The following is a 144,179-nucleotide window of genomic DNA, read 5'->3' as shown; positions in this document are numbered from 1 at the left end:
TCCGCTGCACCACACATGACGGGAGGACGACCCGACAACTATGTCCTAAATATCCCCAGCACCAGCTTACAAAGCTGCGATAGGCAAGATGCCTGAAACGCCTAAGGGAAAAAGAGCAGCACTTTCAGACCACCTGTTTTCAACAATAACCTCTTATAGGCTGGGCCTACACTGGGCCTTACTGTGCACCCCCCACCTCCCAACGAAACCAACTATTTTTGAATGGTCTGACCATGCTGAACATAAAAAAATAGTTGGCTTCGTTGGGAGGTGGGGGTGCAAAGTAAGACCCCGTTGCTCGCGGCCTAATAGTTTTATTCTGTTTTTCTTCTAATGGTAAATTGATTCACATAATATTAATAGTATAATATTGCTTTGGTTTTGTTTAGTAGGAGCTTAGACAAAATGACTTACTCTTCATCTGTTGTGTGCCTCACAGGTCCATAATCATACTTGTAAATATTTTGTAGACTGTATATGTTTAGACACACAGGCTCCAGGCCTGGATGTTGTGTCATACAGGTAATTGATTCTGGCACTTGGCTCATTCGTCGTAGTACCTAATAAATACAATAAGACAAAATAACTTCTGTGTAAAGAGATCTTGACCTCAGAGTACAACATGACTGCATAGGACAATACAGATTCAGGAAGCAACATCTGTTTTCCAGTCATACTTTTATTTAAAAAAATGTTGAATCACTGATTAGTTCTGCATAACAATGATTGTTATACAGTAAATAGATGGCTGAGACAACAGTGAACAGGTGAGATTTCTCGTAACTGGTATTGCTGAAGCAACATCTATTCGAGTAGGATTGTTATTTACAAAAAATGGTATCAATGACTTCACATAACAAACATGGTACAGTTGGCTGGTACTACAGCAAACGGGTGAGAACGGTGAGATTACTCGTTTTCCTTTACAAGTGTACTGGTATTACTGTTCCTACTATAAATGGTAGACATGATCTAAACATGCAACATATTTTACTAGAAGTTAATAAGGTTTTGTGGTGATCAGAGGTTGCGCTAGACTTTTTCATTGTCCGTCATTTTGACGGACAGGGTCGTAAAAAATCTGTCATTGTCCATTATTATCTGTCATTTTATTTTAACTTTTAAATGGTAATATAGGCCTAGGCCTAAGCTATAATGCTTATATTCAATAGCCTCACTTGTTTTTATCGACTTATTTTCATTAAAAAAAATTATTCACAGAACAAGCGTGTTTCAATAAGAATTAATAATTTATTTATGCATTTCTTTCTGACGGTGAGAACTCGATTTTTCCGCTTTTAAAACATTGCGGCTGTTGTGCCTTAACATAGAACGATGTATGGGCTGTAATGGGCTATTTTTAGCTGAACGAAGACAATTATAGTGAAAATGAACAGTCCACTTATAATTCTTGGTAATCTTCTGTAGGCAGCTCAAACTTTCCTTCTTGCCCGCATGGATTTGAAAAGTGTGCTGGCTTGCTTGAAATCAAACGTATCGATGGATACTGCTGCCGAGGCGATTGTCATTAGATGCTGCGTCTTTGTCTCCGACAGACGACTTCTCGTGGCGGTTTTTATGTTATTTTGAAGGCTGAATCCGCGCTCAGCTGCAACACTTGACACTGGGATAACCAGCGCCACTTCAGCCAGCGCTCTAAAATCGGGAAACATTTCCCCTAGCGAAGTGATGAGCAGCCGACAGGAGCACCTGAACGAGGGATTTCCCGACCCTGCCAGCACTCTCTTCATCTGGAGAAAATCCCTCTGCATGCAGTCATTCTCAACCAGTGGTGCAGCTGCACCCCGCGGTGACCCGTAGTGGGCACAGACGCGCTCCAATGCCTCTAGTCCGTGGGTCTTCAACGCGCTGTCAGCTGTAGGATAGCGCGAGGCGTTGAGCACGGTGTCGAGATCTGCGATGATTCCCAGATGCTCTTCGGGGAATCTTTTTTTTACTGACTTGGTGATCTCTGCCAGGTATTGGGAGCGCAGATTGGAGAAGGCCTGAGCATTTGGCTGCGTGAGGGTGATGCCACAGAATCTGCCGTCCTGTGACGCCTCTTTGAACTTTCTCTCCGCCACACCTGGCTCACTTATCAGGTCATCCAGGCTGGCAAGTGTCATGTTGACCACTGGCTGGATGGAGGATATGTTGACGTCCTCTTTTTGGAAAGTGAGGTTCATCCTGTTGACCACAGATAGCACGTCAGTGAGGAGGTGTGTCAGGGCAGGGAATGTGAACTTCTGGAGCTGCCTCCTCAGACCCTTCGCTACCGGACAGTCTCTCGCGGCTTCCTCCTCCTCGAGCTCCAGCACCAGAGCAACCCAATTTGCCCGTACGCCCTTAACTGCCCTCTCCAGGGACAGCCAGTGTGTAGCAGATGGCTGCTTCAGACTCAGCATGTCGTGATCCTCCATTTCTTTTTGGAGTTCATTCAGTCTATGTGTTCGGATGGGGGAATTCTTGTAGAACGTGTAGATGTTGTTGACGGTGGTGACATAAGCATCTATTTCACGCACCGCCTTTGATGCGTCTCGGGCTGCCAGTGCCGTCCTGTGCGCACCACAATGAATGTTTATGATGTAGGGACAGTCATTCTGGCGCAGCTGTTGTGCGACTCCGTTTTTTCGTCCCACCATCACATTTGCCCCATCACTTCCCAACCCAACAACCCGAGACATCGCTACACCACGACCTGAAAGCACATCTTTTATTGCATTCGGCAGTGCCAGAGGGTATGGCATAGTTGCCAATGAACACTGTTTCTGGCTCCCCATTCTGTTGAAGTGTTAGGCATGTGATCAGCATTTTCTCAACAGTTATGTTAGTGGTTTCATCAACTATCACACCCACGTATCTGCTGTTTGCGATGCGGTCATCAATGGCAGAGGTTACGGTCGCTGCAATCGCTTCCTCCATATGATTGACTGTGTCATGGTGAGTGTACGTGTGTGCACTGTTCAAGTTTGGACACCCAGCAGACTGTAAGAGGTGAATCAGTTTGGGATACTGATGGCTAGGTGTACTTGTATTGGCCATGTGTAACACAACCTTAAGTTGTGTTTTTAGTGCCGCGTTACAGGCAACCTGGGATTTGTCGACGTGCTTCTCCATCTGCACACTCTGATTGACCACCGCGCAGGATGCGATGTGGCTGTGGCTGCTTTTGTGGTCATTGAGGGCCGATTTCTGCATCGTCGTGCAGCCCTTAACAAATCCATTGTTGGCTTTTGCTCTCCTGCAGATGTCACAAAACATTTTGCTTCCTTCTGCCCTCAGCCAAGTAAACTCCCTCTCCCAACCCTGTACTCCCGCCTGACCTCCTTCCCGCTTGTTGCTTTCGCTGCCGGTGCCGCTGACAGAACAGCCGTTACTGCAGGCCCCCCTTCTTCATCATCCTCCAGCACATCGCTCCCTCTCTTCTCTCCTCTCTCAAGACCAGCGGAGCTGGGCTTTTTAAAAAATCCTTTTACACTTAGCTGCCGTGACATCTTGCTACACCAAATCGTAACACAGATTTGTTTTCAGGAAGGGCTGTGATCGTAATGCTGATCGTAACTTGTGATGCTGACCGTATGCTCTATCCGGATAGACAACGAATTCACGAGCGATGAAAGAGATGACAGCTAATAAATAGATAATTAATATGCACGAGCACGCCTCCAACAGGTCGGGCGTGAAGGCTACCGGTAGCGATTCATTAGTCTATCTGTCAAAGTAACGGACAGCCATCGGATTCTGCCGTAGGATAATTAGATGTGTGTGATCATTTTAAGTTTAACCACCCCCTGCACTATGTAAGCCTAAATGTTGGTTTGCCTGTACTTTCATTTAAATGATCGCAGATATTCGAGCAGCCGTGATCCTAAGCGTCCTTAACAATAACAGCACTGATCACGTACAGGTGACAGCGAAGTGACACAAACGGCTCAATGCATCTCTGCAAAATTACATGTTTTCTGCAGATGATTGAAAAGGGGAAACAGCCTACTGAAACATAGCTACATAGGTAGATAGCCTAGCCTACTGCAGCCTAGGCTACATCTCAGACTGTGCTAATGGTTTTAAATCGGAGCATGGCTTTGAGCGCGATGGAGCTGAACACCAGAACTGCCGTAACTTCGGCTCAGTTTGAAAGTTGGTGTCGATAATGAAGCTTATGTAGAGTAAGAAAACTGTCACAACTTGCCTGTTACTTCAATTGTGATATTTATTCTTATGTTTATTATTGGTAATGGTCATTGTAAAATCCGTCAAAATGACGGACTGCCTTCAGATTTTTCCGTCATAGTTAAAAAATATCTGTCAATGACGGACATTTGTCGGTTAACGCGACCTCTGGTGGTGATAGTGGTAGGCTCCTCGTCTTCTGAGGAGAAATATATATATCTATATCTGTCATATGTCATAGATCTATCACAGGGCTGCCAAGCCTCACGCTTTGAGTGTGACAGTCACGCAATTTGACCCATTCTCACACCACACGCCACACTTGCCATTTCTCACGCTTATTTCCCCATTCATTACTCTATTTTTTTTTCTCATGATAATAAGCTTTGGTCCTCGCGGCTTCGAGTGGTTATGTAGTCGCGCGGTGTCCACTTTGCGATGTATACGTTTGACAGTTTGTAAACAATCTCCCGCGACCTGCGCGTGTGAGCGTCTTGGTGGAGCGTCTTTGTATAAAGTGCCAAATTTGACTTCTGGACTGCATTCTGCAACATGTTCAAGAAGGGTAAGTAGGCCTACATCAATCGCCTTCTTTCAAATATACATTATACACAGAGATGTTTCTACTGGTTGTTTTCATATTTCATAACAGCATTATGTATAAAAACGTAAGGTAATACATTACTGAACTCTTCGTGTTAGTTAGCCAGCATAACTAGGTAGCAGCATAGTTTGATTTCTCAAAATCAGCTCACCAATAAAATCAATTCAAGTGTTCGTCCCGGGGGAAAGGCAACCGTTGTGACAGGTCGCTAGTACAGCTGTTATACAGTTATCCCATAGAAACCCTTATGCTTTTCCGTACACCCTCGAAAACAATTACTACGTTTTCTCATGCTGTGATAGACATGTTTAAGTGATCTAAGTTTTATTTCTACGAGTTGTGTTAATTCATAGTAATTTACGTCACGTTCTAATATAGAGATAAGACCGTTATTCATTCATAATTCCGTTAATGGCTAACGTTAGCACTTGCCACTGGTTAGCCAGCTGTGCAGTTCGCTGTAGTCTTCCATTTTTGCCGCCCTGTGGGCTCTCGCGCGCCCCCTTCTTTGAGGCGGAGCTAGAGTTGACCTCTTTTTCACTGCAGGTTATTATGTCAGATCAGCCAGACTAAATAGGTTCTACACATAGGCCTACGTGAAATACATTGTTGACAGGACATGCGCATGAAGTGCTACAATTTACATGATTATAAAAAGGCTTACAATGATTGGAATCATACAGATATGACATTTATAGCACATAACTGTAACTGTACAAATAGAACCAAATGGACCCATTGGGGCCTTTAATACAGTATTCAATAAAACACTAACATGTAGCTATCTTTTGATAGATGCTAGGTAAGACGATGCTAGGTAAGAGGAAGAGCCCACAGAGAGATCTGCTGTCATTCTGGGCAGTGCCAGCCCCCCCTTATGCACCCCCGGAAAATGAGAGTGCAGAGGGCACAGAAGAAATGGAAGATAAAGCGAGATCAGAAGAGATTGAGGACAGTGAGGGCGAAGATTTTGATTGTATACAAATTGAAAACACAGAGACAGAAGAGCCAGCAGAAAAAAATGTGGAGATAAGAATAAATTCAGGGAAGAAGCAGAAGGCCAAAAGTGGAGCAGCCCTCTACAGGTGCACTTTTAAAAGGGAGTGGACAGCAGAATGGCCCTTCATTAGTGTAGGCACAACCACCGCCTACTATTGGTGCTCTGTTTGCCGACATGAGAACAGCTGTGCCCATCAAGGCAAGGCTGATGTCGCAAGGCATATCAAAAGCAAAATACATCGTTCAAAAGAACAGGCAGCACAGTCAACAGCCAGCATTGCACCATATTATGGCCCAGCCACTGTTGGTGGCATGACATCTCAGGAAGTCAAGGTACTAGGCGTTATACCCGCTGCTAGTAGCTGAATTGCACTTGTAGGTTATATGAGCATAAATACATAGTAAATGAAACAAATGCCTAGCTAATCTGATGTTCATTTGAACTGTTCTTATTTGTTTATTTTTGTATGTAATAGTGTTTTCCTATGGACCTTGAGTCTGCTGCTAAGACATTCATTCAATTTAATTAATGTTTTTGCATGATTTGCTCTTTAATTACATCCTTTCTGTTGCAGACAAGGAGAGCTGAGGTAAAGTTAGCAGTGTCGATGGTGGAACACAATGTGCCATTTGCAGTAGCCGATCACTTCAGCCCATTGCTGAAAGAATGCTTCAAAGATTCCCCTACTGCACAGAGCTTCAAGGCTGCCCGCACAAAAATGTCCTGCATAATAAATGAAGCAGTGGCTCCTCACTTTAGAAAGGAACTGGTCATGAAGATGAGGACCAATCCTTTCACGTTGATCACAGATGGATCAAATGATACAGGTCATTACATTTTCCACATTTTCCAGCACCCATTTTAGATATTAATTAATGTATTATATTAATCAGAACAAACACACAAACAATTTCAGTCTGATGTGTACCTTTAATCTGACATATATCATATATGTACCTATCGTTACAGGACGTGAGAAGATGAACCCGCTCACTGTGCGGGTATATGACAGTGATCTCAGCAAAGTTGTCCACAGGTTCCTGGATATGTGCCCCACCAGCGGGCCAAACTGCGGCACAGCTGAAGTCATCTACAAGAAGATGGATGAGGCCATGCAGAAAAACGCCATACCATGGAGAAACTGTGTCAGTCTGTCAGTTGATAATGCCCCTGTCAATACAGGAGCAAGGAACTCCATCGCATCCAGAGCTCATCAAGAACATGGCAGTATCTACATCCATGGGTGCCCTTGTCACATCATCCACAACACTGCCAAACAGGCTGGCCAGGCCTTTTTGGAGGTCAGTTGCTTAAGACCCTCCGTATGCCTTATGCCTAATGTCACGTCAAACAGGTTGTTATGCTGTGCGGTCATGAACCAATGACAACAATGTCTTGTGACTATAAATAATCATGTATTTTGCAGGTGTGTGGATTTGATCCAGAGGATCTCGCTGTGGATGTTGGATATTGGTTTAAAGGAAGCACCAATCGCAAAGGTTACCTAACAGGTATGTGTGTGCAGTCCCAATGTAGTACAAATTAAATCTATAATACTTTGATCAAATTGGCATTAAGATGTTCCATTCTTGTCCTAGAATTCTGTGAGCTCCATGGAAGTGAGTATATGGAAATGCTCATGCACGTTTCTGTTCGATGGTTGAGCCTGGAGAAGTGTTTGACTCGTATCCTGCAGCAGTATGAGCCACTGGCCAGCTACTTCAAGTCATTAAGTAGGCATCACATTTTAATGATGCAAATGCATGGTTATTAGAGCAGACTGAAAAGTAAATAAAGTATGTAGTATGCACAACCATTTTTTTCTCTCTTTTTCCCACAGATGACAAACAGCCAAGGTTCAGGAGGCTTGTGGTGGCATTCTCTGACTCAATTACAGAGGTGTACCTACTGTTCTTTCAAGCAACTTTTCCAGTCTTCTCCACATTCAACCTCCTCCTCCAGAGAGAGAAGTCGTCAATCTTCCTACTACATGATGAGGTAAATTGGAACCGTTGGGATACAGTTTGCTAGTATGATGTTCTATCTTTGTTCCTTTTTTATTAGCAGGAAATAAATGTAAATTTGTAAATCTTTTCTGACATTTTTAGATGAGGGGTTTTATCCGCAAGCTGCTCTCAAAGTTTCTGAAGCCCGCAGCATTGCAGCACCGGGAACTGCATGAAATATGCTTTAAGGAGCCATCCAACCAACTGCCAGGTGATTACTAATTGTCCAGGTTTTACACATGCACTATCCACTCACTGATCTCACTCAACACACTTTTCGTTAGAGGGCTGCAGTCATCTCGTCACAATCACTGATATGATGAAGATACTTAAAGGGGTGCTTTCAAGTTGGCTATTGTGGTTTTTGATGGTGACTAAAGTGACTCAACACAGTCTTGTTCCCGTCTCATACTGACATGTTACTGCATACAGCATCGTTAATGACCTCTGCAGTTGTTGATTTGTGTCTCTTGTAGGAGAAAAGTTGGTGATTGGCTTCACTACTCGAGTTACACTCAACAGGCTCCTTGAAGCAGGAGCCATTACACCGCAGCAAGTGCAGAGGTTCCAGAAGGCAGCAGTGGCGTTTCTGGAAAGGGCTGTGGAGTATGCCATCAAGAAACTCCCCATGAAAGAGCCTCTGATTAAACATGCCATGTTTCTGGATGTCCAGCAGAGAGCAGAGTGTGGAGTGGAAGATGCCTTCTACTTTGTCGACAGGTAAGTTGGGCTATCAAGTAAAGTACATTTTATCTATAGTGCCAAATCCTAACACAAGTTATCTCAATATGCTTTGCAAGTAGAGCAGGCTTAAGACCAGGCACATTTTCTTGTTTGATCCACATCTGAAAAACAACCCCTGTTTCAGTTACACTACTTTACCAGATCACTGCACATTTTTTTTCTTTTTAGATTTCCTGAACTTCTCCCATACAATGGACCTGAAGAGCGTGATAAACTTTGTGAGGAGTTTCTGGACTACCAGACCATGGACATTGCCATGCCCGACGACCCAGCAATGTTTGACTTTGAGAGATTTTGGGGGAACATGGCATCAATGAAGAACAAGGTAAGAATTATTCTGTACTCATGGGAATACCCATTGACATAATCAACTTAATAGTACACAAAAATACTTGTGAGTAATTAGGCTTCCTATGTGCATTTTTCAAAGGTGACCGGTATGAGCAGATTTGGCAGGCTGTCTTGTATTGCCAAGTTGGTCTTGGTCATGCCTCACTCCAATGCTGATGCAGAGCGAGTTTTCTCTGTGGTTGGACTAAATAAGACCAAGACCCGAAACAGTTTGGCTCTTGAGGGAACTCTGTCATCCATCATGACCGTGAAGATGGCGAGCCTTGAGCCAGACTGTTTTAAGTGGGAGCCCCCTGCCTCTGTCATCAAGGCATCAAAATCTGCCACCAACACCTACAACGTTAGACATGCTAAATGATTGACAAATAAATGTATTTTGTCAAAATTCTTGTCTTGTTAATTTCTGGTTAAGAGAGGTTAGGAGGCCACAGTGCAGAGAGCAGCTGGCATGGAGGTGAGGACATCAGTCCTAAGGTATAAATCAATGTTAAAAAAGGCCAATTTTTTTGGTCGGCGGCCGAACGCTTCTGACTCTAAAGTCTCACTCTTGTCATTTTCTGAAACTTGGCAGCCCTGTATCATCTTCGGCGATATATATATATATATATATATATATATATATATCTCGCCGAAGATGATAGATATATGACATGACATCGTTCTCAACAAACTAGCTTAGCCTAAAGCTCATCAGTTTTACCTTTGGGATTTCTCTACAGCAGACGTTCTCCACTTCGTTGGGCATAGTCGCACAATTCCCACAGGTGCACCTAGGTAGAGATGTTATAAGTTATAACGCTGTATTTTGACGGACAAAAGTAGTCAACAATATGCCATGTTGGGACATAAAAAGCTTATTACGGACGCTTGAATAGTACGAGTAGTCTACTAGCCGCAAGCTAAGTCCAAAAAACTACGCTAAATACATGATAAATCGCCTGTGTGTATAATAGCATAAACAAAAGCTTACCACTGTGAAATGTCCTGGTCCATTCTACGACTAAAATCACGCTCGTCGTTAGCATCTTCATCTCCATTATCGCTTTCGGGGTCCGACTCAGGCTCAAATTGGTACGGCCGCACTGCAGCCATAGTAGACAGAGTGCCTGAAGAGACGTCAGCACCCTGTCAGCACCAAGATTCTAAATGCCTCAAAATTCTACGCAACAGGGTGTTTCACATAGGGGTTGTAATACTCATAAAGTATGAGAAAAAAATAATGTGCTAGACAACCCTTTATTGTTGTAAATCAATTCTATGAGGTCAAACAAATTAAATAATGAACAGTAAATAGGGGCATAATAGGCCCCCTTCAACTAAAGCTTTATAACTACCTGAATATATCAATTCAGCCGTTACATGTAATGCCTAAATGCTTAGTAAGATAATAGAAAATAAAATTATAAATAAATCTCTAAAGTTGCCCCCCTCCCAATCCTTACTTTAGGTAAGTTAACACAAAATACTTAACTGATGCTACCGGAACTACTTACTTTCATCTAATAATCATACTAATAATTTATAACAGATTAAAAAAAATCGTATTCTTATCTTAATTAGTATTCATGAATGAACAATGCTTCATCAATAAGGATTTTACTATTTGCGATGAATATTACTAGCCTCCTGTCCCTGAGATTCATAAACGGTGGGACAAAATCAACGTTCTTCAAACTTTTATTGTCAGATCCAAGGGGGGAATCAAAATATTATAATGTTTATTATCCCTGAAAACCAGACTGGCTTCAATACTGGAACATATTTAAACTTAAATTCAGGAAGACGACGATCCCCTTCTGTTTTTCATCGATTTATGTCAGGTTCTGAATTCCCTTTCTGTCATCACAGGCTCCTCCCTTCATCGCTCAACCAACCAGGACCTCATGCATTAACAGGGGTCCAATCACTGGTCAACGTGCAGTTTTTGAACCTCTCTCATGCTTTTAGCTTGTCTGTTGTTTTCATTGAGACTCGTTGCAGCCCTCCTCCACCCCCTCCACCTCCGGGATCAGCTCCACCCCCCTCCACCTCCGGGCTCAGCTCCACCCCCTCCAGAAGGACGACCTCCAGGGCCGATGCCCTCAATAGTCTCACAGCGCCTCCACACCAGACACCTAATCACAAAATGTGTTGCCAATAAATGTTGTGGTTCACTTTAAATACTAGCCTCCTGATTGAACATTAAATTCACTTCAAAAAGTAAGGCTAAGTATATAAAATTTGACATTCCTTTTAGTAGATGTGCTTTAAGTGAGATATGTAGGGAACAGTTCTTATATTTTGTAGTAGAGTACTCATCATTTATCTTCAGCTGTTTGGTAATCACTTGGTTCTCTCTTATCAGGGAGTGTATTGAACACATCTTGTCCACCCTCCCTAGTGTGATGCAGACACAAAGTGTTTCTCAGGGAAAGACGGTAATATAGTAGCCATTATTTAAGTTGCATGACAACTAAAGTCTTATAATACACAACATTTAAGATGATACTTTGTCAACATGATACATCTTACATCTGTTTTTATTCCGTCTGCCGTTAAAAGGGCTGACTAACTCTTTAAATTCTAATCACCAGCCACAAATTCCCTTATTAATTTGGGGGGGGGGGGGGGACTTTGTTTTAAACAAATGTTCTTGATGAATCAGCTTATAGAGTAGAGAGGAAAATAAGGGTTGTCATCTTTCCCCTCGTCAACCTCACTTTGAACTCCGGAATGGTGTAGCATTTTAGCGCCATAGTATTTGTCGCGTCATGAAAAGTTGGCATCCATGTATTGTATACGTTATGTTCAGAATTGAACATAGAATATATGAGTTCAGAGTGCAATGATATATATATATTTTTGCATTTGTAATGTAATGTTTCACATTAACTAGTCGGCAGGAAACAGGAGGAGTAAACACAGGAACATACTGGTATAAAAAGAATATCAAGACACAAATGTGGCAATAAACATATCCAGCCAATCCAAACCCATCTTAACCCAGGTGAAATGTTAGTCCCCATCCTATGTTGCATTCTGAACCTCTAAACTAATTTACTTTTGCAAATAATTTTGCTTTATAATGGTCATTGTTTCTATCATAGATTGTTGTACAGATTCACTCCATTAGGTCATTGATTTATTATTTCTTTATTAGCGAATTTAACACACTAAGAATCTGTTCACAAGCAATTTATTTTCGCACTGCTGCATAAAGGACTAAGACAAACATGCATGAGCATATGGGCATCAGTATGACGACTTTACTATGCTATTCTATACCACATACACTGTATTGTTCTAGGTATACTATGCTGATTATACCATGCAAATACATAGCCATACATATCAAATTGATTTTGAAAATAGCAAAAATATAAGCAAAATATATTCCACTTGTTCATGATTGCAGGAATTTACTTGTTAATTCATTTTGATAATATGATTTTGAATATCTAAATTTCTTACCTTAATTTAAAGAAGATCACATTTAGCAATCATCATCATGTTACCTAAGTTAAAAAACATTACAATGTCCTTATGGGAAGATTTATTTTGTATCTAATTCAACCTTTTTTTCACGATTTTCCTCAGACAATGCAGATCACAAAATATGAGTAATGCCCAAAATAAATAATGAAAATAAAATATAATAATTCAACATAGTGAGGAGGGTTGGATCCAGAAGAAGTTGTATGTAGGCAGGCACAAGGCAGGCCAGAGAAGAGGCTCTTTACTTGAAAGATGAGCGAACCACGCGCCCCTTCAGAGGCTGTGGTGGCCGGTAGTTGTCCACCATGCAACATGGAGCCTCTCCCTCAGCATTGAAGTGTAGACTGCGAAACTGAGCCATCTGATTAGATGGTCAGGAAAACAATAAAGAGACAGAAACAGTCCAGAGTCAAATTTAGATCCAAGCTTCTGATGGCAACAAACAGAATTGATTCTGATTAATTTGGCCTTACTGTGTTAGGTAACACAGCTACCCTTGTTCAGCTATTGAATTTTTTTTGTAATTGTGGTCCAATATAACAATAAAATAACTATGTTTGCATCTGCATACATAGTTGTGGATTTGTACAGAACAGCGCTATCTGAATGTCCTCATGAACCAACAGTTATGGGTGGGTAGAAGTAAGCAGTAGTGAGATACAGCCTCCCCCAATACCAGCCCGTTAAGGACCCAGCATGTCTTATCTCTCTTGTGCATTCATGCTGAGATCTGACTACTCCCTTTGGAGAATTATTGCAGATATGCTTGCCTTGTTTTGCCTCTCATGCATTGCTATTACGTCATCTAAATCCCTTTAAGCTACACTTTTGCAAATTGTCTATTTATTTAGCAAATAATGATAATTGGTTTCATAAAGTTTGGTTTGTGAATATATATATATATATTCATAAATCTGAATATGAATAGATATAATCATAAATATGAATATGAATCTCTTTGCTACATATTTATTTTTCCAACATTAAAAATATTTAATATATTTTAAAGAAAGTGCCTGCGATCACAATATATTTACCTAAAAGATTTATGGTACAGTATAGTAAAAAATATAGATTGTTTTATATATGAACAAAAGAAAAACACCTGACAAGTAATAATGTGCCTAGCCCTCAAAGAGGGACATGAATGCATTAAGCCAATTATACAATTCATCTGCCATTATGGAAATACTGGACATAAACTAGCATATTCCTACTATGGTTATGGTACTATGGGTACTTGGACCTGGTTCATTGAGGACACTTGAAGCCTTTAATAACACGTCATTGTTTTCTGAAAAATGCAATCAATACCACCAATCTGATAAATACTAGTGAACTAGTAAAAAAAGGCTAATTATATAATTAAAAAGGCTAATTATTTAATTAAAAAGGCTTAATTTCTCCTGCTAAAACGGGGGTTAACTAAACCTTACTTAGTGACTGGTTATTTGTATTATGATATTTATTAATTACATCAAATTCGATTTATATAAGTTGTTCATGAAATAGGAATCACAAACTATAACTGCAAACTATATTGTGAAATGGAAGTTATGAAATGATGGAATAGAAAAGGATAGGTGAAGAAATACAACCTGTGCAGGGCTGACGCAGATGGGCTCTTTCAGAACAATCCAAGTGACACTCTCTAGCAGAGGAGGAGTAGTCAGGGAGCCATCATAAGTCCAGTAGTCCAGAGAAACAGGAAGAAGGGTTTTTGGATCAAAGTTTTCAAAGATGTACTGCTTGCCCTGCATAGAGGAGATTATAAAATAATAGATTATAATATGTAAGCAGTTTGCTTAACTCGATCCCTAAAGTGCCCATGCATTTCGGGGAGGAAAAAGTGTTGAAGTTTTACATTAATGTGAAGGCACATATATGCTTAATTAGGGTAACTTGCCTTGGATTTGATTGCATTCAATGCATCCAGAACTTTTTGCAGTCTAGGATTCGCTGAACCAATCTGGGGTATAAAGAAATGAAGTAACAAACAGACACACATTAATTGACTGGACTGTTGGCAGAGTGCTCTTGATATTCATCAAGGTTATATCCTAAGCCAAAGGATAATCATAAAGTGGAATATCTGCCGTTTCTATTGTTTGGGAACCTAACAACATCTATAATGCTGAATCACAGGCCTGATGCCTGACAGATAAAGAACTATGGAAGTGTGGCTACAGAACATAGGCTGCATGAAGGCTCTTTTGCTTCCAACACAATTGGCTTTGAGGTTTTGTTGTCATGCAGATTTTTGGAATAATAACACACATTCGATAAAACAGTTATTTGATTTTAGCTCTAGAAATGTCCAAGTAAGGATACATGGATATTTTACACCTCCATGTAATAGGGGTACGAATTATCAAATGCCTGGACTGCAGGTATCAGTTCCTCATTGCAGTCGAACAGTGGTTAAACCCAATAATTTATATCAAAATACAGCCTTTCTTTCATTATCCTGGTTGCCTTCTATGTGTCTCTAGCCACTTATTGATCGAATTCTAAAACCTATGTTGGACTTCATAGGTCAACTTTCATAGTCAAACGATTTTTTTTTTTTACATTGTTAAAAGTCATAATGAAGACATTCAACACATTCAATAAATTCAAAGCCGATTAAATATATAATTGAGATATAAATAATATAAAAGCAATTTCCAAAGGGTACTTAATATACATTGTGTGTAGAATAACTAGCTGCAGCATTTCTATGGGCATTTGTTCCTTCATAATGACCTGAGTGAACTTTGAGCGTAATTAAAAAATTTAAATCAAGTTAGTTGTTCAGGAAGATGATTAAGGGCGTGTTCACACAGGCAGTTTTTCTTATATTAAAAAACACCTGACCCGGGCGGTTTTTTACCAACTAAAAAGCTGACAGGGTGGTTTTGTCAAGCTCATTCTAGAGCAGAATGTTCTAGAGCCAACGTTGCCAATCGGTTACCGTATCAAAGTGGTTTGACTACGCTACAGTGTCAGTTACAATGTCGAGGATGAGAAAATTAGCCCTTGTTTTGGCGTTAGATGACAACGACGAGGATAACGATGAACCTTCCCGTTTGCGGGTGCATGACATAAACCGGGGACGGCAGCAGTACGGGGCGTTTCATAGTTGTATTCAGGAGCTACGGTTTGATAATGTCCCAAAATCCCACCGATCGTCCTCCAGATACTCTCCTTGTGATATATGTTGTGGCATAACTTGTTGGTCATGTCATATAACTCAACATGTTCACTAACAAGAACAACAAGTTGCTCCGTCGGGAAAGACCTCTTGGTTTGGGTCGCCATTCTTGAATTTCCAACGTTTTTCCTAGTGACGTAGGTTGTCGTTCATTGGTCAGCTGTCAAAAAACTGCCTGACGTCGGGTGCTTTTTCTTGGCGAGTTGAATTTATCCCAACTTGAAAACCACCCAGAGCAGTGAAAAAAAACCGCCGGCAGCGGTGTTTTTAAAAGCACCCAGGATGTTTTTACAAAAACACCCTGTGTCATAGGAATATAATGTAAAACATCCATCCGCACCTGAAAAAAAAACTGCCTGTGTGAACACCCCCTAACAAAACAAAATGAAAACCCAAGAAGAAACTAGACAATTCAAATGTAAACTGATTTACATTCTCGTACTACTGAGAGTCCAAAATGCTTGTAAACACCGCCAATTAATTCAAAATAAGAAATCACCTTGAGAAAGACCCCCACAACAGCCAGGCCATCAGGCTGGCTGGCAGCCTCACCGAAGCTGGGATACTTGGTGTTCCAATGCACCAGATGGAGCTGTTACAGAAAGTAGAATGAAACATTATATGATGCTCAATCCACCTTTCTCACTTATCATTGTCAGAGTGCTTTGCTGGGGGGCCCTTATCATCGCCTGACATGCCTCCCTTCCTGATAAGACTCACAGAAGGAGAACATGAAAACTTGATATAGATTCAAGTTTGGGAATCAAACTTGAGTCGCTAGAGCAACATGGTATCAATTTGTTTGTGTGTGTGCTTAATTTCAGGGCTTAGTTAACTTAGTTAATCAGTATTAGTTTTTGTTTAAAACGTTAGATAGTATGTTAGATAGTGTGTATGTTAATTATACGATTTTATCATTTTTGGGTTTTTCCCTCAGGGTCGCTTTACCTTCTAATATTTAAAAAATCATTTGCGCAAAAAGAGTCAAAGTTCAACATAGTTCACTTCTATAATATATAAAGACAGTACCTCACAAGGGAACATGAATCCTTTGACTGTGTGCTCGGAACCTCTGTCATCACTGGCACCCCAGTGAAAATGAAATTGCTTTAGACGATAGATTCCAGAAATTGGACCGGCAGTCAACGCTTGGGAGTTGTGGAGAGAGGGCAGAAGTCAGACTAAGTAGGACATTTCATGGTTCAATAAAAAAAGATAATTGGATATTATTTCTTAAGAGTGGCTGTGGGTATACAGCGCCCCTTTTTTTTTTTTTTCTTACGATTATTGCACTGGAAAATGCATTGTGCAATATCAAAACAACTCAAATGATGCTAGGTATTCAGGAGAAATGCTTAGAAGTGGAGAATGCAACCAAGGTATCCAGATTACCTGCAGATCGATAATAGTTATTCCTGATGAAGTTGTTATAGTGTCAGACTTTAGCGTCCCCATATAATCACTTACACACTGACACTGTTTATCAAGCCATTGTTTTTAAGGTCTGATTAGCAGATCAGTGCCCCACATGTCAACATGATACATTTTCAAGGACAGCTGCAGCCAGAGTAGTTCAGTTCAGTTCATTAAGAGCCTAGAAGAGGCAGTACTCACTAGAAGTATTTTCATCATCTACATAGTCAACCTGGAAGGAGTGTCCATTGTTGAGGATGCTGCTTGAATTGGACGGGTCGTACTTTAGTTTAAGTGGCTTCAGAGAACGTTCGTACAGGGCCTGGTTTGGAATGATGTTGATCGGAGACTGCCTGGGTCCATTAGCAACAGGAAACCCTTTTTCCCAAGTCTCAGGCCCTACGAAACAGAATTAGATAGAGAAACAATGCCTTTCATGAAGCTCTCCGAAAAATACGGTGAAACTAGGAAAATCATAATTTCATCCTTAATTCTATTAAACTGTATTTACAATATAAATATGAACTTAATCAAATAGGTGCTATAAATATAATGCAAATGCCTCACCATTATATGGTCCATATCCCCATGCATGAGACATCGCAAGTTTGCGGTTTCAAATACAACCACAGAATTAAGAGTGACACCAAAAATGCCCCAGGAAAGGCTGTTGCAAGGCTTTATATGCGTGTATTGCCTGAGTTTGCTTATCAGACTGTCACACTTAGTTAACCAACGCTTGTGACAGAATCTCACTGCCTTAAGTAACCTTGTGCACCCTCTGGTGGTATTCTATGATACCTTACTAGTTTTCTTGTCCATGTAATAATTGTAATCTTGCGCTGTTATTCTATAGAGAGAGAGAGAGAGAGAGAGAGAGAGAGAGAGAGAGAGAGAGAGAGAGAGAGAGAGAGAGAGAGAGAGAGAGAGAGAGAGAGAGAGAGAGAGAGAGAGAGAGAGAGAGAGAGAGAGAGAGAGAGAGAGAGAGAGAGAGAGAGAGAGAGAGAGAGAGAGAGAGAGAGAGAGAGAGAGAGAGAGAGAGAGAGAGAGAGAGAGAGAGAGAGAGAGAGAGAGAGAGAGAGAGAAAAAAAATGTCACTGGTTACTGCTTACTTTATGTTTTAGCTTTGCACTTTTTGACAAAGGTTTTGAAGTAACAAATACAATACGATCAGCAGATCAATAAATATGATAGATATTTACAAAATGTTAAACACAAATTATGAAAACCATGAACTATAAACCCAAAGTAATGATGACAATGTACTGTAATTTAACAATTAATGTACCAAGAAATTGTACACAAGGATACAGAGGTTTTTAAACTTATATTCAAGATTTACAAGATTGACTTGAAATGCTCTCCACATGACCCTGTGGAGAGCACAGGGTTTTACTACCAAGAGGCTGAAATTACAACAATGTAAAGGGGAGGCATGTCAATTAGTGTATAGATACAAATGCTATAAGAGTTGAAACTTTCCCTCCTCATATACTTGGACACAACCACATTACTAAAAGATCTCTGGTGTTAAATAAAATAGAAAATGTATGAATAAGGATGTTTTATGGAAAAAAAAAGTGTTGAGTCATAACAGAGTTTAGCTGATGTTTACTGTTGTGTGGTATAATAACTGATTTGCGGTAAGTTGTTGCTTTTAAAAATGATATTAATTAAGTAGAATATTTATAATATACTGTATGTAGAATGACAATATTTATCCACAATTTCAATGTGTCATATTATAATATCTATTGCCTAATTATCATCATCACAAAATAATTTAGATGGAGTGTGGTCATCTAGGTGGAGTGTGGCCCCCACCTATAGGTGGAGTGTGGCCACCTAGGTGGAGCAGGGCCCCATACGTGGAGTCTGGTCACCTAGGTGGAGTGTGGCCCCCAAATACATGGATAGTGGCCTCTTAGGTGGACTGTGGCCACATCCTAGGTGGAGTGTGGCCCCCTCCTAGGTGGAGTGTGGCCTCCTAGGTGGAGTGTGGCCCCCTAGATGGAGTGTGGCCCCCTAGGTGGAGTGTGGCCACTTTGGTGGAGTGTGGCCCCCTAGGGGGAGTGTGGGCCCCCTAGGTGGAGTGTGGCCCCCTAAATGGAGTGTGGCCACCTTGGGGGAGTGTGGCCCCCTAGGGGGAGTGTGGCCCCCTAGGGGGAGGCCACACTCCCCCTAGGGGGCCACACTCCACCTATGTGACTTATATTGGGCTCCTCCAGACAAAAGGACACAGGGCAGTGGTGTTGACACTCTATTTTATTGCCATACATGAGATCTCTCCCTGTGTGTGTGTGTGTGTGTGTGTGTGTGTGTATGTATATGTATATGTGTATGTGTGTGTGTGTGTGTGTGTGTGTGTGTGTGTGTGTGTGTGTGTGTGTGTGTGTGTGTGTGTGTGTGTGTGTGGGTTGTGGCAACCCGGCCCCGACACGGCGGGCCTGGAAGCCCAGAGGGCAGGTAATACGAGCTGTCTACCACCCTTTTCCCCCAGAGGGCGCCAAGGGTCGCATTGGCAAGGTCCCACTCAACGCCAACGGGAGACACCTGTGTACCAGGCCAATCAGACCCAGGTGAGGGCTATAAAGAGAAGCTGAGATGCAGTCTAAAGAGAGGAGGTATGTGACCCATGTAGAGGCAGAGAGTGGAGCGAGATTCCCTACCCGGACGGACCTTTGCCCCGGGACCCGGTCTAGAGAAGACCACAGGAGACCACGGAAGGACCTCCTCACCTGGATACCGCGACAGCGCGTGAGACACGACCACAGCATCCCCAGTGGCTCACGGAGCCCAGACTCTTAATGTGTTATAGTTTGCATTGACGGGTGATTCCCCTTTTTTCCGTTCTTTGGACTTAATAAACGTGCCTTGTTGGCAGTTTGAGCATCCGAGACTCTTGTTCCTTGAGCCGGGTTACCACTGTGTGTGTGTGTGTGTGTGTGTGTACCTCATTACTTAATGTGCAACAGGTGCAGCCTTACCCAGCCCCAGAGTCTAATCAGACAGGGCCAGGTGAGGCTACTGAAACCAGCCATCGCCACACACACTCCTACACATACTGAACATCTGAATGCTTCAGTTGAAGAAAATAGTATTTTAAACTCCCCAATTAGAAAAATTTCATTCGTTTTTTCACGACCCAGTTCATATAAACATGAATACAAATATATAGCCGTAGATATAAAAATATAGATATGTGGTCAACGTTAGCTTCATTAGAAAAGGTTATAGTTCCATTTATACGGATACCCATTTTGATTGGACAACTTGTTCTCCATCTATGGATACCACCAACCCCAGACAGACAGATGGGGACAGACAGGGCTTTGGGCGTTACAGGTTAAAGATATATTTCTAGATCAGAGATTGGCAACTGGCTGGGCAACTTTTTTATTTTCACAAATCTCGATCAAGAAAACCTTACCTTTCAGTCAAGAGGAAAGGCAGAGTATCTGTTCATAGAATTCAAAGGTAAACCCATGTTTTTAGTTTGCTTGGAAACGATATCAGTCATGAAAGATTTAAACGTAAGGCGCCACCATAGGCGCCGGAACATGTGGCCGCGGGGCAAATGGCCACCTCACTCTTCGTGAAAAAAATAATCTATATTTTATTTCTATTTATTTGGCCAAAACATTACTAAGAAACGAAATAGTTCATCAAAACAGGCAAAAAAATATATATATATTTTTTTTATTTTGCATGTATTGATGAACTATTTCGTCTTAAGTAGTTAACATATTGACTAGACTAGTTGGCAAACTGACAAATTATATTTTTCTATAATCTCCCTGCTTCTGAAATCTCCGCTCAGCGCTCGTCCGCTGGTTTTCAATAGCCTAATGCTGCGTTTTAATATCCATCCGTCTCGGAGGTCCGAGGAGTTTGCCTAGCGACACGCACAAACACGCCCCTTTTCCTCGGACGGCGTACTCGCCATCTCGGTTGAACTCAGTGGTGACCGAGCAAAATTCCGAGACAGAATTCAAGATGGCTGCGCCCATTGTGACTTGAAGTATGAACTGTTTTCATTGTGCTTGGACCACTTTGGTGGTTTAAATGGTAATTTCAATCACTCGTATTACTGCAATACCTTACTGCGTCCGTATCTCTGCCTATGTACACAAATATATTGTATTTGTGTACAGCACTTTGGTCAACTACTGTTTTAAATGTGCTACATAAATAAACTTGACTTGACTTGACTATGGCCTATAGCCTACTTATTTTGGAGCGCCTGGTCCTCTGCCAATGCTACCGCGACAACAGCTTTCCGGGTGGCGTCCATGTTTTCCTCCAACGACCAAGCGAAATAATAAAACGCTTGAAGTGTGGGCGTGGCGTCAGATCCGCGATCATCCCTGCTGCATATGCCATGCAATGCTCATACATTGTTGAAATGATATGCTGGATGCTTTATTCTTTCTATGTGGCTTTTAGTTAATGATCGGGCTATAATAAGACCATGTTGGCTATGTTCGCTGACAACAGGGGACATTTCATAGTGGTTGGACATTTTAGCGAGCCAACAGGCTTTTTGTCGGGACGCGGAACACGCAACTCAAAATCGGGATGACATTGCAGCTCATCCGCGGATCTCTACTAACTAGACTTCACTGCACTACACAGAGGACCGCCATCATAATGCCTAGTATAGGAACTCGGGATCCATTGTTATCAACACTTTGTTGCTGCGTTCACGCTGCCTGAAGCACTGCATTAAACACGACCAAAGTTTCTACAGTCAAATAAGATAAGATAAGATAGACTTTATTGTCATTGTACAGTCACCTATAGGCCTACAACGAAATTGGGAAATCCAAAAGCCATCTATAATAATGATTCGTCCGTTGCCTGGCAACGGACGAACGCGTCGAATGACGTGAACATTCGCGAACCTTCTATCTAGCGATCCGTTATCTGTATTGTGCTATTTCGTCCTTGACCTGCTTTAAACACTCAGTTTACTTGCTAAATTTGATTAAACAATTAAATACAATACAAATATAAAGTAAAAACAAGTGTTATCTGTAATGAATGATCAACATCAGTTATTAGACCGTCACACGGAGCATGCGCAGTTGGATTGGCGCGCTGCATGTTGATGTATGTTCCAAGATACATCGTGTGTTTATTAAGGAACCCAACAAAACATTACATTATCTAGCGATCCGTTAACTGTATTATGTTATTTTGTCTTTGGCAACATGAGCGCGAATGTTTTTTGAAACCTTCCCGGCAACGGACGACGCGATCATCTGTTGCAGGGCAGGTTTGTAATGGATTACGTAATGATGACGCGCCCGGTACAAATTTTGCCCCCGGTACAAATTTAGTGTGACAGCGGCAATTGACGCGAGTGAAATTTGCACCGCGACGCTTCGGCGCGGCTTTAGGATGATGAGGTGTCACGCGCTGTTCGACACATGCACGCGCATTTGGCCCCCCCACCACTGAAATCGTTCCGGCGCCACTGGGCGCCACCACAACTACTACAACTGCACTGCTAGTTGTTGGATTTAATGTTGGGCCACTGTTTTTCAGTTTTGTGCCATCATTGAATGAGGATGTATGAGTCCTTTAAACATTTTAGATTATTTTTTAAACTAGTTTATTTTGACAATGGACCTCATGTTTGAAATGTATGTGATAGAAAACGATACAAGCGGCGTATTGATCTACTGTGCTCAGTCAGCAGCAAGTAGAACCGACAAGTCAGCGGGCAATATGCCTGATTATTACACGGGTCTTTTCAACGTTCCGTTCACTTGCATGGGCACTTCACAACTTCCGGCGGTCAATTATTTTTGGATAATTCATTGGCAACGGATGAATAATGACTGCTGTCAAGGTAAACAAAAGGACCTTCGCCTTTGGTATCACTCGGCACGTAGTCCAGTAACTTGTCAATGTAATAAGCAGGATATGTATCAACCCAAGCGCTGTCGGTTGCTAAGCGACGACGTCAACGTCTTGGGCGGACTATTTCTCTGCTGATCAACACTATGAATGCTGGTAACAAATACATTGTAAATAAATTGTTTTGTTTTGGGAAGTAGCAGTGTAATAAGCGGGACAATGTATAGAACTTCGCCGGTCATTATCGAAAAATAAGCCCCTTCATGGCGAAGCAAGACACCTCCGCTGCGCGTCGGTGTCCTGTTCGCCCTGTCGGGGATTATTTTCTCGATAATGACCAGGGTTCTATACATTATCCCTTGCTTATTACACGGGTCTTTTCAACGTTCCGTTCACTTGCATGGGCACTGCACAACTTCCGGCGGTCAATTCTTTTTGGATAATTAATTAGCAACGGATGAATAATGACCGCTGTCAAGGTAAACAAAAGGACATTTTGCCTTTGGTATCACTCCGCACCTAGTCCGGTAACTTGTCACTAGGTGCGTTTCCATCCCCCTAATTTAATGCGAACTTTGAAGTATCGAATCAGTAAACGGTGATGGAAACACCAACATTTGCATCAAAATCCTCTAATTCGCAAAGAGTGATTTTTTTAGGTATATAGAATGCATGAAATCCTATCTACCAAATTCAAAATGTTCTGGGGGAGGACACCCAGATCCCCCTTCCATTACTACGCCCCACACACAAAAATAATCACTACTCGCCACTGATACAGACATATATATCCACATATTTTGTTCTTATTTGAATTATTTTGTAGCTTCTCTCATATCCGATTCGTTGAAGTGTGCGGTCAAGTGGCCCTCTGATGGTGATGATTAAAATGGTGGCCCTTTTAATCACGAAATTTACCCATCCCTGCTCTGGAGTCCCCCCTTTCATCGTATTAGAAGCTGGGCCTACAATCAGACGCTAAATCAAATACTGCTTTAATCTACGGTTTTGGTGACTGCCCTTTGGTCTCTGTAATGCCCAATGGTAGGCCTACTAGCGCTCTTCCCTAGAGACAGCAGCTTGGTATATCTGGACGATATCGTGGCTGAGGACTGACTCAGGATCCATCCAGAGATGTACCTTCTGAACGGCGGAACTCCTTTCTGAGGTGAGGGAAGGAGCTGTGGCCACAGAGGATGGTCGGGTGTCTGCAGTTGGAGGCTAGCCGGAGTCCTGCAGCCCCCCAGCAGCTTTTCGGTTGGCCTACTATAGGAAGTGTGCATTGGGATTTGCTGTGGTATTGGCAATTATTGCCTTATAAGCATACACCTCATATTGATGGCCTTGATGCTTTTGAAAATCAACTGACACTTTGACATCCATTTTTTCAAAGTTTCAGTCTTAGGAAGAAGAGCGATTCAACGTGATTAATCACAGAAAATTTTGTGATTAATTTGTTTTTTTATCGAATGACAGCCCATTACCTGTATGCAAGTATATATACACATACATGTGTATACACATGTATATACACACATACCTATATACCTTAACATACATATAAACATATATATACACACATACACACATATATACTGTCTATACACATATACACATATATATACTAACACATACATAAATTCTGACCAAGGCTTTTGCCTCACATAGTAACATATTGAGGTAGAATACTCTTACTTGGTGTTCATTTTTATTGATATAATAATACTAAATGTAAAGCTTTATAATCAGGAGACGGTACCCCGTCCTGGCCCTCCCACGTTGTGTACCCGGTAAAGGACCATATATATCATCATGTGTATATATAGCATTCTGCTGCAGAGCAGGTGCCCGCCGCCCACACACACACATCTCCTCATCCTAACCAGCCCTTCACAGCGCACATCGCTTCGCTTCCAGACATGATCTTAGATGTACAGTTCGCGACAGGAATTACAGTCAGCTCTCTAAAATGATTTAGCGAGTTTGTTGAGGTAAGCTCTTTTCATTAATCGGCGCTCTGGGTTTATACATATTTATATATATATATATTTGGGCTGTTGATCGGAGGGTTAAACTGTGTCTCCGTCAGAGACCCACTGGTGGTTGAACACCCACTCTCTGTCAGGAAACGACTCGTTTCTTCACAGCATTATGTGGTTCTTTGTCGCAACAGAAATTATCTTAGACATCGAGATGGATCGAGGGAGAAAAGGAAAATCGTGATTGATACTGAAATGTTCATATCGTATCCATTGATCAGCAGCCGAGGTTTACTTTCTAGTCGATGTATCGGACGTGGGCTGATCGATCTCTTTCTGAGGCAGCGATGTCATTCGCTTATAGCCTAAAGTCATTTATTCTGTGAGTGAGAGCATTATAGCAATATAATCAGTTGTCCGCGGAGGTTCGGGGAGTGATTAGTGCGAACTGCCATGCCAGGGAACTGTGTCCACTGTAGGCGTCATGAACATCTCGGTCCTCCTCGCCGAGGCGCAACATCACACATGAGGCTCAGAGGCGCAACATCACACATGATGAGGCTCAGAGTCTCAACATCATACAGGATGAGGCTCAGAGGCTGAACATCCCACAGGATGAGGCTGAACATCACACAGGATGAGGCTGAACATCACATATGATGATGAGGCTCAACATCACACGTGATGAGGCTCAGAGGCTCAACATCACAAATGAGGAGGCTCAGAGGCTCATCATCACACATGATGAGGCTGAACATCACACATGATGAGGCTCAGAGGCTCAACAACACACATGATGAGGCTGAACATCACACATGATGATGAGGCTCAACGTCACACATGATGAGGCTCATAGGCTCAACTACACACATTATGATGAGGCTCAGTTCTACCAGCAGATTGACCCAGCAATTGTTAGAGCTTTTCTCTTGGTTCTATGAACATCCTTACTGTACCGAAAGCGATATATTGTTGTTTCTTTTTCTTCTGACAAATGAACTTATTGTAAGTCGCTTTGGATAAAAGCGTTTGCTAAATGCCCTAAATGTAAATGTAATATTAACAGTGGTTGTTATGCATGTTCGGTGCCAAAAGTTAAGATTGTTCAATCTCTGGTCTCATCTTTCTTGCAATTGTCTTGTTTCTCTCTCCCCCTGAATGTTCATTTCAGTTATCTTTGTTATCCTGAAATGACGTCAACGCAATCGAAAACAAATCTTATGGACACATGAATATTATAAATATGCTACTTTTTTGCTTCTGTTCTTAGTTGGTCGAAGATGTTGTTGCATGATGAAGTATAAATGCATTGGTGACAAAAGCGCAGCGGCCTAGAAATAAGTTCATAACAAAGGGAAACTTTCATGCCAATATTTGTTTGAGATTTGGCATTTAGCGATCAATCTTAACGCCCCGTGAAAGAAAATCGGACTACATTTGCTGGACTGCTGTAGTTAAGAATCCTTAAAACCACAATTTCTTACATCATGGTTCATTCATTTTAAGTGTCCCCCCCCTTTCAAAAATGACCTTTAATGAAGGGTAAAGGGTATTGGTTAGGGGTGTGCATCTCTCCTTTATAGGACGATCCGATCTGTACCTAAATACAAGCGCTACGATACGATTCAGGGACGATACATTTTAATATAGAACGATTCAATCTTCTAACGATCTTGTGCGATTTGATCAGATATGATTCAATCTGATAGATACAGTTAATCATTGTTTAATGTTAACGCATACATTTTCTATTAATTAAAATAAGCCTTCTTCTTTTTCTACTTTCAAATAGATAGCCTATGCTATAGGGACGATGTAAACTTAGGTTTTCATATTTGGTCTTTATGGCATGGGGAAAAATTGGAAGACAAATGTATCAATTTAGAACTATATTTATTCTATTTAGTCTACGTATTTGTTTATTTATAGACTTTATCGCTACCCTACTCAATTTACAAATAGCGAGGCTTTCTTTCTTCTTATAAAACCCACATCACTTCCACACGTTTGATTTCAGATTAGCTGGTTCACTGAGAATCGTTTCACCGTTTTCGCACATTTTGTATTGTTCTATTTTTAATAGAACAACTCCGGAATGTTGTTCCCTGCTCACGAGACGTAGAGACATGCTCGCAAACATACACAAACACACACACTGATCCTCCAGCGTCCTAAAATCCAATTTTTCAGATCCATATGGAATCGGAATGAAAACTGTTGACAATGCTTTCTTGATATCAGGCTAAAGCTTCACTCAACCAAATCGCAACGTTTAAATCGGTGCATTGACAGATTTTTGGTCATTTTAAATCGATTCAGGGGCCCAGGTATCGATGTAGTCGCATCTGTGTTAATCCAACCGGTAACTGATTCGTATCGGTGAATTTTTACATCCCGTTATAAGGTAATTGTGAGAATAGAACAGATACAATTAACACAGTATCATTCTGGAGGAATCAATTTGCCTCCTTGCATGCCCTCCAGTAAAATTACATATTTGGTTTGATGGGTTGCATGTGCCGGCATTCACAAATGCAGCCATAGATCATCGGCATATATATATATATATATATATATCTTAAACGCTCCATGTAGAATTCAAGTATCGCACATTTCATTGAGGCCCTTTAAGGGGAATTGATTTTCTGTCTCTGATTAGAACTGTCACTCTATGGTGGGTTGTTTACCTTGGCGCTGAGGCACTTTCTGCCATTACAGCAAGTTGCGTGTAATGCATGTAATGACAGATGTTAGTCAAGTATTTATGTAGGTTTGTGCTTGTTCGCTACGGCAATGTACCCTGGTGACCCTTGTAAATCTGGCCTGGTCATTGTTTCTCTGCAAGTGAGTTTTGTTAGATATGATGCTAATTAGTTTCGCTACTAGCTATGCTGGCTATGAGCCCATTGATCTGTGTACCATTAGAGTAGTGAACTAAACTCTCTTATACAGTCACACTGTCCATAACTTTTGAGATTGTATTCTAAGCCCCTCTCATAGTCAGGCTATCTAGATAGCTAGCTTAATAATGTATTCAGCTCCTAATACAGGAACATTCATATATAAGTGATATGGCGTATGTGTGTGCATGTTGAAAAGTAAATTGCTTGCATGTCATTACTGTTCATCAATATATACATTTAGGTATCATTTTCCCCCTTAGAACCACATCCTTCCTCCAAGAAATGTTCCTAAACCGATGCTAGTCTCTGTGTTCTCAGAGTCACGCCCCAATAGCGTTTGCCAGCTCCATTCCGCACATCTGCAGATGTTATCCATTTAAATTCTCTTTTCTACAAATGTGTCTTGGATATTAGTTAGCTTATATACCAACAGAACAGGCAGACTCTCTAAACGAACTAAACTAACTACGTAGCCTACACAATACGCTACCCGTTCCACACTCATTGGCAAAACGGTGCTGTTTGTTTGTGTTACATGCATACAGGTGCATCTCAATGAATTAGAATATTGTGGAAAGATTAATGAATTTCAATAATTCAATTTAAAAAGTCAAACTCATATTATATACATATATATATATATTCCACCAGCAGTGAAATATGCCAAGCCTGTATTTGTATTTGTCTTAATGATTATGGCTTACAGGTCACGAAACCCAAAAATCTGTTGCTCAGAAGATTACATAGGACCTATAAGAAAGATTTTCAATCAGTGGTACAAACGTGATGGCCCAAAAAGGTGACATTCTTCTGCCAGAAAAGGAAAAAAATGAGCACTGCACGGCGCCCACGCCCCCTTCCTATGATTCATGCCACATTTCTCTAAACAAACTCTGTTTAAGTGACTCATAAAATCCTGTCTGTGTTGCTCAGACCTACTATATGAAGCAGTGCTAAAAATAAGAAAAACTCAGTCGTATCTATTGGAATTCTTTATGTGAAATGACTAATCAAAAATAAGTGAAGTACAATAGTCACCCCCTAATCACCCCAAACTCCAGTCCACCTCAACAGAGCACATTACTAGGTATTATTTGCCTTTGCCTGGACCTGTGCTTTTTTTCCTCTTTTGAGCAGCTATGTACCTCACTTATGCTTTCCTGTTCTCCTACACAGCCGTTCCCTGCTTTATTATATAACAAATATATATATATTAGTATATATTAATATATGCTATATAAAAAATGATATATATTTTTTCAAGTTTAGAAAAAGAACACAGACTTGTTCAACCTTGTTCATAACAATGAGCGGTTACACTGACCAGCCCTATAGCATATATAGTATATGCTATGTTTATCACTAGGTTGTGTGGCGAATTTCACGTCCAACTTTGCTCATTATAACACGAACAGTAACACAACGATTGTACTAAAAAGTATCAATGTTTTCGTGGGCCGTAACCATGGAGATAACAAGCCCCACCCTTTCCTAAAACTCTCAATCCAAACCCCTTTTTTTTAATCTCAGTGTTCGAATTAAACCTAAAACCGTTGATCCACTGGCTCTTTAACATGACAAGCTAACCTTATCAACCGCATAATTACTTCTATAAAACAGTGATTGTGTTCTCCACGCTGCCTGGAAGTGGAGTTAGCAGGTTGCGCGCGCCATCGAGCGGCAGCATTCTATCAGCAGCAGCAGTTCAGCAGCCAGAAGGCGAAGTCATCACCCACCCTACTCTGCCTCTCCTTGGCTAGTACTCGTCATTGATAACTTGGATGAGGCGCAGACCCCCTCTCAACAATGTTTTTTTAGCACTTTAGCACTTTTTAAGTAAGATTTGCCCTTTAAACTTTAGTCCTGCTGAGGTGTTATAGAAGCCCCTCTACACTACCCCCATACATTTTCCATGGCTTTCAGATCAGGAGAGTTTTCTGGCCAATCAGCACACAGATAAAAGCACCTATAGTCATTAAACCAGGTATTGGTACTTTTGGCAGTGTGGGAAGGTGCCATACCCGGCAGGAAACATGAAATGCTCCAAAAGGTCCTGGTAGATGAGTGCGTTGGCTATTGACTTGATAAATTGGAACTCCCCACAGGACCAGGAAGCTACGGGGTCAATGCGTGCTGACCTCTACCTGATGTTCTAGATTATTTTGTTGACCATTCGGTTAGAGGAATTTATGACTGATTGTGGGCGGACACCCCAAAATAGAAACAGTTTTGGATGTGTGGATAAAGAGGACGCCGGGATCTGTGGACCGACAGTGCTTTGCAAACTACTCGGCTTTGATTGTTGCATTTTTTTAACGATAAAGTATTTTTGTCATACTTGCTCCGGACCCCTTGATTTCTTTTCCTCTCTCTTAAGTCAGTCGAAGTGATTAGATCTCGGTTAATTCCACGACAGCAGCAACCATTTTGATGCGTCTAAACATCAATGATTTGGGCCAGACTAGTTATTGATCTTTCAAAATAAAGCCCTTCAAGTCAGGGGCGCCGGCCACGTTGAAGTCAACGTAAGCTTGCAAATTTTTTGCTGTCTATCAAGCAGAGACAGCTTTTCATTGGCACAAGAAAATTCGCCCTCGGGTCGCACCAGTGTGCGCCCCAGACCATCGCTTTTCTTTTTTGTTATCACCACATGATTGGACAATTCAGCAAATCAATCAGGCTACCTCCCTCCGCAGCATTCGCGCAACAAAACTACGTATAGAGAAGAGATAGATCGCTAACTAGCAGTTGTAAGCACTTTCCACCCTTTTCAGTGGAGGAATTGGACTCCGCAAGCAATGTTATACTTAAAAGGAGCAAGTAAGTTACACATTAATTAAGTATTTTGAATGAAGCAACTGTCCCATATTTCTAACTGCATTTGAAGTAGACATTAAGACTCTCAAAAAATGGACGCTAAAGGACAATGATTTTTCTCAATTTCAGAATAACAACAATGGGTCAAATAGCAATCGCTGGTGGAATGGCCATAAAATAGTGCCGTGTTCCAATATCCATACTATCCGTACTTACTAGCCTAAGTTTAAGTACGTAGGGCAGGGATGGGCAACTTTCATGATAAAGAGGGCCACAATTCTTCATCATCACCATCAGAGGGCCATGTGACTGTGCCCTTCAACTAGACGTAAACTGAGAGAAGCTACCCATTTTTGAATTTGTTGGATATGATTTCCTGTATTCTGGTGCATTTTGGGGATGGCCACTACCTACAAAATCTCCCATAACCTATTTATGGTATGTTGATTGAACCAACATACATTCATTTTTATGTTTTCCATGCTCAGATAGCCACATGATTGGTTAGTATTTTGATCATTGCAAAGGGCTCACATACATCATCATTCAATGATGTCACAAAACTGAAAAACAGTGGCCCAACATTAAGTGCAACAACTCAATGAACTCAAACACAACAAGCATGATATTCACTTCAAGGCTGTTGTAGTAGTTGTAGTGGCGACTTAAGTGGAAATCTTTCATGACTGATATCGTTTCTAAGCAAACTAGACACATGGGTTTGCCTTTGAATTCTATGAACAGATACTCTGCTTTTCTTCTTTCTTAACCAAGTTTTCTGTAACTCTATTCTTTCTTTTTTTCTTTTTTTTTTAAAATAAAAATTATGTGCGGGCCCGCCAGTTGCCCATCCCTGTCGTAGGGCGTTCCGATTCAGATAGGGCGCAAATAAGTGTACTGAAGGGACCCGGACGGTGTACTCAAAACAGTCAAATCGCGCAGTGTGTGGCGATCATGGACATATTATAATGTACACTTGTGTGGCGATGTACACTTTTCGTACTCAACGGCAGCCATCTTAGCTACGTAGCGGAAGAGGGTGGAGCCAGGCTGAGCCAAAGTCGGCGCATTTTCCACATAGCCTGCATTAATAGAGTCATTTTGTAGTTTTTATAGTTTTTATAGCTGCTAGGCGTAAAGAGTTCATCGTTCAAAGCGGTGCCGTGTTCTTTTGGAAAAAGTCTGCCAAGTCAGGATCGCTTTAACTCACTTTATTTAGCAAAGGTTTGGACTAGCATACTATGAAGCAAAAGGAGGGGAATTGTACAAACACGCGTGGAGATACACTTAGTAGGGCATTCAAAAGGATGCTTTACCTGGAGCGTTCTAACCCTCTGGGCTATGGGTTGTAACTTTAATACTGGGCAGGCGTGGACTTAGTTATGTGCTCTGATTGGCTAAGCATGGTGCTGAACTCCCGCCTCTCTGGATGTTGTATGTGTCTCTATGCTGCTCCCTTGTGGCTATGTGTTGGCATTACAACTTGCTTTGTGGTATTGTGCTGACCCCTAGTGGCTATGTGTTGGCATTGCAATTTGTTATGTGGCCCTGAACTTCTGAGTTGAACACCTGGGCCGCTCGTATCTGTAGAATTGATACGTGAATGAATGGCTTCTTGTATGGGCCGGACGCCTCCCTAGGAGCCAGATCCCTCCTTGGGATGGGAACGAGACCTCTCTAGTCGCCAAGGACATATGTGGCCTGTTGGTATGAATGTGTGAATTACGTAACAGCGGGATGTTTATTGCGGTGGAGGAGCCGCGGCGGCAGTCGTGATCGTAATTTCCGGTTAGTGCACCACTGAGTATTCGATTTGGAACAACAATGACATCTGAAAATTAGCGCACCTAGTGAATGCGGATAGTGTGCTTCGTTTAAGTGTACTCATGGAAGTATGGATATCGGAACACGGCATAGGTCTGTATATGCAGTGTAAGGATGTCCAGGCCCTGCAAGTCAGGATGTAGGTTATGAATCTGAATGAATAGTAGGTATTAGGTAATAGGTAGTGGCCATCCCCAAAATGCACCAGAATAGATGATATCAAATCTACCAAATTCAATTCATTCATTTTTCTGAGGGGGGGGGGGGGGGGGGGGGAGACCCCCAAACCCCCAAACCCCCAAATCCCTGAATAGATAAATCTGGAGTTCACAAATCAGTATTAGGGATGCCAAAAATATTGTGAGAAAAAAAAAAAAAGTGATATTTTTCACAGTATGGTAACACCAGCCCTGGAGCTACACTGGCCACGCAGTTCTTTACTTGCTTGTTACTGTTATAGAGCTAGCGGGATAAACTTCTTAGCAGCGGTTTGAGTCCATGAGACTCACATTTTTTTGAAACGTGAGACGTCCCTGGTTCCGTTAACATTAACCTAACTAAAATGTATTTAGTTGGTTATTGTTAAGGGAGGTGTAATGCTGCCCGGCCGTCTCCTGGTCAGGTATACACCACTAGACACAGAGGACTGATACCCGGATGGCAGTTATTCATAGAGGAGGATCTTAGTATGCAGCTCCCTCGGCTGCTTTTCCGAAACCTGGTACATTGACTCAAAGCTGCTTGGGGACAATCAATAACACTACGTAAGCCTTTGTTAAAACTACTCAGCTTCCCGGGTTGGCGACCCTAACTCAGGGTCTCTGCGTTAGCGCTGATCTGGCTTCAGTCAGTCTCTGGCGCGGGCCTGTCCAGTGCAGGGAGGCAGAGCAGACGGAAACTTTTTATAGACAGGCTTGTTGAGGGTTTGGTGATAAAACAAAAACTGAAGTAGGTGCAAAATGTATGAAAACTGAGCTACGATGTTATCATTGGAACAGATACAAAAGATAACATTGTGATGCAACAGCGTATCGCCAGTGTTGAATATACCCTCAGGCCTGGCTGGTAACCTGGTAAGTCCTGGTAACCTCTGTCTGGGCAGAATCATATCCAATCATGATCACCCATATGTCTGTCAAAATTGTAACACCCACCCATAATATTTTAGCTATATCATATATTTGAGGCTTATGTATTAAATATATAAGCTCATTATCAGCTATTTTAGCTAAAGTAGCTATAGCCAGCTAACCAATTTTATGTAGTAGCCTGTTCTAAATCAGTCGTTCTTATGTTTGAAATTACAAGCTAGTCTATTATTTGGCTACAGTAGGCAAATGGTGGTGGTTAGTGAGGTTCCCTCTTCCCTGTAAAAGCGTCTAGAAAAGCGCTAGATAAATTCAATCCATTATTATTATTATTATTATTACAGTAGGCAAATAAACAGCAGTTTACTGTGTCCATGGTAAGCTTTATATTATGAATGCATTATAAGAATGTACATACCACGGTTGTAGAAAATATAGGCATTTTTTTGTTTGCTAATGTAGCCTGTGGCCAGGTATTTCTATCACACTAATAAATCAGTTAAAAGGTGTAATCATTTGATACAACACAGGCTAGATTTGTTGTTTATGATCATGGTAATGATTGCACTAAAATGAGGGAGTTCAGTTTAATACTCTAGTCTGAAAGGATACAAATAAAGCCATTAAGTAGCTTAAAGGGGACCTATTATGCTTTTAGACTTTTATGACCTATAAGCGTTGTTATAATGATTGATAGTCATGTTTAACCATACACAAAAAACGATGTCGATTTTCGGGAAACTCTTCCTCTCATTTGGGCGCTTTCAGCCTTCTCTGTCAACGCTCCGTTTCGTCCTTCTCCGCCCCCTCGCCCCCCTCCTGCCAACCCAACTCCGTTGTGATGGTTACCTTCCTTGGAGCGCTCGCGCGGGCAGATTTGACCAGGCATATGGGGGCGCGGCAGGAGTACGTCTACGTAGATGTTTCCCGGAAATGTGAGCAAGTGAATCGCAATCATTGTCCCGAGTGTTTAGCGCTCTCCACAGCCACCCCAGACTGTCAGCAGGGAATACGTCGAAATGCATGTACGTCATTATTTGACACTTTAGTATGGTTAAACATGACTATCAATCATTATAACAACGTTTATAGGTCATAAAAGTTGAAAAAGCATAAAAGGTCCCCTTAACTTCACTAAACTTAGATAGGTATGGGTAGAACAATCTAATTAGTTTCAGAATACAAATTTTTTAGGCTCTTGCAGAATAAAGTTTAATCAAATGAAATCACATTTGATTTCACTATAAACATGTATCCACATAGGAATGCAGAATCTGTATGCAACGGGACAAGATCTTGGTATTGGAAGCATCTTCTGTTCGAATTGCATATAATATTGACCAATGCTGTTTGGGTTTCAGAATTCTGCAATGCTCAGTCATCTTTTGTAATTAACTGTTGTTAGGCTTGGAGTCTGAACATCTCAGAATTGGTACGCAATGAACAATCCGCTAGGAACCATTGTAACCAACACAGAACGAAACCGAAATTCATAGCTTCCGACTTATGTTGTCTTTCTACTAGAGTAGACAATGCTGTCCGACTTAGTGCTCCCTGGTTCAGCTGATTTGTTCGTTAGACCTCTTAAGGCAGACACTTCTTGCTCATGATCTTTTACAGTTCCATGGTGCCTCTGGAGTTTCTTCCTTCTTTCGTCTTTGGAACCACAGGAGGAATCTTGAGGGGCAATCCTCATCTTTCAGAATTTCTCCTTCAATTTTGGTCGGGTCCAAATTCTCTTGGAACTTCTCACGTACCTTTCCATAGTTTGCTGTCCTCTGAGGCCTTCTGAGCCCACTCTGTTGCGTCTTACCGATTGGCCCAGATTGGCGCTGGCACTTCCTTTGTATGCTTCTTTATCATGTGCATCAACAAGGCTTTAACAACTCTGAGCGGTAGGGGTACACCTGCGGTGTGTTCTTCCAGTCCTCTGATGTTCCATTTATCTGCGCCTTCTGTCTTTTAGCCACCCCTCCCATGTCTATAATTGACCATGGAACACAGTGTTTTGCTTCTCTTGTACCTGTTCTGGTTATTAGCAGTGCGTCAGTAACGTTTCGTTCCATTCTTTTTATTTTTGCCCCATTTCTTCGTACTTCTAACCGTCTGTACATTGCTGCTTCGAAGGGCTACTGTTCACAAAAACGATTTACCTTACTTACTCCTATTGGCGGTCCATATTTCCTGGTGTAGCTAGCCTTAAAACGAATGTTACTAGTTCTGAGCATTTGCAGAGGTTACCCCCTACAGTGTTAAAATAGGGGTGTTTCCTACTTGAATTTCAAGTTGTTTGAATGTTTACCTTAAACACTTATGCTGCCTTTTTTGCGTTCCTCGGTCGAAGCAACTGGTAGCTCGACATGTACTACTACGACGTGTACTACTACTAGTAATGTAACGGTGGGGTTAGGCAGTACCCAAGTGCACAGACAGACGACAGTTGAGGACAGTTTCAAGGATTTATTCCGGTACAGGATCGGGCAGGCAGAGAGCAGACAGTAATGTCACCGACAGGTGGGCAGGGAATCATCGGTGGGTCAGCAGGCGAGGAGTCGGAAACGGGAGGGCAGATGAGCAGATCGGGAGTCAGGGACTGGAGAGCAGACAGACCGACAGGGACTCGACGTCGGGCGGGAGGTCAGGCAGGCAAAGGGTCGATAACAGGAAGTCAGGCAGGTGGATCAGGAGACGGGGACCAAGGAGCAGACAGACCGACAGGGACCGGATGGCAGGCAGGAGGTCAGACAGGCGAGGGTTCGTTATCAGGCAGAGTGGAGTAGACAAAGTCAATCGGGAGTTGCAGGAAAGCTCTGAATGAAACAAGAGACAATCTGGCAAGGACTGAGTGAAAGGAGAGGACCTGTTATAGGGGGAGAAAAGGTGAAGGTGGTTGGGTTAATTAGGGGTGATCAGGTTAGCAGGCAGGTGAATGGAAAAACCAGGGGCGGACCATGACAAGTAAAGTATAAGACAATAATGGCCTGAATAGTTTTGTCCAGAAACCAAGTTTTCAAATACGGTTGCTCACAACTCAACCAGCACATAACAAAGAGACGGACAGACGTGCCTAAAAAGCTGGCTGTAAAGAACATACTTCTAGACCTTTAATAAGAACCTGTTGGCTGTACTAGGGCTAGCTGAGGTTGCTAGGTTTGTTGGACAGTGCATCAACTAACGCACTACTGCAGTCCCATTAGGGCGGGTCCCAATTCTCTTTAAAATAATCACTAGCAATGGTGGACCCCTGGATTTCCATTGAGGAGCAGTAAGGGAGATATCATACCATGGCAGCATGTGCATCAAAGAAGCCCTGAAGGTATTAATCTGCTTGTTTGCCTCAAGTCTTTAAGAGTAAGTTCAGTTTTCCGTACATATCGTACAAATGGCAGGAACTTTAAACATCGTTTTTCTGCAATCTTGGCAAATCGATCAACAAACTTGTTCCAAAAACAGCGGAGACCACTAACTCTCCTCTATCGGTCGGAAGGACCGATAGACCGATTGTGCATTTATGTAACCAAAGCTTGGTGCACGGATGCAGCTCATATCCCCCAGATGCTGATGCTGGCAATGAAAATCCTGCACACTGCCCTTAACAAACAACAGACTCCTAATCCCAAGGCGGGTACCTTCAATCACTCCAACATAATAGACTGTGCTCCCCAAATTCAACAAACATGTCTCCTGTCCCACTAGAGGAGACAGGATATTGGACCATTTCCACACCAATATGGCTGATACATTTAAAGCCGTCCTCCTCACCCACCTCTCATTATTCCTGCTGCTCAAGTACTCACCACTCAGACGTATAAAGTCTACAGGGAGCAGACTCTGTACTTCGGCAGCATTTTGAACACACTGATCCGAGTGTGTTTGCCACTCAGGCCAAACTCAACTCCCACACAGACATTGGCTAATACGCCTCCTCCGTTCTGAACTGTATCACTTTCAACATCAACAGGGTCTCCAACCTCAAACAAATGACTACATTCCCTAATCAGAAGCCATGGATGAACAGAGTGGTCAGAGTCCCACTGAAGACACAACATCGCCTTCAGATCGATGCTCAGCCCTATGGTTCATCCAGTGCTAACCTAAAAAGTGGCATCCAAAAAGGTAAAGGATAGCTACAAGCTAAGGATTGAGGAGCACTTAAAGAAGAACTCTGACCCAAGGCGCATGTGGCAAGGCATCCAGACCACAAACCCATGTACAGTTGACTGAGGCCAGGACTGACATATCAACCCATCACTAGCCCACCAGCTGCATGCTTTAAAACTGCCAAAACACTCCCCAGCAGCAAGCCTTATTGACTTTGCCCAGTTACACTCGCCCCCATCATCATGAAGTGCGTCGGTTGGCTTGGCCTAGCTCACTTCAAAACCTGTTTACAACCCACACTAGATCCCCTCCAATTCGCATACCACCAGGACAGGAGTATGGGAGATGCCATCTCCATGATACTGCACTCTGCCCACTTTAATTTTTATATCATTACCAAAAAGGTTGATTCCCCACCAGCATCTCCTGACTTCCTTTTTCACTATTCCTTTGAAATGTACACAACTCTTCTCAGCGAGAGAGCAAGAGACTGCAAGGTGGATTTTGTCACTGATGGTCAAAACACAAACCGATCCCAACAAATTAAATAAAATGCATACTGCACTTATAGCAACATTATAATCTAATTCAAAGTTGTTACAGAGAGTACCGAATCACGTTGTACTCTCTGAGTACATTGTTACAGAGAGTACAGACTCACGACTCACATTGTATTCTCTGATTACGTTGTTATAAAGTACCGACTCACGTTGTAGTCTCTGAGTATGTTGTCATAGAGAGTACCGAAAGACGTTGTACTCTCTTCTTACATTGTTAAAGAGCGTACAGACTCACGTTGTACTCTGAGTATGTTGTAGGAGAGAGTACAGACTCACGACTCACGTTGCACTCTATGAGCATGTTGTTATAGAGTACCGACTCACGTTTTACTGTGCAACATTCTCGGCAGTTAGACTTTTCTGAGCTTCGGTCGTTTGAGAATAATGTCTTTCAGTTCACATTCCTCGTCTATTAAATGTGCAGTGACTTTTCTCCACTATTTATTTTTCTTATGTTCTCTACAGTGGTATCGTATAGTTTCACAACTCTGTGGGGGATGGTGGCGCAGCTAGGAACTGTGTGCCTTGGCTCAAGCTCGTGGACAAAATCTTTGAATCCAGACCCTTGCGAGACGTTAATAGGAAACATTTCTTTGCAGATAAACTGTAATCGCATTATGGTGGGCGGCTGGTAAGTCCTTTGATTAGGAACTTTCCAAACAATTTCTCTGCCGGTTTTTACTGCTGTCACATTTGTTTCACATCATACTGCTTGGATGTATCACAATAATACACTCTGGGCCTAGCTTTACCAAGTGCTTCCTCCACTCACTTGTTTGCAATATTGAGAGAAACAACAATGAGCTCAGTGGACACCCGCTGCTTCAGTTCTCTATGTAACATATTATCTAGGACAACATCTTTGAACTAGTCAAAAAGAACCCTTCCGAGTTTGGAACATCCCCACCAAGTGTTTTACATATGAATACATCCATTTAGGACTTTAATGCAGAAGAATTGTCTCGTGATCGTTCTCTTGTGCTCTGGTCCCACTGAAGAACTAACTAACTGGGAGGATTGGTGCAAACACTTTCTCTGGTGTATTTCCTGTTGGGTATACAAGGGTCAATTTCAGATTCACACCCCCCTCTATGTAGTCATACAAAAACAATTATTGTTCAGCCAGCGGCCTATGTCAGACCTTCAAACACCTGTGAGGCGCTTCTAACTATTCTATGTATTTCCAGTCAGAAAATCAACAGAGATTTCCATTGAATCTCTGGCATTTCCGCTCCAGAGGAACATGAACGAGTGGTCCTCTTTGTTGAGGATGGTAATACTGAAGTGATGGGCGGCATGGGCTCTGCAGAAGAGCCCGCTGTTGGTGAGGTCCAAACTTGTCCATGTGACTGTTAGTTGTCAGCCTTAAGCTGACCTAGCTGCCACATCAGAGCCTTCAGTTCCTCCATGCCTTCAGACATGTTTCCTACATTTGGTGCTGGTTTCAAGTGTCCAAGAAATACTCCCAAAATAAAAACAATACGCACATGGTGTAATAACTATGCTATAGCTGTTTCACAACCATTTTGTGCTAACTATATAATGACACTCCACAACTAGTTATAACAAGTGGTAAAATATTTCACTGGGGGAACCATACTTGGGTGGGGAGGGTGGGGTCTGGGAGGTACAACAATAAGATAATCACCAAAGATGTTCTTAAACTCACATATTTTTCATTAATAAAGTACATTTCATGCATTGCACAATATTGTAGGATATTCTCATCTGTTAAAATCAAAAGCAGAAAGCTTTACTTTTTTTCTTTCTTCTCATTACCATGAGAGCTGCAACCAAAGTTTCTTTAAATTTAAATAAGATTGCAGAGATCTACCTATTATTTCCTCTTGATTTTCTTGATGACCCAGCCTATTCAGATTCCAAAAACATGTTCTACTACTCTTTGCTCTGCCTCTCTCATGCCGCCCTCAGTTGTCCTCTCCACTGCATTGTTTCAACACCTCTCTTCTCGGCTGCATTCTGTCTCCTCAGTTCTCCTTCCCACTCTGTGGCAGACAAGGGAATAATAGTGAGTAAATAATCATGTAGGCTATTTATCGATTAAACCATTCGCCTGTATTGGAATTCTGATATTAACAGAAAATGAATTCATATTTACATGGAGTTGTTGAAACGGCATCCTGTCGCCTGTCCTCAGAATCTAAGATTGGAGATGAAAAGCACACTGCACTGAATTGTTTGGTGTTGAACTGACCTCAAACTGTAGAAGAGAACACAGATACAGAATATCTATAGTTTGGCTTGCTTTGCAATAATTATAAATAAATTAAATCACGTAACTATGACTGGCTTAAAGGTAGGGGAAACAGTTGATAGGACCTTTGTATCATATGAAACAGTGACAATGTGATTAGCATTGCATAATATTGTTGAAGTATGTTAAGGCCAATGCTCAGCTTTAATTAAATAAACGCACACTGTTCCATTTTATCACAATGCTCTGCTCGCTGTATGGCTCTCCAAACATCTGTTAAAGTGACTGGAAGCTATTCACAAACCCAATACTAAGGTTGGGAGGGTCATATAAAGGAACTATTCAAGTGAAGTCATGATAGTATGATTATTGTAGAGGACATTTTTATTATTATAGGACCAATATTAGATAAACGATTGTGATTGGCCCAACTAAGGCCAGGTCTGCTCAAAATCTGACATGGTTGGGGAGGCAACACAGAACATAGACATGGTTGGGGAGGTAACACAGAACATAGACATGGTTGGGTAGCAACAAAGAACATAGACATGGTTGGGTAACATAGAACATAGGCAACATAGAACAGACGTATTGGGGCCAACAAATGGTTCATAACAATTGCATGAAGGGGGAGAAGGGAAACTATGGGACTAATTCATTAATTCAGTCATTCATTAAATGCTCTATGTATCTATATATCGATCTCTAAATATAGAGATCTTTATATATATCCATTATCTCAATTTTGGGGTTATCTAAATTGAGATTCTAGATCCTTTGACTATATAGATATATAGTCAAAGGATCTAGCATATAGTCAAAGGATCCAGTAATCCTATAAAAATTCTCCATGGTCACAAACGGGGCCAACTTCAACAGACCAGAGAGAGAGAGACAGAGAGAGAGAGAGTCTAACCAAACTGGCTTTCAGATATGTAACAGGCCTCCCCCCTCCCCACTGGGAAATTATGAGGTGATTGGTGGAAAAAGATGAGCTGGTTGGTAGAGGCAGGAGGATGAATAGGTGGTTAATTGACTTGCACCTGCACATGACAACAGAGGGAAACAAGACAGCAACATATACATAAAAAAATTTGCCAGTGCATTTGTCCACACAGAAGCCCTTATGTTCACTGTTCGCTTTTCTTCACCTTTGTGTTGTTATGATAAAGGGCTTATTCAAAGCAATTCAACATTTCAGTTTTTTCATGAGCAGTGAAAGAATCCTTCAAATACAGGCCCGCAAATCAGTGCTACTTAAAGTTGCAATGTATAACATTTACACAAAATCTTTGGTTAAAATTACCTGAACATATCTTTAGTTAATGCTAATCCATAGGGTTATCAATAAAATCACATTCTATAACTGAAATATTACTATATGCCAGGCTTGGAATTTCGTAATTTTAGGGGCAAATTTCTAAAATTTCTAAAAGTATTACTGTGTTTTTAATGAACAGTGTAGAATTTAGAGCCCGACCGATATAGAATTTTTAAGGCCGATACCGATACGAATATTTAGTGATTTAAAAATCCGATATGCCGATATATCGGCCGATATATATATATATATATATATATATATGTATAAAAAAAAAAATCCAGAAACGCGCAACAAAACAAACACATTTCCCTAACATTGGTTATTTGTAGTTTAAATCCTTTTCACTCTCAGCTAACACGTAACAACAGCAAAACTGGACATGGTAGTCATGAATTAAGTCATGCTTATCGACTTTAGAGAATTGATGCGGGGATGTTCTTTTAATTGTTATTCAAGCAATGTATGTCTCATGACAGTTGCCAACTTACCATGAACACACTTGCACACATGAACAACACCGATGATCTCCGTCGATCTCCATCATTCACTCTGCCTAACGCCCCGTGCCCACTACCTCCTTCAGTCAACGGAGGTGGGAAGGTGTTGCTGACTGATGGGGGAGTAGTCTTTGCAGAGGCATCCGTCAGCCAATCAAATCGCTTCGCCAGGTTCTTCACGCTACTTCCTGCTTGTTGCGATGCAAGATGACCCGCTTTCCCGCTTTCCAGTATCGTCAGAGCCCGAGTCGCGTCACAGTGCTTAAATTTGCAGACGCGATCTGATTGGATGACGGATCCGTCGCTGCCGAAAAAGTTGAACATTTTTCAACTTCTTGACTGAGCCGAAGGCTCCAACGGAACGGACGGATCCACAATGCATTGTGCGTCCGTCCCCATTAAAGTCAATGGGGATCACGCAACGGACGGAGGTAGTGGGCACGGGGCGTAACTCTGGCTGAATCAGCGGGTTTGGGCGTTAGAGCGCCCTCTGGTGGACCATTTATTTTATTTTTTTTTTTAATATTCATTTATCGGCCATTATAAATGCCGATACCGAATAGTTTGAAAAATGCCTAATATCGGCCGATAATATCGGCCTGCCGATATATCGGTCGGGCTCTAGAATTTATATCAAAACTATAGTTTTGTTAATTTGTAAAAATGTTTAGAAAAGGTCACATAGTGTGGGACCTGCTTCAAGACTCTGCCACAACCGAGGGGATCAAGAGTGGTTCTTATCGATACTACACTGTGTATTACATTGTGTATTCAGCACCAGGGCCGGCTTGATGGGCATCAAGGCCAGACAGACGGTCGTGGCCGCCGGTGAAATTCCTGTCCTGCTATATACTACTGTATATATACTTTAGAAATTAAAAATTCCCACTCACTCCAACCAACCAGCAAAGCTATGCTAATTGGTGTCACCCTGATGCCAAGCATCGGGGCCAGAACAGGGTTATTGAATATTTCTTATGAAAGTCTCCCGCCTAATAACGGTTGCGGCTGAATCGTAGACATTTCTACTTTCACAGTGTTCCTTGGATCCTTCAGGTTTTCCTACGTACCTTGCTCTGCCGTTCCCTAAAGAGCAGCCAGTCAGCATCAGCACTGAGTCCCTTGCTTTAGCCGAGTCCAGATTGAATGTATAAAATCATGGCTCGTCACTTACTTTTTTCCCCAAGAAGTACATGTGTTCCTAAGGAGGAGCACATGTTTTAGGGCTTTAGAGAACTTTGAAAACTCAATGAAAATGGATCAATATACAACAGCTATGGGCCCGTGCCTCGAATGCCTGCTTCCTTTTTCTCACATTTTTACAGCCCCTTCGTTGTGTTGTGACATTTTCATCTCCATTGCTTTCCTTGGGCCTCTCACTGCTACTTTTGCATTAGTTTAGAATGTGAACGCGCTTCTACTAACTTGGATGTGATTGGCCAGTTAGCCTGAACCCCCGAACATGCAAGCAGCATAATCTCACCCCTAATATCACTCTAAAGACTGACTCTGCCCCGAACCTTGTCCTCAACTATTTCCAGTGGAGTGCACCCCCGTACCTACATCACTAGGACCATGTGAGGTGTAACAGTAGGATTGTTTTATTTAAGTACTGTCGTACGGGGGACTGATTTAGAGGTTGCACCGCGCTCGCGGACCAGTTCAGATAACGTTACTAAGGCAGAGAATTGAGAGATGATGACGGCACTCATGCAATAAAGTTTAAGTAAGCAAGACTGCTTTAAATGTCCATTATAGTCCAGATAAAGACAGAACATAATGAAACGTGGTGGCAGTGGAATGCACGTCAAAAATTATCTGAATTATCTAGGAAAAGTGAAACTTTAGCTAGCTAGCAGCAGGCTAACGTTAGCCTTACAGAAGCCGGCAAGACAACTACCTGCAATTGCGTCCGAAAAAACAGCTAACTGAGTCATTGAAAAGTCGGAAGGAGGAGTTAACACTGTACATGGACCTTACCATGCCAGACGCCGAAGAGACCACAAAATTCAAGCTATGCAACTATCTCATCTGAGAAAAAGGCGGAGAACTTTAGACAACTTTGTTGAGTGCTAGCCCTTCAGTGAGGACCACAGTGAGTTTAATGACCCAGCAGTTTGATGAACACTGCAACCCAAAGGTAAACGAGACTGTGGAAAGGTACCGATTCTTCACAAGGGACCAAGGATCGGATGAAAACGTGGAAAGCTATTTAACAGACTTGAAAATGCTTGCTAGTAGTTGCAATTTTGGGGACATTAGAGATTCATTGATTAGAGATCGACTTGTGTGTGGTACAAATAGCTCAGCACGGAGAGAGAGATTAGTTAGGGAAGAGAAGCTGACTCTTGATACATGCCTGCACATTTGTAGAGCTACAGAGCTGTCAAGGAAGTATAGCAGAACAATTCAAGGACAGTGGAGGAGGTACATGCACTGAAACAGGCAGAAGAGAGACAAAAAGACAATGAGATACTGTGCATGTTTTGTGGTAGAACACACGAGAGGAATAAGAAAAAAGTGTAAGAAGTGTGGAAAGGAAAATCATTTTGCAGTTCAGTGCAGAAATTAAGAAAGTGCATGCAGTTACAGAGCACACTAGTGACAGTGAGTCTTATGAGGATGTCAACTGTATAACTGAAGTAAATAGAGAGGATGAAACTGTAAACCAGGTCAAAAGCCAAGCATGGCACGCTGTCGACAGAAGACGCACTGCACACGTGATTAACGCATAGAGGGAAGGACAGCTCAAGCACTGGAGAAGATGACCCATCTTCAGCTTGAAGTCAAGAGAGAGAGATGATTCATGTTTGTGTTTTCCCCGGCTGCGGAAAACAAATGAAAAGTTACACCCCAGAAACTTTCCATAGACTTCCATCGCGGTACAATGACCGATCTCTTGTAGACCAGTGGCTGATTGTTTTGAATATGGACATTGAGACGCCAATCGAGATGCTGATGCAGAAGGATCACCGTGTCTGCAGTGCTCATTTCGATAAGGACAACTTCATCAATTCCTAAAAGAGCTGCTGACCAAAAGAACCCAAAGAAAGTGTAATTGAAGAAGAATTATATTCCACGAGTGCAGCAAGTGGCTATGGATAGACTTGAGATAAAGTGGTTTGCTTATTTGTCGAGTTATATATGATTGTTCACAATTGATCGATTTTCAATGAAAAGGATAACAAAGACCCTGGGTTCAATTTTCGCCGGAACTACACTTTAAGGTCAGAAACCCCAGAAACAACAGGCTGTACAGAGTAGAGTTTCAAGTGGTTGACCAGAGTAGCAGAATCCCTTTACCGGGCAGAAAAGCCAACGAGGCAATGAAGTTGATAAAAGTACAATTCGAGAACATTCTGGCTGTAGACCGCATAATGAAGAAAGAGCCGAGCCCAGTGGCAAAGGGAGAAAGTGGCAAACACATGACCATGGACAAAATAAATGAAGAGTTTGAGGATGTGTTCACCGGAGATGGCTACATGGGGGGTGAATATAGAATAGAGATAGATGACAGAGTACCGCCAGTGAAACTGCAGCTATGATGACACCTCTACAAGTAGAACTCAAAGATCTAGAGAGAAGAGGGATGATCAGACCAGTGGAACGCAGCACTCACTGGATCAGTAGCATGGTCGCAGTGAGGAAACCTAATGGGGAGCTGAGGATCTGTATAGACCCAAATCCTCTGAATCGTGCACTAAAAATGAGTCACTATTCCACTCCAAACTATAGATAACATCCTGCTGGAGATGACAAAGGCAAAAGTATTCACAGTCTGCGACGTGAAGCAAGGTTTCTCGCGGGTCAAACTAGTAGGAGAGTCGAGCTACCTTACCACATTCGCCACCCCATTTGGTCGCTACCGTTGGCCAAGGATGCCGATGGGAATAAGCCCAGCACTGGAAGTGTTCCAAAGAAAGCTCGTGCAGGCCCTGGAGGGCTTCCCAGGAGTCTACATCATAGCAGATGATGTGTTAAAACTGGGTAGGAGCAAAACAAGAGGAGGCAGAAAAGTACCACGGCGAGAAAGTCAGACACATTCTCACCAGATGCAGAGAGGGCAACATCAAGCTGAACGTGAACAAATTCAAGATCAGACAAAGAGTGGTACCCTACATAGGTAATCTGCTCACGGCCGAGGGACTGAGGATTGACCTGGAGAAAGTACGGTCAATCAGAGAGTTGCAAAGGCCAACAGACGTGAAACGGGTACAGAGACTATTTGGGATGGTCAACTATCTTTCTCAGTTCTATGACCACCTTTCAAATGACTGAGATTCTGAGACAACTCACAAGCAAGGAGAACATGTGGGAATGGACGAACATCCAGGAAGGGGCGTTTCAATGACTGAAAGACAAAATCGCTATAGCACCAGTCCTACAGTACTACAACAAGGAATAGGATGGACACTTCAGTGTGATGCATCAGACATGGGACTGGGGGCCGCCCTGACACAGAAAGGTAAACCGGTAGCATTTGGTAGTAGTGCACTCACACCAACTGAAAAGGGCTATGCCCAAATAGAGAAAGAGTGTTTGGCCATAGTGTTTGGAATTCAAAGGTTCCATCAGTATACTTATGGTAGAGAGGTCACAGTACAAAGCGACCACAAGCCTCTAGAGAATATACACAGCAAGCCATTACTTAATGCACCTAAAAGACTGCAGAGAAGGCTACTCAGGCTGCAGCAGTATGATATTCGTGTGACCTATGTTCCAGGCAGGGATATGCTACTTGCTGACACGCTGAGTAGAGCATACTTACCATAGAGCACTAAGGGAGAGAGTGAGAGAGATATAGAGACTGTGAACGTAGTCAGCTACCTATCCATTGCAGCAGAGAGGTTGAGGGCCATCGGGGCTGCAACAAAAGATTACACAAAGTTACAGAGTGGGGCAAACAGAATACTGTCAGGGTGGCCCAAGAGAAAATAACTTACCAAGTGACATCAGGCACTACCACACTTTCCAAGATGAACTGAGTTTCCAGGACGGCATAGTGTTCCGAGGAGACAGAGCCTTGATACCTGACGCACTCAGCGGATCCACTCCTCTCACCTGGGAGTAGAAGGATGTCGGAGGCGAGCGAGGGAGTTTGTATACTGGCTTGGAATGAACGAGGAGATCAAGACCTTCATCTCCAAATGTGACATATGTAAGTCAGTGGACCCAAAGCAACAAAGAGAGACACTACACCCACATGACAGGGCAAGCAGACCCTGGGCCAAGGTAGGAACAGACCCTTTCTCCTTTCACAATAAAGACTATCTGATAACAGTAGATTATTATTATTATTATTATTATCTACTGTTAACACTAAGAGCAACACAGTGATCAAAGAACTCAAGGCCCGCTTTACCCGACAGGGGATTCCTGACATTGTTATCTCGGATAACGGACCCCAGTTTGCATCACAAGAGTTTCAGCACTTCAGGCAGAAGTGGGGCTTTGAACACAAGACATCGTCGCGGGGATACCGGCAGAGCAATGGGAAGGCGGAGTCAGCGGTGAGGACAGCCAAGTGCCTGATGCTGAAGGCTGCAGCAGCGAGACAGGATCTGTACTTGGCCATGCTGGATCATCGCAACACACCGAGCCAGGGTTTCAACACAAGCCCGGCACAAAGAATCCTAAGCAGGAGGGCCAGGACCCTGCTTCCCAAAAAGGACACTCTGTTGAAGCCAGAGGTAACACACAAAAAACAGGAACTGGAATACAACAGACAGAGACAGTTAAGTACTACAGCCGCACAGCAAATGACATGGACATTCTGAAACGAGGGGACAGTGTGAGAGTACGGCCCTATGACACACACAAGGGATGGAGACCAGCGAAAGTGGTCCAACAGGTGAGCCATAGATCATATGAGGTGGAGTTAGAGTCAGGAGGTGGCTGAGACGAAATCGTTGCCACCTTGGACACCATCTCACCACACTCACACCAACACATTCAACCTTTAAAGGTTGGGTATGGGATTTGCGAAACGCCAGCAGATTTTGAAAATACACAACTCAAATGGTCCTACCCCCTCACCTTCAACGCTGACTCTGACTCCGCCCATTCCAAGTACATGGACGCGCAATCATGCACGAGCGAACATGCGCGAGAGCGAGCCATTAGCTAGTTAGCTAGCTCCAGTAGCTACAGCAGGATAACAACAAACAGAAGCTTGCTCTGGGTCACAAGATTTGATTACGTGCAAGAAGTGGTCACGCGCGGGGGGAGTGCAGTACGACCGTTTGATTGACCTACTTAATGTCCAATGCCACTCGGTGGAAATCATTGGCTGGAGTTTTTCGAGCCCTGCCCGTTCCACAGATGATTGACTTGTTTAATTTTCATATCAGTACTTCTATCTCAGTGGCTGTAAGTGGGTTATGATCAGGATTTCAAGTAATTTTGCAAAAATGGCCAAAAAAGAGAATTCGATACCCAACCTTTAATGAATGTTTTTATATCTACATATAAGCTGGATTTCTTATTTTTAACTGAGACCTGGCTGGATTTAGGTAATATTGCCATCATGATTGGGCCAGCTCCCCCTAATTTTGCTTTTTTAGCATGCCACGGACTACAAAAATAGGAGGTGGAATAGCCACCCTTTGTAAAGCACCCCTACAATGCAAACAGACATTTTGGATATTTGTGTCCTTTGAATATTTAAGCGCAACTATGTTACCCTCAGACTCTCCTACTCATCATCTACAGACCCCCAAAAAACTCTGCTAGAATATTCATGCATGTATTCAGTGAACTGTTTTCTATTATCTGTCTTAAATATGACTGTCTTATACATAACTGGGGATTTTAACTTCCATGTGGACAATCCTGATAAAAGCTATGCCAAAGAACTACTGTCATTACTGGACACTTTTGGCCTCACACAACATGTACAAGAGCCCAACCACTCTTGTGGTCATACTCTAGATCTTGTCGTTTCAAGAGGCATAAACATCTCTGTGTCTGGACCTGGCCCTGTCGGATCACCATTGTGTCTTTTTCACTCTTTCCATGTGCCCACCAACTAGCAATAGACCCATACACAGTGCAAAGAATAATTATTGACAGCAATACAGGTGCTTTATTTCAACTAGCGTTGTCAATATCCACTAGTCAAGTACAAGGCTCTGTAAATTACTTAATGAATGATTGTAACTCTAGAATGGCTACTATTATGGATCATATAGCTACTGTTAAAACCAAAATACGTAAACATAAAGAGGTGTCCCCATGGATGAAAACCTATGGAGACACTTCAAGAGAGACTGCAGGAAACCTAAAGAGAGACTGCAGGAAAATAGAAAGGAAATAGCGAAAAACAAAACTCTTTGTAGATACAACTCTGAAATATATAAGGCAAGGTGGTCTTTCTTCTCAAATACTATCAATGCCCGGGTGATTTTCTCAGTATTTGAGAAATTAAGAAACCCCCCTTTGGAACTAGCTCCTGAGCTTGCCACAACCACCAAATGCAATGAGTTGCATCCTTTTTTAAGGGCAAGATTGACCAAATCCGACAGAATATTGCACTCCAGCCCCAAAAAAGCTACCTCAAATCTTCTAAAATGAGTGGAGCAACAAATGTCATGTCGGAATGTACCATCGTTGACAGAGCTACACTTGAAAAAGCGGTTCGAGGCCTCATCTCTTCCACCTGTGCGAATCATAGCACTGAAACAGCTCTTATTAAAGTTGTAAATGACATATGCCTAAACACTGACTCAGGGAAAATATCAGTCCCAGTACTACTGGATCTGAGTGTTGCTTTCGAACACTGTGTTGGATTCTCAGGTGCTGTCATTCATTGGCTCAAATCATATCTCGAGGACAGGAGCTTTTTTGTTGCCATTGGTGACTGTACCTCAACACCGACGTCTCTGACTTGTGGTGTTCCCCAGGGCACACCACTTGGGGCCACTGTTATTCATCCTGTACATGCTTCCACTTGGTCAAATTATGAAGAATAATAAAATGTCCTACTAATGCTGATGACACTTAGATTTACCTTGCTCTGTCATCAAATTACTACAGCCCCCTTGATTCCCTTTGTTATTGTATATAACTAATTAATAATTGGATGTCCCAGAATTTCCTTCAAATAAGCAAAGAAAAATTAAGTGATCGTATTTGGAAAAAGAAGACGCAAAGTCACTGCTATTCTTGATTCAAAGGGACTCAAGCTTTGAAGAACCTGGGTGTCCATATTGACAGCGATCTAAATTTTAACTGCCAAATGATTTGGTGGTCAAACCACCAAATCAGCATTTTGTCACCTTAGAAATATAGCTAAATGTAGGGATTTTATGTTAAAAGAAGATCTGGAAAAACTCACACATGCCTTTATCTCGCGCAGGCTTGACTACTGTATTGGGCTATTCAAAGGCCTCCCCAAAAAGCCATTAGGCAGATCCAATTCCCTGATTCAACTCCCTGAACATATGAAGAATGCCTGAAATGTTAAAAGTTTTAAAACCAAACCTAAGACCAAACTATACTCAACTGCCTTTGGCTAATTTCTGTTTTATGCCCTTTTAACTATTGATCTATTTACATATGTATATTTGTGTACACATTTAGTTTTGCACTTCTTTTTATGCTTTTATATCTAATGTTTTATATATAACTACAGTTTGCACTTCCTTTTATCTTTGTTAAGCACATTGAGTTGCCGTTCTGTGTATGAAATGGGGTATACCAAATAAACTTGACTTGACCTAATGATAGGCACAGGGCCGGGAAAGAAACAGAGAGGGCTGTCAGAAACGTTATGGTTATTTGACAGCCCACCGGCCCAAGATGCATCGCCCAAAGAGATTTGTCCCTGTTGGCCTGATGGCCAGCACCCCATGGTCTGTGGTCCAGGAGCTTTTGTCTGCCCTTCTGGACACCCATTTCCAAACAAAGCCTGAATTATTCATGCAATTCCATCAACATTCTTGTTTGTGGTAGAGCCACAAACAACAGTATGTTAAAACCTGTTCCCGGTTTTGACTTAAGACACTGGTTTGGATCTGCGCTCCAGTTCCTGGGTTTAACAGCGAAGGACACACAGGGGAAAGCAAGTAATGCATTGGCAGCTGTATCTAATGTTCAGGTCTATAAGTAGGCCTATATTTGACATCAAGCTTGACATTCCTGATTAGAATCAGAATGATGTTTTACCCTAAATGGGAATCAGACATAGTAGGGAGAAAACATAGCAGAAAGGGATTGAAATTAGCCTTCAATCAGGCAATGTTCCAAAACAATTGATTAATTTTACATTTGCTGCATATAATACGTGAACAAAGAAATAAACAAAGGAAAAGCTTTGGGTTAACCAAGGCCAAAATAAAAAAACAAAATCCCCTGACTTCTAGACAAAACCCATAGTCTAGTCTTAAACAAAAACACAATTCTAAACTTCTTTCTTCTTGCTGTCCATCATATTTGATGATGACGTTGCTCTACTTGAGCTGGGGTTTCGTTGATGCCACTTCATGTGGCAATTTCTTCTCTTCTACCCAGTGCCATTTCTGCAGATTTGTTTTACCATTGAACGGACAAGTGAAACAGAGGCCATAGAGATCCCCTTTAGACAGCAAGATTCAAAGTGACAAAGGAGAACTGTTTGCAAAAAGTTTTAGACATCCTCATAGACATCCTCACATAAAAAGCCACTCTACCTTCAGTTTGGTACAAATTGTACCATTATTAAAGATAACCAGATCCAGAACCTATTTCTGTAGCTTGGTTTCAGAAAACACGATTACATCAGTTTCAACTTTCTGAGATTCAGTGTTGTGTCGGTTGCCTGAGTGGTATCGGACTTGGCCTGAATTTTTTACAGAGCCAAACAGGTACTTTTGAAATCAGTGAGACCATATTGCGCATCCTAAAACCAGTTTAAATTCTGCCTTATGGGAAATTTCTATAAGTCTATGGATTGTTTTGAGGATGATTTGAAAATCTGAACGTTGGATATCGCCTCAAAAATTGTATACAGTGTACAATGCCAGTTAGAGAAATGTTTTCAACCAGGATTGGTTTAATTGCATGTTGAAAAAAACTATCTCGGAAAAAGGCTCAGACAGAAGAAAGAAAAAATATGGAGTGAATCTGTGAGAAGGGTGAAGTTTTAGAAGAAATGCCCTAGCCAGTCTTTTGGCAGGCCTGTATGTTTTTTGGTTTTTCATGGTTAAGCGTTTGGAGTGATACAATATGTTCATTTCATAGGTGTTAGGGATATTGGAGTGATATAAATGTTTTATGATACTTGGTCGACAATTTGTGACCTGCTCTATTTTTTAAATTAGACCTCCCTACTTCATCTTGTTCTTAAACAGAATCAGATTTCTGGTGCCTAACTGCCATAAAGCCATCGTATCTGAGAAGTGTTTACAGCTAATGATGCTTGATATAATATACTATTGGACGGATAACATAACATTAGAAAATGACCATGAAGGTCAGCAAAAGAAGATTGTTTTTTTGTTTGTTTAAACCCAGTCAAAGGTGTTGATGCAGTATTATGTCCTTGGATTGAAGGTTGCAAGTTTTGTTGACTGGTCTATTCAACAAACATTAAAGTGACTATCTTGCTGTTGGAGTGTTTTGCGTTAATTTTCTGTTTGCATTCCATGCCCATGGACTGAAAATGTAAATGAACTGTTAGTGAAGCAGACTTCATTTATATTTTATTTCACAACCCAATTCTTGAAATATGGAAGATTTGCCAATTCAAGTGTTAGTATGGAGAGAAAATAAATCACTGCCAGTCCCTGTACTCTCCAAAACTCATCCATCCTTAAAAAGCGAGGCTTGCTAAAACTTCACATGATATTTCTCTTGATGCTGAGTCAGAGCAACTAACCTAGATGAATGTTGCTCTAAAGATAGTGTCTACTTGACAATGTGTTTAAGGCCACGTTTATACGTAGCAGGGTATTTATAGAAACAAATATTTCCCCCCCTCCGTTTTCAAAAATAACATTGTGCACACAGCATCGTTTTCCAAAAAGTTGTCGTTTACATCAAAACGCATAAATACGCCGTCGAGCGCCATTATAACTATGCCGAACCTATGGGCGGCAGTGTAGTAGAGCTTAGATCGGGCCCAGAAAATCAAGCCCGACCCGGCCCGAGCCCATGCATGTTCTGTCCGAGCCCTGCCCGACCCGACACATTAACCGTAATTATGAGTCCGATTTCAACCCGACTTTTTTTTTTTAATACATATGTAACTTTGCACACATTTGTTACTAGGCCTACTCTGCTAAATATATATGTAAGGGATAATGTATAGAACGCCGGTCATTATCGGGAAAATAAGCCCCGACAGGGCGAACAGTACACCGACCGACGCGCAGCGAAGGTGTCTTGCTTCGCCCTGAAGGGGCGTATTTTCGACAATGACCGGCAACGTTCTATACATTATCCCGCTTATTACACGGCTACTTGCCAAAACGAAAAAATAACTTCACATGGTGTGTCTTTTTACAATTTATTCGTTACCAGCATTCTTAGTGTTGATCAGCAGAGAAATAATTTGTCCGCAAAGACGGTGACGTCGCTTAGCAACGGAAGACGCTGGGCTTGACTAGTCACCGGACTACTACCCATGCAAGTGAACGGAGCGTTCCACGGCATTGAGAAGACCCGTGTAATAAAGGCCTATAATATTTCTGTTTATGGCATAGATTTTTCCTCAGATTAGGCCAATAAACCAATGATAACTGTAAACATAGGGCGCTCATATGACGTTAAGCATTTCCTGGCGCATTATGTGACGCTTCAGAACCTAAAACCCAGTTTCTCCCCGTTGACACGACAACACGTAACCGGTGTTTTCAGAAATCTCCAATGATCGTTTTCTGTGACAAAAACTGCGTTTTCGTGTAAATGAGAGGCCAAACCACGTGGAAATATCTGCGTTTTCCCTTTGTGTAAACGGGGCCTAAGAGCACATTTAAAACAAAATAACTTCCCTAATGTACCTATAATCAAACAAAAGCTAGAGCTTTTTTCTTTTGAGTAGCTTCATTTTCAGCATCATTTGTCTAATCACTAAATGACTGTTTATATGATATTGTCTTTTGTTTCTACCCTTCTTTAGAGCCCACTGCTCTACTCTCAGGGATTCTCTTCTTGGAATCTTCTCTGTCTACAGGCCAGCTTGCATTCCTGAACCCTCCCTGTACAAATCATACACCATCTTTTCTGCCATGAAAGGCCTCTCCAGTAGCCAGAGCCATCATCACCTGGTCTCCTATGACCAGTCAGAAGCGCCGCTGGGTCATCACCACCATGACCGCAAGTTGTATTTGTTCAGCCAGATGGACATGTCAACACCCCTTCCCGTTCAGTTTCCCCACCCAGCCGAGATTCCGTACCATAATTCCCACCATACTTTGCAACATTGTGACAGCGGCAGCCTAATTCCATATGGAACCTACCCAAGGAGGTGCCTCTCAACTTCATCTTCTCACAACCCTGAGGTAAAAGATGAAGTGATGGCTGTGGTGCCATATGTAGGCCGAGGTGGAGGAGGTAAATGGAGTAAAAACCCAGCCAGGGCATCAACCAATTTGGAGCGGTCCGAGTGCCAGTCAGCATTTCCGAGGGATGGCTATCATACACTGCAGTACAAACATATGTCAGGACCCACTGTGGGAATCGGGTCTAACAGCAACAACAACGACAGCCCCGGAAGAATCCGTCATTTGGTCCATTCAGTCCAGAAACTTTTTACAAAGTCCCACTCATTGGAGGGCTCACACCAGTCAACATCCCCAAAAGGGGGAAATCATGGGAACATGAATGGGGGAGGGGGTGTTGGTTGCAGAGTTGTAAGGACGAGCCGAGAGAGGGAAAGTCCATCAGTGGGAGGACACCAACGGAAGCACAGTAAAAGTCATGAACGCTGCAGATCAGCAGAGCCCAAACATCGTAGCCACCATCAACACCACCACCAGCTCCATGGCTCAGCATCGGCACCTGGATCAGGGTACTGGAGCTCTGATGACAACCTAGAGCGGGACCTGTGCCTCTACAAACCCCTCCACCACCACCATCAACACCCCTCTCCGCCGTCACCCTCCCCCTCGCCAATGGTCATGACAATGGCATGCCATCCTAACAGCAACTCTGTCCTAAATTCCTCCCTTTCCAACTCCCAAACTCAGCAGTACTTCATGATAGACCATTATGGAAAGCTCAATGAGCATATACACCATGGCCATTCACACCATCTCAATGGTATGTTTAAATCCTCCATGAGAAACCATGATGGCAACCCAGTCGCTAACAGCAGCAGCAACAGTGGCATCGCAGAAGGAACACGCAGTGCCTTGCTCTCTTTGGGTCCTGCAGAAGCACCAGGGGTGAAGAAAGGTGCATGGTCATCAAGCCTAATGGTGAGCAGGACCCAAGGGTTTGACAACCGCAACATTTCCAGTCAGCCATGTACAGCCGGCGCAGGATCTGTTAACCTTAACCTAGATAGAACGCTAGTCGATTCAAATGGCGGTCAGCAACAGGACCCGACTTGCCATTTCCTACAGGTAACAATTGCATACTCCCTACACGCCCCTACTTGAAAACTACTTGGCTCACTCACTCACTTTTTCTTTCTCACATCTCCATTGTTCCTGTTCCCTCTCTAACAACCAACATTTGGATCTGGCCGTCCCCCCCACCCAACATGCGTCACTGCAGACGTCTTTGGTCTGCCTTCAACTCTGTTACCAGGCTCTCCTGTACTATTTCATCCACTTCGGTCTCAGAGGCTTCCTATTTCCCCTTCCGCCTTTTAAGTTTAGAGTGGAAGGCCATTAGGCCAAGATTGAAATGTTAAATTATATACATTATGCATAATATTAAATTAATAGTAACTTTTTGGACACCTACTTACTTCCAGTCTACAGGGGGAATAATAATAATAACAGGACACATGATAATAGTGTGCCTTGCTTTGCAACCACACTAATAAACTTGAATTCTTCAATGTTATCTTTTATGCTGTTCTCTGTCATTGTGAAGTGGTTAGAATTTACGTTGTGGTTCAATGTTGTATTTTGTTGTTATGCATTATTGTGATTATTGTTCATTATTGTAACAATACGGGTATGTCCCGTTGGTCTGGGGACAATTAAAAAAGCACCTTGGACACAATCGATGGTGTCTAGGACCAGTCAAACCCCTTGGTTAATGTTGCAGGCATGTCAAGCTCTTTACCTGAAATGCCAATATGGGGTTTAACGCTATCAGTTAAAGATATTCCTAGGAAATAACAGCACACTCCTGGAATAAAAGTTCTGAGATATCAGTGATAAGGAGACAGCAAGTACTACAACATGCCTTTGAAAGCTACATTCACTATATAATTGGTCCGGCAGAGTATTGATAAGGAATCATACATAACAGTCGAGCAATGGCGGCTGGTAATAACATTTGTGGGTGGGGGGGTAGTCATGGAGTGGGGGGTCAAGGGGTTCTCCCCCTGAACATTTTGAATTTGGTAGATTTGATTTCCTTTATTCTGGTGCATTTTGGGGATGGCCACTACCATTCAGGATTCCGATTCATGGCCTACACCCTGACTTGCAGGGCCTGGAAAAGCTTACACTGCAAAAAAAAAGAAGCTTACACTTACTTTATGGCCATTCCACCAGCCATTGCTATTTGACCCATGGTTGTTATTCAGATTTTGTCAAAATCATGATCAATTTTATTTTTATTTGTATAGCCCTTAATCACCATTACAATCTCCAAGGGCTTAACAGGCCAAATATTTATGACACCCCCCTTTACCCAATCCCCCACAAGGGCAAGAAAATCACTGTCCTATAGCGTCCAATTTTTGTGAGTTTCAAGGTCTATTTCAAATGCAGTTAGAGATCTGGGACAGTTGCTTCCTTTTGTTTATATGCAATAGGCCAAAATAACAATTGTATATGTAACTTACTTGCTCCTTTGAAGTAAAACATGCTTGGGGGGTTCAATAACTGAAAAGCGTGGAAAGTGCTTTTACCACTCTCTGATAGTTAGCTATCTATCTCTTCTCTGCAAGTAGTTGTGTTGCGGGAATGCTGCTGATGATGGTAGTCTATTTGATTGATTCGCTGAATTGTCCAATCATGTGGTGAAAAAAAATATGAAAAACAATGCCAATGGTGTGGGCGCACTCTGCTGCGACCTGAAGTCGAATATTCATACACCAATGAAAAGCTGTCTTTGCTTGATAGACAGCAAAAAATGTGGATACCGTCACCCTTGACTTGAAGGAGGGCTTTCTCTCGAATGAACAATAAAAAGCCTAGCCCAAAGAATTGACGTTCAAACGCATTTAAATGGTTGCTGGCAGTGGCAAGTACAGTCTATCATACAATTAAACAGGGATAAACACTATGTATTTTTGTTGATTTATTTTGTAATGGTTGATTCATAGTTGGCAGATATATTCACGTGAATATTTCACGGAGGGGCGGCGCCCTAGTGCCCTCTATTGACCCACCGCCACTGCAGTCGAGGGAAAAGCCCACACTGGTCCCAATGCAAGCACCGAACTAAATTATCCTGCTTTTTCAATTTGTTTAAAGCGCTTCAGGGAAGAGCTTGCACATCGTGGGCTTTATCCTTAAACCTTATCTATAACTTTAGTTAGCGTCTTACCTTAGAGCAAATGAGGAGACTTTTTATGTTGATCTTTAATGGAATTATCTCTTAGTAAGGTTTTCCACACCGTTTAATCTATATCCAACTTTTTTTGCTTTGGAAAAGCCAAAAAAATACGACAAACCCCTCTAAACGTCGATAATATCTGCTTTCAGACATGCAGGTTTCATGTGCAAACTGTATCGGTATGAACCTGTGTTTCAAATGCTTGAAAGATTGCTATTGTAGGGTGCAAGGCCGTTCTAAAGAGGGGCTTAGTTAAGGGTCAGTTCTGGGAAAGTAGTGTCTAAACATGTGCAAAGGTCCTCCAAAGGTCCTAGGTAAATGGGAGAAATAATTTGAACAATATAATCAAAGACAGACAATATTTGTGGAATAACATAACATTGACTTGAGACGGGGTCGAACATAGTGTGCGACCCACTCCACTGTTTTCCTATGGAGAAATGGATGGGAGGGGTCATGCGCCCAACCTCGCCGCATGTGGCCACGGAGGGGACCTTCGAAGTTTATATGATTTTAGCTTTCACTGCCTGGCAGCTTCCTAACAAAACACTGAGCAATCATCCGTAGACTACCCTTACCCGGGGATTCCACCGGACGCGTTACGGCAACGTTACGGCTGCGGCACGTCTTGGCCGCGACTTTGCCCTGCTTGCATTTCCACCGGGCGCGTTACGGCAGCGCAACGCTGCCTTGCGAGCCAGCCGTATTCCCGCGAGATCACGAGATCCCGCGATAATCCTAAACCTTATGTACTCAACTTCCACTCCCAAAACTACTGCAATTAAATGCCAGGCTTTGTCCTTTCTGACATTGTTCTTATAAAAAGGATGATTTGAGACCCTTTGATTGATTGACTGCTGACCTGGTGCCACCGGTCATGACGTAATAATGTTGGTGTTTTATTTATTGTGTTTTATTTTTAAAATTGAGTGGAATGCTCTATGGCTTTTACTTTTTCACTTCCTGCCCTGATCGATCTGCTCTGTTGAAATTGACGCTGTTCAGCAGCGGCTCGCAGCAAAAATAGGAATGCTACGGAATGATAGCGCTGCTGCGCGGCACGCCGCTTCTGGGACGCTGCTGAGACGTTCCGCAGCCGCGCCCGGTGGAAATGGTCTCATTGATTAGAGTGGAACCTATCTGCTGCGGTGACCGCGGCCAAGACGTGCCGCTGCCGTAACGTTGCCGTAACGCGTCCGGTGGAATCAGGCCGTTAGTCTATACAGTGATGGTCACTCCCAATTAAATCTACCTAAGCAACCTTGGGTACGGTCGACCAGGGGCGGACCGTGGGTCTTATTATAAGGCTTGTTTAAAAAAACGTATTTATCGTAAAAACAGACATTTCAGATGAAGAAAACAGTGTTAAAGGTTGGACTGAATGCAAAAGCTCCACTAATATTTTAGTTTATGATAGTCACAAGTGTGGGACTTTGCTAAGGAAATATATCGCTAGCTGTGGTATCAAACCTGGTGGCGCAATTGAAAAGTATCTTACAAAGACCACAGCTAAAAGGTGCCCAGATGAGAGGCTAAAGACGCAATAACCAAACTGTCTGAACTTCGTATGCATTTATATCAGCTCTCCTGCCTGACCCAACAATTGTTTATCGTGGAGCTAACAAATATTCTGAGGTCTTCACGGAACTGAGAACCCAGCTAGGGAAAGCAATGGAGCCGCTACCCTGGACATGTGGACGGATGAGGGCCGAAAAACCGCCACCTTTGAGTTACTTTGCACTACAGCAACATAAAGTATGAGCTCATTGAACGAGTGCTCTTTACATCTCAGTGGGACAGGTCCCTGCTTGAAACGGTATGCAGTATCAAGTCAGCCAGCATCAGTGCATTATGTAAATTCAGCCTCGATGAATTATTCTCAAAACTGGTGTACGTGACTGATGGGCTGAGATTATAGTAGCAGCTCTTCATACCGCTTCACGGCTGAACTGTATCTCACATATTTTGAATGCAGTCCTCTCCACCACACTCTCAAAACCATCTGATGAGGACATGTATGAGGAGGAATTTAATGACTTCAAGCAGAAAAGAAAAAAACACCCAAAGCCGTGTTTGCATTTGAATTCTCTGCACACAATGCTAGAGTCAGCTGTCAATATGAAGACATTCCTACACCTCTGGAAGAACAAGAGGAAGTAGCTTGCTTGACAAAGTTGCATTGGTTGCATTTCTGGAATGATTCAAAGGAAGCCACTAAAGTTTAATTGAAAAATTAATAGAGAGTTAATTAAACTTTTGTGTGGTATGAGCACATCAGACGCCACTCACAAGCTTCTTTAACCGATAATATGAATTGTGCTTCACTGAAGGTAAATTCGACCAATATTCCACAAATTGGACATTTTCCTGCATCTCAAACTCAAAAGTTTGAAGCTACTCTGACAACAGTGAAGTGACAAGCGTACTCAGCGAGACGCGGCGTTGTGAAAGGTGGGTGACAACCAAGTTGCATAATATACCTTTTTTCTGGCAGATAACATCTATTAATAACAATATATTCTTATTTCTGGGAATTTTCTTAACATTTCTTAATACAAATATTTGTTCATGTTTCTTATAGAACTAAAGGATAACCGTGGAAGTCCTGATTGACAGCATCCCCCACCTGAAAAGAGGGTTCAGGGGTTTGAGGGTTCGAGCCGCAAGCAAGAGAGACTTCTCGCGTGCTCGATTTGCAATTCAGGAGTGGAGGAGTCAGCTGAGGACTCTCCCTCAGCCATTTACCCCCAAATAAAGAACACTAACCCAAGAGAAAATGACTGACTTTTTCGTGCATTACTGCGATAAGCAGACAACCTTATATGCCAACTACAGCTGAGCGATTAACCAAATCTACATTGTAATGTAATAAAACTCATTTTTTGGCAAAAAAGGCTGCGATAAAAAGGTTCCGTTTGTAGGTTTGTTTTAATGTTAAATTATATAACCAATCAGCAGGTCCGACTCAGAATATATGGGATATTATATCAAAGGTTTACTCATGAAATTATTATTATTTACTCAAAAACAACAACTATTCTCGATTGATTGATTTTTTTATTGGATTTATTAGTTGACTTGCAAGATCGAAGACACCACAAATAAAATGTTCCTCCTACAATAACAGGCACAGTATGCAACATCATACAGCTTTGGATTAGATGCCATAATAATAATTCCACTGTATTCCCTCAAATATTTAACATTTTAAATGATTATAAATGAGAGGCCTACAGTGAGGTGTTCTAAGGGTCGTGATAATCACCCGCATACCCAAATAATTTAAACCTGTGCAAAGTCCGGTACACCGGAAAAGTTGGACCGGAAGGCAAGAGATATCTTCCGGCAACGTCTGACTGTAAACAATGATGTAATCTTAAAAGACAACACAGTTAGTTAGTCCATCAAACTAACTAGGGGAGAGGGATTTGCCAGTAACCTTTAATGAGATATGTATTTTTCCAGGGCTTCCCCAGAGGTATCCACATTGTGCTGTATACAAATGTGCTCTGGTTTATCAAAAAACAGTCTATGCTGTGAATGTGACAAATGCACAACATCTTTCTGTTGATAATACATACACATTATCAAGATCGGCCATGAAATTTTGCAATTATTTTTTATATCAGTGCATTAAATTAGGCTGAGATGTTCAATTAAATACAAACACTGTTATTGATAACCATACTTTGCAATTGGCTGATCAAGCTAAATATACCATTTCAGTGGGGCAGTTTATCCTGACTAATTTAAATATACAAAAAAGGCTCCCGGCTTGTTTCCCACTTTGCCTGCCAATCACAGGTGCGTGAAATGCAACATTAATCAATGTCTGGGAAACATGTGAGGGGAGTGTACATTTTCTTGTTTTGTCAAAAGATTTGCTAGATTTGTATCTTTGCAAATCTAAATCGTATCTTCAGCAGCTTTTACATAATCAGTGGGTTATCCGGTTTAGATTTAGATTAGAATACAATTTAATATGAATCTGAAGAGTTTATTTTTACGATTTTTTTACGAAGATTCAACCGTATCTTTAGCATTTGCCCGCTGAGTAATGAAATTATTTGCTGTTAAGCGTCTTAGAGTACCATATTAAGCGCTATATAAATTTCATTTATTATCCATTTCATAAATAAAGAAATCCAAAAATATCGTACGGTCATTTTGGAACATAAAATTGCTATTTTGGGAGTAATGGAGGGAACTCCTTGTATGAAATCATAATGTTTGTGCTTGTGCAACTCAGGAGAGAAGGCTTCATGGATATGCAATTGTTGGCAGTCATGAGTATGTCCTGAAAGAGAACAAACATCAAACAAAGTCAAAATGATCATTGAAATATCTATTCTGACATGGAAAGTCAGATTTAAAGTCTCCATGCATCTTACATTACAGTATCTTTTCGCAATTGTCGTTGCTCAATTGTTTTTTTCAAAGCTATTTTCTTGGTCAGGTCAGGTCACTATTGGATTTTTTTTCTCGCCTCACTTAATGAAGGTTAAACAAATAACTTGGGTCACTGTAGAAAGCCCTATTCTTAGTGAGAGCAAGGGAAGGCTTGTCGTTGTAAGCTTTGTCTCCACTCATGGTGAGAATATCAAGTACTTCAAAGCTCTGAATTTGTTCTGTGTCGTGACAGAGACGGTCCCATGTGGGGTTAGGGACATATCTATGGAGACCCGGGATAGTACATCAGTTCATCTTACTTTCTGTTCTATTCCTTTGCCCCGAAGGTGCCACAGGATGAATGGAGCCCGTTCTCCCCGATGGGTGAAGAGGATGATATACCCTGCAGGCGGATGCGGAGTGGCAGCTATGTAAAGGCCATGGCTGACGACAGTTGTGATGACAGTGGAGACTCGGATGGAAGCCCAAAGCTGTCCCCCAAGATGCAGGCACGTCGGGCAAGCTATCTGAAAGCCACGCAACCCTCGCTTACGGAGATGACCACACTACAGTAAGACGCCCCAACCCTCCTTATTCTGTTGATTCTCTTTTCTCTTCTTTCTTTTTCTCTCTTTTCTCTTTTCATCTAAATATTCTTCCTTTAGTGTTTTTTTTGTTGCTGTCAACATTAACCATTCCTAAAGGTCAGTCAGAATATTCAATGAAAATTGAATTGGAGATAACCAACCCGCAAAAAACAAGCCTACTCTCCCTCCCTCCCTACGCCTCTCAGACATGGAGAAGATGACATTGTGTTGAAATGTCATCGACAGGCAATAAGGATTCCCTGAACTAATCAGGGAATAGATGCCCTGATTGAGTGAAATGCCCGACTCCTTTCTGACTCCTCTCCAATGGACTGCTCTCACATTAGAGCGCTCAAATCTTACCTACAGCCCCTTGAATGTGTCAATTTGAAGATTAACTTTAGTTTACCCTACCTCATTGTACTTTCATCATTTTACATACTTAGTGATAATTGGATTAACCCTAACCCTAGATCTAACCCTTTGATATGTATTAGTGAAAAATACAAATAAAAATTATTTTTATTTGGGCACCAGTTGTGCCCTAACCCTTACAACCAGGTGTGATGTTGATTAGCCATTTCAAATCTACCCATTAGTGACATCACAAGGGGGAATGTCAACCTAAGCAGTGGCGAGCAAAGAAAATTCACCCTCTGAACTATAGTTTACTGATTATCAATACTGCCTATCAGACGCATCACATTTCTACACAATTGACTCCCTTAAGTCGTTTCACTCACTCTTGCTGCTTCTGTCTGATGGACCAGAGGTCCTGAAATCACACTCTCGAAATGTGATTTTAAACTTTAAGTATAATGAGTATGAAAATAAAAGGTTAACCATGTTCTTAAATTAGACATCTTCATTTCTTTCAGAATTTCAACTGAGCACTCACCAAAGCTGCAGATTCGGAGCCACAGCTACTTGCGGGCAGTGAGTGAGGTTTCAATCAACAGAAGTGTAGACACTCTGGATCCCAAAACCCTCCTCAACCCTAAAATGCTGCTGTCGTCGCCACAATATCGCTCACGCAATGAAAGCTACATGAGAGCCATGAGCACCATCAGTCAGGTTGGTTTCAAATATTTGCACTGCCATGCCTTACAGTAATGGAATGTAATCTTTGAAGTGTGGTATTATGTGGGGCATAAGATGTGAGGGCTGTTTTGTTTATTCTATGTTATTATTCTTTTATGACAGTGAATAGAAATACTGGGAAGTGGGTTGAAGAAGAGAGGAAATGACATAGCATAACACCAAAGTTTGGGGATACAAGGTGCATTGCCCACATTGCTAGTGTTGCATTCACAAACCTTAGATTGACAAGCCAGATGGAGTCCGCTAACTAATCATAGTAGATATGCCCTGAACTGGTCAGGACTAAAGGAGCCAGAAGCGGCAAAAATACATTTTGCGGCATACAGATTAAAAAAACAACAGTTTTCGATGTTATCTACTAAGTGATTTAACATCAGTGCCTATCATTACCTCAGCAATGGGGTAGTAGGCAGAGGTGTCAAGTAACTAAGTACAAATACTTTGTTACCTTACTTAAGTAGAAATTTTGGGTATCTATACTTTACTGGAGTAACTATTTTTCAGCCTACTTTTTACTTCTACTTCTTACATTTTCACGCACTTATCTGTACTTTCTACTCCTTACTTTTTAAAAATGGCCTCGTTATTCCTATTTAATTTCGGCTTGTTTTTATTCCGCCGGCGTTCAAAGAAAAACCTATCCAGATAATTCGCGCCATCAGATAGAGTGAATTTGATTGGTTGGATGAGAATAGAAACATATACCATTCTGACACCCTATTGGTTTATATGCGATACATGGCACATGCGCATGACCAGAGGCCGTCTACATTCAGTACACATATATGGTTCTTTAATGTATTTGCATTGTACTAATATGCGTTCATTTTCAATTTGTCTGAAACAGGTGCATCCCAATTTTTTCAACATTAATATTATAGTCATTAGATGGCCTTTAGAAAAATGTTTTTGGGGGGAAGTGGGGCAGTGTGCTATAGAGGTGTGCTGTGTGTGTCACCAATTCACAGATGGGATAAATGCAGAGACCAAATTCTTTGTATGTGTGAGCATACTTGGCAAAAAAAGCTGATTGTAATTCTATAGGCCCCTGTGGCACGGCCTACGCTTTTGTCCTTAATGGCATTTTTTTTCCCCCGCACTACTTTTACTTTAATACTTTAAGTAGTTTTGAAACCAGTACTTTTATACTTTTATTTAAGTAAAAAGCTTGAGTTGATACTTCAACTTCTACAGAAGTATTTTTAAACGCTAGTATCTATACTTCTACTTGAGTAATGAATGTGAATACTTTTGACACCTCTGGTAGTAGGGGCCTACTGTACCTACTGTAGGAGGTTTACACCACTTTGAACTAGCCCAACTTAAGGAAGACTGCTAGTTGTAACTTACTGAACATTTCGTTCTCTTCAAACAGTATGCAGGCATAAACTCTAAAAACGTTAGGCATAAGTAGTTTTTTTTTTATGTGTGCGATGCGATGCCCCATCAAGTTTTTTGTTAAATGCTCAATGGATTTGAATGTGATTTTAACAGACTTGCCCCCTTGGCACGAATCGCAGCGGTGTCCTTTGGTCCTTATATTAAACACAGAATGTGACGAGCAGCATGGGAATGACGGGAGCCCAGGTTAAAGCAGTTTGCAACTCTCACACCCCAAACACTCCACGACTCCGAGAGTAAACATTGAGCACCTCAGTGACGTGTCGATTTTCGCGAACTTCACTGTCACCGAGGTGTAGTTTATTAAATCAATCATAATATCAAACAAAGGATCCAGGAGGGTGCTACAGCTCCAAATAGCGATGCTCTGAACCCTCCCAGGATCCTTTGCAGCACTCAGAAAACGGCGACCACACCCACAGGTGCCACACCCACGGCTACCCCACTACATAAAAAGATCATGTGTAGTTTAGAAAACCTGAAAATCCCCCCAAAACGTATTTTACATATTTATTGTCTATAAGCAATTGGATCATTAGATTCAAGGTCTTGGAGGTTGTAAATGTCATCTAAGGCCCTGACACACACAATTGTCTGTGGTATTTAAGCCAATTCAGCATGTTGAATGTGTTTTGTTCTTAAAGCCCAGATTTTATAATTTTTTGTAGTCATTTTATTTCTGCTTTAGAAATTGTTTACATATATTGCTCCATTTTTTTCTCAGATACATTGTTTATGAAAATCTAAACTTGTCTGTGAAACCTTGTTATTAAAGCGTCGAACAACGCAAATTTGTATTTTAATTGTAAGTATGTAATTTAGGGGGTTACCAATTAGGATAATAATTTATTAACTTATTCCAAATGCAAATAATCTTTGGCAATGTAATTTACTAGTAGCATTCTTATTTTAGATATATGCAGGACCTTTAGCAAGTAGTTTAATAAAAAACAAACCAAAAACCAAAAATATATATAAATATCAGCGATCTTATAGTATAAAATTGTTGTAGTGAAGATGACTGGACATACCGAAACCAAAGAAATATCAATGCAACCCATTATTATTCATTAAATGCAGTCGCTCAAGTGATGATGCCAACATGGCGTATGATGCAATTCTGTTAAAGATATTAGGGCCCGACCGATATTGATTTTTGAGTGCCGATGCCGATTATTTTCCGAGAAAAATTACGATTACGACTTAATCAGCCGATTAAAAACAAAACAAAAAAAAGCATATAAAACGTAGTTTTTGATACCTTAAATATACTTTAAACACTTTTGACGAATATGTGAATTGAATGCAGAACCTTTGAGTGTTTTAGAATACATTTACAGTCAAAAATGAGTGTAATGTAAAATAAATAAATAACTCCCAATGTGCTGCGCTCGTGAGCAGTGACTAACACATGCGCGCTGAGCAGTATGGTCTCACCGTTAGAGTCTACAGTATAACAAATTAACATGGCCTGGGACCTAAAGATATAATACTAAGCTGGATACTAAGCGCAATAACATTTCTAAAAAAAAAAAAAAAAAAAAAAAAAAAAATCGGTTGTAATCTGCGTCTTTTTGGCAGATGGTGATTATTTTCAAAAAGGCTATAATCGGCCGATTAAATCGGCAGGCCGATGAATCAGTCGGGCCCTAAAAGATATTATCGATATCGGTCGCCGGTATCAACCGACAAATGTGTCAAAGGCAGTTCAATAGTGCAGACCTTTCCATTTTTAAATGAGGGGTTAATCCGTTTCCCTCAGGTTTCCACCAGTCTTCAGCCATTTAGCCTTAATCAGCCCTTGAATATAGCAGCTCCACCATTCAAGTCAAGAATCCCTCCCAAGTCAGTATCCTCGATGGATCATCCTTTGAATAGAGTTTGAAGAGTTTGCGAGTTTGCTTTACCAATGATGTAATTAATATTGAGAAATATTTCCCTTATTCGCGTATGTCTTTATAAAAACTTTTATAAAAACACAAATTTTCCCTTTAATACCCCAGGGAAATACATGAACGCCTCGACATGATTCAATTGGTAGTGATTTTCACCTCGGAAGCAATGGAAAAACGCCATCTCTTGTTCGCTTGTTTAGAACTGAAAATTTGGTTGCGATGACAACGTGACGTTTTCACTTTAGTACTCTATTGGTTCACAGTGCCTTGAACTCTGCATCTTTGGAAACCAGAGTTATTTCTTTGCTTTTTTTGTGGGGTCAGAGAAGGGGATGAGTAGAAGACAGAGTTGAACACTGCTGCTGCCACTATAAATACCTTGTCATGCCATTTGGTCTCACCCAATGCCCCATGGTTTTCCATGCCCTCTTCAGCAACATCCTCCCTAGATGCTGAACCAGTTTTATTTATTAGGATGATTAAATCCTGATTTTTTCCCCAGTTCCTCCCATGCCAATCACGTCCCTACGTTTCTCCAGCGCCTCCTGGAGATTCCACTCTGTTTAGGCAGAGAAGTTTGTTTAACCAGTCCACCGCGTCATCCAGTTGGCCACATTCTCTCAGTACACAACATTTAGTTGGATCCTGCAACAAGAACCAGGAACAACTGGTGTAACCACAGAGCAAAGGACTCAAATGTATGACTCAGAGGCAAAAGGTCTGGATAATAAGAATAGTCAAGAAATCGAGCGAGCATCTCAAAGAAATGCTGGGATGCTTGATGCAAGGAACAAAGATGAACTTGCACAGAGGGAGGAAAACGGGCTGACTAATACACTAGGGAACAATAACGAGGGAGAGCTGAAATACTCGAGGTGAGGGAGGACAATCACAGAGGCGGGAAGCATAGGGGCAGGGAGTGACGTAGTCTGGAACAAATGGAGATGTGAGTAAGACAGGCTAAAAAAGGAAACAATGTGAACATGAATGAAACAATGAACCCATAATTCGATGAACAGGGCGAGACGTGACATTGCTAAGGTGAAGGCGTGTTGGATTGGCCCTCAAACAACAATGAGAAGTTTTAGCATTTTCTCAGCTTTGCCAATTTGTAATTACTCAAAGTCGTCCGTAATTACTGTGCCCTTGTTGCTCACCTCATCTTGGGCGTCATTCCCCTGGTGACCTGTGGCTGAGGGGGTGCTCCGGAGATCAGGCAGAAGTTCACTACACATCAAATTAGTAACAAAATCTGCCGCTGCCCGAGTTTTAACAAAGACCAAAAAACATATTACACAAATTCTTAAATCGTTACATTGGCTCCCTGTATGTCAGAGAATTGATTTTCAACTCCTGCTGCTCACCTATACATAAATAAGTGATATGCTTCCACTACATAAGCCTTCTAGACCACTAAGATTTTGTGAGACAAATCTGTTAATTATCCCCAGAGTAAACATGAAACATGGGAAAGCAGGATTTAGTTACTATACAACAAATAGCTGGAATAAACTCCCTGAAGATTTAAGACTAGCCCCAACTCTGACCACTTTTAAAGGAAGACTACAGACTTTTATGTTTGCTTTAGCTTTCTGCTAAATCTTAAATACATTGCTGTCACAGCGGGGAAGGATGCAATATAAATGAGCGGGCCAGAGTAGGGTTCACCATGAACAAACAATGTGTTATTTCGTATTCCCAGAACAAATGATTAACAAAAACCACTAATGCACAAAACGTCTGCACCAAATAAAAACAGAGAATACGAGCACAACCAAACTAAATGCGCTACGGTAGCCGTCCGCCTTCGGACAAAGGCACAGGACAAACTAGCCGTCAGGTGGGTGTGGCCCTGCTGCCTCCCCCCGGTGGGCAGAGCGGAGGATTCTTTAACGGCTGCAGGGCGCCCATGCACCGGTGCCCAATCAGCCACGCCCACACCCCTGATTGAAGCAAGAACATCACAGGCATTAGGACAGACGAAGGCATTAGGACAAACAATCCACTTTTCATTTTTACTTTGCCTTTATTTCATGCATATATTTTATTGTATTACCTAACTTTACCTTTATTATCGTTTACTTAATTATATTGTAAGATAATGTTTCTGTGTGAAGCACTTTGAGTCTGACTCGTGTATGAAAAGTGCTGGAGCCTTCCGCTCCAGTCCTGACTACACCGACCCAGCCACTCAGTTTGTGATGGAGGTCAAGGCTTCATACGTCACATCGTGACCGTTACTATCTCAACACTGCTCCAAGGACCAAAAACCTTCATATTAATCAGGGGGTGTACACTTATAATGTTGTGACTGCAACAATAAAACAGAACCTATGATTTTGTTCTGCTTGCCTTGGAGGGAGGAGAACATAGCAGCTTTTTCAGTTACCTGGCAGTTATTCGGCAAAATAAACCTGTCTGCTTGGACACATCATCAAATTTTTTGCGTTTCGGTTTTTGTTAGGGTTCGATAGCTGCTGGCCCCAAGAGCAGAACACAGAGACAGGACTGGAGTCTGGGTAATGAACAGGTTTTACCAGGACTGAGGCCCCGTCCACACGGACGAAAACTATCTTTTCCCCTCCGTTTTCCTGTGATGCGTTTCAGGAATATCTCCGTAAAGACAGACTCATTCACTCAACGCATCGAACTGTAGAAACGCTGTAGTAAATACTCAAGGCGCTGGTTCTACACCAAAGGGCATCCAGCCTGCGCGCTTTATAAAAACATTCAGTCGAGGAGGAGATTAAACCTTTTTAAATTGAGCAGAATTACTTTTACTACTATTACAGTTACTAATACTATTTACCAAGGGGCTGTATTTAAAGCTACAAAAATAACACAAATTAAAGCTGCAAGCAGCATTTTATGGGTGCCAAGCCTAAAGCCGACCAATAAGACCCTGTCAGACCATTAAGACCCTAAGAGACTATTAAGACCCTGACGCAGACCAATAAGACCCTGTCAGACCATTAAGACCCTGACACACCATTAAGATCCTGACGTAGCCAATTAAGACCGTTTTTGTTTGCATACGGTTGACAATAAACTGGAATAGCCATAGCTTGGATATGTTGATGAGCGAACAAAATGTCATGACCGTACCTCAAAAGGCTGGGGAGTTATGATTCATTAAAGTTTTCAATTGATTGCTTTAGCGCCCCATATATTCCAATTTTGAAGTTTGGTGATTATTGACTCAAGTTAACCCCGCCTTTAGTCACCTATCATTGATTGGGCTAATTTGGACGTCCAGCCGCCATTTTGTTACTGGTTCTGGATTTCCTTGGAACATTTGCTGAACATGAGGAAGTCTGCATTTTCAGTTCATTGATATAGCTCCCTATAGCCCGATATGGATACAATTTGGAGAGGTTCATCTTGACCCATGTGACTGCACCAAGTTTGATGAGGATTGGTGTAAGTTAACCTAGTCTTTTGGCATTAGGTTCATTTTGAGCCTCTGGCAGCCATGTTGCTTGTCGATCAACGTCATTTTACTGAACTTTGGCCCGAACAGCCAGTAAGTTGGGGCCGCTCAAATCAAACATTCCGTCTATTAACTATGGTGATTTTAATCACAGGCAACGCCCATTTCGATGCCATGCCCCAATTTAAAATATGTTGATTCTATCTTTTGTGCTGGACTCAGGATCATAGGAGTCCATTTTTAATGGTGAAAAAAGCATTTAAGTCTTTACATGTTTTAAACCACACCCTTTTTAGAAGTCAATGGATCCTGGGTGCTTCAATCTTTATTGTACAGAGTTCCCTTTATGTCAGATTGAAGACATTGGTCCTAAGATGTTATTTGCTAAAGGATTTTGGTGAAGAAAAATATACCATCCAAATAAAGTCAAAGGTTCTTGAGGCAAATTTGTTAAACATGAGGATATGCATGTGTGAACAAAGTTTCATGACTCAACAAAGCAGTTATGAGATATGTTTGTTCAAAGTTTGCATTTTTGTACTGTTGCTATAGCACCACCTTTGGGCCAATCAGTGCAATATTTTCTCGCTGTTAATCTTGAGTCAGCCTCTACAGCCTCTAAAAAATGTAATAAAAAATTCCACGCAACTGTAACATCACCCAGCTGGTGGGGGGGCGATGACATCATCGTTTGCGTTCCAGGCGTCCGCACTAATCCTTTTTATTTTAATCCACCCTGGGACCTGGTTTCAGAAAAGTTTGTTTTTCGGGCACCAGATTTTTTTTTTCATGAAGAAACAACGGTATTCCCTAATGGTCAGAATCTGAGTGTGCCGTATTTTGTATGGGAACCTGGCGTTGGCACTGGAGTCGGCACATTAACCTCTTAATCCCAAGATGCGTGGGCAGAATAACAGCCACTACGAGCCAGTCGCACATTGGGCCCTATCTTGCATCCGGCGCAATTTATTTAATCACTGGCGCATGTGTCGTTGCTAGTTTGCAACTGGCACAGAGCGTTCTTTTCCCTCCTGCGCCACGCGTCGGTAAATTAGGGAATGATCTTGCGCCCCAAGGGGCGGTTCGGCGAAAGGAGGTTGCGTGTTGCGCCACAAACCAGGAAATACCTGGTTTAAAGTCAGTGGCGCGTTGTTCAGATGCTTTTTTAGGGCGCATGCATAAGGTTGCTTGTGCACCTTCGCATACACTTTGCTTCTCTCATCTACCTAGCCACACATTCTTGGTAAATTATTTGGGAAAGAACAGCTGACACAGCGTTAATAAGTTGTACTTTTAAATCAATGCATCTGCAAACACCGTAGAGAAAACACATATTTTCTTGACACAGACATCGTGTGCATGGCCATAACTTTTAGGATTGATGAGTATTTGATTGTGAGAAAACATTGTGTTAAAAAGAATGAATTAATGAGGGCGCGCGACGCGCGTGTGTGCGTCCATCTGTTTAAACACACACAAACTAAACACGTAACGCATAATACAGTCCATGGCAATGTATATTAAGGGGGGGACACGTGCATATTATCAACACAAGTCGATAACGATAATGCATACAATACTGATAAGAAATTATGTTTATAATGTATTGCGTATATCATTAAATAGAACCACAGTTACCGCATATCTTATGTTATATCATATACGTTTTCTTTGCCAAAATTTATTTGAGGAATCAGTATTTCTGAAGTTGTGGAAGAAAACCTTATTCCATGTGTGAATTAGGCCATATTATTTGTCCATAAACTGAGCCATTTGAAGTTTGAAATTCATGTGCAACTGTCTCAGATTCATGTGAAATTCATGTGCGCTGTCAAAATATCAACTCGTCAGATTAAAATGCGCTCATGGCTCTTAAAGGGGATGGGAGCTGGCACTCTCATTGGTTTATTGCATGTTACGCCCAAACCACACCTACGGGTAATTAGGCTACTTCAGACCAACCCTTGATAGATATGTGCCGGGCGCAAGAGTCATTTTTCGCGCCGGTAAACTAGCGACATCGCCGTAGAACCGCACACAAAGCTACTTGCGCTTGGTGCTTCTCACTTGCGTTTCAGACCGTTAAAATAGGGCCCATTGAGCTTTCCCCAAACATGCCGTCTGTAGCTTTAATGCAAATGAGGAGGAGGGTGGGGGTGTGGCCCTGAGCAGCTTGCGGCCACAGTACCATGCGCTCTGTCTACAGTGGATGTATCGCAATGGCGAGGCCCACACAGTCTTTGGCTGTGTTCTGTAAATATTCTAGAACACTCCGGGTGCTCCGACGGGAGTCCTGGAGCTCTATATCTAAATAATATCATATTATACATAGATATCTATATCATGGCCAAAAGCTGTGTGCGCCTCCAGACGATATTATGAATCTCCAACGACTGCGTCAGGTTCTACGACGTCTCTGGTGCTTCCACTTCCATGTCAATCCAAAGTAGACTGAAACGCAACATGGAGGAGAAAAGGATGGTTGACCGCGATTGTCTCCTGCCAGAGCCTCGCTGCCCGCTACAGAGGGACGACCACCTCGGCAGGGGGCAGCAGGCAGTGGGCAGCGCCGAGGCACCACCACCTCACCACCATGTGGCATTCGCACGGTTGTAGCTGATTGGGCAAGGGGGGGTAACATTTCTCCGTATGACGACATAACGGGAAAAATTCCAAAGCGGCGCGTCTGAGCTTTGTTTTTTCAAAGGCAGAGCAGGATAGCTAGTGCTCGTTTTATACCTAACACAATTTCTAGCTACTGGGGGACCATAGGCAGTCTAGGGGAACTCATATATATTATTACTCATATTAATAGGGCTTTGATATTGTGACATCACATTGCAATGACCGCAATCATTTAGGAAGTACGTGAGCATAGCAATGTTATTGGTAGTAATGGTGGTTGGGTCATTGTGTTGCCATTTCACATTTGAGTTTAAATGAGTATCATATATGAATGCATTTTTTTTTTTTATTATTATTTGTATTATTGTATTATATTATTTGTGTATTATTTCCCAACCCTTTGCAACCCTCATGACGCCCAGGTCAGTGAGCTGGAGGTGAATGGGCAGATCGAGCAGGTATGTGAACAGGTCTTCAGGGAGATGCAGTCCCAGGCTGTCGAGGCCATGCCCATGGAGTCACTGGAGTCCTTGCCCATTCCGGGCAGTTTCCGGATGCGCAGCCACAGCTACGTGCGGGCCATGGATCAGGGCTGCTCCCGGGATGAGGAAGAGGAGGACGAGGGCAGTCGTTCTCTTCTACTACTTCCTGCCTCACCACCACGCACCACTGCCACTACAGTCAGGACCATCCAGAGCAGCACAGGTTGGTTGTTGGAAAACGTATCGCTACGTCTAATGCAGCGTTCACACTGCATCCTTCCGTTGACAGATCTCATTGACTTTGAATGGGCCGCTCTCAATGTATTCTGGGTCCGTCTGTTCTGCCGGCTCCGTTGCCTGCGTCAAAAAGTTGAGAAATGTTTAACTTTTCAACGGATCCGTCGGCCAATCAGATCGCATCCCCCATGCGTCAGACACGCCCTCTGTCATCCGTCGACGGACGTGTGCAGTGTGAATGTGGCGTTACCAGACATCATCAACCCTTTCTCAAATGAAACGGAATAACGTGATAGTACAGTTCTAACAAGTGCAGATTTGATTCCAATGAATATGAGTTTGCAGTAATTTACACATTTTGTATGTGATCAATTTCCCTTGATGATTTTATATTTGTATATGTGCTAGCTATCTTTCTTGTGTACGGGGATTGGGTTAACCTAGCAATTGTAAGTGCTTGGCACTTGTTTCTGGGAATATCTTTCTGCTTCTCCGACCAATGTACTTATTGCAAGTCGCTTTTGATAAAAGCGCCTGCTAAATGTAAACAAATATGTTGGTTATGGTTTAAGGCTCTCTCATCCTGATGGAGAAACGGTTATCAATCAACTATATTTAAATATTGAGAATTATAGCTCAACTCATCAGAATGATAGCCCTGGCTGAAACGCGCCACTACAGGCACACTGACATGTTGGTATGGAAACAAGACATTCAGTAGGTTGAAGTTGTTAATGGCAAATAACAGCTAAAACAAGTGAATAAAAAAACTGCAAACAGGATATTGGAGCTTCCTGTTTATTTGCCAGGTCGGACAGAAACGAGGTGACCAAGGCTTTCGTTGTGAATAATAGTATTACATTCACAGTAAATAAGGATAACATATGAATCACATTGTCCCTACAGATTAAATGTATTCATAAATACGTGATTCATAAGCCATGTGCCAGCTTTGAGCATGCTATTTTGGTTTTCGTAGGAACCAGAGGAAATCCTGTTGGTCTTCTCTGATTATTAAATATCTGCTCTCTTCCTCAAATTCTTTCAAGTTTCATCATGTATTACCACCTACAAGAAAACGCCTCCTCCAGTGCCACCCAGAACTTCAACATGTTCAGTGACCTCCAAACCCTACATCTCCATTACAGCTCAGAGCAGCACAGAGTCAGCACAGGTAAAGCATACAATTTATGTGTATCATAAGTTTCTGACACAATCATTAATGTAACGATTGACACCACACATAAAACATTAAAAACATTGTACAGGTGTTACCATCATTTATGAATGCTAGTATGTCCGAGAAATTATTGACTGTTATTTCTTAAACCAACAAGGACGCCTACATGGAGGAGGAAGGGCAATCAGGCGACATGATCATACAATCCAGATTAAGTAATTCCACAGAGAGTATTGACAGCATGAAGGCCTTGACAGCAGCAATTGATGCTGCAAATGCTCAGGTAAGTGCATGAGGCTTGGTTCAATGCAATTACGTACCATTCGCTAAAGCATGCTCACAAAATGTAGGTATGACACTATTAAAGTATGCATGTATGTTAGTTGGCCATTTTGTTGAGCCAGATGCTCAATGTTTTGAATCAGAAGGCCGTTCCTATTGACTTTATTAAGCCCACCAAGCCTTTAATCACCTATTTCCACATGTTCTACCAGCATGCACACACACCAAGCCACCGCCTTTAAGATTTGAGTTCAGGACAACTGACGGCTGGGGCCACCAAAAAGTGGCAGAAGTATTCAAATAATTAGTAGAGAAACAGAAAAAAAACTTACGCAAACAACTGCTGTCAGGTTTTTGGCTAATGTTTTATTTTTTGAATTCTTCATTAGGGCCGCCGTTATATACAGTGTCAACAGGGGAATGTTTTGACGGGCAAAATAAGTGACGAGTCGCCATGACTAGGATCACAAGATAGTTATATTTGTTTTATAGATGTATAGTTTGATACAGATAAAAATTGACCATTAATCCTATTTTAAACAGATCTTCTACTGAAACGATCAGTGCATCCACATGCAATACTTACTCAGGCCTTTGTATTCCTTTCGGAACATAGGCCATTGATGAATCGCTTCCACCCCCGCCTGTCTTGGGCCATCTTCTCCAGCTGTTGCCACGTCAGCCCTTCCTTCTTGAACTATTGCTCTGTGCTTCTTCTCCAGGTGTTCTTGGGACAACCTCTCCCCCGTTTTCCCTGTGGGTTCCATGTCAGTGGCTGTTTGGTTATTGCTGTGTTGTTTCTTCTTAGTGTGTGTCCAATCCAAATCCACTTTCTCCTTTCAATCTGTGCTTCTATTGGTTTCTGGTTAGTGCGTTCCCACAGTATGATGTTGTTGATTGAGTTTTGCCGGAAGATCCCCAGGATGCATCTTAGGCAGTGGTTTGTGAATGTCCGCAGTTTGCTTATAATGGTAGTGGTGCTCTCCGTGTTTCGGATCCCTACAGCAGTACGGATCTGAAACATGGAAGCTTGGTCTTTTCTTTCCCAGATCTTGGTAAGGATGTTGAATGCACCTCTAGCTTTACCAATTCTGGGCTTAACGTCCTGCTTTGACCCTCCGTTCAGAGCTATCACACTTCGTAGGTAGGTGGATTTGTTGACCTCTTCGAGAGAGTGGTCATCGAGTGTTCTGGAATTCGTGCTATTGTTGTTCATCTGCACGGTTTTGGTTTTTGGCCAACTAACTTTGAGTCCAAGCTCAGCTGCGGCTATTTCCAGGCCTGTTGTCATGTCCTGCATCTGTTGGTGTGTATGTGAAAGCAGTGCAATGTCATCCGCGAAGTCAAGATTGTCTAGGTGTTCTGTCAGACTCCACTGGATGCCATTCTTTTTTTTGCTGATTGTTTGTTTCATGATCTAGTCGATACATAGGAGGAAGAGGACCGGAGAGAGGAGGCCGCCCTGTCTCACACCAGTGAGCACTTCAATCTTTTGATGTGCAGATCCCTGGTGGAGCACCTGGCATTGCATACCCTGGTCTTTACTTGATGATATTGATATATTTCGGAGGGATACCATAGTGAGCCATGAGCTTGCACAGCAACACGTGGTGTATGCTGTCAAATTCCTTTTCAAAGTCAATGAAATTGACATAGACAGGAGTGTTCCATTCTATGTACTGCTCGACGATGATCCTGAGGGTGGCAATTTGGTCACTGCATGATCTTCCATTCCGGAAACCAGCATGGTTCTCTCTGTCTTTCTTCAGCCCCCTTCCGCAGCCTCTCCAACCTCCTTTTTTGTTTCATAAGCTCTATTGGCTGCCACCGTTTGTGCTTGAATTTTGCAGCTTCTTTTTGTGTTTTTTTTTTACCCTCCTTCTATTATTTTCAGTGTTTCTGTTGACAACCATGGCTTGTCGTTTGTTTTCAACCTCCCCAACGCTTCTGAACAGGTCTCCTTCCATTTGTTTTTCAGGCAGTTCCAACGCTCATCTATTGGTGTTTTGTCCTCTTCTTGCAGGGCTTGGAACCTGTTCTGTAGGGTGGTTTGTTAAAGTTCAGTTGTTCCTTTGTCCTGGAAGAGCTGGATTTTGAATTTGACTCTGTTGTCACAGGGGTTTTTTACAGAGTTTCAGCTTCAGTTGTATTTTAGCTATCAGTAGGTTGTGGTCTAACCCGGCGTCTGCTCCCCTCTTCACTCAAACATCCAGGAGAGAGCGCCTGAATTTCCTGTTTATGCATATGTAGTTATCTGGATTTCAGTGGTGTGGTCAGGAGATACCCAAGTGACTTGGGTGACTGTGGGTGGGTCTTTCGGGATTGTGGCTTTTTAGACACGCTCGCTCCTTTGATTCCCAAAATAAAAGTCTGGGATCGTCCGTTAGCTTTACGGTATTTATTACACCGAACAAAGAAAAGATGAAGGATCAACATAAACCTTTTCTAACATATATATCAAAGGGACTGTCACTGAGCGAAGAGTGTTCCTCCAATGACCAGGTTGTTGCCTGCACAGGCGTCACAAAGACCTCTCAGTTTTCATTCATGTTGCCAATTCCTTGCTTTCCCATGCCCAGATGGTATCCACTGTTGTCTCTTCCCACCTTCGCATTCATGTCTCCAATGAGCACAATGATGTCTCTTGCTGGTCTGGTCTGCAAAATCTGTTGCAGTTGGTTGTAGAATTTATCCTTCGATTCCTCATCGGCATTGTTGGTGGGTGCATAGCATTGTATGACTTGAAGCTTGATTCTTTTATGTGTGGTTTGGAATCGTGCAGTGATGACTCTGGAGTTGATTGGTTCCCAGCTGGTGAGGGACCGCTGTGCTTCTTTGGTGAACATAAATGCTACTCCCTCTGTGTGTGGTGCCTGGTGTCCAGAGTATAATATGGGCTCACTGCTTGCCACTGCCAGTCTGACTTCTCCTGTCTGTATCCATTTGGTTTCAAACAGACCGAGGAGAGAGATCTTATACCTCCTCATCTCTTCAACAATGAAAGACGTTTTCCCCTGCTTGGTACATGGTCCTAATGTTCTTTGTTGTTGGGTTCTTTAGTGCTGATGTGTGGACTTAGAATCTGCTTAGCATTCTGCTTGGCCTTTATCATATTAACCTAGTATCACAACGCACACAAAAAAAGGTTTCATATTTTGAACAAGATTAATTCCTGTGACTTAATGTGTATTAGATGCATAAAGGATGGATTTATTTGCATTCTTCTCAACATTCCTTCCAATTACTGTTCTAATTTCCAAAATACAAAAAGGATACGTGCATAGAAGCTGGACTAAACGTCATCGTTGAACGTGTTTGTCCCACCTTCTTGCTGCATGTTTATAAACGGCCAACAATATATTCATGGAATGAAACCTATTGCATTAGTTAACTGAATGTTATGGCTTAGTACCAGCAATTTTGAATACATAAACATTATCCTAAGGCTATTTATCAAACATGCTGCGTTTACGTTTATCTTCTCCAGTTCCTACTTGAGCCCATCTGTGTCAACAGGAAGATAATACCATGTTAATCACATTTTCAACTATGTATGCCTACAATTCTTAAAACATTGAGTGTATTCTTTATTTTGCAAACTAAAAATAACCAAAAAAATGTTTACTCTAAAGCTAAAATTGTATTTGGCCCAATCAAATCAAATCCTGAATAACATTGTGTTATCCATCACAAATATTTTGCTGGAGGCGGGTAGATTTGTAATTGTCGGGTTATTTCATCAAACCCAACTACAACTGTGGCAGATAGGATTTGTGGACTGACAGCTGTTAAAAGGATTTGATTTCTGAATCTGGAGAGATAGAAAAGGAAGTGCTTTTTGGAATATCCGCGGTTAGCCCGAGGTTAGCATGGAAAATGATTAATGAGCTCCAGCATAAAAGTGTGTTTAATTCACAGCTTTTGCTGATATGAAATCTAGGAATAAAGTTAAATTAGATACAAACATTTCACGCTGTTACTTCCTTAAATAAATCCGAATCAATAATGAATGAAGAGCATGTGCTACCGTTGAACAGTTGCCTGGGCTGAAGTTGTCAAACTGAAAGACATTTATGAAATAAAAGAAAGGAGCGCCACGTGTGTATGTGTGTGTGTGTGTGTGTGTTTGTGTGTGTGTGTGTGTGTGATTACACACACTGTAACGCAAGAGTTTGCTGTTGGTGTTATGGCGCATAACACGTCGGTTCTATGACGTCTCTTGTATTTCCACAACGAGACTGTAGTTGGGGTTATCTCAGCCATGGTTGAGAAGGAATTGGCTGAAAGGAACTTTGGCTTTGACTTCCTGAAGTACATGAACTGCGACATGCTGCCGGCCTCCAGTTGCCACGAGGCACCACCGCCGCGAAGCACCACCGCCCGGCAGCGGGCAGCAGGCAGCTCGCGGTTCAGTCTACTTCAGATTGATGTGGAAGTGGAAGAACCAGAGACGTCGGAGAACCCGACGCAGTCGTTTGAGATTCATAATATCGTCTGGAGGCGCACACAGCTTTTGGCCGTGATAATATGTATGATATGATATAGATATCTATGTATTATATGATATTATTTAGATATACAGTATAGCTCCAGGACTCTTGTGTGTTCTAGAATATTTACAGAACACGGCTAAAGGATGTGTGCGCCTTGCCATTGCGATACATCCACTGTAAACAGAGCGCATGGCCCTGAGCCACAGACTCCTTGACCCGCCTCTCTCCTCCTAATTTGCATTAAAGCTACAGACAGCGAAACGGCGCATTTGGGGAAAGCTCAATGTGCGACTGGCTCGTAGTGGCTGTAAATCTGCACCACGGCTGAATTTCGGGAACGTCTTCAATCGTGTTTGGGGCCTACTAATATCTATATTAAAGCATCCATAAAGTAGCATGCCATAGGACCTTTAATGCTGAAAAAGGTTGGACACACTACATTGTGTTTTTGTTTATCTACAATCATTGGCATAAAGCAAGCATATTATGTCCTCTCCCATGTTGGTAAGAGCATTACAATTTAGAAAAATGCCTTTATATGGGGTATATATGTGTAGATGCATAGAATAGTTGTTTTAAATTTGCGATTAACCCATGGACAGTAATCCGATTAATCATGGTTACATATTTAGATTGATTGACAACCTTAATATAAATACATTTATATAGCTTATCTTTTTTGCATGTGAGGAAAAAAAACATTGGAAAAAAGGATCAAGGAGGAACATTACCGATTTATAAACAATTGACATTTGACAATGTTACCAAATCTTAATGTTTTGAATGATCATCAAACGATCAATAATAATAATAATGAATTGCATTTATTTAGCACTTTTCAGAGTACCCAAAGTGCTTTTCATAGCAATCAAAGATCCACACTAACCTACATATCTGGCCCTTTGTAACAGGTCCATGGTCCTTCCAGCCAGCATGTTATCCAAAGCACTATCACTGCAAGCCATCCTTCCACCACAGCATTGAACAGGGCCTGGATTGCTAATAACTACCAAGATGAATACAGTGAGAATGTACACACCAAGAAGGAAGCCATCGCGGGTGGGAAGTGTCTCTCCATTGGGATTCAGGTAATTATTAACACTTTGCTGGGATTTGTTATATCAAAAAATCGATATATGGAATGAGTATGGAGAATAATCATCAGCATCATATATCCTAATAATATTCAAAATCTTTTTTAAAACACAATTAAGATAAGTCATTTTTCTTGAAATTTGTTGAATATAATTTTAATTGATTGAGGACTCAATAAAGGCGCTGGTGTATAGAATTGTTAGGCCCTAAGCTAATATATATCTAAACATTAGGGGCAATATAACAAGAAAAGCTCATATATATACACATTTAAACATCTGGGGCAATATACCAAGAAAAAAGATTCAGAAAATAATGTATTGTAATTTAGAAATATTTCGGGGGAATCAAATATAAATGTGGGTCACCTCATGCCTACTAGGCTACTACACTACTAAACTAGTCTGGAACACATACAGTGACCATCCAACCCCCACTGTTTTAGTACATTTTAATTGATAGATTGAAATTGAAATATCCACGGACAACACTGAACATTTGACGGACAAGTTCTGAAAAACCAAGGAGCGGTCTCTGAACATTATACTCGACTTCGTTCAGTTTGCCTATCCGACCAGAGACAAGCTGAAGAGCAACAGGTATAACCGGACTCCAATGGACACAGCTTACTTTACTGTTGATGGAAGCAATTCCAGTGTCCAAAGAGATATACGTATAATATAGGCTCCCCAAGAGCCTATATTATTTCCCGAGATAAAAAATACCTATTTTTCTCAAGTCATTGTTATTACAGGGATTAAAAAGATTAAGAGAATCCTGGGAAAATGGTTTTGTTACTCACCAAAATGTTGGTCTGGCCAATTTGTGTGGAATATCTCATAATGCCACATTTATTTCATAATACCACATTTCCATCTGATATATTAAAATGAGTTGGGCAAGGTCATCTCAGACCAAAGCAACCTTGGTTTCTCACTTTGGAATAATCCCATTTGAATATAATCTCATTTGAATATTCCTGATGGATGTGGAATGCGGCATTATGAAATAAATACTGCATGTCATAAAATAATTAAATATGGCATGATGAAATAAAAGTCATCCTGAAATATATCATAGTACTCCCTTTTGGAAAACGTTGTTTTTGCGATCATTAGCCATCCAGTATATTCTAAATGAGAGTTACCCATAGCTTCAATACCTTTGCCTCTGTTTGTCCAACAAAGGTCAGCACATAAAACTGCCCTGGTTAGGTATCTTCTCCAAATGGTGCCAAACAAATAAATCCAACATTTTGGTTTTTCCCTTTACACACCACTCCGCATTCTCACCGACCCGGTATCAGACCATCTGCTCATAGTCACGAAAGTGGATCTATTGATCGTGTCATAGAGCACCATTGTCAGATTTTTTCTTGCTAAAAATTTGACATGCCTATGTCTTCTATCATTGCTATGGTGGTCGCTATGGACGAAAAGCAAACATGGCGGGCATTCATTGGATTTTCAGTGGAAAATGCAATTTTAACAGTTTCGGCATTAAATGTATTTCTAGTTAGAAATGTGCCTTTTATTGTCATGATCTACATTCAGCGATTGCATATGATGTTTAGTTAGTCAACTGGTTGTGTGGCGGTTTGGAGGGAATATAATCGGGGTAGCCTAGGGCTGTCAACCTATGAATTTTATTGTCGATTAATCACATAGTATTGGTGAGTTAAATTGCGATTCATAACACTTTTGAAATTCTATTTTAAATCCACTCCAATTTAAGTTAAATGAGATTATCAAATGGAATGACACATTATCATTCATACAAAATGCACTTAATAGGCAATCACTAGACCAAGTGATCTTGAGGGAGTTTTATTAACCCCCTTTTACTAACCCTAACCCTCACTCAGTGTGGGTTGAATATGAAATTTACGGAACAACACAGATTTGGAAATTGTAAACAGGCAGTTAATTAGTGCAATTGTAAACCAACAGTTGTTGTTAAATTCAAGTGTGGTTCAATTCAAATAAGTAGCACCACAGATTTGGGAATTGTAAACAGGCTGTCACTTACTGCAATTGTAATCAGGCAGTCACCTCCTCCTCCCGCTCTCCTCTTCGCTCCTCCTACTACAAATTGTTCTTCTGGGGCTCTTGCTCGACATACCTTAGTTCATCTTTGCTTGGAAAGAAAATCAGAGGAGACACACACACACACACACACACACACACACACACACACACACACACACACACACACACACACACACACACACACACACACACACACACACACACACACACAGAGAAAGAGAGAGAGAGAGAGAGAGAGAGAGAGAGAGAGAGAGAGAGAATTCATGGCTAAAAACGAAAAAGATTTCTGATATAATATATTATAATAATATATATGTTGACATTCTATGGGCAAACCCTTTCAAAATCACAGTAAAGAAGAAAAAAATAGAAAACGTGCGTTAATGCGTGCATTTGCATTAAAGCGTCATTAACATGCACATTTTGATAGCCTGTATATTCTGTTCAAAAAATTACCCTAATGACATAATTTATTACAAACATGTGGAACAATGACCCCGGATGTTAACACTAAATTTTCAAACATTGAATTTTGCAGCTGAATTTTGCATGTTGAAATTGGGGACGTTGAAAATATTTACGTTGAATTTTTTAATGTTGACTATTTGATTTTGAATTTTTTAACATTGAAAAATAAAGCTGAACATGATTTATTGAGTTAAATTCAGAGGCAAATAATCCAGACACGTTATTTCAATGCATAAATATTCAATGCTTAGAATTCAATGGCTTTTTATTTTCAAAATCCGATGGCACAGATTTACTTCCATACAAACCCCCCGCCCCCAAGTTATTGTATATATGCATATGCACTTGTTTACGACCTATGGCCATGAGTAACTTTTTGTTACATTCACGTATCCTGTGAATGTATGAATGAACAGGAACATTCTACATGAACACAATGTTCCGAGCAACACCCGAACACATTGATTCTGGGTTCCTGTGATAGGAGCGAGACGCTGTGATGAGGAACATTAATGTACAGAATGTTACCACAAGAGTTCCGTGTAAATTGTCATTTGCACAAACCTATATTAAGAGGTATCACTTTAATAGTGCTCTTCAGTTTTTTACTAATTTAAAGATAAAGGATTTAGCTGGCCTTTACTCCACTCAATAGCTCTGCTCCAAACCACAGCGTACTGGTGGCCATAATGACGATAAGTGCAGCAGCTTTCGTAAACTACATTCCGCTGGCTAGGAAATATATAAGGTGTCTTTTGAAGGCCACCTTCAGTTAACACAGTTTAGTTGTAATTAATAAGTCACTTTTGTAATCAACGTTTTTTTAAACTGTCTGGGGTCTAGTTACATCACTCTGAGAGGTGCGCATGGACAGAATTGGTAATGACACAGTGTACAATCTATTTGTGAAAGCAAAACACCCAGCTCATTGATTTAACGAGGCTGGGTTATTTTAAAACAATTCATTAATTGATCACGTGTGAGAGGTCATTCCTCCTCCTGAGTGTATTGACCACTTTAAATATACTAGAATGATCAATTAGAAGGCCGAAGCCCTAAAGGAAGTGATGCAATGAGCAGGTGACTTAGGGATCATGGAAGGTCCTACCGCCCTGAGACCTTACTGGGACCCCCACACCGAACCACGGTGACCGAGAGGTTCAGGGTTAGGGTCCGCCTTTTTTCGGAGTGGTCAAAATATGCACCCTGGTTGACGGTCTAATGGCCAAGTTTCTATTTCTTATCAACAAATTTCGATTTTTTTCTAGCAACAGCTTGTATATCCAATGCGTTTCAATGGAGCATTTGATGATTTTGTGTGAGCCTTTCCTGTAGGGCTAGAGCCACACCAATTTATAGCAATTTGATCAGAGCCTAATGCCCTGATTAGACCAGACGTCTATCTTATTCCCAAGTTTTCTAGGCTTGTTTCATCTTCGTATAACCTCCGAGGGAGCGATTACATCACTTCCGGCTCAGCTAGAACCACCAAACATATAATTTAGTAGAGTTGAATGCCCTCATTCATATCAAAGTGGTCAATATGAGTGCAACTGGCCCACCCTATAATTTGTGACCATAACGGGGGGCCTGGCTGTCACCCGTGGGTTGTGGTAGCTTGGCCTGGGACACACACACACACACACACACACACACACACACACACACACACACACACACACACACACAAGGACCCTACTCTTCGGTCAAACTCAATAATATGGTTGATAATTGGGATGACTTAAATAGATTCTACTTTCCATCTTTAGAAATGAAACAACTATTAATCCCTATTCCTTATTTCTATAAAAATGTTGCTTGTCATGATCATTGTGCTCAACAACAGAAATAGTCAAATCAATCCGAGAATGAAGAATATCTTCTCACACATGAGGGGGTCTGTTCTGTGTGGCGCACCCTTAGTATGTGTGTCTATTTCCTAGCTAGCGAAGCCTAGTTTACGACAAAAACAAAACAACAAAACAGCTCATCTGCTGCACTTATCGTTGTTATGGCAACGAGTGTGCTGTGGATTGGAGCAGAGCTAGTGGTTGGAGTAAAAGCCTGCTAAATCATTTATTTAAATTTGTAAATGAGCAAAGTGCACTATTTAGGGGATACCTCTTCATCTAGGTTTGTGTAAATCCAATCATTATGAAGTGCTTTGAGAGAGTGGTGCTGACCCACATTCAGAGCAGCGTACCGGACCCCCTGGACCCCCTGCAATATGCCTACCGGCCCAACAGGTCCACCTCTGATGCTGTCGCTGCTGTTCTCAACTATTCCCTCTCCCATCTGGAAAATAAAGACTCCTACATTAGGACACTGTGTGGATTACAGCTCCGCCTTCAATACAGTCATCCCCCACAAATTCACCGACAAACTGTCTACACTAGGTCTACACCCCGCCATCTGTGACTGGCTCTGTCAGGATTGGAAATAGGACTTCAGCCAGCATCATCATTGGCACGCCACAGGGCTGCGTGCTCAGCCCCATCCTCTACACCCTGTTCACTCATGACTGTGTCGCCTCCCACATAGGCAACACCATCCTGTAGTTTGTGGACGACACCGCATTGATAAGACGCATCATGGGCGGGGACGAGGCGGCCTACAGGAGGGAGGTGGCCAGTCTGGTGTCATGGTGTGAGGACAATAACCTCACCCTCAACAAGGACCAGACCAAGGAGATGATGGTGGACATGAGGAAGAAATGGAGTCCTCATCGGCCACTGTTCATCGGGGAGCTTGAAGTAGAGAGGGTGAGCAGCTTCCAGTACTTCGGTGTCCACATCAGCGACGACCTCACTTGGACACTCAACACCACAAAGCTGGTTAAGAAATCACAACAGCGGCTGTACTTCCTGAGGAGGCTGAGGAAGTTTGGCATGTCGCCTGAGATCCTCAGAAACTTCTACAGCTGCATTGTTGAGAGCATCTTGACCGGGTGTATCACCGTTTGGTACGGCAGCACTTCTGCTTTGGACATCAGACGACTACAGAGAGTGGTAAAGACTGCAGAGAAGATCATCAGAACCCCACTAACCTCTCTGCAGAGCATCTACCACCACAGAGATGACAGGAGAGCTGCCTCCATACTCAAGGACCCCACCCACCCCCAGCATGGACTGGGGGTGGGTGGTCCAAATCAACCAGACTAAAGAACTCTTTCTTCCCCACTGCCCTCAGACTCCTTAAAAAGATAGGAGTCTGTTGTTATTGTTATTATTCTACCTCAGGACTGCCACCACTACATTTTGCTCATGCACTACGGCACACTTTCTTGGATTTGCACCATTCCATTTTATTTTATTATTTCATCTAGTTGCTGCTCTTCTATTTATCTTGTAATTTGTATATTATGTATTGTTGCAGCTTTTTTTTATATTTATTTGTATATTATATATTGCATATTTTTTTGATTTCTTTCTTGGCATTCAGTCTGTGGAAAGCAAAGGAAGAATTTCATTGTACGACTGAGAACATGTTTCTTATTGTGCATATGACAATAAACACTTTGAATTGAATTTAATTTAATAAACCTTTACTCCGAACTCATCAACTTACATTGTGTACATACATTTTCTCTTCACAGCGTCCCGCTTCTAGCACAGGAACCTAGAATCAATTTGTTCGGTTTTTTTCAGAATATTGTGTTAATGTTCAGAATAATGTTCATGCTTAGGGTGGATATGTATGTAAACAGGATATATGCGTGCATGTTACAGAAAATGAAATAATAGCCATAGGTTATAAACAATATATACACATATGGATAAATTCGACAACTGGGGAATCTTCAGGGAAAAATGTTGAAGACCAGATTTAAATAAACAAATTGTAGTCTATTTCTCTGGTTGGTTACCGACGAGAACGGCATAAAGGGGTTGGAGCTAGATAACAATGAAAACTTGGTTATTTTATTCTCTTCTATTTCAAAATGTTCTTAATATGCAGGTGGATGGCCCTGAAGAATGTCAGGATTCAGAGAACACGTCAACATTTACCTCCATAGGGGTCCAGGTCGAGAACGACAGGGGGTCAGTCAGCCTTTTGGTTGTTTTTCTATTCAACTTATCTCCATGCTCTGTAATGACTCAGTGGCACCAACATTGCAGAATATATTGCTTATGGGAGAGTAAACAAATATTTTGTCATTCATTAATCATCAACGCCAACTTCTTTGAATTTTTTCATTTGATTCCAATATTTTGTTAAATGTGAAAAAACTGTTGAAACCGTTCATTTTGTGGTTCTTGATTTGTGTGTCTGTCTTGTGGCCAGGCATCGCCGTATTCATCGCTCTAACAGTGTAACAGCAGCAGTGCAGGTAAGCTATCTTAAATATATCACGCAATTATTGTGGTTTATAATAAAAAAATTTGGGGTACTACTAGCAAAGGTTTACATGCCTAATGTTAAAACTGTACCTTATTATTCTCACATTGTTCATTGCTGCTGTACCGCTTTCTGCCTTTGTCAGAAACGCTCGCTTTTAGATCCTGTCTTTAAGGCCCCCCCCCTGCTGTGATTGGGCAGCTGGCCCACTCTGTTGTGATTGGTCAAACAGTTAGCGCATGTCGGCAAATGACATGCCCCAGAGACCAAAGCCGCTTTCGACATTGGCAGTGGCAACGGCTTCGGTTCAGCCTTCTCGAGTACGAAACCAAATCATAAATGTAATCGTTTTTTACCCGAAACGCCGTCGCAACCAAGAGTGGAGCAGGATGTTTCACAGTGGTAAGTAGTTATGATGTAGCTATCATATATTTCAGATGTCATTTTCTAACTGTAATTTCTGTAAAGCATGGTAACATGGTGTGTATATTTTATACTTCTTATATAGGTGTACTTCTTTAAATTGCACCATAATGCCCAGAGAAGTTTAAAACTTCTGCTGCAAAGAAACAAAAGTTAGCTGTCAGTTAGTTGAATCAGTTACTACACTGCTAAAGCCTCTGCTTCGCTGTCCTGCATCACTCATTCTGCCCTACATCACACCTGCAAACTTGTCGCTTTTCTGCGACAATCGCCGTTTTTCGTGGTCAATTGGGTCATTCACGTGTAAAACCAGCAAGTTTTTTTAGGGGGAGGGGGGGTGCAGGGAAGGCTATCTCAGCATTTGCTTCAGAATTTTGAAGCACACAGCGCCAACTGAGCTCGCCTTTGGATGAGACACCTGGCTACCGCGCGAGTCTGATGGAAACTCTTAACGTCAATTTGAAGTAGGGGTGTAGCCCTGCGGTATAGAAAGTACACCAGTGTGAATTTGCGCTATGGTATGGATTTTGACGTTACCGTGAGACCGGTGTGACCGGTAGAAAGTGTTGTGTGTAACGCGTAACAAAGTAACGCGTTAATACAGTCACCTAACTACTTTTTGATGTAAAAAGTAAAGTTACGCGCAACTACTGAAAATATGGTAACGAAACATAGTTCCCTTTTCAATTCGGCGCCACGTTACTTTTCCCAGGGACAGTATGCTATTGCGGAGCATGCTAGTGCTCCTGCGTGCTTGCACAATAGTCCCTTCACGAGCTCTCATTCCACACCGTATGAGACAGACGCTGGTAGCGTGAAGCTGTCTCTACGATCTGACATTGTTTCCGCAGGCATTTTGAAAGCCAGTCCTTACGACAAAATGGCAGCTGTGGAACGAGATAACAAACGCCGTCACTGTTTACCTGTGTAAGGACATGGTTCCCTTTCAAAATGTCGATAGAAAGGGCTTTAAAGAGATGGGCAAAACACTCGATCCCAGGTACACGTTACCTGCCCGCACACACTTCAGCCAAATTGAGATGCCAAAACTATACGGCAAGGTCCGCTAGCAAGTGGAGAAACAAATCCATACTATCAAACATTAGTGTTTTTCAGAGATGGAAGTAACTTGAGAAAAGATTTTAATTTTTTTTTACCCCTTCAGAGGCATTTATATTGAAATTAGAAGATAAAATTAACATACCGTGATATAATACCGTCTATGCCGCAAATCATACCGTGATATACATTTTTGTCCATACTGTACAGCCCAAATTTGAGGAAACTATCTTGTGTTAAATTCAAGGTAGGTCAAGCTTTTTGGATCAAAAACAACAGCTATTTGTTTGCTTGATTCAACTAACGTTAGCTACCGCTTTTGTGATATAATTTACAATAATATTGTATTTTAAGGACAGAACCAACGGCGAGTACTGCACGAACGTAGACCTTGCATAAAGTTAGTAAATTCTAACAAAATAGGGTTATTTAGATAAATAATCTGGTACGGGTGTCCTAGGCTAATACACCAACAGCAAATTTCTACATAATAAAGGGCTACATTTTGCGTCCAAGTCTGTCATTTGAAATCTTTACATTGTATTGTGTGCTCCAACCTCCGTAATGATTATTCAAGCTAAATCCTGCCCAGGTTAGCTCCGAATTCGAGTAGTCGTATATCTCGAAACACCGATCAGTCCTTGGACCGATGATTCCACCCCCCCCCCCCCCCCCCAGTTCTGCTACATTATCCTTTAAGTTATCCATCTGTTGAAGCACAATTTATTTGGGAAAATAATAATAATCCTGAATTATAATTAGCTTTTTTATTTAACACAGATTGTTGTATATCATTCTTATTTTTCCTTCAGGTTGTCAGACAAATCAGCCAGTTTCCAGTCCCCCTACATGCATGGAACACCATCCACATCCAGAGCTAGAGCCTAACTGTTTGAATCTCTACTCCCTGCAGAACATCAACGTTTATAGAGCTGAATATGGACCTTTTGAGGTATAGAAAAGAAGCGTAATTGACTATTAAATGTAATGACACAACAACTTAAAATCAGAAAAGTGAGGTTTCATTATACAACAAATAATAAGTAAAGAAATGAGAAGTAAACCTCTTTTTGCACCTACCTAGCATTAAAGGATTGTCTCGGTTCACATTTATTTTGACCTGCTCCACCAAACCAGGGCCAGTGTAGCGTCGGGAGAAACTATGAATGCTAAGCAACATATGGTACTAAATTGTTGTGTCGAACTAACACAAGTAGGTTGTGCACATAGAACATATTACCGACCGTATTACCAGTCACTTAATGGGCCAATGCTTTCATTGGCAAACTTCAAACCAAACTCACCTGAAGCTCCAATGACGGCACCAACGGTACTCCAAATGGTGTCTGTCTTTAAAGTGTCCTAGTTTAACGATGTCTGGGGTCGTACAACTCGCTGTATTATTTTTCTCGACTATCAACCTCAACCGCATCCCATCATGATCGCAGAATTGAAACTTGCGAGAAGATGCAAAGTAATCAAGAGTTGCATAGACTACGGAGGGTCACAGGATTGGTGTTGTCGATGGATGAACCCATTTCTCATTCTGCAAGGGGCCCTATGTAACTAGTTATTTCATTGTATATGATCGATGGTGCATCATGACTCCTACAGTGGAATCATGATGCACCCCTGCCTTTAGGCAGACTACATCAAATTCAATTGTATGCGGGAATGCAAAATATGACCAGAGGGATATTTTTTCCCCTGCAATATGCTTCAACCACTGATCTATAAATTATATAATGTATTAACATGCACACATCCTCGACAATCCCCGTCATGGCCTCCACATAATCCGTAAAATACTGAATTAAAAAACATGCTGTTTTAAAGAAAGTACTTTTCTGAATTCTCCTTCTTTGAACATCCTTCAACTATTCCTTATTTAATTGTGTTTAATAAAAAAAAGAATGTCAAACTAAAAGTGGGACCGTTTTTATTGGCTTTGCGATGCATTCACACCACTTTTTTGGGTATATCGATTATACAGAGTTTTGTTAGCAGAAATGAAAAGCAATGGAATGAAAGGAGAAAAGTGTCTCAGAACTATGTAAATAAATTAATAAAGTAAATTATATTGCAAATGGCAGTACGTGAATGAGGGGCATTATGATATTGATGCATTATTGAATGCTGTAGTGGACATTATGGACACAATTCCCCATACTGTGTGTTACATTTATTTCCCTTGATATATATTCCCTTATTATCCTTGTTATGCTTATCATCAGTCGTGCGTTCTGCACGACATGTTATTGTGTTCCAATATAAGGGACGCTGTCTCTTTAAGGAAGCGGACCTGTTTTGGTTGTGATGACAACGGCGCGGTTGGTTTATTCCGGTTTTGTGAGCAACAATAAATGACACGCCGTTGCGTTGTCAACGTGAGAAATCGCTTCTTTTATCAAATCACGATTTCCACACTGGTGACCCCGACGTTTGTCTGCTGGACGCATTCCAGTGACACACCGAACAACTATGTCGACGAATGCTGTTTCATTGAAACTCCCGGAGTTCTGGGAGTCGTCGGCTTCTGCTTGGTTCGCGCAGACTGAGGCACAGTTCGCGTTGCGTGAAATTACCGCGGACACCACCAAATACTACTATGTAGTGTCGGCCCTCGGCAGTTCAACAGCAACAAGAGTGGTTAGTCTCCTGAAACATCCCCCTGCAGAGAATAAGTATACAGCACTCAAGGCTCACCTGCTGAAGACTTTTGAACTTTCTGATGCTGAGAGGGCTAGCCGGCTATTTTCTCTGCAAGGCTTGGGCGACAGCAAACCGTCTGAACTTATGGACAGGATGTTGGATCTGCTTGGAGAGCACAGGCCTGATTTCCTCTTCGTCCAGCTCTTCCTGCGTCAACTCCCGTCTCAGGTACGGGCTGCTTTGGCCAACACTGCCATCACTGATTGCCGCGCGCTGGCAGAGGAGGCTGACAGGTTTTTTCTGGCTGTTCAACACCCTGGCATGACTGCTGCTGCGCTCCATCCTGCGTACGCCATTGCAACCAACTCGGCCCAAGTCCATCACACCGCCGCCCCGCTCCCTGGTGACTCAGCGCTCACTGCAGTGGCTACAGTTTCGCACCGGCAACGTTCTGACACAAGCCTGTGTTTTTACCACGCTAAATTCGGCTCCAGGGCCAAGAAATGCCTACCACCTTGCAGCTTCAGGGGGACGGGAAACGCCAGGGCCGGCGCTCAGTAGTGGCTTTGAGTGTCGGCCGCACTGGCAGGCTGCTGTTCATCCAGGACACCATCTCCGGGCGCCGTTTCCTGTGTGACACCGGCGCACAGAGGAGCATTCTGCCTGCATTACCACTGGACATCCTGGCGGATGGATTTGGCCCCCCCCTGGAGGCTGCTAATGGTAGCCCCATACGCACTTATGGCACTCGACACGTTGCACTATGTTTTGGCGGTCAGCGGTTTAGCTGGGACTTTATCACAGCCAAAGTGGCTGTCCCCCTCCTGGGTGCGGATTTTCTATGCGCTTATGGGCTGCTGGTGGATGTCAAAAACCGTCGTTTGATTGACGCCACCACGTTTTCTTCATACACCTGCGCTCTCAGTGGTTTGGACTCCATCAGACTGTCTAGCGTGCTCTCGCAGGCCGACGAGTTTCATCGCCTGCTCGCAGAGTTTCCAGTGCTCACACAGCCCACCTTTTCTTCATCTACGGCCAAGCATGGAGTGGAGCACCACATCGCCACCAATGGCCCGCCTGTCTACGCCCGGGCACGACGACTAGACCCAGCCAAGCTGGCCATTGCCAGGGCTGAGTTTGACAGCATGGAACGCCTTGGCATCATCCGCCGCTCCAGCAGCCCGTGGGCTTCGCCTCTCCACATGGTTCCAAAGCCCGCCGGCGGGTGGCGCCCCTGCGGCGATTACCGCAGGCTTAACGATGCTGCAACGCCAGATCGCTATCCAGTGCCTCATATCCAGGATTTTTCAGCACACCTGGCTGGCAAAGTTCTTTTTTCGAAGGTGGACCTCGTCCGTGGATACCACCAGGTTCCTGTCCAACAGCTCGATGTGCCCAAAACAGCAGTGATCACCCCTTTTGGACTGTTTGAGTTCTTGAGGATGCCTTTCGGCCTGAAAAACGCCGCCCAGTCATTCCAGCGCCTCATGGACTCTGTACTACGTGATCTGCCTTTCCTGTTTGTGTACCTGGACGACATCCTCGTGGCCAGTACCTCCAAAACCGAACACCTGGCCCACCTGCGGATCCTCTTCGAGCGTCTCAGCCAGCACGGACTTATCATCAACCCAGCTAAGTGCCAGTTTGGGTTGACCACCATCGACTTCCTGGGACATCGAGTCACCAAGGGCGGGGCCGTGCCACTCCCATCTAAGGTTGACGCAATCTCGAACTTCCCACGGCCCGTCACAGTGAGGTCCCTGCAGGAGTTCCTGGGAATGGTGAACTTTTACCACCGCTTCATTCCCAGAGCTGCTGCAATCATGTGCCCCCTGCATGAGGCCTTGAGGGGGAAAATACCAAAACATCTGGTGGATTGGTCCTCGGAGAGAGCCAAAGCGTTCATGGATGCAAAGGCCGCGTTGGCCAAAGCGACGATGCTGGCACACCCCTCACCGGATGCGCCCATTGCCATCACAACAGACGCTTCGGACTATGCAGTGGGCGGTGTGCACGAGCAGTGGGTGGATGGTGCCTGGCAACCGCTTGCTTTCTTTAGCCGCCAGCTACGCCCGCCTGAACGCAAGTACAGCACGTTTGACCGGGAGCTGCTTGCACTTCACCTTGCCATCCGACATTTCCGTTCACTGCTAGAGGGTCGACAGTTTACAGCTTTTGTCGACCACAAACCCCTAACGTTCGCCATGGCTAAGGTGTCTGAGCCGTGGTCTGCCCGCCAACAGCGACAACTCTCTTACATCTTAGAGTTCACCACAGACGTTCAACACGTTGCAGGCAAAGCCAACCTTGTCGCAGACTGCCTCTCTCGCACCGTTGTGGGGGCCGTCCACCTGGGGCTTGACTACGCCCACATGGCAGCCGATCAGGCCACGGACCTGGATGTACAGGCACTCAAGACTGCTGCCACTGGACTGCAGTTGTCGGAGATCGCTTTTGGCAATGGCGGCACCATGCTGCTTTGTGACGTCTCCACTGGACAGCCACAGCCCGTCGTTCCCTCGGCATGGAGACGACGTGTTTTTGACGCTGTGCACAGCCTTTCCCACCCGGGTAGGAAACCATCTCAGAGGTTGGTGGCGGCCAAGTTTGTCTGGCATGGCCTCAAGAAGGATGTGCGTGACTGGGCAGACTCTTGTGTGGAGTGTCAGCGATCAAAAATTCACCGCCACACCAAGGCTCCGCTGGCGCATTTCCCGGTGCCGGAGCGAAGATTCGACCACGTCAACGTGGATCTCTTGGGTCCTCTTCCTTCCTCCCTGGGTTTCACTTACCTCCTCACCATGGTGGATAGGACCACTCGATGGCCGGAGGCTGTCCCATTGACATCAGGGACGACTGCTGAGATGGCGCGGGCGTTCATCGGTACCTGGGTTGCCCGGTTTGGCACCCCATCTGACTTGTCTTCGGACCGGGGCTCACAGTTTACCTCTGAGCTCTGGAACGCCATTGCGGACAGCCTGGGTGTGAAACTTCACCGCACCACTGCATATCACCCCCAGGCTAACGGACTTTGCGAGCGTTTTCATCGTGCTATGAAGGCCTCTCTTCGAGCCAGCCTCAAGGACAGTGGCTGGGTTGACAGGCTCCCTTGGGTCATGCTGGGCCTGAGGACTGCCCCTAAGGAGGACCTACAGTCCTCATCAGCGGAGCTGGTGTATGGCCAGCCATTGCGGGTTCCAGGGGATTTCGTTCCTGACTCTACAATTCCCTGGTCCTCAGCCCATCAGCGGACAGTGCTTCAGGATAGGGCTAGGCTTTTCGCGCCTGTGCCTACTTCACGCCACAGCCTCCCACAATCCTACACGCCCCCACGTCTTTCGTCAGAGGAGTACGTCTTCATCCGTCATGACGCACACCGGGGGCCGCTGCAGCCTCCTTACGACGGCCCGTTCCGTGTTTTGGAGACGGGGGTAAAGCACTTTGTGGTGGACATTGGCGGTAGGGCAGAGCGCATTTCTGTGGACCGCCTTAAGCCAGCTCATCTGGATGTGGACAAGCCTGTTGGGCTTGCCCAGCCTCCAAAGCGTGGGCGCCCTCCGGTGCGGCCCAAGTCCCTGAGGGTGGAGCCTAGGTTTTCCTCACACCGCCATTCTCCCTCCCGCCCCAATGCCTCAGAGGCGCCGCCGCCGTGCGCAGGGGCCTCGACCCACGCCCAAGTGCAGAGGAGTCGTTGTGGCCGAATTGTTCGCCCTCCTCCTCGCTGACTTTGGATTGTTTTTGTTATGGTGAATTCTTGGGGGACGTATGTAGTGGACATTATGGACACAATTCCCCATACTGTGTGTTACATTTATTTCCCTTGATATATATTCCCTTATTATCCTTGTTATGCTTATCATCAGTCGTGCGTTCTGCACGACATGTTATTGTGTTCCAATATAAGGGACGCTGTCTCTTTAAGGAAGCGGACCTGTTTTGGTTGTGATGACAACGGCGCGGTTGGTTTATTCCGGTTTTGTGAGCAACAATAAATGACACGCCGTTGCGTTGTCAGCGTGAGAAATCGCTTCTTTTATCAAATCACGATTTCCACAATGCATACATTTTTGGAGACATTTCTTTTTGTCGTTAGTTTCCCTGCTCGATAACTAAGCAAAATGGTATCCAAAACGCAACTGTTGAGATACAACCTCACACTTTGATGTTATCAAGAACAACCGACAATCAGGTACCAAAGTGCAAGTAATCATCGAGATGATGATTGATCGATAACTATAACAGTAGCGTTAATTATAGGTCTATGAATGTAGTTTACCACTATGGATGCAATTAGAGGACTGTGTGAGAAATGTATTAGGCGGTTACCTCCACCAATGTTCTACAATGTTACATACCGGACCTTTAACATTTTAACCCAATAACGTAAGATATTTGAACAGTATAAAACAACTCCGAACTTGAACAGTCGGTATATGCTACCTTGTTTTCAAGGTAGCATATGCTACCTTGTTTTCAAACAGAACTTATCCACAACTAATAAAGGATGTTAACTAACTAAGATTCTGAACCTAAATCTTCAGGTTGCAAAGAAGTGAACTGTGCCTGGTTGAGGAAGCAGTTCTCGGTAAAATTACTTTTAACAACTAATTCATTTCATCTTTATTTAGAAGTCCATACAAAAGAGGATTTGCAAAAAACCAAAGCTTTAATATAAAAGTTGACAAAGATACACTGCTTCCAGAATATGAAGAGAGCACTTCAAATGATCACAAAAGTATTCAGAATGAGCAACTTTCGGTGAAATGCACAGCAGCACTATGGACCCAAGACGGCACACACACAGTCACTTTTATGGATGGTACCAGAAAAGGAGAAAAACAATTCTTTGTATGTCGATTAAATTACTAATCTGTATTTGTAAGTAGTGCTTTTTTATATATTTTGCCCTTATATCTATAAAACATCTGCTATACGTTTATTATTAAAATCAACAACCCCTTATTTCTATATCAGAGTTCAACTCTAATGGCGACATGAAAGGAATCAAACCATCGTGGGCTGTTATGGTTTATTGGGAAACAATGTAATGCTGGGTGATCACAGGATGATTTTTAAAATTTAGAAAACGTTACGCACCTTACGGTAGATTGAGATACATTAAACTGTTCTGGGAAATGTTTTTTGCCAACACGGCACACCACACACCAACTGATTCCATTCCACAACAACCCAGTCCCGATTTTTTAAATCGCTGCAATATCTCGCGATCTTATCCAATTTCCAATTCGGACAACCACCCCTCTTTTGCTTTTGCCGCCATGGCTTCTGTTATGATTACTTGATGAATTGTTGGTATGTCGTTCAGTCAGCATGGCTTCCAATTGGCTTCTTTCCAACTTGAAAATTATTACCTGGTTCATCAGCTGTCCTTGACATTCTCCCCACAATACTCAATATCAGATCGTAAATATTGAACCTGTTTTAATATTTGCGATTTCTAATCCGTGAGGACCCGATCAATAAAAACTTTAACTCTTTACTTACCCAAACCCACAGGTTTCGCTTCCTGCTGTTTTCCCCTTCCTGCCCAAACCCTGTCTCTGACCCCCACTGCCAGTTGATGACACCTTTTCCCCGCCCTCACGCCCCTCCCAGCCAGATCCCTTTCTCTGACCCCCAGTTTTAGTTGGTAAATATGTTTCACAGTCAACCTATTATTATCGCCCTCCCTGCCAACCATCTGTGTCTATATCCCCCCTGCTCTTGAGGAGTTGATCAAGCAATGTAGTGTGTGGATTCACCTCCATCCTGTCGTCATCCTCCTCTCTGCCAGACATCTACCTCTAATTCCATTCTATTCTTAAAGCAATTGATCAACAGAGCAACTGAGGGGTTGGTTTTATCGTTAAATTACCCTTTTTTTGTCTTACAGCCCAAAAACACTTCCCTGTCTCTGACAACCACTTTTATTTGATGTATGTGTATTCACCGTCATCCTGTTCTCATCCTCCCTCCCAGACGTCTGTCTCCAACCCCAAACGGCCCTCCCCTTGTCTCACAGCCCAAGACAGATCCCCCACAGACATCTTGCCCAGGTATCACACCCCACCAAAATCGTTAGCCTAGAGAGGGTGTAGGCGATTTTCTATTGGCTGGATTGAATGAGGGTAACCCAATAGGTATCAGTGGGTTATACCTTTTTGTAAAATAACAGGTTTTCTATTTGAGCTTTGTTGATTGTTTGATTTGTAATGAATTGATTTGCATCTGTAAGGTTGTAAAAATACTGTCCTCTGGAATTGGACAGTATTCTGCGTGCTGAAACAAACCTGTTAACTAACAAAATTCTAGCAGTTAACAAGACAGCTAAAATAAAGAACTCTCTGGGAAATACTAACATTAAAAATCTGTTTTCCTCAAAAGTTCTGTTACACTCTAGCTTTGGCTTCCTCACATTGACCGATGGACTGACACTCAGCCTAAAGCATCAAGCATAGAGTGTAGATAGAACTCTTTACATTGTCTATAAAGCCTTCTACCTAACGGCACTCAGATAGGATTACGTTTAGAAAGTTCTGTTGCTTCTCCGTTACTAAGATCTTTTCTATTTACTGAAGTAATAATGTAATGTAAAAAAATAACCGATTGTGTTCTAGGCATTAGTCAAATCCAAATATTTCTCCCGTCAGATCAGTTGTGGTTCAAGGAACACCATAAATAGTCTGAGCTAAAAGATAACCTTATGAGAATTAAAGAAAAAAATATATGAATCAACCCTGTTGTATTTTAATGATTTGCAAGTGGCCATGGTATGAACAGGATTATCCTTTATGTAATAACTCTAAGAGTACCATGAAATATGTATGTGAACCAATTCATGCGTAGAGTTTGCGTATGATACAATCAACCAACCTTTGAAGCAAATGATATAACTTGCATAAAAATTCTATCTATTTCCATGTGCTTTTGCCAGCACTCAATCATTACTGTTGAAAGAAAACTTCCAGATTTTGGGGAATATTGCAGACACTCAAAACACCTTTTGATATTGCGAAACAAGCAGCAATGTAATCCTTTGATTCAATCGTGTCCTCTAAAAGGATTGTTTTGTGACTGACAGGCTCTGATTGGTACTACGTTTCTGAAACATTATGTAAAGGAACCCTGCAGATATGCAATATTTGGCTTTACCTTTCGTTTAATCCGGTGTGTTTGCATGTTTATAACCAAGTCTTTGTGACTCAAAATACATGCACCTTTCATAAACTACCTTCATGGGACAGGGACACCATTAAGTTGTAGTTAGTTGTGCTACAAATGGATACTATGAATACCGTGCACTGGGCCTTGCAGATCATCGGTCTGTAAAGACCATTTTTGGCAGGATGAATACCATCAGGCAAAGAAGACATCATATACAAAAGCTTTTCTTCCTAGTGAGAACCCTGTGCCCGTACCAGCTGGTGATGTGGTGTTCTTCCTTGATAACATGCTCATCTTGAGTTGAACACTAACACATATATTGCCTATTTCAAAAAAATAGGCGCTCTCCACGAGATAGGTATTATTCCACGTTGTGTCACAGCATAGGCTGCATAGGATCACAGCACCCACAGCCACACCACCCGTTTGTGTCCTTGCACCAGCGGGTTCAGCCTCCTCTGCCTGTTTCCCCTCTGTCTTCATCGGTATACTCAGTCTCAAATAAATACGGCTTAAATAAATAGGACTGTTATGCGACTATTGAATTCGAAGGCATCCTCCACATAGTCGTGAATGTTCAGCCAAGACTTTGAAAAGTCTCTGGAATAACACCAAGCTTACGACAACAAACACTTGCCAGACTGGATAAAGCGAAGGGTAAAAGAAAAAGTTTTCTTTATCTTTAGGGAACTATCGTGACAATTGTATGGAATATCAATTCCATACTGTCAGTATGGAAGCATTTTTAGCACAATAATATAATGAAAATGCAATGTTGAAAATGAAAATGCAGAGCACTAATGCTTCTTATTTTTCATAATTTGAACGCATTAATTTGAGTCATAAATAAAATAAATGCATTTCCATTTTCAAAACATGTCCGCTTAAACGTGGAAAATATTCAACTGAAAAGGAAAAACCATTTGTGTTTGCATTTCAAACTGTGCCCCGCTTTGAAGTGGACAATATTTGAATGCGAAGAGTAGGCCGGACATACTCCCCCCATTGGATGACAGGCTGAACATGAACATCAGTCTTACCCTGTCAATTTGTACTTCGGTTGTCACTTAATTGTAGGGAGCATTGGTGTAACATGCTGTTGCTCCAAGACATCGGCTGGCTCGTGGCAGCCCGGTTGCCAGAGTGAAATTAAGCAATTTTAACGTTTCTGCACACCATGGTTGTGTTTAATCTCAGCGTTTCGGAACGAAAATTATGTTGAGAATGTTCTAATTGTGGTACAATATTACACATAGTTGGTACTTTATACTTTATAATACGTCTAAAGGTATTTACAGGTATTTCATACGTATGAAGGTATTTCAAAAAGCTACATTTCTGTTCAGAATCCCAGCGCTCCCCAGTTCTCGTATATGCGCAATCTGCAATCTTGGTTAAAGTAGTGGGAAAGTGGAATTCCATACCCACAAATATTAGAGACTCAGGAAGCTTTGCAGTGTTTAAAACCACCCTTAAGCTTTTTATAAAGTCTGCACAAAAATATCAACAATAGATTCACCTTGGATTTATTGTAATTAGCACAGTAGGCTACTTGCACATTATCAAGGTATCAACTTGACAATGTTTTTTAATTGTGAATCACTGTCTGAGGCCAGTTACGTCACCCTTCATGTGTAGTGAAGTCATACCTACTGTTTCCACTCACTGTTACGAGAGGAGAGGGCAGCAAAGCTACTGGTCTGCTCGCACGGCGAAATGACACACTCTGCTGCATGTCACTGAAAAACTTTTAAAATTGAAAAAAATAAACCTGAGCAGGGGGCAAATGTAATCAAATTCATCCCAGGAATCCTATGTATGGGAAACACTTATTTGTGGTTTTGGGTGAGGCCGCGGGTCTTGTGTCGACTATTCAGGTTGTGAACTATCTGGCTCTGTGGGCAGGTTGCGGGCCGGGTAAGATACTGCACGTCGCGGGGACGGGTTTTGAAAATAAGACCAGTGCTGGACTCTGGCACACACCGACTGCGTCATCATGACAACACCACTGGCAGCGACATATAGAAACTGAAAGCAGTGGATGTTCAGGCTTTTCCAAGCGGAAGACCTTACTCCCTTCCAAAAATGTTATGTTTAATATAATTTTTAGAATGGCCAATCAAATCAACTATCGATCCTTAGGGGGCGCATCGGACAATGGATGCTTGTAGACGAACGCCCAACCTATACCCCTACTATCCACGAGCAATACCCCTCCCTCCCACCCTCCCCCCCCTATATGGACATGGCAAAGTATTGCCACAGCCCAGTGATGGGGATGATCAAAATGTGGTGTAAAATACATTTTTGGAGATAGGAATGTCCTTTCGGCCTTAGACTTGATTGATCATTTGAGAATACCTTAATGCCTTGAATCATATAAAAGGGACCAGACTCTTTCAGAACAGACAGAGATCAATAGGAGTACAACGGACCAGGCTGTCACCCCTGGGCCACGGTTACTCGGCCTTGTGGAACCACACACACACACACACATACACATACACAATAACTAGACTAGCGTACTAGACTATTCTGCATATTCACACATTAAATAATGTGGTTGATAATTGAGATACTTTAAATTCTACTTTCCATTTCTTAAGATATTCAACCACTATTAATCTGGTTCTCTATTCGTTATTCATATAAAGATGCAGCTTGTCATGATCATTGCACTCAACAATACACACAAGCATGAATAATAACCTCTCCCAAATGAGGGGTCATTGCCTGGGCGGCACTTGGGAGGGGCTGTTGTGTCGGTCACACCTTAGAATCACTGTCTATTTGCCCAAAAGATAAATCATTTATCTTCAATAGAACATAGAACTCAAAGTCGAAAGCAACGTGAACTGTGCTTACATTGTATACATAAACATTACGTTTACCTCATCACAGGAACCAAGAATCAATCATTTCGGTGGTTTGTCAGAATATTGTGTTCATTTAAGTTCATGTTTAAAATACAGGATATATGCGAGCATGTTACCGAAAATAAAATGATGGGAAAAGGTTATAAACCAGCGCATATTGATGTATACGATAAAATTGTAGCTCATTGTTCGACATGTTTCAACGTGTTTGCATACAAAATGTTGGTTATTTCTAAAACAGTATAGTCTATCCCTATTCTATTCCCTCAATACACAGAAGCATCAAAAGAACAACGAGCAGTTCATTGAAACCCATACACTGATATACACGTTTCTAGAAGTGCTAATATGAAATGTATATTTGGTTGAGAAAAGGTGAGATTCAACGAATTTGTGGTTCGCAGAAACAGTAAAATTGCTTAATTTCCTTTTGGGTCCTTATTTGCCGTGAGACGGCTGATGCCTTGCATGTCACACCAATGCTCCCTACAAGTTAGTACGACGCTTGCTCATTGACAACGTACAAATCCACAGGGGACGAGGATGTGAAGAGTTACACTGATCTCCGTGTTCCAGTGGGTGGAGTTTGATCCGCCCACTCATTTGCATTTTAATAATTTCCACTTTAAAGAGGACATTGATTATTTTCCTAAAAATGCTTCCATATATCAGTGGCAAAACAAGACCTTAGAAAGGGTGTACATTTATATGACGCCTTTGCCCAACAGGATTCGGTTGAAGCCTGTTCTGCAGATCAGGGCTGGAACGTTCTCACTACTGGACCAATGTGAAAATGTGTCAGCAGTATTTACAAAGTCCAAAGTTTTCTATCAAGATAATAGTTCATTGACCTAAAACATTTTTTTTTGCCATTCATGAATGACAAAGATTAATCCATATTTATCAATACAGACAGATCTGGACTCACCAGACTTGGTGGAAACTCCTCATCCTCAATCCTCTATCAACATGGTCTTCACATCCTCCGGCTCTCTCTCCGACCAGTACTCCCGGGATGCTGCTTCCTCAACGGTCAGCATTCAGGGTTCAGGGAACCACTACCATGCTTGTGCTTCAGATGACTATGACGATGTGGGCTTTGACCCATCTATCCTGCCCCCACCTGACCCCTGGATAGACAGCGTGGCCGATGATCCAATGCAGGTGAATTTTGTCAGGTGTTCTTTCATGGTGGTTACATCTGTTCTTGGTTTATTTGTAACTTCTTATTTAACAACAGGGTGTTTAGTTTCACCCCAAGTAAAATAACCGTTAGGTTGAGGGTATGGGATTGCCATTTCATCAAATGCCATTTGTTTCTTCTTATTTTCCATAGTTTAGCTTAACCTGCACTAAATGGAAGAAATATTATAGTCTTGATCTGGAACCGTATTCCTTAAACATTAGCTGCTAACCTTACATCTTTGATCTCATGCAACATAAAACACATTATTATTTTTAATAACACAACTTTTAATAATCATGACATAACATCTGAGGTAGCGGTTAGCATTTTGTTTTCTTAACATTAAATATGAACCTGAGAGGGAAAGTGTCTTTAATGTACAAGGATAATTACTTGAGAATTAGGAGAGTGTACATAAGTGTACAACTTTCAACTCCTAGAACAAAATAGCATGTACCACATGGCCTCCTCCAAACCATTCCAGCACTTTATTGGGTTGGCTGTTAAATCTGCCTCTAACACCCAGGAATATTATCCCATTCACTATGGATCACAACTTCAGCAAAACATTTAGCTGATGTTGTGATCCAGAGTGAATTTATACTCTAGTGTGGTTTCAGCCCACTGTCTACCATCCTTTGAAATGGTGCTGATGTGCCATGCAGTCGAAAATGTATTATTACGGCCAAGTCTTTACACTTTCGAAAGACTACTTATGAAAGTCACTCAACTTCACTTCGAGGGGTACCTTCAAACAGCCTTTTGTGTGATTTAGCAGGTTATGTACTGGGCCTCTCCCAGACATTCAATCAATCATCCACCCTAGACCTGGGAAAGGCATACTAAATATGGATAGCTTATTTAATTTGCCATCTCATTTCCAAACCATGCCCATTCACAGCGAGACTCCTCAATGAACCCAAGCTCCAGCCTCTTCTGGACCTCTGGACCACCTCTTGATTCTGTAATGACAAATTCTCTAACATCTTTCTTCTTGGTTCTGTCTGATTATAGTGTTCAATGGGGTCGGTATGACCTGGCAGATTGGAAAACACATCCATAGTCTGCTGTACTCGCTCTCTGGTTTTAGCTGGCCAGTAGTCATGCTACATGGGTCACTTGGGAAACTATGATATCACATGGAAGAATATGAGACAAAGAAGGCAGCACAACATACCAAATGTTCATGTCCCCCATATCCTCAAATGTCCTCTCTGAATTAGTTTAATGGTAAAATTGTATTGGCTTCCGCAGGCAGTGTTGGCACCCTTTATAGTTTACAGGGCCAACCTTTTTGCTTCCTTCATCTGGTCCTTGAAGAGGACACAAACCTGGTTGGAATCAGGACCAGCCATTTATCCCCTGACTGAAACCTATGATGTTAACCATGTTTGTACCCTGCAAACATGGCGATTACTTTGAAGCAATCGCTGAAATGCTTGCGAACTCTTGATACCGCCCAAGAGTGAGGTATATCGTTTGTGATCTCTTTTTTCTTATATTTTAAAACAAAGGAAAATGGATTAGATATTCATGCAAAGAGTAATCAATACATTATTTGTTAGTCTCGAAGTGACATATAATAGTATTATAAGAAATATATATTTGGCGTACAGAGTACAGAGACATGAGTATATCATAAAAAAGTTGTTCTTAGGAGCATTCTTAAAATGCCCCCTTTTTGCTTATTAATTGGAATGGTGTCCCTCTAATCTAGAACCCCTCAATTTGAGCTCTGTTTCATCCCCTGTACCTTTCCTCGACTTAGTGGAGTATTTTTCAGAATCAGGGACTTGGTAACTAATCCTGCTCCTTCTAGGGTTGGCTCTATCTGCTCTGTGCGTGCATGTTCTCATTAGTGGTAACTCAAGCTGCACTCAAGCTCCACTCTCTTGGACATACATACAATACAGCTTTATTCAATTTGTACTAAAACTAATCTGCCACATCTTTTACACAGAGAAACTGATTCATAACATGTTTCACGATTATTTTGCCACAATAATATATAAGGAAATAGTTTGAGTTTATCAGCCCACACCAGACGACGCACCAAACATCACAAATGTAAAAGAGCATCTTTGTAAAGCCAATGAGCGCTTTTGTTACACCTTACAGGCTTCTTCACCTACTCTCAGCGATGGGTAGCTCGGCTTTTTGGAGGGAATGATTGATTTCACTATTTTACGATGTTATCAGTGATAAAAAAGATGGAAGACATTTAAGCGAGATAAATATAATATTGAAGCACATTCAAATATTATCAATGATAAGATAATTGTACAAGGCGGATTAGAGGATTTTGTTTTGTAAAGTCTATTGTCAGATCAACGTTGGGAATTTCCCATTTAATACAACATCATTGCCATTCTTGGATTCGACTGTTTTGAAGACCCTTGGATCTTGAGCAATTTACTCACAGTGATTGTGAGTAAAAAACTATAAATACTTGTTAGATGATGGTAAAACAAGATTTACAAAAAGGAAGATATTTGACGGTGACCATCACCTGTCATCATGAAATGGATTTTTTGGAAAACTACAGTGACCAACCTTAATGGCACTTTTAACTTTAAGTGCATACCAGCAGTAGTGTAGTCGTAGAGTACTTTATAATGCCTTAAGGGGCAAAGCAGAGACTCTGGAAAACCCTAACTGATAGGAGTCCTTTTCACTGCTCAAAAATTTACTCTGAGTTATGAGAGACCTTAGGATATAGGATTGTTGATAGCTTGTTTTTACTCCTAAAAGTTGAAATAGCACCAACATGACCACATCCTAAGAAATCTTTGCTACTTCGGACAGATGTCGTACTTCGAAAGACATCCAAACAACAGGCTCGGATGTCAGAACAACAGAAATACTTAATCCATGCTTATAAAAAGAAGCTAAATATTTTAAGCTTTTAAATTGAGAAAAGCACAAAAACAAGAGGCATGGTCACTTCAGTGTTAGAAGTCATGTCGCTAGAAAATATATTTCTGCATAAATAGGAATTCTATAGTGCAGAATGAGTTTGAAAACTGGTTTGACTAAAGTGATAATATGTAAAGAAATGTTGAATAGCTTAAATCAACTGAAAAGATTTGAACATAGTTCAAAAGTTTAAAGTCTAATTGGAGTTAACAATGTAACCATGCACAACATTTAAAATGGTTGGGAACAAATAAAGTTTAACAAATACTAACTAAACTAAAATTATAAAGTTTGAATGCATTTTAGATTAATTATAGAAGAGCTGTCGTGATAAATTGTGTGTGTGTGCGTGTGTGCGTGTGTCATCACGCTATTCTTTCACACCTAATTCACCGAGTTAGGCTCATACTGTTGGAGTCTGTGGAGTCTCAGCTTTCATTTAACATATCGTTACTGTAGATAGCATGTTTTTTTATTTATTTTTTGCTACATTAGCATTTATCTTCTACCGAAAGCACACGAGGAGCGTGGAGCGTGTCTATGTTCCCCAGGTCCTATGTTCCCAGGGTCCTATGTCTTTGTATGAGACTGGGGAACATAGGACCCTTTTTAAAGAATAGGGTTCTATGTTCCCCGCTTCTCCCAAAAAAGGGTCCTATGTTCCCCGATATGTAGGCTATGTGTGCCTGGGGAACATAGAACCCTTTTTCAAAAAAGGGGTCCTTTGTTCCCCGGTCTGTTACTTTTTCCACCATTACTGCCAAATTCCGGCCGAGATAACCACCATTGCATGTCTTTACCTTTTGTGGAAGAGGGAGAGACGTCGAAGAGTTCTCCGACGCAGTCTATTTATAATATTGTAATGACCACGGAAGAGGCAGTGAATGAAGTATTGATTAGACAGCGATTTATTAGGAGTCGCAAACGGCAACAATCACTTTCTCCTCCATGCTAAGGTTCACCCCGGACTGCACTGCGCTGAGTTGGCCGTTTGAACGCTGATTGGCTGTTACGTTACACATGTCACTCAGTGGCCACGCTGTTGAACGCTGATTGGCTGTCATCACGCGAATGTCACGTCAAATATTTTTAAAGATTGATAGATTGCGGGGAACATAGGAGGACCCTTTCCAGAAAAGGGTCCTATGTTCCCCGGTTTGTATTGCCACAGGGGAACATAGGACCCTTTTTGGGAAAAACGGGGAACATAGGACTTAAAAAAAAAAAAAAAAGGGGGAACATAGGGATGACCCCTATAAGAATAACCTAGCCACTAGCCATAGAATCATTCTCAAAAATATGTTTTGCCACCCATGAACACCTGATGCTCAATATTCATATTTCCAATAGATTAATAATTTTAGCCCCAGCCACCAAGAGGTACTGTTTAAACTTTACATTGTTTCTTGTTTAAAGATTCATGTTGTAAGGCTCTGCAACGTCTGAAAATGTTAGCTTTTCTGTTAGCCATCTTTGGCTCAAAGCGCAGTGACTCTTGCCTCAACTGAAGTCAATGAGACCAACTGAAAATATACGAAGCGGGTTTAAAACTGAAACTGTGGAACAAGTTTAAATTAAATAAAAAATCGGTTTACATACATTTAAAGTTTGAAGATTTGTTAAATGTTTGAAGGAAGTTCAAGGGTTACAATTTACGAATTGCAAAGTCTGAAGAAGTTAGGTCTCCATTGTCTTCCAAAGTAAAAAATTATATTTAAAAAGTTTTATAATTTAAGCACGCGATTCCAAGTAAATATTAACACAACGGAGTCTCTAGGTGAAATCATTTGGAAGTAGTGTGGCGCAAAATGTGTCAGGGATGAGTTAGAGCGTTGGGGGAGCCAGGCTTTGTCTCTTTGGACTTTACGTCATGGAGTGGTGGCAGTCTAGGACGCCTTTGTGTCACACCCTGTACGGTATTTCATGGCTAATGTCTTTACAGCCATGAAATGGGAAACTACACACATTATCACTGGTGTAGCAATGGATTGCATATTGTGGTCTACTGCAGCAGAGTATAGCATAGTGTAGTGTAGCCAATCTGGTTAATGTTGCCCTTCCATTACTCCCTTACTTTTGAGATTTACGTCAGAAAAAATAGTCCACTGCTGATGAAGAATATATTACTGCCAATGTCCTAACAGACATCTTAGAACAGCCTAAGGTATACTTTAAGACATGATTGATCTATGGGAAAAAAAATACCAAATGTTTCAACAACTATTGATTGAGACAACAAACAAGCAAATTGACAACCTAATGGAAGAGGGAATGTAAACCGAGCCAAGGAGTGTCAACGTGAGAGCTTGGATGGAACTGAGAGCAAGGTCATGGACCCTCTCCAAAGTAGAGCGACCCCCTGGAAAAGTGGTCTGACAACAGCAGAATACCGGCACAGACCCATTGTCTTCAAGGCTTTAGGATGGAAGGAAAAGATGGCTTTTATGGCAAGAAGAAACAAACTAAGAGGCATTAACGTCTACCTTAACAAGATCACACTGAAGCCGTGAGGCTGAAAGAACTCCCCATCATGAAGCTGAACGATCCAAGGAGAACACTGCCTATGTCCGCTATTATAGAGTTATTGTCCACCCCACCGGACTGAAAATTTATTTATTTTTACACCATGTTGATGTCATGTCATGTTGAACACTTCCCATAAAAGGAATTCAATATCTCATGTGAATGTATGTAACCTAAATAATTCATTTCAGGACATAGATAACCATACATAGATGGGACAATGACGATCTATGGGTACCTTCAGGGCCACCTCCCTGTTAAGCTCAGAGGGGACCTAATATCATGAGTTGAAATGCTATTGTTAAAGGTTAACCTGCCCCATCTAGAACCAATAATGCTTGAATTATGTTATTTATATATGTTATTTATACACAGATTATCAAGAAACTGACCCTAAAATTGTTAGGGTCAGTTTCTTGATAATATGTGTGAAAATTACAGAAATGTGAGATCTTGGAGATCTAAATTTATTGATAATATTATACATTTATATTGGTCTGATGTCAGTACACAGAGAAACCCAGATACAGTTTTCCCTGAACTATTGGTTCCAGTTTTGGATAAGCATGCACCTGTCAATAAGATGGCTCCCTGGATTGATGATGAATTAAAATAATGCATTGTTCGAAGAGCAAAAGGAGTGGCCTGGATGCACATCTGTGGACCCTAACTATGTCACTTTAAAAAAAATCCAGGATTATTGACATAAAACATTATGGGAATATGCTCTAGAGTACCTTAATTGCAATATGGGCATCAAGAGATACTTCTCCATCTTTCCTTTAAGCTGAATGTTTTTACAACTGAACCTGTAGATATTGCCAATCTATTTTACTATTATTTTTATTGGCAAACTCATGCAGGAAGCTCAGGCAGGAAATGCCAACACTATACTATGAGCAATTGTATTCATGTATACTAGACAAAATTATTTCTTTGCTTTTACTGTTTTCACTGGCAGCCTATCAGTTTGTTGCAGAGAATGCAAATGCTATTTCTCTATGTACAACTTAAAAAGCGACTACCAGCATGTTTGTTATAGAGATGGGCAACCAACATGCGCTCACAAAAATGAGAGACGATTGGCTATAAGATATTGATCCACATAATATCATGGGAGCATTTCTACGAGACTTCATTGCTTCCTTTGATGATATTGATCATAGCTTACTAAGAAGAGAACTTGTTATTATGTTATTGTTTTTTCTCCATCTTCCCTAGCATGGATAGGAAGCTACCCAACCAATAAAACACAGGAGGTTGGACCACTGCTCTTCTCAATTACAGATGATCTCCCACTTGCTTGTATAAAAGCCTGCATGTCTTTGAATGCAGACGATTCAACACTACACGTCTGCACCAACAGTCAGGGAAACAACCTCAGCCCTCAACAAAGACTCGGAAATAGTATATTGGATCACTTGTCCTGAACATATCGAAGTCTAAGAGCCATCCGCTAAGTGTCGTCAAGAGATGCTTTACTTTTTAAACACACAATCTGACCAAACAGGTCCTGAAGATGGCAGTAATCTTAGTCTGACCAGATACTCCAAAGACAAACCTAGGGAAGATACAACATGCAACGACTCTTCTGCCTGGCGGGTGATGAGAAGTTAAAAGCATTACTTGTTTCTGTTGACAAACAAATAACAAATATGATTGTATTCAAAGATTGAATGTTTTTATAGGCAGCTAACACTTGGCTTTAATGAACACACATAACCCACAAGACATGTCAGCATTGGTAACTAAATAATTCCAATCCCAAAACATATTTGAAAAAATGTGCAGTGCTGTATAGAGCTATGGCTGAAAGGAACGCTGTTCCAGGTCATGTCTCTAAAACACTAAATATAGCTAGTTTAAAAAAAATACAAGGGAAACAACCCCTCATGTCCCTTTGCATTCAATCTAAGTATGCATTGCTGACTTATTTTATTGTATTAACTTTGTTTTAGCATTTTTTTATTTGTGTTTTGTGAAGGTTTGTTCTGTGTCATGTGTTGTGTGTTGACCCAAGGAAGAGTAACAGATTTTTTTGCATCAGCTAATGGGCCTCCTAATAAACCCCTAAATCCTATAGCTCATTCTTGTTTGCACCAATTGACTAGTTGCGGACAGGTCTGACTGCTGCCCTTATGCTGTTTGCATCAGGCTGGACACCTCAAGGCCGGCCAGAGTGCTGCATGCCACACCAGAGCCTTATTCCAAATGGCTCTATTCAGCGCTCGCTAACCTAAAGATTCTGTAAAATGATTCTTTAGGAGATGGATAGCTTTCCTTAAACAATCATCAAAGATGTCCCGTGATCCAGACATAATCAATATGCTCTCCAGTTTTTCGAAACTCTAACCCCTATGTACAAAACCAAGGTCACATTTGGCTAAGCTACCCCCATGCTCAGGTCTCCCAAAATGTCTTTCCTGTCCACTTCCATAACTGTTATTAAGCTGTTGCACTTCAGAGCAGATGCCGGCTTTTATCCAGACCAGAGATGGCAGAAGTGAATCATAATGAGATCCACAAACCCAAGATGAGGGATTCTTTAGCCTATACCGCCCATGTCCAACCAGATGGTGATTATTGGTACACCCCCCCATTACACTATCTCACAACATAGTCAGTAATAGTAAAGAATAGCAAGAAGTACCAGATGTTCTGCTCTTTTCAGTTACAATATCTGCTTGCTTTCTGGTCCCACTCTTGGCTCATCATTACTTTGTTACAGTTTTGAGAGCAGACTTTGACCGTCAGTGGTGTTACACAGGCACTCTTCAGCCATCAATATTTACTCACAGGCATTGTACCATCAGTTACGCCTGTTATTCTCAGAACCGCCCTCACATGTTTCATTCTGGCTAGGCCTGATTTGTGAAACTAAACCCCAGGTCTAAGAGTGGCAGGTGTCCCCTATTGGCCTAACTTGAAGTCGTTGTCCCATCTAGGCCCTGATAGAGGCATGCTCCAGAGCAACCTGAAAGTGACTGAAGAGTTTTTGATTAAGAAGACAAAACTTCCTCAGTAGACAATTGTATCAAAAGTCTGCCAACCAGCCCACAGGCCAAAGCAACTCTGGACAAGACCCGCACACTCTTTGCCAAAGGGAGCTTATAAGTGGGTAGTGGACTGACAATGACCAAACCATGGACCAGCATCTTCAGCCAAAGAAAAAAGCCAACTCAAGCAGAGTTGTAATTTCCCAAGATGGCTTAGACCCAGCACTTTCACTCTAGTGGAACTGAGTTGTATGAGGTACTTTATTGCTCCCCAGGGGGATTCATTATGACATTGTATGCCTGAAAACCTTGGCTACAGTACCTATTAGTTCAGCGATCCCCACATTACACACCATCTGTAGGTTTAAACCTGACCCGATCTATCCCATTGTGCTGGATGGCAAACATTCAGCACTTCATCCTTTGTCTTATGACCCAAATCTATTTTATCCTGGCCCTGAACAGGTATATGGCCGGGGAGATACTTCAGAAGTACTGGCTGGTAAGAGGCAAAGCTATCCGACAGCATCAACACTCTTATCTGCCAATTAGGAAGGTTGTCCGAAAGTATCCAAAATGTACAAGTTACCACTACTTCAACTCAGACTGTAGAAACCAGCACTCTGGTTTTCTAGAGTTAATTTACCCAGTGATATATATGTTCATTTCGCTTCTTATTTTGGTGCTGTCATTCTATCTTAAAGAACATGGGGAGAATTCCAGAAGTGACAATGCTTCTTCTAGTATCTCTGTAGTATCTCTGTTGTTCTTTCTTATCAGCGTCGCCCCACTTTTGGAATCATGGGATCTCATGAATATATCTCTCTCTATAGATAGCTGATTTGTACGAGGCTAGAAACTCAAATCAATGTATGAACTGGAAAAGTGAAGACCTTTGGCTGGTTTCATGGTGTACGATACTAGGTTGTCCAGCGATCAGTTTGTCAGAGGGATGGGCACTGGTTCCTGAAGCTTCTCCAGGCAGAAACCGACCGTATGGAGGGCTGGTGTCGACAGATGGAACTGGACCAACAGGCAAATTACCTGACAAATGACAGTATGTCTTTTTTAGTGGCGTATGTCATAATCCATCTGTCAACATGTCTACGTGTGTTTAGACTTCCATGGCAGAGTTCTTGTATTTCATTATTTTTGACAAAAATACCCAAATTCCATTATGTTCCATCATTCTAACGTTGCATGCAAATAATGGGCGTAATCAGGTTTGTCAAGATATGGCATTCGAAAAATATTAGTTATTCGTATTTAGAAAATGACTGAACATAATACAGTGTTACTTCGGATGCCGAATAGTATAATTTGCAGAAAAATATGTTTAAAATAAGAATGCTATGTTTAATGTCAGATATTGTGTTTTTGTGGTTCCACCCCACTTTTTTTGCAGTGCTGGGTAAAGTAAGAAGCGCAGTAGGAAGTGCCAAGCTGCTAATGTCACAGAAGTTTCAGCAGTTCAGGAAGCTGTGCGAGGAGAATCTGGTGAGTTTCTGTTTATTTGATCTCTTTTGCTCTCTTCCTTTTTTTAGACCTGTAGCAGCAATTTATTTATAGGTATATTTATTTATATTTATTTATAACACTAGTCACAGAACGTGGATGTGCTCTAAAGAAATATCTTAAGAAAAGTACAAGGAGACCTGCATAACCCTCTGTAGCCTCTGAGGCATCCTCAACTTCATCCATGTGTAGATGACCATGACAGCCAAGACAAGCATGAATGTCAGTTAAGATCAAAAACCATTCAGTAAACAGCACAAAAAAGTGAGAAAAAGAGAGGTTAAAGTTTTCACGCAATTTAAGCAACATTTTCCATGGAAATATATTTGCAGATGAAAATAACCTCAACCTCAGTTTGCAAAGAAATGCATATCTTCATTTGTCGTCTATGTATTTAGAAGGTTGAATGTGAGTTCACTAATAACTCCAAGTGTAAAATAGTGTAACACTTAGTAATGCAGAAACAAATGTAGAGATGATGATAGATCTATGGATTTATTTTACCACTGTGGATGCAATAAAAAGACTGTGTGGAGAAATGCAAATAATAAGTACCCTCGATATCGCCATTGTATTTTGACATGGACGAGGTGAGGCCATGAAGGACCCAAATGTGATTTGTTGAACAAATGTATTCGCAGGCAAGAAGACCCATCAACAATCTACCTTGATATGATTTAAGTCAATGTAGCTTTGTTAACAGCCTTAAGATATTGAATGTCTATGGGAGATATTAAATGGATAGCCTATCGGGAGTGATAGAGAAGTATCACGGTCTAGATGGCATGTTAGTTAGAAACTGACGCAGCTGGATAGTGTGCTGCATATGCGTAATTTCTGTGTTATTTGGACCTATATTGGATTTCATAACTATTTGATCTTAGCTGTGAAAAGTTTGTTTTGGATGTTGACATTTTAGGAGCCAAAGCATATTAGGCTTGTGCATTATTAATACATTAGTGTTGTTGTTTACATTTACATTATATGCAGAGTTTATACAGAACATACAGCCAATGGATTGTATTAGTTATTGCAATATAGATAATATTTTCATGGATGATACAGGTTTAAGCTTTTTTCTGTAACGTTGTTCACTATACATGAGCATAGCATTTATTTATTTTTAATTTTTGTTCATAATGTTCTTGCTACGTTTGCTTAAAAAAAGATTGCTTTCGCACTTTGACGTGCATTGCTACTTTAGTCTTTTGTTATGCGCCAGTTTAACTGCATTGTTTAATGGTGGAGAAAAACACATTTTTCTTACCGGAATTTACTGTTGTGGAAGAAGCTGTGGACATATTTTGTTATCTAAAAAAAAGCGCTCAGCAACAGAAAGAAATACCATCAATTGAAATTGCAATTTTTGTGCATGATGTTTGTCATGATAAATAATTAAGAAAAAGGTAAAAAATATATATCCTTAGCTACGTTTCCACCACAGAAACTTTACCCCAGAACTAAGAGCCTTTGCAGGAACAAATGACGTTTCCACTGCTGGAACCAGGGTATAAATTACGTTCCAGGGACATTATTTCTACCAAAAAAATATCCCTGTGGCTTGCATAACCTAAGAATCAGTACGAGACCTGACAATATGAGGTTGAGGGTTGAATCCTTTTCCCTGCCGCTGTTCTCATTGGAAAATGCTGCACATTCACGTCATAAAAACTGGTGAGGCTTGCAGTGCTGAACATTTCTGATTGGTGGAAGAGCCACATAAGTTTATTTCAGCCATTTCACTTCACATGTTCACTTTGAACAAAGTATTGTTATTGCATCCATAGTGTTGAACTATATTCATATAATTATCGCTTTCTTTTAAATGTGTTGATCATTGGCCTGTAGTTGATCACCACAGGCCAATGTTTACTCACAATGCAGGACGTGATTATAGGTTGCTTTTGATGACATGACGTTTCCAGTTGTATCATGAAAGTTTTCGTTTTGTATACCAACTTTCTCCAAGATAGCCTATTTTGAGTTATCGAATGAACAGGGAGACAACTAACATCTCAAAAACAAGTATTATAGAACTCACACCATTTTATCTTATTCCCCCCCATCCGCAAACTGTCATTTTCTACACAATTTTACACTTCTATAAAAAATAGAATCCATAATAATTAAACTCTTTAAATACATAGGATATTTTGATTAGGTTTTGGAGCATCCACTCATCTATCTGCCACAGCCTTTCTAGGAGTCCATTTTGTGCATGAGTGTGAGCAGTGATGAACAGAAGGGGCTGGGCACTGCTGCTGACTCCTGTGCTGGGCTCGTATGGCGGCGGGTCAGCTGTTAGGACCGGGACACACTACTGTAGTGACATCGGTGTGATTAGTCGTGGATCGTCAGATCCGATGAGCAGGAGGTAGGCCCTCTGCAGAGCACTGGCGGGCTGGTTGTGTTCGGCTAGTCTCAACGTCCTCACAGTGAAGGCTCGCTGGGCCTGGTAGATGATGGGTGGCTGATCTGGAGGAGACACTGAAGGATACTGACACTCTGTGCAAGACCTGTAGCTGCTGCGAAGTGGCGTGACAGAGTCCGCAGAGGAACCTTCACGGCCTCTCTCCTGCCTATGTTTCCTCTGCGTGGTAGCACGCTGTTCCCGTCTATGGGCAAACCCCACTGTTCCCACATGTATTTGCACAGTTCCCTGAAGGCGTCAGTGAAGGTCTTCCACCATCTTAACAGGGTGGAGGGGTGGACCACCACTCAAGCGGGGGGGATAATTCGCCTGCAGTCCGAACTTAGAGCCGCTGCCTTCCGACAGCCCCCAAAATCAACTTGCCGCTTTGTGGGACGGATGGTAGGTCTGTGGCTCACAGAGCGCTGCTGATGTAAACAACATAATGTACGCTGGTCTGCCTGTCGGCGAGGGGGACCAGGCCTCGGAAGCAGAGGAAGCTAGCACCCAACTGGGAGTGACATGGTTTGTTTTTCTTTCCTTCCCTAAAATATATATATATATATATATATATATATATATATATATATATATATATATATATATATCGTAGCGGGCCAGTGGGTGTGGGGTTTCCAAGCCACCTAGTTGAATGATAAAACCACACAACACAGAGAGCAGGTCCAACTCAGGATGGTTTATTCACCTAGTAAATCAAAACCACCAGGGTGGGGGAAACAGGGTGATCCCCAATCCGTAGTCCTCTCTGTAGCTTGCTAGCCCTAGCTCCCGCCCTGTCTCTGGCTTGTGGTAGCCTGCTCTTTCTTTTAACCGCCAGCACTCCAGCTTAATGGCCTTCAGACCTGCCTCATTGATTGGAGGAAGTCCATGTATGGCTTGGGGTTGGAGCCAGCAGGTTGCCAGACCTACCACTCCCCTCACTCCTCCCTGGCGTCTGCTGCTATATATATATATATATATATATATATATATATATATATATATATATATATATATATAGATAGATAGAGATAGAGATATAACTTATTTTGACTAAATGGCTCTTCATCTTTACACAGCTTTGCCTTAGGCCTACAAACCTTTGCTGTCGTGCAGCACGAGTCGGTAGGCCGTGTGTAGAATTCATTATTTTTCAGTCCCGTCCATCGCCCTCCCTTCAGCCCCGGGCTTTGTCCGCCTCCATGCAGCATTCCCGTGTCCCTGTTGGCTTGGGACCCTCCTAGACCCCAACTTTCCCTGCTTCCTCCCTACAGTCTATTGTCTGTAAGGAGAAGGCGGAGCAGCTCGTTACGCTCGTGGCAAGGTCCTCTATTGCAGTGCCCGTCCTGCAGCTGTTTCTCCACTTGCAGAAGAGCAAGTCCATCACACAGGGTGTGAAGGCGGTAGGGGCCGGGGAATACGGCGTACTCCTAGACAGCGTTCCTCAGCTGCCTGCTTGCCCTCTCTCAGAGCGCTGTGCTTGTTTCCCACTATAGGATATATACTATATAGGATAAGAGGCTGAGGTGGGGACCTCCCATTCCATTCAAACAGCGTCCTCCACCCTTTTTAGGGTTGGGAGAACCTAGGTTGCAGGACCCCGTTGCGAGCACAGCACTGCTACGGGGGCGTCTCTTGGAGATGAGCCATTACTGAATCTTTGCGTGTTCAACAAATCCATTTATGAGCGGAAAATCAAAAATCTCCCTACCAGAAGCGTTGCTCCGAGATAGTGAGAACTGTGTGAGAGGGGGGGCTTTGTCACAAGCGGTGGGGAGAAGTTCCTCTCCCACTCGGTCGGAAGTGACTGACTCCCCATACTTCACACATTAATGTGTTGGAACGTTCCATGGTGATGAATCGTTTTACATTTCTCCCACTTGGCTCCGCCGCGTTGTGATCATGACACAGACAGCATGTCAGCAGAGGCTTCCATAAACCAACAGGGCTGGGTGCTCCTCTGTCCTCCACCGAGCGGCGCACCAGCTCTGGCTATGGGCCTACCGGAGCCCTGCGTTCCGCAGGCGCCCAGCGGACCTCATCTCTTGTATGTGTTCTCGCTTTGAGGGTAACAGCGGTCACCCACTGGTCAAGAGATGGTTCTCGCGTGGGGCTAGCTGTGTTAGCCTTTTTTCCTGTGTGTTCTAGGATCTTCCCACCGTGTTGGATGCTCTATCCGTTCAGACGGTACTTTATCGGGTTTGTTTCTGACTAATGGAGGAGTGAGATGGCCGCTCTGTCAGCCCATGCTGTTTGTCACAGGGGGGACAGCTTTTCGCGCTGCTTTGACCCAATCCTGTGCTGAGCCCCAAACTGTACTGCAGGCTTTTCATCCCCCACCTCATTCTTGTGAGGCTGAGGCGGACTTGCATCTCCTGTGCTCGATGCGAGCACTGGCGATGTACGATCAACGCTTGCCGACATTCCGTTCCACAGAACAGTTGTTTGTGTATTGTAGCGACGCTGCCAAGGGCCTTCCTCTCTCTAAACAGTCCCACTGGATTTGTGTGGGTGTTTTAGCCCACACTCGGCAGGGCTTAGCTCCACCACTGGGTGTTAGAGCACACTCTACAAGGGGAGTGGCCGCTTCTACGGCTTTACTCAGTAGAAGACATCTTCACGGCTGCATCAGTGTCTTCCCCCGGCCCCTTTGTTCGCTTCTACATGTTGTACCAGGAGCTGTTGTCTGTTATGCGCATTGTGTTTATTAAGCGGGTTATGTCCGAATTTGTGTACTTTTAGTCTACCGTCGCATAAATTTGGTGTGTTCACCGGCAAGCTAGAGCTTTTTGTCGCTTTGTTAGACAATTTAGCTGGTCTTATTATTGTTACGCCCGCTAGCCGGTTTTTCTTATTTCCGCGCGGACATAGGAGCGGCCTTGGTGCTTGTTACAACCTTATTGCTTGTTTCCCACCTACTGTTCCCTTATATTGCTGAAAGAATAGTGTGTAGGCTGAACGCTGCTGTGCGCTGCTTTATATACACGTGCCGTGGGGAATGTGGGAGGGGCCCATGGTGATTGGTACATAACTCCGGTAAACATTTCCTCCCTAATTTGGAGGGGTGGTGGCTCGAGGCAGCCCGCCAGCTCCTCTCCACTCTCTGCCATCATCTTCCAGTGCTGCAGGTTGCCAAAGTGCCCTTGTAAAACCAATGGTGGATCTAATTTACACAACAGTGTTTAACTAAACTATATTTACCTCTGTTTACTTTGCAGTGTTCCTAATACTGGTAATAACAATTTCTAATTATTATCTATTTCTATCTTCTTAACTATAACGGAGGAATACAACTATACATCTATTATATTGTGCAAATGTATACTGTATGTATTATATAATGCATGGCTGGTCAAAGAAGTTCACATGCAAATATATATATATACATCCCCCTGTATAAGCGCAAACTTGGTATTTTCCCGTTAGTGGCATGCAATACCGTCTTAGGCGAGCCTGACGTTATCTACCTACCTACCAACCACTACTGCAGTAGTGTATACATTATCATTGACTGCGACAACACAGTGGGTTAATTACTCTTGTAACATGCATCGCATAACAAAACAACTACCACATCTCTAACTCACGATCTGCCAATATGCCGTCCCACGAGCCTCTTCCGTTCAGGGTTTTTTCAGTGCGTACCACCAGGCCTGGAAAAAGCTCTAGGGGAAACGCTGTATTCCTTTATTGATCATGGTTGTGATCATTTTATAGAAAGGTGGCATATTGTTAAAGGCTTGTTCATCATGTAAAGGTGGTAAAAGTAATTTCTGGTGACCCCCCGTGGAATAGCTCCTACCCCAGGTTAAGTGTGTCCTGGACACAGCCCCCTCCCCCCACATGTTGAATAGCTCCGGGGTATGTAAGTCCTGGACTCACAATAATTCTCAGAGGCCCATGCTTGGATTCTCACTGTGTGGAGCAAACATGACAATGACCATTGACCTAAATTTCATGTAGGTTTGAATAATTTGGGATTGTGTGTGACCCTGCAATGTCTTTTATCATTAGTCTTTTGACTGCCTTCCATTCAAATCTTTTTTATTGTCCTACCTGCATCCATCGCATCTTCACCTATCATGTCTCATTCTTTCTTCTTTTATCTTTTGATTTTTTTTGTCTTCTTTTGTTATCAAACTGCATCCACATGACTTGTATCATTCCAGCCTACCTTTTAACAACCCCATTCATCTCTGTTGTTTTCTCTCTCTTTTCCCCGTCAGAACCCCAATGCTCATCCAAAGCCAATGTCCTCCGACCTGGCTGGCTTCTGGGACATGCTCCAGCTCTCCATTGAGAATATCAGCCTTAAGTTTGATGAGTTGCTCCAGATCAGGGCTAACAACTGGAGGCCTTTGGACCCGCCTGAGAGGAAGGTATAAACAATGTCTGGACGGATGGCCAGCTGACCCTATTTGATGCATTTATAAACTTAAACAGTATTTCTCTAATGACAATAATGACAATCTAATAATGGATGGGTCCGGAATAGGGGATGGGTTGAATCGTTTCGAACCAATATTTGGGGCACCCAACATAATTTTTGAATAATAAATAACAATAATTATTATTTTCAAATTTCATTTTCATGAAATCGATATATTTTTATGATAAAATCCGATCCATCGTTCACTCAAGCAGTGGCGGCTCGTTCATAGAGGGCGCTGGAGCGCCACCCTCCCGCCGACCTGCCTGCCTGTTTTTATTTTTTATTTAATATAATAATCTTTTTCATTTTGAAAAAATAATCTGTGTTAATTACATGCTAATAATGATTTTACTTTTAGAACTCTCCAGAATGATATTTGCATGCCGTTTCACGTTCAACGTTTATCGTTGGGTGTAGTAGCCAATAGGCTGTCTTCCCAGTGCTCCAGTTCGTTCAGCCCAACCGTACTGGAATTTGAGCCAATGGAAAATGGTTAAGCCCCGGTTGCTATGCAAAAAAGTACATATTTCGTACATATAATATATCAGTTTCGTTGAATTTTATGGTTTGGGGCTCTGAAAATATCGCCCCTAGTACGGCTTCTCAATGGGTTCCGGGAGGGCTCGCCCCAATGAGCTTGCGTCATACGTAACTGAGCAAAGAGAGGGAAGGAGCATCTTCGATCAAGTCACGTTCTACTTTCTAGATCGTGACTGTACCTTGCAATTCCGTTGTGTCTTTTAAAGAAGTTCCTTTTAGTCGGCGATCAAATTCAGACAAATTGCCATTAAAACAATCAGAACCTCCAAGACCAAATGTAATAATTAAACAGGTTTCTACAAAGGGGAGGATGTCATACACCCGAGGAAACCCTAGCCCTAAGAAATTGGTACGAGAGAAAAGGCGGTCTAGCAGGCTGTGAAGAAGCTAACGCAGTGTTCTGCTCCCCCTGCCTCCTCTTCCACCCTGACGGCCGCACGGCAGACAGGACTGCGCGGGTATTTCTATGTACCTCTGTGATAACTTATTTTACTTTTGTAAGACAATGCTTTCAAGGTCAGTCAATAAATACTTGACTTAGTATACTGCCCCTGTCTTTATGTTGTTGCCGGACATATTTTCTCCTGTTAAGCTATTTTACTGCATACATTAGATTCATGTAAATAATTAATTGTGGATTGCACCATTTTTGGGTGCCCTGGTTAGTTTTCCCCAAGGGCCAAATAAGGTCAAGGATGCCAAGTCAAGGACCAAAATGTCCAGGGGTTTTTCCATTGCGCCAATAAAAGCTGTTTTATGTGCAAATGATGTTCTTACTAGTCTTGGTAGTATTATTATAAGTAGTAGCAGAAGCAGTAGCAGCAGCAGTAGTAGTAGTCTTGGTAGTTTTAATAATGGTCACACAAGAAAAAAAATACACAAAATAGGTCGAAAGTATTTAATTATTTACTTTTCCTACTAGTTCCTCAGTGTTGAACACAATATCCCCGAAGGGTCTTATTTTCGATGATGACCGGCGTTCTATAAATTATCCCGCTTATTACACGGCTTCTTGCCAAGACGAAAAAATAACTTCACATAGTGTCTTCTTACAATTTATTTGTTATCATTCTGCTTCTGCGTTCATCAGCAGAGAAGCGTTGATCAGCAGAGAAATAGTTTGCCAAAGACTATGACGTCGCTTTGCAACCAAGGACGCTGGGGTTGATAACTTAGCGGACTACTTGCGGACTGATAAGAAAGACGTGAATCAGAGGCAAATAAATTCACTTTCTTTGACAGTGGTCAATTATGCTTAGCAACGGCCAATTATCCAAAAATAATTGACCACCAAACGCTGGGAAATAGCCGTGTAATAAGGAAAAATTACAGACTGAAATGTTGCAACAGAATTGTAGTTTATAGGAACAGTGGGATGGAGTAGGTAGAGAACTAGTCTCTGGCCATGCACACTTTCTCTATCTCACTCACCAAGCGTACTTCTGCATTCGGCAATCTGTACCCCAATACAGATGGCATAAGCCCATATAGGGGTCGATGCATTCCACCACAGTAGCTGTTGCTAACAAAGGAAAACCTGCAAAAGACCAACTCACACGAAGGAACCCATCATTATGTCCATGTTTTTACTCTCCCTTTCTTCAATTCCCCCCCAGGAGATATGGCGCCCGCCACCAGTCCAGAAGAAGCCTCCAAAGGGGCCCCAACACCACCACCCCCCCCTGGCCAGAGACCGATCCCTGGAGAGCTCTGAGAAGCAGAAGCAGGAGGCACGGAAGCGCCTTATGGCCGTCAAGCGAGCGGCCTCTGTGCGGCAGAACTCTGCAACTGAGAGCGCCGACAGCATCGAGATCTACATCCCAGAGGCACAGACTAGACTATGAGGAGAGAATGGATTGGCACTCGATGTTGTCACACACTCACACACAGGCCTCAGTTACACCTACACAGCTACACTTACAATGGCATGTGATCGGCTATGCTAGTTCAGAACACAGACCTCACATCCAGACGTTTACACTAAAATCCTAAATTGAATGTTTTTAAAACCTGGTTAGTTTTTCTAACCGTTAATGCTATTTAACAATTACTCCCCAAAGCTGAGGTGAATAATTGTTTTAGTATATACTACACGTGAACACTTCACTCAACTATAAATAAACAAGATAACACTTTTTGCTGGGATTTATTTGTTTTTATTAGCGGTTTATTTGTTTCTATTAGCCTGACGAGACGACCGTCACGTGCACTATTTTGCGATGAAAACAATATCTCGAGTTTGAGATCTCAATCATGGGATATTGTAACCAGACTCTTGCCAGATGAATTTCGTTCAACCTAGCTCCACTCATCCATCTGCGATCAATCCATTGGAGAGGTGTTTAAGAAGGCTGGGCCTTATCAAAAATCCTTGCATATGATTGGATAAACCACTTGTCCGTCATCTTTATTGACGTGCTACTTCAACCACTCACATCAAAACCAACCTATGATGCTGATGAGAGCGACGCAGCCCTTCTCTGATGTTCTTTTAAAGAAAGAATATTCGCTAGATTGGACAACATTGATGCAATAGCAGCATCAATGTTGACGCTTGATTCCTTGATGTGTGCCGCAATTGTCGTCGGAATCAAAACAACCACAACCTCTACCATTCGATCTGGTCCCCAAATCCCGCTCAACGGGAGCGATCCCAGATGGATGAGTGGAGCTAGTTGGAACGAAATTCATCTGGCAAGAGTCAGATTAGGGATATTGCCCAATACCCCGAGATAGCGAACCAATCAAATTGCGCCATCTTAGGAGGTTCACGTGTAGCATATACTAATATGTATTATCAGATCACAAAGGTAAAATATAAACAAGTGGAATTGAGACCGCAAATTTCGGGAACATGCCTCTTCATTTGCAAACTTTGCATACTGCATACACATGTTTCAGCCTTTACGCAAACAAATAAATGGATTACATTGCATAAATAACATACACACTATGACTACATACTACACTGACCGAAAGAAAAACACATCTTCAAATATTGGACCAACATGTTACACTGGTCCACACACTTAAACACCACCTGTACACTAAATGACTATTGTTTTAGAGCCATATGAACACTATTAATATAGTGAAGAAAAAATAGAGGTAGATGTTTTTACAATTGATTCTTCTCTATATTTAAGTCTTAATCTCTTCCCACATTCTTCTCCTCCCCATAATGTTCTTAAAAAAACGTTCCTAACATTTTCCTTACATTACGCTTTCTTAACACTACCCATTATTGTTACCCTCACCATATATTATTGAAAGTCATAGATCATTTTGAATGTTCAGTTACAATAAACAAAAGTTCAGTTTTGTAAATGTAATTTATTGGCGTTTCTTTATCACAGTAATTTGGCTAAATACTAGGTTGCACACTAGCAATATTAATTGACCATGAGATGGTACTGATTATATGGGACAGATAGGATCTTATAACTATTAGCAAAAGGGAGTGAATGATATGGATGTGGTTTTCCTACAGTTTGTTAATGGTTGGCTGGTCTGTCAGCGTTGTACCACTACACTGATATACTCATTAACTAGAATGCCATCAATTGTTTTTATATTAATTATGGTTTACTTTATATGGCCTGGTCTGCTTCCTCGAAATGACACTTGTTACATATAGTTTGGGTTTTATTCTTTTCTGTTTGTGTATATTTTTTGTATCTATAATGGTGTCTTTTTTTACAGGATATTGTGGAAATGTGGATGCCATTGATTTAAATATGAAACAAATCAAAATAAATCAGCAATAGGGATTGGTGAGCTAAGCAGATTAAATTATGTGTATACAAAAATATTGTTCAGTTGCTTTGAAGACGAGTCATTTGTGCATGAATATGTTAATACGTGTAGATAGGGTGATAATGTTACTTAGAATTGTGTTACCCATGGTAAAAAAAACAATGAAAATAAAGGGGACAATGAGCCATAAGTCTTAGTCTGAAATATCACTATCAATAAAACAGCATAAACAAATATTCCTAAAAACGTCTCAGTAAAAACTGAAGTTGATTCAGCAGAGGCAGCCGCTGATTACACTACATGTGCCAGACGCATTCCACATCTCTTGAGGCATGGGAGGTTGAACTAGAGAAATGTATACACACATACATGCAGATAGGCCTACTCAACAAAAATTGATAGAAATCATTCATTTAGACTCTTAGACCCAATGGAATACCATTCATCCATCAGACTATTCATTCAATTTAAAATGAATAAGTTTCAAATTTGACTCCATGCAGAGGAAATTAGTTAAATTCCTCAATTCTTTCTGAACAACGCTTGCTTAAGTAATAACCAAATTGCTTTGGTAGATTATTAAACTTCCGAGCCCTCTTCTCATTTCATTTATTTGAATTGAAGCTTCAGCCAGAATTTCCAAATCCACTTTGAATTATGTGTTTAGAAGATGGGAAATGGGGAAAGGCTATGGGTCTCCTTTGTCCCTTGAACCCAACAAGCCTGTCTCCACCAATGGAAGGAAATACAGCATTCAAAAGATTCAAGATGGCTTTCAGTGGACTGTTAAAAACAACCAGACATCTACGTATGTAGTAGGGGAACCCAAACCATAAGACCCTGATGTTGAGCATCTCCTCATGATCATGCTTCTGACCACTTGGGGTACTCCAGCAATGGGATACTCATAATGTGATGACAAGGGGAGGAATCTGAAGGATAGGGTCCAAGTCATCAAACCTGACTTGGCATTCTGGGCTCAACTTGTGGATTAGTCAAATTAAACACTTAAGAGTCTTGATACCAAATATCCCACATTTGGCCACCAACAATGCTAAAGATGTTTATTCTGGGGATCTCATGGCACAGAGAACCAGACATAGAGTGTGCATAATAAAGTGGTTCAGTGAGGGCAACAAGGAATATATAATGGCCTACAAGACAGGGGAGAAGAATGAGAAGACCGGTAACAAGAAGGCAAGGGCTCGGTAACAGGCGGGGAGTCAGACAGCAAGGGGTCACTAACAGGCTGGGTAACAGGCAGGGAGTCGGACATCGAGGGCTTGGTAACAGGGCAATCAGACAAACAGGCTGTAATCGAAAGAAGATGCAGTTATTTTCGCCTCAATGGGGGGGCAGCCGCGAACTCGCAGCAAGCCGCAGCGAGGCTGTTCTCAAAAAGCTCTTGAGAGGCCAGAGTTGCATTTCTAATTCTAATTCTGTTTTTGTCCTTTGACAATATCTATTATATGGATAACAAACATGCGTAATGGTCACATTAAACGCAACTGTTCGTTGGTCCGTGCATGAAGGGTTAGGGTTAGGGCTTTGGATAACTTAACGGTTTGAATAAGGGTTAGGGTAACCTAACACTTATTACCACCGTTATTCACACCAGAACATCCTGGCGAACATAACGCTGTTTTAACTTATTGTATACTTATTCAAAGTAAAATAATAATCCCCCTCAAAATAATCCCTCTCATCCGCCAACAGCCAACGCTTCACTATTTTACACCTGGATTAAAATACCAAACTCCATGATGATTAAATCCACAAGAGGACATGTGATATGTTCTCGTTCTAGTCCTCGATATCTAGCCTACTTCCCGGGTGCAACTATTCGCGTTATAACCGATTTTGTTTGTCACCAAATTGTTTCCTTTTCTTAATTGGTAATGCAGCTGATTTTAAAGACCTCGACCCTCCTGTATCCGCACTGGTCTATGTAAATGTGACCGGCTGAATCTGCGTTGTGTTTCTTTTTTTAATGAATGACGTGACCCACGATCTGTCCGGACTCGGGAACTCCGACGTCCATTTATTCGTTGCTGAATCTGAATACACACATGAACAAATAGCTTCCTCTTAGCACTTGTGCCCTTACTCCAACTCCTCTCTTCCCAAGGGAATTGGAAAAAAGGGAGCACATACAATATTATAATAAAAATTATTGAAATCAAAGAAATAAAAGACAGACCTGCATACACACATGAACAAATAGCTTCCTCTTAGCATTTGTGCCCTTACTCCAACTCCTCTACGAAACACACATGGGGGGAAGGGGAACTGGCATGACTACACGAGGGTTAGGTGCATGCTAGGACATCGCAACAAAACACAAAGTTCCCCAAACACTGAAATCTATCTAATAACTATGGATAAATATCTACCCCAGACATCCAATCAAACAATGTATAATCAAAATAACATATATGAATAATGATAAGCAATAAGATGGTCAAAGATTTGATTACAAAATAAATGTACACACCTCTTCCCAAGGGAATCGGAACAAAGGCAAGAGGGCAGGGGGCGCGGGAAATTTATGGGGTTCTCTGGAATGTGGGCGGGAGTACAGAAGGAGGTGGAGCCAAATCAAAGAACAAAATCAAATAGAACATAAGGCGGCATGGAAAGCTAAACTTCAGGTAATAGAAAGAAAAACAAATGCAATTTTGTAATTTAAAAGATATAACACCCTGTTACACTCACCCCCCAGAATTAAACAAACACTTGAACCATAAATAAAACTTGCCCAGACCGGGCTGTAAACGGACCACAAGAAAACCAAGACTTCGGCAATAGGTGCCACCCAATAAAGAGTTAAGAGTACCCAGAGGTTAGCTAAGCCCCTGGGAACACTATAGACAACGTGAAGTGCCATTTACACCACACATACTTAGGCCATACTCGGACCGGGCAAATAATAACAAATAAAACAAATAAACAAATAAATAAAAACAATAATAATACACTTGCCATGGGTAAAACCAGGAGACACATGCAGTGTGTTCACAAGGGGGAAAACATCAATGGCGAGGGCAGGGGCGATTCTAGGGAGTGTGGGGGCCCTAGGCAGAGGATTGTTGACGGGGGGGGGGGTATGGAGCGATTGTTGACGGGGGGGGGGTATGGAGCGATTGTTGACGGGGGTGCCCCCCCTTCCGCGGTGCGGGGCTTTTGAAAATTTGCAAGACAATCCTTGCTTTTCTTCACCCCGCGGCACGACATTTTAAAAACACTGTAAACTAAGTCACCAAACGCTATATTTTCTTTCTTCTCAGACACTCTCAGATTCACTGAACTGATAAATTTGGTTCGGGAGAAGAGATAAAAGCCCGCCTACACTGTAAACTGATGGGTTGACTTACCGATCCAGGCCAATCAGGAGGCGCCTGAGGCTCACGTGCACACTGCATCATGCACAGTTTCTAGATCCCTCTCTGTTGTGCTGCGCGCTCGCTACACAGATGCGAACGCGGTTAGGAGCACGTCTGTCTCCTGTGCGCGGTCTTGCTCTCTCGCTCTCCATTTTCGACAAGGAGGCGCTGGGTTGAAACAAGGAGGCGCAGCGCCCCTCTTTCCCGGTTTAGATTAACCCCTGACATGTCACATAAGCTCAAACATGGACTACAGTGGATACTGGCCGAACACCCAGAACCGTTTCCAGTTGTGCCATGGACTCTATGAACCTAAAGACCGGCTTGATAACTCTCCCAAATCTTGAAGTGTGGCGATCACTTGTCTGAGAACTCTGAGGATGAGCATCAATTACCGGAGACACATGGGGCTCAGAGGAGGGGGATGACAACGGGGTAACACTAACAGCACCAGCAAGCCCATCCAATGCAGGAGGGATCATCAGAATAGGTAAGTCACGACTGCGAGTGTCATCCTCATCCCTGACTGGGGACTGTTCACGGACCCACGAAGCTCTACGGTCATCGCTATCCTCACTGACCCAGGAGAGCGAATCAGCCATAGTGGGATCAACTGCACCACAGTCTGTCTCAATTGCTGATGCCTCACACTCAGGTAAGTTTGACTTGGGGCAGCCATCATTCACACTGCTGACGCCCAGGGTATCCAGACTCTCATCCAAGGGGAGGAAGCTGACCTGGAGCAGGAGATTCCGGTGCACCACCCTCTCATGTCCGACTCGATCCCTGATCTTATAGATGTGGAGAGAAGGCTTGGAGGCCACAACCGTGTGAACAACCGGCTCCCATTTGTCAGCAAGCTTACGCTTCCCTCTGCCACCCTTGTTTGCCACAAGAACCTGGTCACCGACGGAGAGAGGCAGACCCTTGACCTTTTTGTTGTACTGGTCAGACTGGTGTTTCTGCTCAATAGCAGAGTTCTTCTGAGCCAGGAGCATAGCAGAGTGGAGGTCGCTCGCCAGAGACTTCACATAGGCATCATAGTCACAGACTGTTTCGTCACGGAAGACATTCTTGAATAGGAGGTCAACCAGCAGCCGAGGGACCCTCCCAAACATCAAATAGAATGGCGCAAAGCCAGTTGTCTCATGTGCCGTACAATTATAGACAAACGTCATCGTCTGGACCATTTGGGGCCACTTCTGTTTGGATCTGGGAGGGAGAGACCGTAGCATGTTACCCAGAGTGCGGTTAAACCTCTCTGTGCCGCCGTTCCCCATGGGATGCTATGGGGAGGTCCGAGACTTGTTGACACCAGCCAGCTCCAGAAGTTCAGCAATGAGCTCGCTCTCAAAGTTCGCACCCTGGTCAGAGTGGAGACGCTGAGGGAAGCCGTAGACACAGAAGAAGTTGTCCCAGAGCTTCTTCGCCACTTTCCTTGCCGTCTGGTCCTTGCAGGGGAAAGCATGTGCTAATTTGGATAGTGGATAAAAGAGATAGTAAATACTACCACTGCTACACAACCATAACACGTATATCCCTGCGCTAAAAACCTTCATATTCACCCCGGTGATAAGTCAGCGACATGGCCCGTACCAAGCAGACCGCTCGTAAGTCCACTGGAGGAAAGGCTCCATGTAATCAGCTGGCCACCAAGGCGGCCCGTAAGAGGGCCGCCTCCACCGGCGGCGTCAAGAAGCCCCATCGTTACAGGCCCGGCACCGTGGCCCTGCGTGAGATCCGTCGCTACCAGAAGTCCACCGAGCTGCTGATCCGCAAGCTGCCCTTCCAGCGCCTGGTGAGGGAGATCGCCCAGGACTTCAAGACCGACCTGTGCTTCCAGAGCACGGCCATCGGGGCCCTGCAGGAGGCCAGCGAGGCCTACCTGGTGGGTCTGTTCGAGGACACCAACCTGTGCTCCATCCACATCAAGCGTGTCACCATCATGCCCAAAGACATCCAGCTGGCACGCCGTATCCGCGGGGAGCGCGCCTAGAAGGGCATCGCGCCGCACAGCTTTTTTTATTTCAATGTTCTACCTTATACTCTTTGTTTTTATTTTTTATAACCCCCCCCCCCCCTTTCCTGTTCCCATCCGTCCGTCCCCCTGCTTGCTTGTTAGACGTTAGTGGCATCATAATAACCGAGACATAGAGATATCTTCAGTTCACACGTCGGCACTTCATCTGCGCCAACATTTATTTTATTTTTTTGTGAAGGGTACCCATTTGTGCAGGTGCTGGGTTTCACCGGTCACACACACACACACACACACGTACACACACACCTTGCTCATCCCTCTAGGTTGAGCCGCCAAACGGGACGCCTCCCAACCAGCGTGGGGAGGCGGAGGCCATAAGAGGGGGGTCCGGTGAGGGGCGGAGGGGCGGGTGGCGCTGTTCAGCTCGGGGGGCTGGTCTGCTTAAGGGGAGCGGCAACTTCCACAGCAGGGTGCTACTTGAACTGGCCCCCCGCTCTGTGTGGGTCACTCCCTCTTCGCTGCTCTAAACGGCCTGCTCTAGTGCCCTCAAACGCCAACCAAGGCGTGCCCCCTGGGCTCTTGTCATCCGGGTCACGGCACCAAGTGTGACCGGCTGAATCTGCGTTGTGTTTCTTTTTTTAATGAATGACGTGACCCACGATCTGTCCGGACTCGGGAACTCCGACGTCCATTTATTCGTTGCTGAATCTGAATACACACATGAACAAATAGCTTCCTCTTAGCACTTGTGCCCTTACTCCAACTCCTCTCTTCCCAAGGGAATCGGAACAAAGGGAGCACATACAATATTATAACAAAAATTGTTGAAATCAAAGAAATGAAAGACATACCTGAATACACACATGAACAAATAGCTTCCTCTTAGCTCTTGTGCCCTTACTCTAACTCCTCTACGAAACACACAGGGGGGGAATCGCAACAAAACACTAAGTTCCCCAAAACACTGAAATCTATCTAATAACTATGGATAGATATATACCCCAGACTTCCAATTAAACAATGTATGATCAAAATAACTAATATAAATAATGATAAGCAATAAGTTGGTCAAAGATTTGATTACAAAATAAATGTACACACCACTTCCCAAGGGAATCGGAACAAAGGGAAGAGGGCAGGGGGCGCGGGAAACTTATGGGGTTCTCTGGAATGTGGGCGGGAGTACAGAAGGAAGTGGAGCCAAATGAAAGAACAAAATCAAATAGAACATAAGGCGGCATGGAAAGCTAAACTTCAGGTAATAGAAAGAAAAACAAAGGCAATTGTGTAATTATAATTTAAAAGATATAACACCTTGTTACATAAACAAAATGCACTTTGGATCCTACAACATGGAGCCTCTACACTAGTTGTGCCAGCGGAGCTTACATGCGATAAGAACTCAACCAGAATTCCCAGTCCAGCTGTTCTCCTCCCCCTGGTCCTCTCGTCGTCATCAACCATAACATTAGGACGGGTAAGCCTCCGCCAGAACTCACTGACATCAGACATTGAGAGGACGGCTCCATTTAACTTGGTGTCCCATCACAGTAGGCCGCAGGAAGCATGTCAAAAAACAATTATTCACTAGTAGAATGTAGACTAGTTTCTAGTCCCCATTTTTTGTGGGATGGAGGTGTACATTTGTGGCTAAAGGTGTGTAGACACAGCTGGCCTGTGGCCACGTTTTTGAAGTCTGGGGTCAAAAGGTCAAAAGGAGCCGGCACCACACCGCTTATGAGATAACAAAAAGTTAATGTGTGTTTCTCTCATAACTTTTTGTCATTATTAAAGAGAGGCCTGATTCTGAGATATGCATGTTGGATGGCTAGGGTGTAGGTCTGGGAAGAACTTCAGGCCAAAATCTTGCAAGCGAGCCGCTGGGTGAGGTGCAACGAGATGGAGCACTTGCTGAGTCATTTCCTGTAGGGCTGGAGCCACAGGTTGAAGCGTATGCGTCCTTTGAGACCCCCTTTGATATATAAGAGACCCTATACAGCTTACTTAAATGTTGTATCACTTTGCATCACTTCCTTTAGGGCTTCGGCCTCCTAATTGATCATTGTAGTAGGCTAGGATTGAATGCCCTCTTTCATATATATGATACCTCCACCACTGGGACGTGGCAACAATTCTCCATATCCATATGGGGAGGGGGGGATGCTTGTGGACAGTAGGGGTTTACCCTAGACATAAATAGGAAGCAAAATCAGGAAAAGGAATGACCTCTCACAAATATTTATTTAATAAATAGTTTCAAATAACCCTCCCTCGTTATATCAATGAGCTTGGTGTTTTGCTTTCAAAAATAGGTTATAGAAGAAGTCTAAACTGCAGAAAATAAACACATCCAAGCTGCCTTTTAAGGATACCTTGGAATATCTGTCTATTTTTCAACCATCGGACCCTAGTTTACGACAAAAACACCACAATTGACGGCAGCTCCTTTGCCGTCTGGTTTTTAGAGCCATGTAAGGATTAGAGGGGGCGGTCGATAGCAACCGCCATGGCAACCATGACGGTCAAGTGACTGGATGCAGCCCCGTTGAAAAAAATAGAATACCACCCTACACACTCAGTAGATTAATGATATGTAAATTATTATGACCATGAAGTCTTTATTTGCATGGGTTTACATTTCGTTCTGTGTAGCATGGAAAAATCGGAGAAACACTCATTCACGCAAATCGGTTACCGTATCAAAGTGGTTTGACTACGCTACAGTGTCAGTTACAATGTCGAGGATGAGAAAATTAGCCCTTGTTTTGGCGTTAGATGACAACGACGAGGATAACGATGAACCTTCCCGTTTGTGGGTGCATGACATAAACCGGGGACGGCAGCAGTACGGGGCGTTTCATAGTTTGATTCAGGAGCTACGGTTTGATAATGCACGGTTCAGTGCGTATTTCAGACTCGACAAGAGTCAATTTGAAACCTTGTTGCGCATGGTTGCGCCTTCAATAATAAGGCAAGACACCCACATGAGGCAAGCCATCAGTCCAGAGGAACGACTCAGCATTTGTTTAAGGTAAATCCGCAAATATATTTATAAAAAGGACTATGAAATCAGACGCATGTCTCGTAGCTTATTTTACTACTACTACTTAAAGCGCTTTGAGTGTGTGAACAGCGCTATATAAATTGAATCTGTCAATATTATTACTAGTAACAAGCAGGTAGTAGGTTACCTAGCAACAGGTCTAATGTAAGCTATGTTGTCTTGCCTCCCATACTCTTTGGTGTTGCAAAGCTTGTTCTCACTTTCTCAGCATACGTAGGCAAGGCAAGGTAACTTTATTTATATAGCACTTTTCATACACAAGGCAGACTCAAGTGCTTCACATATAAACATTGTCATACAATAAAATAAATTAATAGATAAACATATGGAAAGAAATGGGTAAAATAGAAAGTTAAAAAGGAATTTTAGTATTAAAATAGAATATAAAGGCAAATTTAAAAAAGCTTTTTAGAAAGTGCAATGTATTTAAGATTTAGCAGAAAGCTAAAGCAAACAAAAGTCTTCAGTCTTGTTTTAAAGGTGCTCAGAGTAGGCCTATTTTATATGTATAGCGTCCCTCGCTGGACAGGATGTAGACTGCTAGCATTACCTACCTGACTGTCAGGCCTGCAAATGAAATAGAAACTGCTATCTAACTGCTAACGGCTACAATCAAGATCAACAGGTGTATGCGTGCTTGCTTAATTGTTTCAGACTAAACTAAATATCACTCTTTGGGCAGGTATCTGGCAACTGGCGATTCATTCCGGTCCATCGCTTTCGCCTTCAGGATGGGTGCCAGCACTGTGGCAGGCATAGTTCATCAGGTCTGCACAGCTATTTGGGATTGCCTCCTGCCAGATTACATGCCTATTCCAGACAAAGCAGCGTGGAGAAAGATAGCCACTGGATTCCAACAGCTGGATTTCCCTAACTGCCTAGGGGCAATGGATGGGAAACACGTAGTAATTGAGGCTCCTCCCTCCAGTGGCACTCTTTATTACAATTACAAAGGCACTTTTTCCATCGTCATTCTGGCTGTAGTCGACGCCAGGTACTGTTTCAGGCTTGTTGACATCGGGGCCTATGGAAAAATAATTATTTATTCACCTAGCAGTGAAAAAAACCCGCTGGCAGTGGTGTTTTTAAAAGCACCCAGGATGTTTTTACAAAAACACCCTGTATCATAGGAATATAATGTAAAACATCCACCCGCAACTGCCTGTGTGAACACCCCCTCAGTTGTCAAAAAAAGCGCACGGACGTGGCCTCTATAGCAACGACCTCATACCAACACTGATCAAAAAAACGATTGTTTCTCTCAATCAAAACACAAAACAGGCAACAGACTGTGGTGTAACTGTTTTAAGTAGAGTTTGGGAGACCTGTAGGATGACGTCAGAGGTGGAACGTCAGGGTAGGAGGAGCGGCGGGAGTTGAGAAGGGGAGGCACTTGGTGAAATAAACATTCACGCTTTACAGTTGGACTCCGCGCAAGTTATTTAATAACACGACATGGTGTGAGAAGTCCTGTAGTTAGCGTGAGGGAGAAGCCCCGGAAAAGGACCATTTTAAACCTGCGAACTAAAGAAAGAGAAGGTCAGGATGAGCGACGGAGAAGAGGATAGCAGCAGAGGTCGGCAGCCAACGGCAGCAACAACGGGACCATGCGCTACATTTAATATCCAGCCACCGGAATCCTTCGACTTTTCAAAGCCGCAAGAGTGGGATAAATGGATCCGGAGATTCGAAAGATTTCGCCTGGCAAGTAACCTAAATGCAAGCTCTGAAGAGAACCAAGTCAATACATTGATATACTACATGGGGGACGAAGCGGATGACATCTTACGTGGGCTAACTTTAACGGCTATTCAGGAAAGCACTTACAAAGGGGTACGTGATGGCTTTCAAAGTTTCTTTGTGGTCAAGAAAAACGTAATTTATGAGCGTGCTAAGTTTAACATGCGCATAAAGAGAGAAGGAGAGCTAGTAGATTTGTTTGTCACTGCTTTATACGCGCTAGCAGAACATTGCAGCTACGGTGTGCTACATGACGAGCTTATCCGAGACAGACTCGTTGTTGGACTGTTAGATAACCGGCTGTCCGAACGCATGCAGCTGGACGCAGACCTTACCTTGGACAAAGCTGTTAGAATGGCACGCCAAAGCGAGGAGGTCAAAAAGCAGCAAGTTTCACTGCGGGGTGACACCAGAACACAGGCAAGTGATGCTAAGTCTGTGGATAGGGTCAGAATGCTCAAGACCAGCAAGCCTGCTACAAACAAACCTCAGCACGTAAATGAGCCACACAATGCCCGAAATAGCATAGGGAAAGCGCAGTGTTACAAATGTGGCTGTACTCCATCTCATCCTGCACGAGATTGTCCTGCAAATGAAAGTAAATGCCATGCATGTGGCAAAATGGGTCACTACAGTCGCGTGTGCAGAGCACCAAAATCTGTGCATGAAGTTGAAGAAGAGGAGGACGATGCAATCTTCCTTGGCAGCATCACAGCAAATGGTGAACCATGGACAGTCAGCATAGGCATCCATGACAGCAGTGTGACGTTCAAAATCGATACAGGTGCCGACGTCACAGTCTTGCCACACGCTGTGTTCCTGGAGATATTCAAGAACAATCCACCAATACTCCGAAAAGCAACAAAGCCACTCTTGGGACCAGGTAAGAGTCCACTGGATGTTGTGGGCGTTGTGAGGCTGCTGCTGTGGAGAGTTAAGAAAGCAGAGATGGAGGACGTATATGTTGTGCGTAATCTACACACTGCCTTGCATGGGAAGATCCGTGAGCTGTAAGCTGGGGCTGGTTGCCAGACTGGACAGTGTCACTGTGGAGACATTAACGCAAACCTACCCAAGAATATGCAGCGGACTTGGAGAAATGCGCCAGCCATACGCCATAAAGCTGAAACCAGGGGCTCAACCGTTCTCACTCAAAACACCTAGGAGGATCACATTGCCATTGATGGGTAAAGTCAAGCAGGAACTGTCCCGCATGGAAGACCTCGGGGTGATATGCAGGATTGAGGAGCCGACAGACTGGTGTGCTGGTATCGTGGTGGTGCCAAAAAAAACAGGTGCTGTACGCATATGTGTGGATCTCACTAAACTGAACGAGTCAGTACGTCGGGAGAAGTTTATCCTGCCATCAGTGGAAGAAACACTGGGAATGCTGGCTGGAGCCAGAATTTTTAGTAAGCTGGATGCGAATATGGGGTTTTGGCAAATTCCCCTAACAGATGATTCAGTGAAATTGACAACCTTCATCACACCCTTTGGACGCTTTTTCTTCAAGCGTCTTCCTTTCGGGATAGCATCGGCTCCCGAGCACTTCCAGAACAGAATGGTGACAGAGGTCACAGAAGGGCTCGAGGGTGTGGTGTGCCACATAGATGATGTGCTGGTGTGGGGACGTACACAGGCAGAGCATGACGACCGCCTGCATGCTGTGCTGGAGAAGATCCAAAAGGCAGGCATCACCCTGAACATCGAGAAATGTGACCTGTCAAGGTCAGAGGTGAGCTTTCTAGGCCATGTGGTCTCTGCCAGCGGCATCAGCCCAGACCCAGTCAAGACAGAGGCTGTAAAGAGGATGCAGGAACCGACAACAGTGAGCGAAGTAAGATCCTTTCTCGGCAGGGTGAACCAGCTGGGCAAATTGATCCCGCAGCTGGCGGAGAGGGACAAACCCCTGCGAGATCTCCTGTCGAAAAAGAACTGCTGGATGTGGGACATTGAGCAGGCCAAAGCATTTCAGGATCTGAAGAATGCATTGACGTCGCCACCTGTGCTAGCCATGTGCTAGCCACCTGTGCTAGCCAGACGCATCATCATACGGGCTTGGAGGAGTGCTACTACAAAAGTGGGACGAAGAGTGGAGGCCAATAGCCTACATGTCGCGGTCTCTCACTCCAACCGAGCAGAGATATGCACAAGTGGAAAAGGAGGCATTGGGACTGACCTGGGCCTGCGAGAGGTTTCGCAACTTCCTGATTGGAAAACACTTCCAGCTGGAGACGGATCACAAGCCTCTCTTGAGTCTCCTGGGGTCTCAAGCTCTGGATGCCCTACCTCCTCGGATCCAGCGCTTCAGAATGCGTCTGATGCGCTATTCCTACTCCATATCTCATGTGGCAGGGAAATGTCTGTGGACGGCAGATACACTGTCACGGGCGCCAGTCGAGAGAGCAGAGACACCAGCTGAGAAAGAGCTGTTTGAAGACACTAATATCTACGTCGACATGGTAATGGAGAACTTACCTGCGAGCACCAGCTATCTAGCTGAACTGCGAGACGAGCTGCAGAGGGACAGTGTGTGTGCACGGGTGATGCAGCTGTGTTCAGAAGGATGGCCAGCCCATGGCATTAACGAACCTGCACTTAAGCTGTACTGGTCTGAACGTACTCTTCTCACAGTTCAGCATGGTCTACTGTTGAAAGGACAAAGACTCGTTATCCCCTCAACAATGAGAAATTATGTTCTTGTCAAGCTGCACGAAGGACATCAAGGTGTGGTCAAGTGTAGAGAGAGGGCGCAACAGTCTGTATGGTGGCCAGGGCTGAGCCAGCAGCTGAACGAGGTGGTTCTGAACTGCCGGGCATGCTGCCAGGAGAGACAGAACCACAGGGAGCCGCTGACGCCAACACCGTATCCAGGCCGACCATGGCAAAAGTGCGGAGCAGATTTGTTCGTCCTAGAGAGCGAAACCTACCTGCTAGTAGTGGACTACGCATCAAGGTACGTGGAGATCGCACTGTTAAGCCATACAACATCTAAGGATGTGATCACTCACTTCAAGTCGATTTTTGCACGTCACGGGATCTGTGAGACACTGGTCACTGATAACGGGCCACAGTTCTCAGGAGCTGACTTTGCCAACTTTGCTGAGTCCTATGGGTTTCGTCATGTGACCAGCAGTCCAAAATACCCCCAGGGGAATGCTGAAGCTGAGCGGGCACTACAGACCGTGAAGGGGCTCCTGAAGAAGTCGGGTGATCCATATCTTGCCCTGCTTGCATACCTGCTCTTCCGGATGGAGACGCGGTACTGCTGAAGGAGGAGGAGAGGAAGAGGAGAGATGCACAACACTACAACCTGCGACACCGTGCAAGGAACCTCAACAGCCTCACTCCTGGGCAGGACGTGTGGGTCACAGACCAAAAAGCGGCTGGAGCTGTCATCGGAAGTCACACCACACCTCGCTCATATCTGGTGGAGGGACCCCACGGGATCATGAGGCGAAACCGTCGTCATCTCATAGCCATGCAGCCTTCCCCAGACCAAAGCAACAGTGGTGCAGCTGAGCAGAATCTAGTAGGTGTTCCAGAACGACCTGCAGCAGCACCACCGCAGCAGAATGTTCCAGAACCACCATCTACTCCTACAGTTAGAACCAGGTCTGGGAGAGCTGTGGTAAGACCGACCCGGTTCGACTTGTAATTTTGCTTATCACAGACTTTACAGAGACCTAGAGACAATCCAAAAAAAAAAGAAAAAAAAAAGACAAATATGTGTTCGATACTGTTATTGAGCCACTTTATTGTTGCATTGTCTGAATGTAAATGTTCACGTTTCAGGGTTAGAGTGAGCATAGACAGTACAAGGTGTTTTGTATTGTAGTTTGTATTTTCCTGTTCCCGAAGCAAGGTTAAATTGCTGTGTGTCTGTTGTGAGTGTGAATGACTCATATAGGAGCAGACCTTCCAGCCACAGGGGCAAAATAATCCCCTAAGGTCCTGCGGAATCAATGGCAGTCTACCCATTGATTCTAGAAAGGGGAGATGTGGTGTAACTGTTTTAAGTAGAGTTTGGGAGACCTGTAGGATGACGTCAGAGGTGGAACGTCAGGGTAGGAGGAGCGGCGGGAGTTGAGAAAGCGAGGCACTTGGTGAAATAAACATTCACGCTTTACAGTTGGACTCCGCGCAAGTTATTTAATAACACGACACAGACAACTGATGCCCATAAACTTAACCCATAGGCCTGCATATTTTGTAATAAACAAGGACACGTTGGTGTAGTTGTGTTGAGGAATGTTACAGATTTCACTGTAACATCGCCGTTAATGTGCAGCCATCGGGTCTTCCGTTAGCCAATGGGATGAATGCTCATAGCTTCATATATTGCCGTGGAGGGATTACATTGCAATGAGTCGAAATCCCCCTGCGTCGAAAAAAGAAGCACATGGTCCTGCGTTAGCCAATGGGATGAATGCTCATAGCGTCTCTATGTGCAGCTATCGGCTCTTCCGTTAGCCAATGGGATGAATGCTCATAGCTTCATATATTGCCGTGGTGGGATTACATTGCAATGAGTGGAAAACCCCCTGCGTCGAAAAAAGAAGCGCAAGGTCCACCGTTAGCCAATGGGATGAATGCTCATAGCGTCTCTATGTGCAGCCGTCGGGTCTCCCGTGAAGGGGTTACATTGTAACGGTACGGCCACACCAACCGCGTTACTCGCGTTAGGGGCATCCAAACTCGGCATTTTTGCATAGGGAACCATTGGTATAGGCGCGTAGACGCGTTACATGCGTTGAAGCGTCGCGTTAGGGGCGTTACCAAACGCGTTACTCGCGTTGGATAACGCGAGTAACGCGCCTAACCTGACGCTTGATCATTGTGTGGTGGTTATATGGCAAGCCATCACCGCCAGAAAGCGGCATCATTTAGACGCGTATCACCTTCATTACGCCGTAAAATACGCCGTAAAATGTAGAAAAACGGCGTATTTTACGCCGTCATGCGCAAAAAAGCGCCGCTTTTTATGCCGCAATTATGCCTTTCAAGAGCGCGCGTAAAATACGCCGTATTTTACGCGCGTTTTGATGTTCAAAACGCGCGTATTTTACGCGCGTTTTGGTGTTCAAAACGCGCGTAAAATACGCGCGTTTTGAACATCAAAACGCGCGTAAAATACGGCGTTCCTCTAGTATGCTAATAATCTCCGCCCTTCTGTTCTCTCAGCCAATGCATTTGAAGTGTTTGCGCCCAATCGCTGACCAAGACAAGCAGACCAAATCAGTTCAGCGCAGATCTGCTTTGAGAATTTCTCCTCTCATTTGGTGTTAGTTGTAGCGTCATTTAGATATATATATTAGTAAATGCAATTGTAACTGGGTGGTTCCCGTGGCCCATTTGATAGAGACGCTTGACCTGTAGGCAGGAGGATGTCGGATCAAATCCATTTATTACCATATTTCTGCTTTTGTCAGATGGTCACGCTTTTATGATCGCAATGCTTTTTCGTCGGCAAGCCAGACCTCCTGTGTTATAAGTTCCAAAGACAGTGCCTTTTTAGTCAGCCAGCCAGATCATCTTGGTGTCTTGTAACACGCTTTATAAGTTAATTATATTTAAATTATTATAGCCATCGAGCCTTTATTTTCGTGGAGTTATCGTTACATCCTCTCGTTCAATCGATATAAATACACAGTGGAAAGGAGTGAGAGGGAGCCACAGTTACAAAAGTGTCAAACAAGCTGTCCTCTAAATCACCATTTCCCTAGGCCTATATGTTTTCATGCCGACAAATGGTTGAAATAAAGTAACGTTGTGACCCGGCGTATATTAGACTTGTTAAATGCAGAAATGCTTGCTGGCAGTGTCTATTCAGTTTCAACACTCCAATTCCAAAATTATGTTTTCATGTCGTCAAATGCTCGAAATAAAGTCAGGTTGTGACTCGACATCTACTTGACTTATACACCTCAACGCAGGTCGAGGAAATGTTTGCTGGTTGGCGTGCCACTGCTTGGATAGGGAAAAACCTACCTTTGCCATACGACTACTACATTGCTGTTACAACTGACTCGTTAGCCCCTAACCCCTAAGAAGTTAGAAAGCATTTATATTAAGATTTAATTATTAACTATAGTGATATGTCAATTAAATATGATTTGTGTTAAAACTCGGTACATTAATGAAGTGAAATAGCACCATAGACCACTGTTACGTATTTTAAGAATCTAAGCTTCCCTCACTTGTCCACTAGGAAGTAGGACCAAACATATAAGCTGCGTTACCCTCACATAGCCACAAGGGGAGCATGACGTTATTGAAGGCTGCTCCCTCTTCACCTTTAATTAAGTGAAGAAGCCGAAGCCATAACGTCACCCCGGCCACGCCCACTAGGCCACGCCCACTGCATAGGCCACACCCACTTGACGTCCTGTACGGAGGACGTCGAGTGAACGCCCGAGAGATTTTCAGCGACACCCGCGAAGGGTCACGGGCCTCTGCCCGTGGCCCATAGAAGGCCAGAGATCAATAGGTAGACGCGCAGAAAGCCACCCGGGCCCTTAGCCCGGGGGGCTTAAAGTAGATCACGGTATTTTCCTCTCACACGTGTTAGATTCAATTCCCTCCGTATAGCTTCACTTACCATGCCGAAACATGCCGACGACTTTATAATAAATGAAGTGAGTTCAAAGCAACCCGGGATTGGACAACTTTCTTCGAGAATATGCAATACCACCATCTAGAGTTCTAAATTAAAGCACATTACTTTAACTTCTGCCACATTGCACTCTCTTCCTACAAGCTTTAAACTTGGTGTGACTCATTCCCATAGATAGGGGTACTGATTGATAGAGGTTTTGGTATAGGCCTACTATGTTATGTTTCCAAGCTGATATTCACTTTGAAAACTGGTTCTCTTTAGGTAGAGATTTATTTTTTTATGTTCTAGTTGGCAAGACCAGCAGCATGAGGAGGGGCAAGGCCAGCAGCATGACACCCTCACTCAATCCACTCTGAACTTCACCCTTAACATTGACGGCTTCACCATCACCCCCTCCACCAAAATCCGTAACCTTGGAGTTATCCTGGACCCCACTCTCTCCTTCCTCCCCCATGTTAACCATATTACCAAAACTGCCTTTTTCCACCTCCGAAACATCGCCCGCCTCCGCCCCAACCTGTCAACTACCGCTGCTGTGACACTCATCCACGCTTTCATTTCATCCAGGCTTGACATCTGTAATGCTCTTCTCTACGGCACCACCAACAAAGTCCTCAAAAAACTTCAATATTTCCATACCTCAGCTGCACGCCCCCTCACTGGTACCCGCTCCAGAGAACACATCACACCTGTCCTCCGTGAACTCCATTGGCTTCCAATTAAACACAGAATCAACTACAAAATCTTACTCATCACCTACAAGGCCCTCAACAGCCTAGCCCCCCCCTACCTTGCCGACCTCCTCCATCACCACGCCCCCTCCCGATTCCTCAGGTCCATCTCTGCCAACCTGCTACAAGTTCCACGGAGTAGGCGCCGGACTTGGGGTGATCGGGCCTTCTCAGTTGCTACCCCCACCCTTTGGAATTCACTCCCCTCCCACGTCAAAGTCTCTCCAACCCTCTCTTCTTTCAAATCTGCCCTCAAAATACACCTTTTCACACTAGCCTTCCCTACCTAACTACCACCTTATTCTTCATGTTTAACCTCTGTTTTTATTTTATTCCTAGTCTGTCTTACATAGTTTTGATAGGGCAATATGTAAAGCGTCTTAGAGTACCATATTAAGCGCTATATCAATTTAATTTATTATTATTTATTATTAACATTTAAGTAAGATGTACCTTGGGGTCTCTTATCCATCAAAGGGGCTCGCAAAGGACGCATACGCTTCCACCTGTGGCTCCAGCCCTACAGGAAATGACTCAGCAAGTGCTCCATCTCGTTGCACCTGCACCCAGCGGCTCGCTTGCAAGATTTTGGCCTGAAGTTCTTCCCAGACCTACACCCTAGCCATCCAACACGCATATCTGAGAATCAGGCTTCTCTTTAATAATGACAAAAAGTTATTAGAGAAATACACATTAACTTTTTGTTATCTCATAAGCGGCGTGGTGCCGGCTCCTTTTGACCCCAGACTTCAAAAACGTGGCCACAGGCCAGCTGTGTCTACACACCTTAAGCCACAAATGTACACCTCCATCCCACAAAAAATGGGGACTAGAAACTAACCTCTGTCTTATGTACATTTACTGTACTGTTGGAGGTCATGCCCCTTTTCCGGCCTTTTCGAGATAGCTAGGGATGCAAAAATGTTTACACACATTTCCCGGGGCCCCGAGAACGACATATCCGAGATTTGGAGTTCTAGCCCTTAGAGAAAAAAAGTTTTCCCAAATGGACTGTCATTTGGACTAAGCCCCTCAGAAGTGTTACCTGCAAGACCTAATGGTTCAGAATGTGGTGGAAAAACAGTTTTTGAGATAGGAAGGTCCTACCGCCCTGAAATTTGAATACCTTATTCTAAGGCCTAACTGGGACCCCCGCACCGAAACTTGGCCCGGTCGGACCCCGAGTGCAGGAAGGGGGGGCCTGGACTTTCATAATCCTTGCTCGGTGACTGTAAAGGATGTTTGGTCGGATGTTATGACGAAGAATCATAATGTGAATGGGAATATTCTATAAATGTCTTGATATCATCTTTCGTCTCAACACTTCTGCTGCAGCCGCTTAAAGTCTCACTCCGAGAACCTTAAAATATGAATCAATCCATTAGAAGTATGAAAATATCTTCCCGGTTGCGTAACGGGGCAAACAAGGTGTCCTTTGACATCTACGTTTCGAGGCGATTGCAACAGTGCCACACATGATCATAATTGAATATGTTTCGGGGTAGTAATTAGCTGTCGATTTTGGAGGCCTTTATCAATAATGACAAGCTATAGATTTGCTTCCCGATGGAGATTTCTGAAAAATTACATGTTATTTAGCATCTACACGTTAAGCTGAGTCCAATGAGATCAAGCTCGCCCTCTTGCTATACCGAGATGATGTCCTAGACCTAGGTGTACCATGTAAAATACATGTTACCATTTTCTAGAGTGTCATGCTTGGTGTCATTGGACTCAGCTCAACGTGTAGATGCTAAATAACATGTCATTTGTCACAAATTTCTATCGGGAAGCAAATCAATAGCTGCTCATTATTGATTAAGGCCTCCAATTTCGACAGCTAATTACTACCATTAAACATGTTCGAATATGCTCATGTGTGGCACCGTTGCAATCGTAGATGTTGAAGGACACCTTGTTCGCTCTCTTACACCACCGGGAAGATATTTACATGCTTCTGATTGACTAATGAATTGATTCAGCTATTCCCCCAGAAGTCTGGGGTCAAAAGGTCAAAAGGAGCCGGCACCACGCAGCTTATGAGACAAAAGTTAATGTGTATTTCTCTCATACATTTTTGTCATTATTAAAGAGAGGCCTGATTCTCAGATATGCAGGTTGGATGGCTACGGTGTAGGTCTGGGAATAACTTCAGGCCAAAATCTTGCAAGCGAGCCGCTGGGTGCAGGTGCAACGAGATGGAGCACTTGCTGAGTCATTTCCTGTAGGGCTGGAGCCACAGGTTGAAGCGTATGCGTCCTTTGAGACCCCCTTTGATATATAAGAGACCTCAAAGTAAAGCTTACTTAAATGTTGTCGACCCAGTCACCTATTGCATCACTTCCTTTAGGGCTTCGGCCTCCTAATT

General features: G+C 42.6%; 5 protein-coding genes across 5 annotated transcripts; 3 read left to right on the top strand and 2 right to left on the bottom strand.

The window, feature by feature from the left end:
* Positions 1-602: 602 nt before the first annotated feature.
* LOC115548956 (transmembrane protein C17orf113-like) lies at positions 603-3,198 on the bottom strand. The gene is made up of 2 exons (XM_030363915.1): positions 3,014-3,198; positions 603-2,556 (listed from the first exon to the last, which is right to left on the bottom strand). Exons 1-2 carry the CDS (start codon positions 3,196-3,198, stop codon positions 1,434-1,436), a joined length of 1,308 nt encoding a protein of 435 aa, XP_030219775.1. The 3' UTR covers positions 603-1,433.
* A 1,228-nt stretch (positions 3,199-4,426) lies between these two features.
* Positions 4,427-9,280, top strand: LOC115549655 (uncharacterized). The gene is made up of 10 exons (XM_030364977.1): positions 4,427-6,109; positions 6,352-6,604; positions 6,747-7,078; positions 7,204-7,288; positions 7,376-7,510; positions 7,618-7,775; positions 7,886-7,994; positions 8,260-8,503; positions 8,696-8,852; positions 8,958-9,280. Exons 1-10 carry the CDS (start codon positions 5,573-5,575, stop codon positions 9,234-9,236), a joined length of 2,289 nt encoding a protein of 762 aa, XP_030220837.1. The 5' UTR covers positions 4,427-5,572; the 3' UTR covers positions 9,237-9,280.
* A 2,711-nt stretch (positions 9,281-11,991) lies between these two features.
* cahz (carbonic anhydrase) lies at positions 11,992-17,706 on the bottom strand. The gene is made up of 7 exons (XM_030363768.1): positions 17,526-17,706; positions 17,160-17,357; positions 16,575-16,693; positions 16,045-16,137; positions 14,259-14,321; positions 13,951-14,106; positions 11,992-12,713 (listed from the first exon to the last, which is right to left on the bottom strand). Exons 1-7 carry the CDS (start codon positions 17,557-17,559, stop codon positions 12,594-12,596), a joined length of 783 nt encoding a protein of 260 aa, XP_030219628.1. The 5' UTR covers positions 17,560-17,706; the 3' UTR covers positions 11,992-12,593.
* Positions 17,707-24,673: 6,967 nt separating this feature from the next.
* Positions 24,674-122,426, top strand: LOC115549066 (disks large-associated protein 1). Its single transcript, XM_030364062.1, has 15 exons — positions 24,674-24,814; positions 54,229-55,675; positions 62,531-62,754; positions 63,649-63,844; positions 73,645-73,927; positions 74,991-75,115; positions 75,279-75,404; positions 80,808-80,984; positions 87,465-87,547; positions 87,792-87,837; positions 102,932-103,183; positions 112,565-112,697; positions 113,046-113,137; positions 119,792-119,944; positions 122,154-122,426. Exons 2-15 carry the CDS (start codon positions 54,338-54,340, stop codon positions 122,379-122,381), a joined length of 3,456 nt encoding a protein of 1,151 aa, XP_030219922.1. The 5' UTR covers positions 24,674-24,814; positions 54,229-54,337; the 3' UTR covers positions 122,382-122,426.
* Positions 122,427-129,168: 6,742 nt separating this feature from the next.
* On the top strand, positions 129,169-129,883 carry LOC115549068 (histone H3.3-like). Its single transcript, XM_030364063.1, has one exon. It carries the CDS (start codon positions 129,262-129,264, stop codon positions 129,670-129,672), a length of 411 nt encoding a protein of 136 aa, XP_030219923.1. The 5' UTR covers positions 129,169-129,261; the 3' UTR covers positions 129,673-129,883.
* Positions 129,884-144,179: the final 14,296 nt, after the last annotated feature.

The sequence above is a fragment of the Gadus morhua genome, chromosome 8 (assembly GCF_902167405.1).
Source record: "Gadus morhua chromosome 8, gadMor3.0, whole genome shotgun sequence".
Taxonomy (NCBI): Eukaryota; Metazoa; Chordata; class Actinopteri; order Gadiformes; family Gadidae; genus Gadus; species Gadus morhua.
The sequence above is the reverse complement of the archived record's forward strand: the minus strand, read 5'-3'. Positions and strand labels throughout refer to the sequence as shown.

Excerpts from the sequence above, each read along its gene's own strand:
- LOC115548956 (XM_030363915.1), bottom strand. The coding sequence starts at position 3,198 with ATGCAGAAATCGGCCCTCAATGACCACAAAAGCAGCCACAGCCACATC. Across the intron at positions 2,557-3,013 it reads ACAAGTACACCTAGCCATCA|GACGGCACTGGCAGCCCGAG; the intron begins GTATCCCAAACT and ends TGGTGCGCACAG.
- LOC115549655 (XM_030364977.1), top strand. The coding sequence starts at position 5,573 with ATGCTAGGTAAGACGATGCTAGGTAAGAGGAAGAGCCCACAGAGAGAT. Across the intron at positions 6,110-6,351 it reads TGACATCTCAGGAAGTCAAG|ACAAGGAGAGCTGAGGTAAA; the intron begins GTACTAGGCGTT and ends TTTCTGTTGCAG. Across the intron at positions 8,504-8,695 it reads GCCTTCTACTTTGTCGACAG|ATTTCCTGAACTTCTCCCAT; the intron begins GTAAGTTGGGCT and ends TTTTCTTTTTAG.
- cahz (XM_030363768.1), bottom strand. The coding sequence starts at position 17,559 with ATGTCTCATGCATGGGGATATGGACCATATAATG. Across the intron at positions 16,694-17,159 it reads AGATGATGAAAATACTTCTA|CGTTGACTGCCGGTCCAATT; the intron begins GTGAGTACTGCC and ends ACAACTCCCAAG. Across the intron at positions 12,714-13,950 it reads TCTGCGTCAGCCCTGCACAG|ATGGCTCAGTTTCGCAGTCT; the intron begins GTTGTATTTCTT and ends CCATCTAATCAG.
- LOC115549066 (XM_030364062.1), top strand. The coding sequence starts at position 54,338 with ATGAAAGGCCTCTCCAGTAGCCAGAGCCATCATCACCTGGTCTCCTAT. Across the intron at positions 73,928-74,990 it reads GACCATCCAGAGCAGCACAG|TTTCATCATGTATTACCACC; the intron begins GTTGGTTGTTGG and ends AATTCTTTCAAG. Across the intron at positions 75,405-80,807 it reads TTGATGCTGCAAATGCTCAG|GTCCATGGTCCTTCCAGCCA; the intron begins GTAAGTGCATGA and ends CCTTTGTAACAG.
- LOC115549068 (XM_030364063.1), top strand. The coding sequence starts at position 129,262 with ATGGCCCGTACCAAGCAGACCGCTCGTAAGTCCACTGGAGGAAAGGCT.